Source organism: Carcharhinus amblyrhynchos, unplaced genomic scaffold (genome assembly GCF_965287045.1).
Source record: "Carcharhinus amblyrhynchos unplaced genomic scaffold, sCarAmb.v2.hapA scaffold_49, whole genome shotgun sequence".
Lineage (NCBI taxonomy): Eukaryota > Metazoa > Chordata > Chondrichthyes > Carcharhiniformes > Carcharhinidae > Carcharhinus > Carcharhinus amblyrhynchos.
The window spans coordinates 1,880,041-2,001,936 of NW_027649790.1; the positions used below are offsets into that span (position 1 = coordinate 1,880,041).

At 45.0% G+C, this 121,896-nt stretch overlaps 2 protein-coding genes across 4 annotated transcripts; both read right to left on the bottom strand.

Annotated features, from left to right (window-relative positions):
• Positions 1-35,179: 35,179 nt before the first annotated feature.
• dcps (decapping enzyme, scavenger) lies at positions 35,180-98,523 on the bottom strand. Its single transcript, XM_080182243.1, has 6 exons — positions 98,323-98,523; positions 89,615-89,783; positions 53,210-53,355; positions 42,391-42,504; positions 40,380-40,490; positions 35,180-37,705 (listed from the first exon to the last, which is right to left on the bottom strand). Exons 1-6 carry the CDS (start codon positions 98,515-98,517, stop codon positions 37,439-37,441), a joined length of 1,002 nt encoding a protein of 333 aa, XP_080038369.1. The 5' UTR covers positions 98,518-98,523; the 3' UTR covers positions 35,180-37,438.
• Positions 98,524-105,444: 6,921 nt separating this feature from the next.
• On the bottom strand, positions 105,445-121,483 carry tirap (toll-interleukin 1 receptor (TIR) domain containing adaptor protein). Of its 3 annotated transcripts, XM_080182242.1 has the most exons (6): positions 121,029-121,483; positions 118,958-119,174; positions 116,817-117,039; positions 113,814-113,986; positions 110,738-111,364; positions 105,445-106,756 (listed from the first exon to the last, which is right to left on the bottom strand). In XM_080182242.1, the coding sequence occupies exons 4-6, from the start codon at positions 113,818-113,820 to the stop codon at positions 106,653-106,655; spliced, it is 738 nt and encodes a 245-aa protein (XP_080038368.1). In that variant the 5' UTR covers positions 113,821-113,986; positions 116,817-117,039; positions 118,958-119,174; positions 121,029-121,483; the 3' UTR covers positions 105,445-106,652. The 3 variants fall into 3 exon arrangements, with proteins under 3 accessions (XP_080038368.1, XP_080038366.1, XP_080038367.1); XM_080182240.1 differs by lacking the exon at positions 121,029-121,483 and having other exon boundaries at positions 118,958-119,211; XM_080182241.1 differs by lacking the exons at positions 116,817-117,039; positions 121,029-121,483 and having other exon boundaries at positions 118,958-119,211.
• Positions 121,484-121,896: the final 413 nt, after the last annotated feature.

Sequence of the window (121,896 nt, forward strand, 5' to 3'; positions counted from 1 at the left end):
AACAGCAGGTTGGTGTAAAGATTCGCATTCTAATCAGTAATCTGTAAACTGTCTGTGCTTTATATGCTCTGTCTGAGGCCAGAACTCTCCACTCACCTGACAAAGGGACTAACCCCGAAAGCTTGTGAGTTTACTATCAAATAAATCGGTTGGACTAAAACCTGGTGTTGTCAGACTTTTTACGGTTGAGAGTTTCCAGCCTTTCCTGTTTATATTCCAGATTTCCAGCTGTACTTTGCCCTCCCAGCTGTGTGGTCAGTTTCAATGTAAAATGTTTATCACTCAATGTGAATAGTTACTTTTCTGTTAATGAAGTCCAGCGGTGTGGGTAGAAAAAGGTGAAATGGTTGGTGCTAATCTACTGGAAGGTTTTGCCATTTTCAAATTCGGAAGTGAAACCTGGATTCATAAAATGTGTCACTGTTAGTTTAGGATATTCTCATTCCTACATGGAGTTGTTGTTTGCAGTGTGTGTGGGGTTTAAGAAGTGGGTGGTTGCTATTCAATGTCTATGAAAAAGTTCCGAAGGATAGTTTAAACCATCTTAGAATCACAGAATCATGGAATCACACATTGCAGAAGAGGCCCTCCGACCCATTGAGTCTACACTGACACACAACAAATACCTGACCTGCCACCTAATCTTATCTACCAGCACTTAGCCCATAGCCCTGAATGTTATGATATGGCATCCCACCTCCATCACCCTCCCAGGCAGCGCATTCCAGGCCGTCACCACCCTCTGGGTAAAAAAAGTTTTCCTCTCATCCCCCCTCCTCACCTTGAACCTATGTCCCCTCATGACTGAACCTCAACAAAGGAGGACAGCTGATGCCTATCCACTCTGCCCATGCCCCTCATAATCTTGTTGGCCTTCCCTTGCCTGGACGCAGCCTGGCAGCTCAGTCCGTCAGTCACTATAGGCTTTGGACATTGGCATTCCCCATCCAGAGTCCACTCTGCGCCCTCGATCCTGTCAGAGTTTCCTCCAGTTGCTGATCAGCTGAGGAGAGCGGCAATGTTTGGTAGATGGCGACTTCTTCGACCTTCTGAGTTCCAGAGTCACCGTTGACGTACGGTGTTGGGTCACTCTCCCTGTGTACCCTGTCCAACCTCCGAGTGAGTCTGTCCTGCTCGTAGGACAAGACACAAGGATGGTGATGAAGGAGTCTGGGAAGTTGGCTGGTCCCTCAAATAAGTCAGGGTGTCTGTTAGCTAGCCCATCACGCAGCTCTCTTAACTCTTGGCACTCATTCACAGATGTTAGAGAGGAGGATTGTGCCACGTCTCAAGACTTCAAGATTGTTTTTCAGCTTTTGTAAGTTCTAAAGATTGGCATGCATGAGGCTGTTACCAACTCGGCCAACTTAACACAAGCTAAACTGTTACATATGACAGTCTAATTACTATTACAAAATAGAAATTCCCATTCGGAATATCCAAAGAAAACAGTTCATAAGATCATGGAATCTTGCAGCAAGGAAACAAACCCTTTCAGTGGAATCTGACTTCAACATCTTTTCAGGCAATATGTTTCAGATCAGAATAAACCTCCATGTGGAAACAGTCCTGCTTGTTTCTGCTCTAGTTCATGTCTGTGTCCATTGACCCAGAGATAACCCGTCCCACCAACCTGCTCTATCAAACTCTTTATCATTTTGAACATTTTTCTTGGCTCTCCTCTTAGCCTTTTCAGAGAACAATCCCAACTCCATTTGTCATCCCTGCTGCCATCCTGGTAAACCTCCTTTGTAATCCTCTCCAAGTCCTTGACATCTATCCTAAAGTTTGGTGTCCAGAATTGTAAACAACACTCCCGCCAAGGCTTAACCAGTAAGGTTCAAATATTTAGCTCAGCTCCTTCGAAAGAATTAAAGATGGGAATAAAATAGGGGAAGCCAAGGCCTGGTGGCATTGTCATCAGACCAGAGATCCAGGTTCAAATCCCACCTTGGCAGATGGCGAAATTCAAATTTAATAAAAACCTGGCATCGAAAGTCTAATGATGACAATTGTCATAAAAACCCATCTGGTTCACGAATGTCCTTTAGGGAAGGAAATCTGCCCTCCTTACCTGGCCTGGCCTACATGTGACTCCAGAGCCACAGCAATGCAGTTGGCTCTTAACTGCCCCCTCAAGAGCAATTAGGGACAGGCAATGAATGTTGGACCAGCCAGCAACGTCCCAATAAAAGAATTTTAAAAAGCTTTTCTCACGCAGCTGAGAACTTGACGGTGTTTTCTGGGTTGTGGATAGTAACTGATAACTGTTTGTAACTCAGTGCTAACTGAAAATGTGTATCGCTGACTAAGTCCAGTATTAGTCAAACCTTGTGTCGTGTACTTTTGGTAAGAAAAGCAGACACTTGTTGGGAGGAGATGGTGTGGTAATGGTAATAGAACCATAGAAATTGGGAGCAGGAGAAGGCCATTCAGCCCTCCGAGATTGCTCCACCATTCAACATGATCATGGCTAGTCCTCTATCTCAACACATACTCACACCCTCCCCACGTACTCTTTAACACCCTTAGTGTCTAGAAATCCACCTATTTCCATCTTAAATATTTTTCGTGATTCGGCTTCCACAGCTTTCTGCGGTAGAGAATTCCCTGGGTTCGCCACTCTATCAATGAAGAAGTTTCTCCTCATCTCAGCTCTAACTGGCTTCCCCTGTATTCTGAGACTGAGACCCCTTGTTGTAGATTTCCCAGCCAAATGGAGCGTTGGCCCTGTCTCCCGTATGTCCAGCCCTGTCAGAATTCAATGAGATCCCTTCCCATTCTTCTAAATTCCAGTGAGTACACGTCCAGTTGACCCAATCTCTCCTCATCCTGCCATCCCAAGAATCAGTCAGGTGAACGGTCACTGGATTAGCTATTGCTCTGGGGACACGGGTTCAAATCCCACCACGGAAGGTGGTGGATTTTCGGTTTAATCTCGAATTGAAAACTAGTCTCAGCAATGGGGACCGTGGATGACAATTATCATTGATTGTTGTAAAAACCCATCTGGTTCACTCATGTCCTTTAGGGAAGGAAATCTGCTGTCTTTACCTGGTCTGGCCTACGTATGACTGCAGAGCAATTAGGGAAGGGCATCAAATGTAAGCCTTGCCAGCGCTGTCACAGTCTACGAAAGAAGAATAAATTTATGCACGTGTAAACTCCAAACAGACAGTCACCTGAGGCGGGAATCAAACCCGGGTCCCTGGCGCTGTGAGGCAGTAAGTGCCTATACAGCGCCACCATGATGAGCATTGTAGAGCTTGTGAGCTCAGATGGGGTAGGACAAGGGTCTTCCAACACATTAGTGCCCAAACACTACCTCTCTGGCTCTGGCCTCCCCGCAGAGTTATTCTCGGTATGCTGTCGGCCTGCAGTGGGATCTTCTGGACCCACCACTGTCAATGGGATTTCCATTGACTCCACAACCAGGCCATGGGAAACATGCACGCGGGGGTGTGCTAGTGAGGGGGCCAGAAGATCCCACCAATGTGAAGAGCCGAAACGTTGCACCCAAGGCCAATGCAGAGTAACCACAGCGCTACCCACTCTGATCTGTGTCTCAATGTCCCCAGAGTGCAAAAATTAACCTCTCAATGAAAGAACTCTCAGCAAACTGTGTCCCACTGTGGGTAAGAAAGCAGTTGTGAAGGCTGTCTATCTAAATGACACATTGGCAATCTCGTCTTAACTTATGACTTGATTTGATTTGATTTATTATTGTATCAACATACAGCGAAAAGTATTGTTTCTTGTGCGTTATACAGACAAAGCATGCCGTTCATAGAGAAGGAAACAAGAGGGTGCGGAATGTAGTGTTACAGTCACAGCGAGGGTGTAGAGAAAGATCAACCTAATACGAGGTAGGTCCATTCAAAAGTCTGACAGCAGCAGGGAAGAAGCTGCTCTTGAGTTGGTTGACCTCAGACTTTAGTATCTTTTTCCCGACAGAAGAAGGTGGAAGAGAGAATGTCCGGGGTGCGTGGGGTCCTTGATTACGCTGGCTGCTTTTCCGAGGCAGCAGGAAGTGTAGACAGAGTCGATATCTTCGTGTCAGGAATCCTGAGAAAAGAGTTGCACGCGCTATTAAATTTAAATGCTGATTAAAATATTGCTGCTATTCATAGAGACAACAGCGAGCTGGAGCAGGTTACTCAGCCCCTCAAACCTGCTCTCTGTTCAGTAAGTCCATGCTGATCTGGGCCAGAATTCTCCAATCCCGCTGGCCCCTCCACTGCTGACAGCGAGAATGGATAATTTAGCACTCTGCCAAATCTCCACTCGCTGCAGCCCGGACTGGAGAATCCCAGCCACAGACAGGGGCAGAGAATCCCAGCTTGATTTTTGCCTCAGTTCCATTTTCCTGTCTATTCCCCACCATCTTGGCTCTCCTACGGTTCCAAAAGCTGCCTAACTTAGGCTTGAAGATATTCAATGACTCAGCCTCAGTGCTGTCCAGAACAGAGAACTCCTCCTCACCCCTGTCTCAAATCAACGACCACTTATTCCGAAACCATGTCTCATCGATCATAGAATAGAATAGAGCTCTACAGTGCAGAAAGAGGCCCTTCGGCCCATCGAGTCTGCACCGAACACAATCCCACCCAGGCCCTACCCCCATATTCCCACATATTTTATCCACAAATCCCTCTAACCTACGCATCCCTGGACACTAAGGGGCGATTTTAACATGGCCAATCAACCTAACCCGCACATCTTTGGACTGTGGGAGGAAACCGGAGCACCCGGAGGAAACCCACGCAGACACGGGGAGAATGTGCAAACTCCCCACGATTTTCAATTCCCCCGTGAGCGAAAACATCCTCTCAACGGTTACGCTGTCAAACCCCCTGAGAATTCCACATATTTCAACAGGATCAACCTTTGAATATCCAATGAGCATTTCGCTGCTGTAAATGTTCGACTCACAATCCTGCCCCACTGGAGGGAGTTACAGCAAAAACAATTGGGAAAAACTGAGCAATATCCAGGAGTAATTGTGTTGGATTCAGTTCCCTGACCCTCTGACAGTCTATGTGTCCCACCCTGAGCCCATCTGTACTCACAAGCTCTTCAATGTGGCGCGGCGGTTAGCATTGCTGCCTCGGAGCATGCAGGGACCTGGGTTCGATTCCCGGCTTGGGTCGTTGCTCGCGTGGAGTTTACACATTCTCCCCACGTCTGCACGGGTTTCCTCTGGGTGCTCCGGTTCCCTCCCACACTCCAAACACGTGCCGGTTAGGTGGATCGGCCATTCACGGGCTTACAGGGATCGGGGCAGAGTCAGTGCCGGCTCGATGGGCCAAATGGCCTCTTTCTGCACTGTAGGTCTACGGTCCATGTTTAAAAATCTGTCCAGAGGATAACGTCAGCAAGTTTAGGCCTAATTACATCTCAGGCTTTGCAACAAGAAGTTCCAGACAGGAGAGTGGCTGAGGAAAGCAATAGTGTAATTCATCCACTTGTCAGATATTAAAACGAGAAAATCCTTCCCTCCCTCAGTCCTCACTTCACCCTGACGTTGGGAGGTTTTCCAAACTGAAATTTATGGCAGCTAGCCGCTGTTCCGTGCTGTTGTGATCCCTCTGCTTAGGAGTTTCAATCTTGCAATCTTGGCCTGGGCCTCATCCTTCTCCTGAGGAGAGGGAGCTTTCCCATTCACGGATACAAAAGGAGCTCTCGCTCTCACCTGGGCCAGTGTTTACAGCCCCAGCGTGGTGGGGCCAGGGCTGGAAAACACAATGAGGCTTTCAAGCGTCGATTGGCTTTGGCGGGACTGGAAAATCCCATCGTCAGAAAATGCCGCCTCTGTCCTATTACTCTCACCGCAACAATCCGCCTTCTCCTTGGGATCAGGATGATTTGCCTCCGCTCATAGAATCCCTATAGTGCGGAAGAGGCCATTCAGCCCATCGAGTCTGCGCTCACTCTCTCACAGAGTATATCACCCAGGCCCTCTCAGTGAATCATAGAAACCCTACAGTGCAGAAAGAGGCCCTTCGGCCCATCGAGTCTGCACCGAACACAATCCCACCCAGGCCCTACCCCCATATCATACCCGCTAATCCCTCTAACCTACACATCCCTGGATACTAAGGGGCAATTTCTTAGCATGGCCAGTCAACCTAACCTGCACATCTTTGGACTGTGGGAGGAAACCGACGTACCTGGAGGAAACCCACGCAGACACGAGGAGAATGTGCAAACTTCACACAGACAGTGACCCGAGCACGGGAATCGAACCCAGGACCCTGGAGCTGTGAAGCAGCAGTGCTAACCACTGTGCTACTGTGCCGTAACCTTACAGAAGACTAATTCCCCTAACCTACACATCTTTGGACACTAAGGGGGGTAATTTAGCATGGCCAATGCACTCGCACATCTTTGGAGTGTGGGAGGAAACCGGAGCACTCAGAGGAAACCCACACAGACACGGGGAGACTGTGTCGACAGGCAGTGAGCCGAGCTGAGAATCGAACCCCGGGTCTCTGGCACCGTGAGGCAGCGGTGCTAACCACTGTGCTATTGCTCAACGAGTCCTGAGATGGTTGATAAGTCCAATGCGTTATCTGCTAACAGATGTCTCAGGCCAGGACAACTGGTAAAGTGGAGACCAGTGTGTGTTGTTCCTCTCTGGTCTGGGTCAGGAAATGATGTGGACGTGTCGGCTCCTGCTCGAGGCCCAGTCCCGTGAGTGTTTGTTCAGTCAACCAGTTCTTAAATGAGAGCCTGGAGCGGGTGATTTCGAGGGTGCAGAGGTTTATTGGAAGGGGTGAAGAGGGGGCTTCCGATTATTTGGAGGTGGGCATGGGGAGGGGGGAGGGGAGGGGAGGGGAGGTGGGGGAGGGTGGAGCAGTGTTGGTCTCCTCAGTGCAGAGATTAAGGGGAGATTCACACGAGGTGCTCAACATTTTGAGAAATTTTGATAGAATAGGGGGCATGAGTATAAGGTTCATGGCGGGAGATATAGGAGGGATGTCTGAGGTAGATTCTTTACTCAGAGTGGTTGGGGTGTGGAATAGACTGCCTGCTGTGATAGTGGAGTCGGGCACCTTAGAAACTTTCAAGCGGTTATTGGATAGGCACATGGAGCACACCAGAATGATAGGGAGTGGGATAGCTTGATCTTGGGATTGGACATAGCTCGGCACAACACTGAGGGCCGAAGGGCCTGTACTGTGCTGCACCATTCTATGTTTCTATGTAAACATGAGAAACTGTCTCCCAATGGCAGGATGTGGGTGATAGCATCTGAAATAATCTACGAGAAAAAGCAAGGGTGGATAAAAAACTATTTGGCACTCTACTAAAGGATGGTGGAGGCAAATTCAACAGGAACACTCAAAATGGAATTGGATCTTGATTTATTCATGATTTTATTCAGCCTCACGCCTTTCCTGGTACGAGGCAGAATAAATTATTTAAATACCTTTTGAATGTAATTTAAATGTGATTAGTGAACCCAGGACAGAATCATTTGGACTCATTTCTCTGTGCAGCCTCGCAGGAAGAGGTTCTCTTTGGTGAGGGTCACATATGGAACCCACCTACGAGGACCAGATGTGAGGGTCTCCCTGATAGAACTGGAGGCCAATGAGGCCCCCCCCCCTCTCCCCAGGAGGTTGGGGGCAATGGGGACCCTTTGGATAGTTCAGCTTAGCATTGCCAGCCTGGCACCCTGGCACCGCTAGCCTGTCACCCTGGTGCCCTGTGTGTGGTGCCAAGGAGGTGGGATCAACTGGAAATAGGGCCAGATTGGGGGTGTCACTGCCACTATGCATAGCGATTGGTGGAGAGAGGGGGAGGAATGGTAACGATTGGTCCAGCAGGGGGAAGTGTGGTGGGGGGTGGGGGGGGCAATTGTTGCAGGTGGGGAGGGGGTTTGCAATTAACGGCAGGGCCCCGTGGTAGAGGGGAGGTATCAGATTTAGGCCCTGGAGGTCTGCATGAAAGATGCAGAGGCTGTTACGGGTCTCTGCTGCCTTCAGAGAAGAAACCAGCGCATGAGCAAATGCGCCCTCTGCTGCTATCAGCCGACTTTCAGGCGAGCCAAGGCCTGTCTTCTCCCCCTACAGGCGGAAATCGAATCTAGAGAGTTCTTTGGAGAGCGCACAAGATTCAACCGGTGGGCACGCTGAAAAACCGGATCTGAAACTCTCTCGTTTTCCCACCCATGGGGGACTTAGAATTTTTTTGGTAAGATCATCCCCTCACAGTTGGATGGGGGTGCCGGAAGGTGGAACTTCTGCTCTAGAAGATGATTCCGTGAAGTGGGAGTAATTAGGATTAGCGGAGGACATGTTCATCAGATCATGGAGTGAAGTGGATGTGAAATACATTGGAATAATCTGAAAATAATTTGATTCCGCAGGCAGGTCCACGAGGCGGACAGATAACAGCTCAATGCGAAGAAATGTGGGCCGGGATTTACCTGATCCTCCCGTGATGCTGCCCACTGCTGGAAAATGCCCGCCGGTGAAGAGATGTATATTGTGAAAAGTTAACAGCGGGGAAAACTGCAACCTGAAAAATATACTCAACATATCGGAGCAACAGAGGGATCGAGGCAAATTTGTGCAAAGGTTTTGAGGCTGGGACTACATGGTCATAAAGGGGCAAATCAGCTTCTGAATTTCATTCAATGAAGCAGGAAATATAATGTAAGCAAACGGTATTAAATGTATGCAAAATGTGGGTTAAACCACAGTTCAAACAGCGTGCGTATCTCTTTGCGAATCTTTTTATTATTCATTCTATGGAAGTGAGTGCTATTGGCTAGACCAGCATTTACTGCCCATCCCTAATTGCCCTTGAGGAGGTGGTGCTGAGTTGCCTTCTTGAACCACTGCTATCCATGCAGTGTAGGTACACCCAGAGTGCTGCCCTGGCTTGGCCACTGCCTGTGCAGAGTTTGTACATTCTCTCCGTGTCTGCGTGGGTTTTCCTCCGGGTGCTCTGATTTCCTCTCACAGTCTGAAAGACGTGCTGGTCAGGGTGCATCGGCCGTGCTAAATTCTCCCTCAGTGTACCTGAGCAGGTGCCAGAGTGTGGCGACTAGGGGACGTTCGCAGTAACTTCATCGCAGTGTTAATGTAAGTGACGTGAATAAATAAATGATAAAGTTAGGGAGGGAGGTCCAGAACTTTGACCCAGTGTCAGTGTAGATTGGGAAGGGTTTGGGGCCCATGTGGTGGCTGAGGTTTCATTGGACAGCCCGGAGGAACAGTACTGTGTGCAGTTTTGGGCGCCGTACTTACGCAAGGATATTTTGACCTTGGAGGGAGTGCAGAGGAGGTTTACTAGGCTGATACCGGAGTTGAGGGGGTTGAGCTATGAGGAGAGGCTGAATAAACTAGGCTTGTACTCGTTAGAGTTTAGAAGAATGAGGGGAGATCTCATTGAGACGTATAAGATGATGAATGGGATGGATAGGATAGAGGTGGAGAGACTCTTCCCGCTCAGAAAGGACAGTAGGACTAGGGGGCACAGCCTCAAGATAAAGGGGGGGCGGTTTAGAACGGAGTTGAGGAAGAACTTCTTCACTCAAAGGGTGGTGAATCTCTGGAATTCTCTGCCCGTTGAAGTGGTGGAGGCTGCCTCGCTAAATATTTTTAAGAAGCGGGTTGATGGGTTTTTGATAAGAGAGGGGATTAAGGGTTATGGGGAGAGGGCGGGAAAGTGGAACTGAGACACGACAGATCAGCCACGATCTTATTAAATGGCGGGGCAGGCTCGAAGGGCCAGATGGCCTACTCCTGCTCCTATTTCTTATGTTCTTATGTTCTTATCTGACCTCCGCCAGGCCTCTTTGCGAGGGGTTGGTTTCGAGGGGATGGGAAGCGGGAGGGGTATCGCTTTGAAGAAACATTCAGAGGCTTTTCTTTGCCAAGGATTTTACACTTCAGTTTGAATTCTCTCTTCCAGATGGTTAAATGATTAAACATGGGACTGGCAGCTGCAACAACTCAGATTGTGAGCCTCTAGCTGATAAGGCTTTGGTGACAGCTTGCCTGAGAAAATTCCAGCCATTTCCTCTTGTTTCCTCACAATATGCAGTCACTCTGATAGCAGAACGAGGCGTCCCAGTTGTCGCTGCCACTGGCAGGCAGGGCCCCTCCTGATCATGGGGCAATCTGGAGCGGTGGGAAGAATCCCAGTGCCCATTGACAGGTGGGATCCGGGTTCCCGTGTGTGTGCCAGGCTGGCTGGTGGGTCACCCAGGTCGCTATCACTTTCCTGCCACAAAGGGTTCATTTGATTCGAAAGTTGCCTCTCACGAGCCTCACCGTTCTGACCCCTCTCCCACCAACTGGTCATAATCAGGAATCACAAATAAGAACAGGGAATGCGGAGGAGGACTGCCAGTTTTCACAGAATCCCGACAGGGCAGGAATAAAGTTATAAGGTTATTTATTAGTGCCACAAATTGGCTTACATTAACGCTGCAGTGAAGTTACTGTGAAAATCCCCTAGTCACCACACTCCGGCACCTGTTCAGGTCAATGCACCTAACCAGCACGTCTTTCAAATTGGAGGAGGAAACCCACGCAGACATGGGGAGAATGTGCACCTGAGGCTGGGAATCGAACCCGGGTCCTGGCACTGTGAGGCTGCAGTGCCATCCACTGTGCTGCCCAGTTGGAGAAAAGCGCTGTCAAACTTCTGGTTTAGTTCCTTATGAAGGTGACCATTTTTAGTTTCTTGTTATGGGTTTTCAACAGAAACGTTTTTGAAATGTCAAAACACAAATGATTTTATCCCATGCTCAAGTGTCCTGACTCATAGGAGCAAGAGGCCATTCAGCCCCTCAAGCCTGTTCCTGCCATTTCAATCTGATTATGGCTGATCCATACCTTAACTTCATCCACTGGTTCTGGCTCCGAGCCCCTTTAATACTGGCCTCACAAGAAGTCTATCAATCTCAGATTGAAAATTTACCATTGATCAAGCATCAACTGCCATGTGTGGATGAGAGTTCCTCACTAGTACTGAGGCCAACCCACCCTCCCAACCTCCCCCACCCCAACGATAAACCCCCTACCCCCCCACTCCCCCAGCCTCAACACCTTTGTGAAGGAGAGAGTTCCAGATTTCCACTACCCTTGGTCTGAAAATCGTGTTTCCTAGCCTCCCTCCTGAATGAATGCTCTCTAATTTTAAGGAAATGCTCTGGACTTCCTCCCTCCAGGCCTTTCAAGAGGAAATAGTTTCTCCGTACCGACCCAATCCAATCCTTGAATCATCTGGAACTTTATTCCCTCTAAACCAAGACCACAAGAAACTACAAAAGGTTGTGAATGTTGCCCAATCCACCATGCAAACCAGCCTCCCATCCACTGATTCTGTCGATACTTCATAAGAATATAAACATAAGAACATAAGAAATAGGAGCAGGAGTAGGCCATCTAGCCCTTCGAGCCTGCCCCGCCATTCAATAAGATCATGGCTGATCTGAAGTGATCAGTTCCACTTTCCCGCTTTCTCCCCATAACCCTTAATTCCCCTGTCTATCAGAAATCTATCTACCCGTGACTTAAATATATTCAGCGAGGCAGCCTCCACCACTTCAATGGGCAGAGAATTCCAGAGATTCACCACCCTTTGAGTGAAGAAGTTCCTCCTCAACTCTGATCTAAACTGCCCCCCACTTATTTTGAGGCTGTGCCCTCTAGTTCTGCTATCTTTTCTAAGCGGGAAGAATCTCACTACCTTTACCCTATCCATCCCCTTCATTACCTTATAAGTCTCTATAAGAGACCCCCTCATCCTTCTGAACTCCAACGAGTACAGACCCAGTCTATTCAATCTCTCCTCATAAACTAACCCCCTCATCTCCGGTATCAGCCTGGTGAACCTTCCCTGTACTCCCTCCAAGGCCAATATATCCTTTCGCAAATGCGGCGACCAAAACTGCACACAATACTCCACTTCCCGCTGCCTTGGCAAAGCAGCCAGCCTAATTTATGACCTCATGCACCCCGGACATTCTCTCTTCCACCTTCTTCCTTCGGGAAAAAGATACAAAAGTCTGAAGTCACGTACCAGCTGATCCAAGAACAGCTTCTTCCCTGCTGCTGTCAGACTTTAGAATGGAATTACCTCGCATTAAGTTGATCTTTCTCTACACCCTAGCTATGACAGTAACACTACATTCTGCACTCTCTCCTTTCCTTCTCTATGAACGGTAGGCTTTGTCTGCATAGTACGTCAGAAACAATGTGACATACAGAGACACTGTATGTTAATACATGTGACAATAATAAATCAAGTCAAAATCAAAATCTGAAATGTGCAGAATAATCTCGCACAGTGACAGAATAATGGATCAGTTAATTTTCCCCAGGTTTATTGTTAAGATTCTCCAAGCATATCTTCATTATCTCTGAGGATAAAGTATCAGTCCAGCCAGGCCACATGGGCCACTCAACAACCTGACCACAGGCGGCAAGATTTGAGAGAGGGGAGGCAGTGAAAAAAAGCAGCCAGCTCTTTCATCAAACCTGAACTGAAATCCGAGCGGGAGCTCACACAGACTGGAAGCAGCAGTTATTTTGCTCGTCAGTATCTGACAAGTGCCGCAGGCAAGGAATGACTGCAGCACTGTGATTGAAGGAAAACTGTGGCTACTGATCCTCTCCGCTCACAGCTTAGAGCCAGAACTCCGTTCACTGCAGCGGGAGTGGAGAATCCCCGCCACGGGCGAGGGCGGAGAATCCCGGCCAATGCCTCAAACAAAACCAGGAAACTCAAGCCGGCCTGGCAGCACCTGGGAGCGAGGGAACAACAAAAAAAAAGAGGTAAGGTTTTGTGTGCAAAGCGGCTCTTCCTCAGGACAAGGGATTCAGTGTCTCACTCGGTTTGGGGTTGTGTTTGAAGGAGACGCCTGCTCTGTCACCACCTGCTCTACATCAGCTTCGCATGAGCACACAGCACTTCAACATTCTGGGAAAGTTGAATGAATCTAGGGCGGTGGCAGGTACGTGCCTGAGAGGAAATTGGAACCAAGCCAGATGCAAGAAGAATATAAACATTTCAAGAGAAGAATCTGCACCCTGGGGCTAATGACTAACCAATATTCCTTTTCCTAGACAGCAATGCAAGTCAATCCTGTTTTCTGGCTTTTTCACCTGTTACAATTGTTACAGCTCTTAGATCTTCATATTGTTATAAATCAAAATCTGTTTTGTAGAATCCTACAGTGCGGAAGGAGGCCATTCGGCCCATTGAGTCTGTACTGACAACACCCAGGCCCTATCCCCACAACCCCATGCATTTACCCGAACTAGTGCCCCTGACACTAAGGGACAATTTAGCACTGCCAATCAACCTAACCCGCACATCTTTGGACTGTGGGAGGAAACAGGAGCACCCGGAGGAAACCCACGCAGACTCGGGGAGAATGTGCAAACTCCACACAGACAATGACCCAAGCTGGGATTCGAACCTGAGACCCGAACTCTATGAGCAATGCTAACCACCATGCCACCTCATCTCTCATTTCAATTTTGGTATATAATTTAACTTCACCTTACACTGAAACTCATTACACATATTTCTTTAATCAAAATTTGTGCTCAAAGTTTTTTGTTCCATTTATTCTAAATCATTCCCCTCTTGAAGGTGTTGTTTCTTGTTGGGGGATGTCTTCATGGGCTTTGGAGCTGCATTTTTCAGGTGTGTTTAAAAGCAGGAATGCTGCTTTTATACATGAAAAAGGCATGGCAAATATACAAATACAGTGTTCGTAAAATAACTCTGATTTTGGTTGCTTTACATGTTAGAAAGGTCATTATGTGTCCATGAGCTCATGGGTGTCATCATCAACAGAGCATCTTTTAATATTGGACAGCTATACAGCTTCAAAAGATCCCAAATAAAAGTAACAACAGTCAGCTAAACAAGGTGCCAAATGGCAAATTCCACTGAGTCCAAGTAAACACAGTGAGAAATCTCACAACATCAGGTTAAAGTCCAACAAATTTATTTGATAGTAAATCCACAAGGTTTCGGAACGCTGTTCCTTCGTCAGGTGAGTGGGACACTAAGATTGGTGACATAGTGCACAGCGAAGAAAGTTATCTCCAACTGCAAAGGGATCTTGATCAATTGGGCCAGTGGGCTGACGAATGGCAGATGGAGTTTAATTTAGACAAATGCAAGGTGATGCATTTTGGTAGATTGAACCAGGGGAGGGCTTACTCAGTTAATGGTAGGGCATTGCGGAGAGTTACAGACCAAAGAGATCTAGGGGTACATGTTCATAACTCCTTGAAAGTGGGGTCACAGGTGGACAGAGCGGTGAAGAAGGCATTCGGCATGCTTGATTTCATCAGCCAGAACCTTGAATACAGGAGTTGGGATGTCACGTTGAAGTTGTACAAGACATTGGTAAGGCCACACTTGGAATACTGTGTGCAATTCTGGTCACCCTATTATAGGAAGGATATTATTAAACTAGAAAGAGTGCAGAAAAGAGTTACTAGGATGATACCGGGACTTGATGGGTTAAGTTATAAAGAAAGGGTGGATAGACTGGGACTTTTTTCTCTGGAGTGCAGGAGGATGAGGGATGGTTTTATAGAGGTCTATAAAATAATGGGGGGCATAGACAAGGCAGGTAATCAATATCTTTTCCCAAAGGCAGGGGAGTCTAAAACTAGAAGGCATAGGTTTAAGATGAGAGGGGAGAGAGACAAAAGTGTCCAGAGGGGCAATTTTTTCTCACAGAGGGTGGTAAGTGTCTGGAACAAGCTGCCAGAGGTAGTATTAGAGCAGATACAATTTTGTCTTTTAAAAAGCATTTAGATAGTTACATGGGTATAGAGGGGTATAAGCCAAATGCAGGCAATTGGGATTAGTTTAGAGGTTTAAAAACAAAAGGACAGCATGAACAAGTTGGGCTGAAGGGCCTGTTTCCATGCTGTAAACCTCTATGACTCTGTGACTCTATAACTGGAATTTTTAAATGACAATGGACTGAAATTAGGTAGAAATTGACGCAACGCCCAGTGCTGTTTGTATTTGGATACAGTCTGTATCGAGGGGAAGGTTACTGTATCAAAGATAGGAAGCTCACATTATAGTATCGCCCTACTGCTATGACCGTGGGACAAAAAATAAATGACTCACTTATTCTCCCTCTGTCTGACCGTTACAGGAACATTCTTTGTGAATTTAATACTGAAGAATTGGAATGCATTATGTGCACTTTCAATTTATAACAAGTTAGTCAGGCAGATTTGCGTAATTTTAAGAAAAGTTAATTTTTAGTTTAAAGTAGTTTTAATTTGTTAAAACAATTTCCCAAATTTTTTTAAAAATGTATCAAATTGTAACTCCCATTCATAGATCAGTGACATTCATCCACACATACACTCACACACACACGCACATACTCACACCTACACAATAACACACATCCACGCACACCCACACACACACTAACACGCACCCACACGCACACACCCACACACACGTACAATAACACACATCCACACACACACACACACGCACACACACATCCACACACACACATACACCCACACACACGTTAAATAACACACACACACACCTACACACCCATACTGACACCCCCACACACACACACTAATAACACACATACATTAAAACACACACACACTCACAAACACACACACATACACACACAGGGTGCACAGACACTCAGAGAGACAGACACGCCCACACACGCACTAAAACACACACCCACATATACTCAAACACACACCCAAGCACACACACACACTCTGACACACACACTAATATAGAAAGCAGAACATGAAGACAGTTTAAAGAGTTTTTACAGTTTGTGAAGAAGAGAGTATAGATAGTGGGTTCTTTGTCTGACCTTGATGCCACAATTCCATATTGCAGCCAATTTGTTGACCTGGGTGTAGTTGTATACAGCAGATTTCCACATTTTATTGCCAAAGGATGCTCGTTTAGTGTAGATTTTCAAATCCAGGCACAGCACTTTCAAGAGAGAGGGCAAATAGTTTCAGTCACCTGTTTCAATAAAGAATCTTCTTGATCTCTCTACTGCTTGGTATATAGACTCTTAAAGAACCCTGTTGGCTGTTTATTCCAGAGAAATTCCATTAGTTAATGCTTGCTGCAGTCATTACTTTACAACAGGTAGTTGCATTTTATATTTCATTTCACAAACATCTGAGAAGTTTCAAAACAGTGGAATACCAACAGGAGATGGGGGTCTTCCAGGAAACATAACGGAGGACATGCCCCCATGTACATCAATGGAAATGGTCGTGAGCTTCAAGTTTCTAGTGTTCAGATAACTAACAACCTGTCCTAGTCCCTCCGTGCCGATGCTATATTTAAGAAACCCCACCAATGCCTCTACTTTCTCAGAAGGCTAAGGAATGTCCACGAAGACGCTCATTAATTTTTACAGATGTACCATGGAAAGCATTCTTTCCAAATGTATCAAAGCTTTGTATGACTCCTGCTCTGACAAAGAAACGATAAAGGGTTGCGAACAAAGCCCAGTCCATCACGCAAGCCCACCTCCCATCCATTGACTCTGTCTACACTTCTCACTGCCTCAGAGAAGCGGCCAATATAAACAAGGACCCCATGCACCCCAAACATTCTCTCTTCCACCTTCTTCTGTCAGGAAAAAGATACAGAAGTCATGAACCAGCTGACTCAAGAGCATCTTCTTTCCTGCTGCCATCAGACCTGTGAATGGGCCTACCTCGCATTAAGCTGACCTTCCTCTACACCCTAGCTATGACTGTAACGCACCATTCTGCACTCTCTCCTTTATTTCTCCCCGTGTACTCTATGCACAGTATGCTTTGTCTGTATCGTGCGCAAGGAACAATACTTTTCACTGTGTCCCAATACACGTGACAATAATAAATCAATTCACTTCACATTTGAATCTGATTTCCAGATTTACAGCCATACCAAGAATAAGATCTGACAGTCAGGGAGAACATTTTCAAACCAATACTGCAAAAATGACAAAGGATCATCGAGACTCAAAACTCTTTTCTCTCCTTACAGATGCTGCCAGACCTGCTGAGATTTTCTCTTTTGGTTACAGAAATGAAGAGATGTGTGTGATTTCAACAGAAATGTGAGTAAAAATACAAGGCTCACAGCAAGTGCGGTGAATGATGGCGCTAATCTGAACCATTCTACACTGTGAGGAATGCACAAACTCCTGGCACTCTCTTGTTGATTCCCCAGGCAGTGTGAATACAACACTGTGACCCCAGTGTCCCCGCACAACCTCTGTAAAGAGGTTCGCCGTCCCACATCAGGCAATGATGAGGCCAGCCCCTGTAAAAAACGTGAAGCCCCCTCACAACACAATACTTATTTACATCTTTCGCAGACTTGCAAACAAGGAGCCAAACAGGAAATGTTTGGCACAGCTACACAGAAACAAAGCATTACTTTGATAAAGCAAACAGGAGTTACTCGTGAAAACTCATCCTGTGTTCATGGAGCCTTAACTTTACACTCGCAAGTGTTTTGTTTTGGTGAATCCGGTCTCCACCCTCCCTCTCACTTCTGCTACGCTGGGGTTGGGTCACTGACTCTGCTGTACTGTTGACCCTGATAACCTTGGCTATTGTCCAGTGGCCAGCGGGGTCTGAGTCTGCTCAATCTCACTTACTGTCCTGTCTGGAGACAATACACACCTCTTTAACCTATGCTAATGCTACCTCCACTCACATTGTCTGCATCCTTAAGACTTGAATAGCAGGTTAGCTGTAAAGACTTGCATTCTAATCAGTGTTCTGTAAATTGTGTGTGTCTTTATATGACTTTCTCTGATCAGAACCTTCCACACACCTGACGAAGGGACACCATTTCCAAAAGCTTGTGGGTTTACTATCAAATAAACTAATTGGACTTGAACCTGGTGTGGTGAGACTTCTTGCTATGTTTACCCCAGTCCAATGCCCAGCATCTCTACATCAATCTGCGTTCCACAAGGGTGAGTTCCAACTTGGCATAGACTCCTGACTCCTAGAAGGTGCCTGGGCTCATTTTATACCCACCACTGGGTCACCATTCGACCCAGTGCCCACCACGCTCCCACCAGCAGCGTTTCACCAATGTCCAGCCACATTTGACACTGAACAGCCCATGACCACATCACTCTGACATTCAGGGATGGGGGAGCTCACTGGGACTGCTTCCAGTCACACGCACCTACAAAGCTCAGATCTTGGTTTCACTTCCAAGTGTAAAAACACAAAAACCTTTCAGTAGATTCATCAACCAACTGACCTGCCCAATATCCAATTTCCTGCCACACAAGTGGGTTGTAGCGATCAGAAAAAAGGTTTTATCTTTGGCCATTTGCATTGAGCGATCAATATTTTCTCATTTTAAACTGAAACTGACCGCACGAATTGATTGAAGAGCAAAGTACAGCTGGAAATCTGAACTATAAACAGAAAGAGAGGCACGGTGGCACGGTGGTTAGCACTGCTGCCTCACAGCACCAGGGACCTGGGTTCGAATCCCGGCTCGGGCCACTGTCTGTCTGGAGTTTGCACATTCTCCTCATGTCTGTGTGGGTTTCCCCCGAGTGCTCCGGTTTCCACCCACCGTCCGAACAATGTGCCGGTGAGGTGGATTGGCCGTGCTAAATTGTCCCTCAGTGTCAGGGGGACTAACTAGAGTAAATACATGGGGTTCTGGGGATAGAGCCTGGGTGGGACTGTGGTCGGTGCAGATTCGATGGAGCGAATGACCTCCCTCTGCACTGTCGGATTCAATAAGGAACTGCTGGAAACACTCAGCTGGTCAGGCGACACCAATGGAGAGAGAAACAGAGTCAATGAGCAGAATTTTCCTGTCCCGCCCACCATGGGAATCGGAGCGGGCGAAGGACAGGCGATACAAAGGTCCGTTGACCTGGAGCGAGATTTTCTGGTTTTAAGAACAAAGAATAATACAGACAGGAACAGGCTCTTCGGCCCTCCAATCCAGCACCGATCATGCGTTCATAAGAACATAAGAACATAAGAAATAGGAGCAGGAGTAGGCCATCTAGCCCTTCGAGCCTGCCCCGCCATTCAATAAGATCATGGCTGATCTGTCGTGTCTCAGTTCCACATTCCCGCCCTCTCCCCATAACCCTTAATCCCCTCGCTTATCAAAAACCCATCAACCCGCGTCTTAAAAATATTTAGCGAGGCAGCCTCCACCACTTCAACAGGCAGAGAATTCCAGAGATTCACCACCCTTTGAGTGAAGAAATTCTTCCTCAACTCCGTTCTAAACCGCCCCCCCTTTATCTTGAGGCTGTGCCCCCTAGTCCTACTGTCCTTTCTGAGCGGGAAGAGTCTCTCCACCTCTATCCTATCCATCCCATTCATCATCTTATACGTCTCAATGAGATCTCCCCTCATTCTTCTAAACTCTAACGAGTACAAGCCTAGTTTATTCAGCCTCTCCTCATAGCTCAACCCCCTCAACTCCGGCATCAGCCTAGCAAACCTCCTCTGCACTCCCTCCAAGGCCAAAATATCCTTGCGTAAGTATGGCACCCAAAACTGCACACAGTACTCCAGCTGCGGCCTCACCAATGCCCTATACAGCTGCAGCAAGACCTCCCTACTTTTATATTCAATCCCCCTCGCTATGAAGGCCAGCATCCCATTCGAGAACTAGACTATCAGTTTGTATCCATCTATTCCCATCTGTTCATGTGGCTATCTAAATAAGTCTTAAATGCTCCTAGTGTATCTGCCTCAACCATCTTGCTAGTGCATTCCAGGCCCCCACCACCCTCTGTGTAAAAGAAGTCTCTGCATATCTGTGTTGAATCTTGCCGCCCTTACGTTGAACTTGTGACCCCTTGTGTTTGTCATTTCTGACCTGAGAGAAAGCTTCTAACTGTTCACTCTACCTATGCCTATCATAATTTTATAAACTTCTATTAGGTCACCCCTCAACCTCTGTCTTTCCAGGGAGAACAACCCTAGTTTACCCAATCTCACCTCATAGCTAAGACCCTCCATACCAGGCAACATCCTGGTAAACCTTTTCTGCACTCTCTCCAAAGCTTCCACATCCTTCTGTTAGTGCGGCGACCAGAACTGGACACTGTATTCCAAATGTGGCCTAACCAGCGTTCTATATAACTGCACCATCATATGCCAACTTTTATACTCTATGCCCCGTCCAATAAAGGCAAGAATGCCATATGCCTTCGTCACCACCTTTTCCACCTGCGCTTCCACCTTTAAGGATCTGTGGACTTGCACACCCAGATCCCTCTGTATGTCTATACTCCTGATTTATTGTATAACTCCCCCCTGCGTTAGATCTACCAAAATGCATTAGTTCACATTTATCTGGATTATATTCCATCTGCCATTTCTCTGCCCAATTTTGGGGCGAGCGGGGCTGGAAAATCTCACCCAATGCTTTAGGTCCACGATTTGCATGCATTCTGACGACAGGTCACTCTCGGCACGGACGTATTCCCAACAGTTCCCAGTTCTACTCCAGCAGAAACAAAACCCCTTTTCAAGCCCCTCACAAACAGCAGTCAGCCAGCCTCTCGTTTCCCCTTCAGCCAGAAACCCAGCAACAGCTGCCATTCCATTTGGCAAAACCGAGTAAACTAAATTAAATCAACTGAGGGACAAAACAAGAAGATCAGCTCCTTAAAGGGGAACCACCCAAAATAAGGACAAACCAAAAATGGCCTGAGATCTGGTCTGGGTCAACAGTAAACATGGTTCTCGTGAAAGTCTGAGCGTGTGAGAAACATAAACAGTTTGTTCAGCAAAAAAAAATTAATGAATTGATAACTTTAAAAAATAGTAATGAATAAAAATGGTTAAGTTGATTGGTCATGCTAAATTGCCCTTTAGTTTCGCCCCTCAGGGTGATTAGGAGGGTAAATAGGTGGGGATAGGGCTTGGGTGGGATTGTTGTTGGTGCAGGCTCGATGGGCCGAATGGTCCAAATCACCTCCTATAAGGGTGACCCCTAATTTTAAAACTGTGACCCCCCCCCACCCAAGTTCTGGACTCATCCACAAGAGGAGAAATCTTTTCAATGTCCAAACTTGTCACGACCATTCAGGATCTTATAGATTTCAATCAAGACCATCCCTCACTCTTCTCAACAAGCTCAATCTGCCCAAACTGCTCTCGTAAGACAACCCATTCATTCCGAGTGTCAATGTAGTAATCCTCCTCCGAATCACATCCAAAATATTTACATTCCTGCTTAAATAAGGAGACCGAAAAGGCACGCAGTACTTGACACGTGGTTTCACCAGTATAACTGAAGCATAACACCCTTATTTTTATTGTGCAAGTCTTGTGCATTTGGACATGGGTTGTTTCAGTGTCAGCAGAATGGTGCAATCATTAATGAACATCCCCCACATCTGACCTTATATCAGAAGGAAGGTCATTGATGGAGTAGCTGAAGGTGTTTGGACGTTGGGATCTGATCCTAAGGAACTCCTGTCGAGATGTCCTGGAACTGAACCTCCAATAACCCATTGATAGCACTGTCGATGAGCCCTTCCATCACTTTACTTTTGATCGAGAGTAGACTGATGGCCCAGCCAATTGGCTGGGTTGGATTTGTCTTGCTTTTTGTGTACAGGACGTACCTGGGCAATTTTCCTCATTGTTGGGTAGATGCCAGTGTTGTAACTGTACTGGGAAGGGCTTGCCTCGGGGAGTGGCAAGTTCTGGAGCGCAAGTCTTCAGTACTATTGCTGGAATATTGTCAGGGTCTTTGCTGTGGCCCCATAACTGAGGATGGGGCAAATTTTGGAGGTTCCTCCTTGAGTGAGTTGTTGACATTTCCAACACCATTCACGACTGGGTGCATCCGGACTACAGAGTGTGTTACTCCCAGTCTTAGCATTCTCGATCTATGTTACTCCCACTCTCACGCTAGCTCAGGTGAACCTTGGCCGAGAGAACATCCTCACCGAGGGACGATGGAGAGTTTGGGGGGAGTCGGGAGCCACAGACACTGTTGTCTGAGGGAGGACTCTGAGAAGAGGCTGGGAAATCTTTGTGGGGGGTTAACTAGGATAGAGACACTTGCAGCAACTTCTGAGGAACAAAGAAAGCCTAGTCAGCAGTTCCTGCCCTCGGTATATCTTCTCTTTCATAGTATTGTACAACCCCTAAAGTGTAGGAGGAGGCCATTCGGTCCATCGAGCCTGCACTGACAACAATCCCACCCAGGCCCTATCCCCGTAACCTCATGTATTTATTTTGCTAATCCCCCTGACACTAAGGGTCAATTTACCATGGCTAATCCACCAACTTTGGACGCTATGGGGCAATTTAACATGGCCAATCCACTTAACCAGTACATCTTTCAGACTGTGGGAGCAAGCCGGAAGAAACATACACTAAAACGGGGAGAACTCTGCACTGGCAGTGAGCTAAGGCCAGAATTGAACCCGGGTCCCTGGCGCTGCGAGGCAGCAGTGCTAACCACTGTGCCACCGTGCCACATTGCATTCAGGCGTGTTTTCTTTCTTGCCCCCATTACCATTCGTGTGAGACTAACTCTCCTGCCACTCCATCTCTCCTGTCTCCCACCCCATCACAGTCCCCACCATCTGTCCTTGTTCCGCCCAGATGCTTTGCTGAGAATCAGAGCTCTCCAACTCCCCCCAGTTCCAATGAGAAGGTCATTGACCTGAAATTTGAACTCTGTTTCTCTCGTCACAGATGTTGCCTGAGTGTTTCCAGCATTCTTTCTCTTTTCATTTCAATCCAACCATGATGTCAAAACCACTCGAGCTTTAACCTCTGCCTCAATCTCCACAGCACACAAGATGAGCCAAGGTTCAATTAAACCCTTAAGCCGAACTCGAGCGTTGCTTTATTATCCCAGCAGTAAACTGTTAAAAGTTAATTGTAATCCTCCGTGGTGCTCTGCTGGTTGGACCCTTTCCAGGAAGTGAAAACCTCCCCTGAAATGGGAAGCCAAGTGTTATCAACCACAACCAGAGTGGATTCCAGGACAAAAACAGATGATCTGATTAATTGTTGTTTTGTGGATCTATCTCTACTCAGCTTGGCTTTGAAGTTTTCGACATTGGGGCGGCCCGGTGACACAGTGGGTTAGCACAGCTGCCTCACAGCGCCAGCGACCCGGGTTCGATTCCCGGCTTAGGTCACCGTCTGTGTGGAGTTTGTACGTTGGGTTCCCTCCTGGCGCTCCGGTTTCCTCCCACAATCTGGTTAGGGTGCATGGACCCGAACAGACACTGGAGCGTGGCAACTAAGGGGATTTCACAGTAACTTCACTGCAATGTTAATGTAAGCCTTACTTGTGACTAATAAATACACATTACAACAGCCACTGCGCTTCCAAATGACATTATTGACGGTAGACCACATCAGAATGTCTTGAATGACACAGGTAACTGCAAGCATTCTTTTCCTCAGAAAGGGTTTTGATTCTTCCCGCTTAGAAAGGACAGCAGGACTAGAGGGCACAGCCTCAAGATAAGGGGAGGGGGTGCAGTTTAGAATGGAGTTGAGGAGGAACTTCTTCACTCAAAGGGTGGTGTATCTCTGGAATTCTCTGCCCGTTGAAGTGGTGGAGGCTGCCTCATTGAATATATTTAAGTCACGGGTAGACAGGTTTCTGATAGACAGGGGAATTAAGGGTTATGGGGAGAAAGCGGGAAAGTGGAACTGATCCACTTCAGATCAGCCATGATCTTATTGAATGGCGGGGCAGGCTCGAAGGGCTAGATGGCCTACTCCTGCTCCTATTTCTTATGTTCTTATGAAAATGCTTAAACAGCACAAGTAACTTTGTTTTGATGGACTGGAACATTAATTGGTCAGTGGGACGCAAGCCAAGATGAAGTGAGTTTTCCAATCTCTATGGCTGAATGAATCTAAAGAGTTGTAAAGACTGAACGCTGCAAAGTACCTTCCTGTAACGAGGATGGGGGAGTGATCAACCTGACGTTACAGTCAATCATTAGAACCATTAGTCGAGAATGAGCTTTTAGCTGGCATTTTAATCTAACTCCCTGTTACTATTAGGCTCCATAGATTCTCTGAACCAGTTCTCTAATGGTGGAATTGGCAATTTTCCCAAGTGGCGGGGGTGGTGGGTGGAATGTGCTCTGAGAATGTTTCTTTTAGATGAGAAAACACAACAGCGCTGAATATCCAGTGAACAGATAATTCAACCAGCCGTTGTGGTGTAAGTGGATGTTTACAATGTAGGGATTAAGCCGCCTTTGTAGGAGTTGGCCCATTGCTCAATTGGCAACACCCACCTGAATCGAAAGGTCATGGATTCAAACCACTCTCCAGTGACTTGAGCCCAAAATCTAGGCCGCGCTGAGGGAGTGCTGTACTGTCAGAGGAGCCATCTTTCAGGTGTGATATTAAACCAAGGACCTATCAGATGGACGTGAAAGATACTACCTGAAGAATATGAGAGTTAGAGTCACAGAGGTTTACAGCATGGAAACAGGCCCTTCGGCCCAACTTGTCCACACCGCCCTTTGTTTTGAAACCCCAAAGCTAGTTCTCCCCAGTATCCCGGCCAATATTTAGACCTCAACTAATACCACGAAGGCATTTGACCTGGCCATTTATTTAATTGCTCTTTGCGGATAAGATGCTCTTTTGGAGAGTTGGTTCAGAATCAATGGGCCAAATGGCCTCCTCCTGAACTGCAGGGTTTCTATGGTTTTAAATACATGGATATTTCCAGGCCAGAAAATAGCATGGATGAAACAAGGAATCTGAACGAGTCTCAAACATTCTTAATACACAACACACAAAAAATACTTATTCTCAAAGAATTCCTGATGACAATTGATGGAACATTAACTTGTCTTTTCTCCTTTGGACAGAGGTGAACCTGTTAGAGGTACAGTCATAGACTCTAAGCATATTATTTATTTACAGTTTGTATATTCTGTGTTTTTCCTTACACAGCTGATCACCTGTACATAATTCAACAATAATGCAACAAATAAAGGAATCTCTTGTTGTACAGCGGTTAAGGAGCTGGCCGTAGTGATTTCCCACACGACTGTGTTTGCTATCGAACTATCTATTATTCGGGATGTATTGTTGTTCTCTCAGTTAAGGATGGTGGGGTCGTCAGAGGTTTCCTCGATCCTCAACTGGAGTACTGTGTGCATTTTTGGGCACCGCACCTGCGCAAAGATATTTTGGCCTTGGAGGGAGTGCAGAGGAGGTTTACTAGGCTGATACCGGAGTTGAAAGGGTTGAGCTACGAGGAGAGGCTGAATAAGCTGGGCTTGTACTCGTTAGAGTTTAGAAGAATGAGAGGAGATCTCATTGATACGTATAAGATGATGAATGGGATGGATAGGATAGAGGTGGAAAGACTCTTCCCGCTCAAAAAAGACAATAGGACTAGGGGGCACAGCCTCAAGATAAAAGGGGGGCGGTTTAGAACGGAGTTGAGGAGGAACTTCTTCACTCAAAGGGTGGTGAATCTCTGGAATTCTCTGCCCGTTGAAGTGGTGGAGGCTGCCTCGCTAAATATTTTTAAGACGCGGGTTGATGGGTTTTTGATAAGAGAGGGGATTAAGGGTTATGGGGAGAGGGCGGGAATGTGGAACTGAGCCACGACAGATCAGCCATGATCTTATTGAATGGCGGGGCAGGCTCGAAGGGCTGGATGGCCTACTCCTGCTCCTATTTCTTATGTTCTTATGTTCTTATGTTCTCGAGCCGCTGATGATGGAAAGGCAGTCACTCACACACGGTTTTACCAATTTCCTTCTAAGTTCTGGGCGGACTGGGAGTATTTCAGATCCAACCTTTGTGAGGTGCCCCCATACGCACTCTGCCTGGAATAATATCAGCGAGTCTGAATCTCAGAAGCCTGTGGGCAGGGATTAATGTGCCCGAAACCCTGCGGCTCCGATCGGCGTCTCCAACTGCGCACGCGCGCAGACAATTGATAGAATGCCGCTCCCCTGCCACAGCCCTTCCGGGCCGGATAATACCTCCCCCTGGCCCCCACAGACATTGCCCCACCCCCACAACATTATTGACCCCCCCCCCTCCCCCTTATACCCCGTAATCTCTGCCAGCCAAACCGATCGCGGGTCCCTCCCACCTATCCCCCTTACTGACCTCAGGCAGAGTGGCAGCAGAACCACAACCCCCCCCCCCAGCTCCACTTTCCTCCCTGCCACTGATCTCAAGCAGAGAGCCGTCAGATGCTCAGCACTTACCTCCCCACTAACCCGCACTGATGGAGCGCCCGAATCGGGCTTTTACGGAGCGTGTCTGTTTCGTGCTGATTCCGGATGGGTGAACGGGGTGACGAAGGGGGAAGGGCCGGTAAGTTTGGACGTCCGACCCGTTAAGTCAATTTAAATGCAAGCAAATACATTTAAATGGCCGTCACACCCCGTTTTGAGTGCGGTCCTCATCACAGCCATTTTTGAGCCGTGGTAAAGGGGGAACTGGCACAGAGGCAGGTGAAGATCCCACTACTTGCCTCACACCCGACTTACCAAGTTTTCGTGCTTGAAAACAGCTGCAACGTGATGGTAAAATTGGGCCCATTGACCCCCCAAAGCCTGTCCACCATCTACAATGATGTGGGTATGCCGGCGTTGGACTGGCGTAAACACAGTAAAAAGTCTGACAACACCAGGTTTTAGTCCAAACGATTTATTTGATGATAGACTCACAAGCTTTCGGGGTTAGCCTCTTCGTCAGGTGAATGGAGAGTTCTGGCCTCAGACAGAGCATATAAAGCACAGACAGTTTAGAGATTACTGATTAGAATGCAAATCCTTACACCTAACCTGCTGTTCAAGACCTGAAGTGGCTGACAATGTGAGTGGAAGGAGCACTGATCACAGGTTAAAGAGATGTGTATTGTCTCCAGACAGTACAGTAAGTGAGGTTTTGCAAACCCAGGCAAGTCACGGGGGTTACAGATAGTGCGACATGAACCCAAGATCCCTGTTGAGACCGTCCTCATGTGTGCGGAACTTGGCTATCAGTCTCTGTTCAGCGACTCTGCGCTGTTGTGTGTCGTGAAGGCCGCCTTGGAGAATGCTGACCCGAAGGTCAGAAGCTGAATGCCCATGACCACTGAAGTGTTCGCCAACAGGAAGGGAACAGTCTTGCCTGGTGATTGTCAAGCGATGTTCATTCATCCGTTGTCGTAGCGTCTGCATGGTCTCCCCAATGTACCATGCTTCGGGACATCCTTTCTTGCAACGTATCAACGTATGGTATTCTCACGTGTGATGATGGTATCCATGTCGATGATCCGGCATGGATACCATCATCACACGTGAGAATACCATCCACCAGGTACATGGTAAATACTCTTGCAACTCGGCCAACATTGTCTACCTGATACGTTGCAAGAAAGGATGTCCCGAAACATGGTACATTGGGGAGACCATGCAGACGCTACGACAACGGATGAATGAACATCGCTCGACAATCACCAGGCAAGACTGTTCCTTTCCTGTTGGCGAACACTTCAGTGGTCACGGGCATTCAGCCTCTGACCTTCGGGTCAGCATTCTCCAAGGCGGCCTTCACAACACACGACAGCGCAGAGTCGCTGAACAGAGACTGATAGCCAAGTTCCGCACACATGAGGACGGTCTCAACAGGGATCTTGGGTTCATGTCGCACTATCTGTAACCCCCGTGACTTGCCTGGGTTTGCAAAACCTCACTTACTGTACTGTCTGGAGACAATACACATCTCTGTAACCTGTGATCAGTGCTCCTTCCACTCACATTATCAGCCACTTCAGGTCTTGAACAGCAGGTTAGGTGTAAGGATTCGCATTTTAATCAGTAATCTGTAAACTGTCTGTGCTTTATATGCTCTGTCTGAGGCCAGAACTCTCCATTCACCTGACGAAGAGGGAAACCTCGAAAGCTTGCGAGTATATTATCAAATAAATCGTTTGGACTAAAACCTGGTGTTGTCAGACTTTTTACTGTGTTTACACCATCTACAAGGCACAGCTGAGAGGTGTGATGAAATACTCTCCACTCACTTGGAGGCTGCAGTTCCAACACTCAGGAACCTTGACACCATCCAGGATAAAGCCGCCTGCTTGATTGGCACCACACACACACACACACACACACACACACACACACACACACACACACACACACACACACACACAACCTTTAACATTCACTCCCTTCACCACCCAAACACAATGGTAGCAGTGTGTACTACAAGATGCAACACTCGTCAAAGCTCCTTCAATCGCACCTTCCAAACCCATGACCACCACTGCCTCACGGCACCGGGGACCTGGCTTCAAGGTCACTTCAAATCATAGAGTCATTTCCAGCACTGAAGGAGGCTATTCAGCCCATTGAGTTCATGCTGGCTCGCTGCCAAGCATGTCAATTCGCACCCCCCCACCCTCCATTCCACCACCCCCCCCACCCTCCATTCCCACCCCCCAATTCAATCTCTGAAGCCCAACACGTTTATTTACTTTAAGTTCCCATCTAATTCCCGTTGCTTCCTTCATCTCCCTCCGCCCTCATGTGCAGTGAGTCCCGGGTCACTCCCTCTCAGTGCGCAGAATCGTTCTCCCTCACATCCCCCCTGAATGTCTCACCCAAACCCTTCAACCTGTGCCCCCTCGTCCTTTGACATCAGCTGAAAGGAACAGCTTTTCCGTGTCTATCTGATCCAAAGCCGTCGTCGTCCTGTACACCTCGATCAAACCTCCACTCAATCTGCTTTTCTCCAGGAAAAGAAAATAAATTTTTCCAATCTAATTGTGTAGTTAAAATCCACCATCCCTGACACCACTATTACATGAACCTCAATTTTAGTATCCAGCCTTTCATGTGGTACTTTGTAGAAAGCTTTCTTAAAAAATTCATTTGGACAATATCCCCTTTATCAACCTTCTCTAATTTAATTAGTTAAGCACAATTTGCCTTTTATCAATCCATGTTGACTCTTTTTAATGAACTTAAACCTCTGCAATTGCTTAGTGATTATTTTCACCTACTTACTGTTTCTAGAAACTTCCCCATCACTGGTGTTAAACTAACTGGCCTGTAGTTGCTCAGATTGTCCTTGTACCCTTGCTTGAATACAGGTGTCTTATCTGCCTCTCTCCAAACCTCCTCCCCTATACAAAGGGAAGATTAAAAGCTTACGACAAGCCTCTCCACTCCCACTCCTTTCAGAAACCTGGGATGCGAGCCATCCAGGCCAGGTGACTTATCTGCCTTAAGCATATCCAGTAGCACCTCCCTCTCAGATTTCATCCCATCAATTATTTCTACTATCTCCACTTCGACCGATATTTTATCAGATTCCTCTTACAGAGTAAACACCAATATAAATTATCTCGGGAGATGGGTTTTGAGGTTTGGGTTATGAGGAAAGATTGAACAAATTGGGGCTGTTTTCCCTTGAAAGACGGCGACTGAGGGGGAATCTAATAGAGGTATATAAGATTATGAAGGGTATAGATAGAGTAAACAGAGGTAAGCTATTTCCTATGTTAGAGACACACAGTACAAGGGGCCATGGGCTTAAGGTGAGGGGGGAGAGGTATAACACAGATATTAGAGGGAGGTTTTTCACACAGAGGGTAGTGGGGGTATGGAATGCTCTGCCAAGTAAGGCACACTGGAGTTGTTTAAGAGTAACTTAGACAGGCGCATGAGTGGGTTGGAGATGGGTGGATATAGGAGATTGTTTTAAATAAGGTTCATTAGCATTGGAGCATCCCTGGTAAGGTAAATGGATATGGTATGATAATAATGTTTTTTCTCATTTCATTCACAGGTTTTAAGTCGGTCCGTCTTGTTGTCCAATGAGGGGCATACACGCAATGGGTCGTACTTGGGCTGCTCTTGCATGTTCGAGATTGGCCTAGTGCTTCATGTCGTTAGTGTGTGCTTAAACTGGACCAGATGCTGGGCAAGACGACAGCTCAGTGACTATCACTGTTCGCTGTGCAGACACATGGATTTTGGCCGGTGTCTGTGGGAGTTTGCGCATTCTTGTGCTTGCGTGGGTTTTCTCCGGGTGCTCTGGTTTCCTCCCACACCCCAAAGATGTGCTATTAGGCTGATTGGAGGTAATAAATTGTCCCTAAATTAGTTTCCCTCAATGTGGATTGCCATAAAGCAATAGATAAGGGTCATGGGTGGAGGGGGGGACTGGTGATATTAAAATGGCGGCACGGGCTCGTTGGGCCGAAGGGCCTGTTTCCCGGGCTGTTTTTGTTCTTTGTTCTTTGAGATAATGCTGCAGCTGTCTAAGACCCTAGTCAGACCCTTCTTGGAGCACTGTGCTCAGTTCTGGTCACCTCATTACAGAAAGGAATTGGAAGCCATAGAAAGGGTGCAGAGGAGATTTACAAGGATGTTGCCTGGGTTGGGTGGCATGCCTTATGAGGATAGGTTGAGAGAGACGAAGGATGAGAGGGGACCTGATAGATGTGTACAAGATGTTGAGAGGTATTGATCCAGTGGATTCTCGGAGGCTATTTCCCAGGGCTGAAATGGCTGCCACGAGAGGACACAGGTTTAAGGTGCTGGGGTGTAGGTACAGAGGAGATGCCAGGGGTAAGTTTTTCACTCAGAGGGTGGTGGGTGCTTGGAATTGGCTGCTTTCGGTGGTGGTGGAGGCAGATTCAATAGGGTCTTTTAAGAGACTTTTGGATAAGTACATGGGACTTAGTAAGATAGAGAGTTATAGGTAAGCCTAGTAGGTAGAGATATGATTAGCGCAACTTGTAGGCCAAAGGGTCTGTTTGTGCTGTAGTTTTTTTCCTATGTTTCGATAAAGAACTCATTAAGTGTCTCTAATCATATATCATCCTCTTTGTCCCTTTGGGATGGCGCGGTGGCACAGTGGTTAGCACTGCTGTCTCACGGTGCCAGGGTCTCGAGTTGAATTCCGTTTTTGGGCCTCTGTCTGTGTGGAGTTTGCAGTGGGTGCTCCGGTTTCCTCCCACAGTCTAAGAATGTGCGGGTTCGGTTTCATTGGATAGAACATTGAATACGGGAGTTTAGACATCTTGTTGAAATTGTACAAGACATTGGTAAGGCCACACTTGGAATACTGTGTACAGTTCTGGTCACCCTATTATAGAAAGGATATTATTAAACTAGGAAGAGTGCAGAAGAGATTTATTAGGATGCTACCAGGACTTGACGGTTTGAATTATGAGAGGCTGGATAGACTGGGACATTTTTCTCTGGAGCGTAGAAGGCTGAGGCATGATCTTACAGAGGTCTATAAAATAATGAGGGGCACAGATCAGTTAGATAGTCTATCTTTTCCCAAAGGAAGGAGAGTCTAAAACTAGAGGGCATAGGTTTAAGGTGAGAGGGGAGAGATATAAAAGGCTCCAAAGGGGCAACTGTTTCACACAGAAGGTGGTGAGTGTTTGGAACAAGCTGCCAGAGGTAGCAATAGAGGCAGGTACAATTTTGCCTTTTAAAAACTGTTCAGACAGTTACATGGGTAAGAGTGGTATAGAGGGATACGGGCCAAATGGAGGGATATGGGCCAAATGGAGGGATATGGGCCAAATGCAGGCAATTGGGTTTAAAAAAAAGGTAGCATGGACAAGTTGGGCCGAAGGGCCTGTTTCCATGCTGTAAACCTCTATGATACTATAGAATTTAAGAGCAGGAAGGTGATGTTGGAACTCTACAAAACATTAGTTAACCCACAACTTGAGTTGAGTGTACAGTTCTGATCAGCTCTTTACAGAAAGGATGTGATTGTACTAGAGAGGGCACAGAGGAGATTTACAAGGATGCTGCCTGGACTGGAAAGTTGCAGGAAACATGGGATAGGCTGAGTTGTTCTCCTTGGAACAGGGCATTTGATTGAGATGTACGAAATTGTGAAGAACTTGGATAAAGTGATTGGGAAAGGCCAATTTACCTCAGCAGAGAGGTCAGTGACAAGGGGCATAGATTTAAAGTGCTTGGTAGAAGGAATTGGGGGGGTGGCGGGGGGGACTGGAGATAAGAACATAAGAACATAAGAAATAGGAGCAGGAGTAGGCCATCTAGCCCTTCCAGCCTGCCCCGCCATTCAATAAGATCATGGCTGATCTGTCGTGGCTCAGTTCCACATTCCTGCCCTCTCCCCACAACCCTTAATCCCCTTGCTTATCAAAAACCCATCAACCCGCGTCTTAAATATATTTAGCGAGGCAGCCTCCACCACTTCAATGGGCAGAGAATTCCAGAGATTCACCACCCTTTGAGTGAAGAAGTTCCTCCTCAACTCCGTTCTAAACTGCCCCCCCTTTATCTTGAGGCTGTGCCCCCTAGTCCTACTGTCCCTTCTGAGCGGGAAGAGTCTCTCCACCTCTATCCTATCCATCCCATTCATCATCTTATATGTCTCAATGAGATCTCTACCCAGAGGGTTCTGGGGGTCTAGACCGCACTGCCTGAAAGGATAGTAGAGAAGCCCTTAACTCATCTCAAATGTATCTGGATATGTATCTCAAGTGCAGTAACCTGGAGAACTACAGACCAAATGCTGGATAGTGGAATTAGGCTAGCTGGCTAATTTTTCATCTGGTGCAGACACAGTGGGTCAAGGTGCCTCTTTCTGTGCTGTAAAGCTACTATGATTCTACAGGGGATTTTCACAATAACTTCATTGCAATGTTGATGTAAGCCTACTTGTGACGACAATAAAAAACTTTTAAAAAGCGTACAATAGTGTTCTGAGCTGGGAAAAGAATGCAAAACCTGAAGCATCCACCCAGAATCTTTATTTCAGAAAATCACCTTGTTTCTGAATTTTCTTTGAATTCCACAACAGAGTGGAAGTGAGTGAAACCTTGTCTGATATACCTTTGTTACAGCAACAGCAGCTTTTCCTTTGGGTAAAGTTACCATTTTTTTTATAGTTAAATATCTACAGGAGACTATTTCCAAGGCATTCTGAACAAGGTGTTTTGTCTTCAGGTGGGAGGCATGGGATGAGACTGTTTTAAGGTAAGACTGTTTTAACTGTGTGATTTTATTTTGTATGTTTAAGATGGCTCCTCTTGTTAATAAACCTGTTAATTCTTAAAATCCCAGAAGTGTTACTGGAATTCTATGCTCCTGGGATCAGCAGTTTTCTTAGCTTTGTTTACAGAACACAAAAGAAAAGCGACATAAGATTCCCCCTGGAATTTACTCTGTTCAGCAAAAACAATCTGCTGTGTTTGGGACACTGCAATGACCACGTGGGTTCCATCTCTTATTCGAAAAAAGGATTACAGTGTGATTTCAGAGATATATTTACAACTCTGATGGGATTGGAGAAAGAAAGCATTGAAGCAGGGCTACTTTAAGAGAATGAAGAGTCTTCGACTAGTGGAGAAAGGATGAAACACGGAGGAGTTAGAACAGATAGCAAGAAGAAAACCATTTTGACAGAAGGTTTTGGGGCAGTAGAAAGCATTATTGGATTTTGTAGCTTAAGTAGGGACAGATGAGAATTCAGTGGTTGAAGGCAAGGGTAATAAAAGATGGTGGCATGGGGTAAGGATTGGTGCTCATGGGGAGGATACGCCCACTCACACTGATGTTGGTTGTAATTTTCCATCATCCCCTTGATCAAAACAAGTTCAGTACACAAGGTAAAACTAGGGAACTGTACAGGATAAACACATCAGTACAAGACTATTGTTTCAGACATTTGTCTTGTTTATTAATGCTTTGTGGTTATTTGGAATTTTCTCAATTGAGAATGATAAACATTTGGAATTATCTACCAGATCTACTGACAGAGGTAAATGTGGAATCTACAATGTGGGAGTTAGAGGGTTAGCGGGATGGGCTTTGATGCAGGGGTTAAGAAGGTACCACCTCACGTAGGCCATCAGCTCAATTAAGGCAGCCCCTCAGCATCAGGTCAGGATTTCAATGGGAGCAACTGGGGAATAGAAGGATGGACTTTGATGGGAGAGTTAGGGCAACAAAACAGTGGTTAGCACTGCTGCCTCACAGCGCCAGGAACCTGGGTTCAATTCCAACCTTGGGCGACAGTGTGGAGTTTGCACATTCTCCATGTGTCTGTATAGGTTTCCTCCCACATCACAAAGATGTGCAGTTTAGGTGGATTGGCCATGGAAAACTGTCCTTAGTGTGCCAAGATGTATAAGTTAGGGGATAGCAGGACAAATGCATGGTTACAATGATAGGGTCTGGGTTAAAAAAAAGGTTGGTGCAGACTCCATGGGCTAAATAGCCCCTTCTGCACTGTAGAGATTCTATGATAACCCTTGTCATTGCAGGCCTCTTACTGTATCATGTATAACACATAAATCCTAATGGTCATTCATTTCTATCAATCTTAAGTTGCTGATACAAAGATTTTGAAGTTATTATTGGCCTACAGATGCAGCACTGAGAATTAAACAGGATAAACTCCTAAGTACGAATCGAAATACAGCCTGCCAGGACTTTGACGGGCAGATAGCAGAGACGTATGAACTCCAGAGGTAAGGCAGTTACACAGTGGTACTGTCATGGCTAGTAATTCAGAGAGCCAGGCTTATGCCCTGGGGATCCAGGTTCAAACCTCACCATGTTAGACAGTGAAATGTGAATTCAATAAAAATCTAGAAATAAAAACCGGTTGTTATGAAAGCCCATCTGGTTCACTAATATCCTTTCCGGAAGGAAATCTGCCATCCTAACCTGGTCTGGCCTACATGCGACTCCAGAGCCACAGCAATGTGGTCGACTCTTAAACGGTGTAGCAAACCATTCAGTTCCAGGGCAATTAGGGGATGGGCAATAAATGTTGGCCCAGCCAATGAGGCCTACACCCAATGAATTTAAACAAATGATGGTGGGCTGTAGTTTAGACATCTTACTATCCTCACGATGTGCAGAGTTTAGAGGCAGCGTTGCTCAATACTAGAGGGAAAATGGGTTGAATGACTCATCTCTGTCTTGTGTTCTTGTGGCTAAGTGATATCAAGGTCTAGGATTAGATTAGTGCGTCACACAGTGAGACATAAATTATCCTCTGTACATAATCAAACTTTATTTTTTCAGTATATAATCAGGCCTAAGTTTCTCAAGCAGCACATTTGTACAAAATAAGTAACTGTAGGCAGTGGACATGTTGGACAATGTAGCATAGTGGTTATGAAGAAGTGAGACACAGTTTGGTTATTTCTTCAAAATGTTTATTCATCTTTAAACTACTACAAAGCTGCATTAAAAAATTAAAACACCATCATTGTATCAAAAATTTCCGATTCTAATTTTTGTAATTTATACACCACCTATGATGTTAGCTAAGTATCTGGGTTGGGTATTGATGGAGAAAAAGCAGATCAGTTCCTCCAATAGTCTGCCAGGTAAATGACAACGGAGTCACATAGAGAGGGGTCCAGAGCTTGGTTTCTGTTATTGGAAGCTTACAGTAGTCTCAGACAGAGAAGAAATTGGGATTTACAAGTGACTATAGAAGGCAAAGAACTTTACTTGAGCCCCTGGGCCCATGGCCATGTTACAACCTTGCAGGGAAATGTTGGTCTGTGGATCGGGTTTATTATTCCTCATTATGAATGATTTACCCACCAACATTCACCATGTAAGGTTACACACAGTTGAGGGATTGGACTGCCATTGGCAATTGGGTTACATTGGCCCAAGCAAATAGAAGTGTCTTCTGGGGATGAACAAAGGGAGGGGAAGAATACTGTCAATAAAAGAATCATGAAGGCCCAGCTGGCATTGTTCAATCTCTTCACAGAAAGTGGTTCTCAACTAGCCTTTTGCAGGTGTGTGCACCCCTGAAAGTCCCCCACATTGAAGGCAACTAAACCCAATGGCAACAGCAAGGCAATGGGCTGGCGGGAGGCCGAGCTTTTCTGCATTTGGAAAGGAAATGTCCTCTGTCCAAAAGTGAAAGCTCTCCATGGTACCATGTCAAACTCCAGACAATAGCACGGTGGTGTAAGTCTGGAACACGCTGCTGGAGGAGGTGGTGGAAACAGATAACAACATTCAAGAGGCATCTGGATAGATACATGAATCAGCAGGGAACAGATAGATATAGATCATGTAGAGGCAAAAAATAATAGATTAGAAAAGCATCTGTGTCAGCACAGACTTGGTGGGCCGAAGGGCCTGTTCCTGTGCTATACTGTTCTTTGTTCACTGGAGCAGGTTGCCCTCATAGCTGCTGAGATATTAAAAGATACCTCACAAATGGGGCAGTCAGCTCCTGCAATGGCTTGTTGGGTCCCGGAACTACACACACACTAGGAGAGCACAGGGAGAGGGGAAGAAGTGTGCAGTCATGATGTTCCAGCCATCATGAGAATAGCGACCAGTGGTCCATCCAGCTGGATTTTATCTGCTTATCATTTTCGGATGTCACCCCTGCCCTGTGCTGAGTTAGCCGGATACTTCCTCAGCAATCTCAGTTCCTGAACGCTGGCAAAGGATGGGATGGTAAAGAGTGAAAAATGGACAAAGCTCCCACTTCCGTTGGCATCCAGTGGAAGGTATGGCACTGCATACTTAGCCTGAAGACATGAAAAGGGCTGTGCCATCCCACTGGCCGATTAGAAACCGTTGCCCAATCTGCATGTGAAGAATGGCCAGTGCTGAAGGTTGGAACTTTATTCCAACAAGAATCACATCCTTCCAGGAGGGAAGACAAGAGGGATAAGTAAGCATTGGTATACTTGTGGCAAAACCTTTAACGATGGCTCCATAAAAAGATGGCTTGGTTACAAAGAAAGAGGAAATCCTCCATAACAGGAAAAAAGCGGAACCTGGACCCAACCACACAAAACAAACATACATATATACACTCGAGTTGGGTTACACTGGTTTAGAAGCATGAGCAGTGGAGACAGAAGCTCCATTGAGGACCTCTCACCAAGCCTAACCCTTGCATACTCAGATTAAGGATTTCCAAGCATTTCTGCATGAGCAAACTAGAGTACAAACTCAATTCAGCAATTTTGGCTGGGTTTGCATAAGTTTATAAATGCCTGTATCTCTCTCTTCCCACTCTACCCCCACCAACTTCCATATGTGGAACAGCAAGATTGTGATCAGAAAGGCAAGCCTAACTGTACAGACAAAACAAACTCATTTGTTTCTTTTTAAAGTTACACTTGGGGATTTGACTCTGCAACCCCTAAGTTTTGGCGAGGAACATTTTAATGCCATAGCAACATTTAGTTTGTCCAAATGGAAGTTCTAATAAAGATCTGTGTTCTGCACGACTGGAGGTCAGACTGAGAGCCAGTGTGCTCTCAAAGGGGTTCTGTCTCCAATGTTGATGTTTAGCAGTGTAACCCAGCTCAGTATGTGGTGCCAGGTCGATTCAGTTCAAAGAAAACAGAATGTAAAAACCAACCACAATGCGAACAGAAATTTCTCTCCCTTCTACACCCTTCCTGCCTCTTTGAACTTCTGCAGGAGAGGGTCATCGGCCTTCAAGGCGAAGGTCAAGGTTCGTTTCTGGTAATACTCTGGGTCGGTTTGCAGGTTCTCTATGACACTGGAAAGCAGGTGCGCACGTTCAACTGTGGTCCCTGGAGCGTCATAACCAAGAGCAGTGAAGTGAATGTGAAGGTGGTAGTAGGAGGGTTGATAATGAAAGTAAATCCTCAATTGGCTTTCTGGAATATTATATCTCTTGGAAATGGCCACCTGCAGAATAGAAAATCAAGAATTTTAGAACAATTACCTTGACGTGCACCCTTGTAATTGAGACTAGACTATAGAATCTTACAGGATAGAAGGTTTTAGGCCTTCATGCCTGCTTTGACAATCCTCTATGATGTGACAAATGCTCATTTTCAAAGCTGTCCTTTTCCCAGTCAACAATACAATGTTTTTCATCCACTTACTGCACATGTGCCTCTCTGATAGCCAAACAAAAGCTGGAAACCCTTGTAGTGATAAACGTGGGACATAAAACCATACTACGCTGCCAGCATTGTCACTCTGCTTGCCTGTGCTGTGACTATTACACATGATTACATCAGTGTACTCGAATCACGGGGCAGAAAAACTTGTAACTTTCTTCATTTTTCACTTCAAATCCTCCAGATTGTGTGATAATCTGTGTCGAGAATATGTGGAAATCCCAGGTGAATGATCATTATTAGTGATGCAGCAACTGAAGGGGGCAGGGGTAGTTGTTTTGGGAGTAAATTTATTTTTAAAGATGCCGTTAAGGTAATCTGATGCTGCCAAAGATAGTAAATGCTGTTTATTTGGATATACTTTATCTGTAAAAAAAAAAGGTAAAACTTACATTTAAAGTTTATTTATTAGTCACAAGTAAGGTTTACATTAACAGCAAAGAAGTTACTGTGAACTTCTCCTACTTGCCACACTCTGGCGCCTGTTTGAGTCAATGCATCTAACCAGCACATCTTTCATACTGGGAGGAAACCGGAGCACCCGGAGGAAACCCACGCAGACATGGGGAGAACATGCAGAGTCCACACAGACAGCGACCCAAGCCGGGAATCGAACCTGGGTCCCTGGTGCATGTGAGGCAGCAATGCTAATGACTGTGCCACCGTGCCAGCTGCATCTTCCCGGGCCTGTTGAAGGGCTTTTCCTTCTGAACATGGGTCAGAGCTGGCACAACAACAGGATCACGCACATACATGTGCCAAATCTCCAGGTGCTGCTAGCGCACCTCTTTCCATAAATGGTGTCATGTAAGCACTCAGCATTGTGAGCACTGACCAACTTGTCATTGCCAACTTCCACGTACACGGCACAGCAAAGTTCACGGACATGGCTCGTTTACAAGATCTGGCCACAACGGCAGTAAGCTAAGGAACAGAATGACAGGTTTTGGCAGCTCTTCCCAAGACCCGGGGCTGCACGTGCGGCAAAGGGAAGACTGAATAAATTTGGGAAATTCAATATGATAAAGGGCTGATGAAAGAGAGCAGGGCTGTGGGAACAGTTTTGGATTGATCTAGCCACGATATACCGCAGACACAATGTGCCTGACGATTACCATTGCGCTGTAAAGCTCGGTGCTTTAATTCTCTTTGTGGATATTATACAGCCAGCTGCAGGCTAAAGGCTGGCTGATACATACAGATCAATCAGACAACAATGACGTACATACATGATACAGTATTATATGGGATATGCAGCACAGAAACAGATCACTCTGCCAATCGTTCTATGCCAGTGTTTATACTCCACTTGAGGCGCCTTCCATCGTTTCTCATCTAAATTTACTATCACAATTCTCTTTTCCTTTCTCCCTCATATACTACTCTAGCTTCCCCTTGAAAGTACCTACCACTATTGCTTTAACCATTTCCTATGGTGGTGTGTTCCACATTCTCACCACTCTGTGCTTCTTCTGAATTCCCGATTGGATTTCTTGGTGACTTTTACATTGACGGCCTCTAGTTATACTTCCCTCCACACGAGGAAACATTCTCTCTGTGTCTACTCTACTAAAACCTCACACAATTCACCCCTCAGTCTTTTGTCAAGGGAAAAGTGACCCAGCCTATCAATCGTTTTCCGTCCACAACATCTTTAATGTAATAAAACATCTAAAGGCACTTCACAGCGGGCATTATGGGGCAGCACGGTAGCACAGCGGTTAGCATTGCTGCTTCACAGCACCAAGGGCCCGGGTTCGATTCCTGGCTTGGATCACAGTGTGTGTGTGGAGTTTGCACATTCTCCCCGTGTCTGTGTGGGTTTCCTCTGGGTGTTTCCTCCCACACTCTGAAAGTCACGCTGGTTAGATGCATTGACCTGAACAGGCACTGGACTATGATGACTAGGGGAATTTCACAGTAACTTTATTGCAGTGTTAATGTAAGCCTTACATGTGACTAATAAATACACTTGATAACACTCCATAGGCAGAATATGTGGACTGTTATGGTGATTGTAAGACTCAAGATGATTACAGAGACAGGGAGGGGCAAGATCAAGAGCAGGAAATGATTTGAAAACAAGGATAAGACTTCTAAAAAGAAATCAAAATGTTGCTCGTCCAAGAGCCAATGTAAGTTAGTGAGCACAGGGGAGATAGGTGAGTGGGACGTGGGGCAAACTACAACAATGAGTTTTAAATTACCTCAAATGTGCAGAGGGTATTGCATGGAGGACAGGCCAGAAGCATACCGGAATAGTCAAGTCCAGTAGTAACAAAGGCATGGGCGATGGTTTCAGCAATCAACAAGCTAAGGAAAGGTCCAAGCTGGACAATGTAACAGAGGTAGAAATAACTTGGTGTAAAACTTGTGGTGGAAGGTTCAGCTCAGGATTAAATACAACACCAAGGTTACAAACAGTCTGTTTCTGCTCCAGGTATTTAGACACTCACCTGTCCTTCCTTCAGTATGTTCTGCAACATCGGCAAGTGTTCTGCTGTTAGGTCCCGTATTGATTTCACTCCATGACGTTTGCAAATTGCAATCAAGTACAGGTCATCCACCTGCACAGTACAAGGGAGATGGTGAATAACTCACATGTCATGACATTTATGACAGACAACTAATTTATCCATTCACCCCAAAATCTGGCTGAGCACTACCAGACTCTCTTGTCCTCTGTCCAAACAGCTCAGCCTCTAGGATCATGCTGGGCTGCAATAATCCTTGGCTGTTTTTGTCACTACAAAAGAACTCCTTTAACCCTGTCTCCAGTCCTCTGCCTCTCTTAGCAGTGAATGCAAGGAGCTCATGGAGTTCACTGTCACTGTGATTGAGACTTCCCTTCTCCAGTCCAACTGGGTCAAAACCTTCTATGATTTACCCCTCTTCCCTAGCCCTACCTCTCTCTCTAGTTTCTTCCATCTCCGAACTCATTTATCGATGACGTCCACTTTCAGTTTCCTCAACCCTACTCCCACTGAACTGCTGGTCACTTAACATCCCTTTCTGGCCCCATAATGGCTGATGTTGGTAATGGTTCCCTCCCCTTATGTATTGTCTCTCCTTCAAATCCAACATCATCCTAAAGGTCTCTTTTCCCACAAACTATAGCCCATTTTCAGCTTCCTTTCTCTTTCCCAAAATGTTTGAATGCCTCAAACCTCAGAACAAGGCGCACATGATATTTTATATGATTGCGACCATGGTAAACTATCTTTTCTCAGTTGTCCTGATCTGCCCCCAGATGTTGACACAGTCAACCTCGTCAACCGTCAATCCTTTTCCTCCATTATCCAGCAACATGGGACTGAATGGGCCTCATTTCATTCTTGTCTGTCCAGTTCTAGCCAGAGAATCACCTATAAAAGCTTCTCTTCATGCTCCAGAAACCGTGTCCGCAGGCTCCTCTATCTTGGTTCTTCATCCATTTCTCATTTACATGGTATCTTTCAGCAACATCATCTGGAAACACGCTCTCACTGTAAACTCCTCCAGCTCTTCAACATTCCGAGACCCTCCACTCCTCCAATTCTGCCCTCCAGCGTCCCTCACTCTATCGCTGGAAGCCAAACCTCCAGCTACCAAGGCTCTAGGCTCTGGTATTCCTTTGCTAAACCTCTCTGTCTCTCTTTAAGAGGCTCCTCTTTGACAGAACTTGTTGTCAAACTATCTAACATCTAATGGTGTAGGTTTGCTACCACAGCTTGATACCTCACCTGAGAAATCAGAAACCTCAACTGTATCATCTTGGTGATCACGACACTGTCAGAAGTGGATACTGAGGCACGAGAAAGATGGTAGGTGTATTGTGAACTCAAAATAACGAGAGCAGGGACAGAATTAGGACAGTGAATATATTATGGTGATACCAACTGACTGATGTATCTCTGTGGTTTTAACATTGTAGTGGGCTATGGATTTGCCCATCACCCCATATAAAACCAGAGACATGCTTGGAAAGTTGGATATAGTTTGGTGCCATACTGGCTGATAAAAACAATTCAAATTGGATCATAGAATTTCTACAGTCTAGAAAGAGGCCATTTAGCCCATTGAGTCTGCATCAACTCTCCAAAAGAACATTCTATCCAAACCTTCCCTCCGCCCTATCCCCATAACCCATAAATTTAGCATGACCAATCCACCTAACCTACATATCTTCCGTCTGTGGGAGAAAACCAGAGCACCCAGAGGAAACTTATGCAGGCAAATTTCACATAGACAATCTCTCGAGGCTGGAATCAAACCCAGGTCCCTAGTGTGAGAGGCAGCAGCGCTAACCACTGTACCAACGTGTATTGTGGAACGCTTTAGCGGAGGCGCAACGAACTGACTTTCCGTGGTAAAAATGGGATGCTGCAGTCGATCAAGGAGAAGATCCAGCCCCAGCTGCTCAAGGCAACCAGGAACAGTCAATAAAGCACACCCACATCCTGAAAAGAACAATATGACACTTCATACCTGCTTCTGATTCCACTTTAAGTCCGGAATGAGGACAAAACCATCCTGTGGATCTGGATTTTCGTAAATTATTCTCTCAACTTCTGCTTTCTTGTCCAGAATATTGTACACCCACTGAAAGAAAATTCATCAGTAAATATGGGAAAGTTCAGAAACTCTGCGTGACTGCTCATGAGAGTAATAGAAGCCATTGCACATTAAGGACTAGGAAATTCCACAAATTGTTTTGGAAAGATTTGGATAATATGACGAGGGTAGGGGTGTGGGAGGCAGGGAACTGTAGATTCTTTCTGAGTGGATGAATGAATAAGCATTACTTATGCCTATTTGCTGATTATAACTCAAGTAAGTGGAATGTTATTTATCTGGCCTCACTAGAACACAGCTCTTCGACTCAGCCCTTCACATTCAGTTTCAATGGGCAGAATTTAATGAGAGTGGAGGTAGGGTGAGGCACACGGAATCTCCCCCCCCACCCCACCGATCTACAGGAATCTGCACATCTTTGGACAATGGGGAGAAACTGGGTCACCCGGAGGAAACTCACACAGACACAGGAAGGACATAAAAACTCCAGACAGACAGAATCAAACCCGAGTTCAATTAAGTTCCTCATAAGCAGTGGGAACCCTCCCTTCCCCCCAGGGACATTTAACTTCTGTACCTCCCGCAGTAGAGGCTGGCAATGCTCCATTATCAGCAGTGTTACTGGGAATACTTGGCCCTTTGCTGGAGTTCATTTTGGAATTCCCAGAGAAAGGCGTGAGATTGGGGTCACAAGGAGGGGGAACGCCAGTGAGGGAGTCGATAGGTAGGGGGGAGGGTCGAGGGAAAAGGCAGGGTGAGCAGCTCTAAGCAGGCCCTCAATTTCCAACGCTGGGTTCCTCAATCAGGCACTGATGCCCAAGAATGAGGAACACTCCTATGCCGCAAACAAATTCAGTAAGAAATCTCACAACACCAGGTTAGAGTCTAACAGGCTTATTTGGTAGCAAATGCAGCACACAGACAAACTCAATAGGGTTTCCTTGACAGTCTCCCCACATGACAAGTCCCAACTTGTTGTCGGTAAAACACCAGCAACAGCAGGATGAGACCCTCAAATGCGCATTAATAAAGTGAGAGGGCAACAGGGCCCACCCTGGATCTCCTCCCCCCAACCACATGCTCCCTCCACCCCTCGTGTTGGGCAGGCCTATGCATCCCATTTGACAGCTCAAGACACAGGGCATTTTGTGACTTGATTTACTCTCCTCCTACTCCAGTCTAAAGCAGTGTAGGGTTCTACGCTCACAAAGGGAACATGATCAGGAGGATGCTGATTTAAGGTGGTTTTGACAACACAAAACAGAGGAAACATGAAGAAAGACATTTCTTAAAAATTTTACACAGCGACTGGTTAGGATCTGGAATGAGCTGCTTGAGAACGTGTTGGAGGCAGCTTCAATCTTGGCTTTCAGGAAGGAATTGGCTAATTATTTGAAGAGAAAAGATTTACAGAACTATTGGTTAGAAAGGAAAGGAGCATGAGTAGCTGAGTTGTTCTTCCAGCCAGCTGACATGGACACAATCATTCTATCATTTCAATCTCTGAAGCTATTCTGGAAGGAGTAATACATCATCTTCTAAAGTAAAAGCACAACGCTAACTTCTCTTCATCCCACACACAGTGATTTAGATCTAAAATCAGAGTCTTCATTTCCCAAAATAGGAAATGCTTTCCAGATCAGGAAGGTCACAACTTCAGTCCCTGACTTGCTGAGGCCGTCACTGCACGTTCTGCAATGCTGTCCAATTCTCTTTCTCATCCACAATCCAGCGGCTCCCTCTTTCCCCAGAACATTAAGTGAAAACAGAATGAGGGTGGGTGGCCACTCTCCATGAATAGAAGGAGGGTGAAGCAAAGAGAGAAGTAACTGGCCTGACCCCGGGGGTGGGGGGGGGGGGGGGTTTCATCAGAGGTTAACCCACAGAACATCCTTGCAAGAGTTCCTCAGGACAGTGTCCATGATGAGATCATCTCCAGCTGCATCAGATCTTACTCTCCATCATAAGATTAGAGAGAGAATGCTCACCAATAATTTTACAGTGTTCATCTCCATTTACAAGCCTGCTGATAATGTGTCTTGCACTTGAGTTACTTGTTGTTTTATTGTCCAGGTCAGTCTACAACAAGAACTGGACTAAATCCAGGCTTCTGGTCACAGACGACAAGTAACTCAAGTGCAAGACATTCATATCGAACAGGAAAAGTCCAAACCACCTCACCCAAACTTTCAATAGTGTCTCCAGCATCAGACTCCCCACCACCCTTAACTGAACCAACTGTGCCAGCACTGATTAGAAGGGCATGACAGGTTCCAAGGTCTCTCCGTCATTTACAAGTCGAAAATCATAGGGAATATTTATCACTGCCCGGATGACTGCTGTTGCTGTAAAACACTGACGTTCAGCACCACTCAGGACACAGCACTTTGCCCAGTCAGCATCCCTGTCACTGAACTTCACCATCCACTTCCCGCACATCTGGGATATGCAGGCTCACTGCAGCAAATCAAAAGCTTACTTTTCAACAGCTCTGCCAATAGAGAAAAGATTTATCAGGATGTTGCCTGCAGTGGAAAGCATTGGCTATGAGGACGGGTTGGAGAAACTTGGTTTCTTCTCACTGGAACAATGGAGGTTAAGGGGCGACCTGATAGAAATCCACAGGATTATGAGGGGCATGGACAGGGTGGATAGTCAGAAGCTTTTCCCCAGGGTGGAAGAGTCAATTAAAAGCAAATTACTGTGGATGCTGGAATCTGAAGCCAAAAGAGAAAATGTTGCTTGTCAAAGCTGGAGCTTTGACAAGCTGTAACGTCAGTGTTTTACAGCAACAGCAGTCATCCAGGCAGTGATAAATATTCCCTATGATTTTCAACTTGTAAATGACGGAGAGACCTTGGAACCTGTCATGACCTTCTAATCGGTGCTGGCACAGTTGGTTCAGTTAAGGGTGGTGGGGAGTCTGATGCTGGAGACACTATTGAAAGTTCGGGTGAGGTGGTTTGGACTTTTCGTGTTCGATATGAATGTCTTGCACTTGAGTTACTTGTCGTCTGTGACCAGAAGCCTGGATTTGTCAAAGCTGGAGCTTTGACAAAGTGACATCTGGACTTGAAACGTCAGCTCTTTTTTCTCTTTACAGATACTGCCAGACCTGCTGAGATTTTCCAGCATTTTCTCTTTTGGTGAAAGAGTCAATTACTAGGTTTAAGGTGCGAGGGGCAAGGTTTAAAGGAAATGTATGAGGCAAGTTTTTTTTAAACACAGAGGATGGTGGATGCCTGGAACTCATTGCCGGGAGGGGCAGTGGAAGCAGATAAGGTAATGACTTTAAGGGGCATCTTGATAAATACATGAATAGGATGGGAATGGAGGAATATGGTCCCTGGAAGGATAGGGAGTTTTAGTCCAGTTGGACAGCATGGTTGGTGCAGGCTTGGACAGTCAAAGGGCCTGTTCCTGTGCTGTAATTTTCTTTGTTCTTTGGTCAGAATCTTGTTACTTTTCATGCCGGTGGAATTTTCCCATTCCGCTGCAGTGAACGGTGATTTGGCTGAGTACCAAATTCTCTGACCTCGCTACAGTAGAAGCGTGCATCGACAGCTGCTAAGATCACGCCCTTAGTGTCACCCAGGTGGTCAAGAGCAGCAAAGTCATGGGGTACCGTCACCTTCAAGTTCCTTTTTAAGACACCCACTATCCTGACTTGGACATAGACTTCCATTCTTTCAGTGTCGCTGGACACCTGGAATCACATCCTGAAAGTAAATCTTTTAAAAAAAAAGTTTAGTCTCCTGCCAATATTCACTGGCAAGCTGCATACGGTAAAGAATGTTTGTTTGTGAAAGGAGCCTGGAGAGTTGCAGATTATTCTGGTACTATAATCCATTCTGAGTCAGATCTTTCAAGATAAGCGGGAAGAAAATGATGGGGGAAGATAGGGGCAAGAGTATATAGTTTTACAGCAACTGATGAAACTGCTGAAAAATTATTGCCATGTGACAGATTAGTGCTGGAATAATTTAAAATAGTAATTTCAAAGGAGATTCTGTTTCAATCTCATGCTGTTGCCAAATTGGACTACAGCGTGGCTAGACTCCAAAGCTTTGATATCCTCGGCAACCCGAACAGAAATAATTTCCATGCATCAACACAACATACATACAACATGCTCACACACAGCAGAGGTGGTGGTTATGTTACTAGGTATTTCCGTGGCCTGGACTAACATCTGGAGTTATGAGTTCAAATATCACCACACCAGCTGGGAACTTAAATTCAGTTAATTAAATAAATTCTCCAACTGAAGAGGAGTATGTGGAATTAAAAATGCAACAATGGTGACTATGAAACTATTGGATTATCATAAAACCTTTCTACCTTATCAACAACAACTTGCATTTACATAGAAACTAGAAGCAGGAGTCAGCCATTCGGCCCTTCACAGAATCCCTACAGTACAGGAGGAGGGCAATCGGCCCATCGCGCCTGCGCTGACAACAAATCTACCCTATCCCTGTAGCCCCACATATTTACCCTGCTAATCTCCCCAGATTTGGCCATGTTAAAATGACCCTATCAATATAACCCACACATCTTTAGACTGTGGGAGGAAACCGGAGCACCCGGAGGAAATGCCCACAGACACGGGGAGAACGTCCAGACTCCACATGGAAAGTGACCCAAGCCAGGAATCGAACCTGGATTCCTGATGCTGTGAAGCAGCAGTGCTAACCACCGTGTCAAACCTGCTCCGCCATTCATTTTGACTAAGACTGAACATCAAATTCAATATCCTGGTCCCCCTTTCCTCCCCCCCCACCATAGCCCTTGACCCCTTTTGCCCCAAGAGCTATATCTAATTTCTTCTTGAAATCATACATTTTGGCTGCAAGGACTTTCTGTGGTAGTGAATTCAACATATTCACCACCCACTGGGTAAAGAAATTTCTTCTCACTTCTGTTCTAAAAGGTTTACCCCTTACCCTCAAACAATGACCCCTAGTTCTGGACTCCCACACCATTTCTGAATCTACCCTGTGGAACCCTTTTAGACTTTTATAAGTTTCTTTGCGATCCCCTCTCACTCTTCTAAATTCCATTGAATATCCTTCGAACCGACTTAGTCTCTCCTCATATGACAGACCTGCCAGCCCAGGAATCAGCCTGAAAAACCTTCGCTGGGCTCCCTCTATAGCAAGGACATCCTTCCACAGATAAGGACACCAGAACTACATATACTACTCCAGGTGTGGCCTCACCAATGCCCTATTTTTAGTTTTCAGTTTATTTATCAGAGTCACAAATAGGCTTACATTAACACTGTAATGAAGTTACTGTGAAAATCCTCTAGTCACCATACTCCAGCACCTGTTGAGTACACGGAGGTAGAATTTAGCACGGCCAATGCATCTACCCAGCACGTCTTTCGGACTGTGGGAGAAAACCAGAGCACCACGCAGACACGGGAAGAACATGCAGACACCACACAATGACCCAGGCTGGGAATTAAACCCAGGTCCTTAGAGCTACGAGGCAGCAGTGCTAACCATGGGCAGGAAAACATCCCTATCCCTATACTCAAATCCTCTTGCTATGACGGCCAACATACCATTTGCCTTCATTACTGTCTGCTGTACCTGCACACTTACTTTCAGCGACTGGTGCACCATGACACAAAGATCTTGTTGAGTATCCACCTCTCTCAATTTACACTCATTTAAGTAATAACCTGTCTTCCTATCATTAAATGTGGATAACCTCACAATTATCACATTATTATAGTCTTTATCATTTAAAAAACATCCCAGGGTACTCTGCAATGACGCAATGAAAAATAACTAGAGGCAAAAAACAAAGAATGGAATGTAGGAAACTCAACTAAACTATATCAATAAAGTGGGTTTTAAGGAAAGTGGTTAAAAGGCAGAAGGTGTTATGGAGGAAATTCTAAAATATGGAGCCAAGCTAGCTGAACACGTTGGACGCCAATGGCGGGATGAACAGGGATAGGGGGAGACAGAGAGTTGGAGGGGGTTACGGAGATAGGCAAGGACAAGGCCACAAAGCAATTTAAACACGAAGATGAGAATTTTAAACTCAACGTGTTGGGGCAGCTAAAGCCAACGTAGGTCAGCGAGAATAGTTTAAAGTTTATTTGTGTGCGAGGAAACTGGAGCACCCAGAGGAAACCCATGCAGACGTGGGGAGAACGTGCTAACTCCACACAGACAGTGACCAAAGCTGAGAATCGAACCTAGGTCCCTGATGCTGTGAGGTAGCAGCGCTAATCACTGTGCCAATGTGCTGCCCCAGCACAGAGACAAGGGCAAGACTAGGGGCCATGTCTGAATGCAGCTTGATGCAATGAAGGATAGAGGCAGCTGTGTTTTGGGTTAGCTACTTATCACAGAGGGTGAAAGATGTGAGGCTTGGCCAGGCAAATATTCAAATAATTGAAAGTAAAACAGTAAATTGGAAATCTGAAATAGAACAGTGAGTGATGGAAATACTCAGCAGGTTAAACATCAGATCAACGACCTCTGGAGAGTTGAGTTCAGCAGTGTCAAAGGCCTGGATAGAGGTTTCATTGAGGCATACGAACATATGAATTATGGCGGGAATACATCACTTGAGCCTGTTCCGCCATTCAATAAGATCAGGCTGATCTGATTGTAACCTAAACAATACATTCCGCCTATTCCCAATAACATTTTACCCCCTTACTAATCAGGAATCTATCTAGCTCTGCCTTAACAATATTCAAAGACTCTGCTTCCATTGCTTTTTGAGGAAGGGAGTTCTGAGAAAAATGAATTTTCCTCAACTCTGTCACAGTAAATGCCATTTGCCAGATCTCTGCCCACTCACTTAATCTATCTGTATCCCTCTGTAGCCTCATGTCCCCTTCACAACTTACTTTCCTACTTATCTTTGTGTCACCAACAAATTTAGCAAAGGGACCTTTGGACCTTTCATCCAAAGCATTGTTGTAAATTGCAAAAAAGTTGAGGGTTAGTTTTAGTCCCAGCACAAATTCCTGTGGCACACCACTAGTTATACTTCAGTAACCAGGAAATGATCCAATTGTTCCGACTTTTTATTTCCTGTTAGCTAGACAATCTTCAATTGCTGAGGCAAATAATATTGCAAAGTCTTAATGATAGATGAAATATGGATTTAGGGTTGAATTTCAAACAATCTGGTTTAATTTGTGGTAACTGTTGAGCAAATCAGTGGTGGGTGGGTAAGGGTGTGGAGTTTGTGGTGAAGGCCAAAGGCAATAGCTTTTAACATTTTCGTGTGGTTTATCCTATGAGCCAAGACATAGAATATAACAGCTGGCCATTATACTGAAATAGTTTAAACCATTAATTAGGCCACAGCTAGAGTACTATATACAGCTCTGGGGAAGGGTGTGAAAAACTTTTCAGAACTAAAGAAAGGGCGAAATGTGATGGGTCATATAATGTATGAGAGGGGGTGGAGCAGAGTAGAAGGTTAGTGAAAGTGAGAGCGAGGAGAGACTGCACAAAGATGTGTGGCACACAAGAAAATAAAGTGTTAATGGCAGTACAAAGGATTATAGAAGATGATGATAGTAGTATAAAGTTAAGTTGCAAAATGTGTTACTGGGAGGACAGAAGTCAGTGCTCAGTAAAAGCAAATCTTAAGAACAAGGGGCAGACAGAGTCATCGAGTCATAGAGGTTGACAGCATGGAAACAGGCCCTTAAGCTCAATTTGTCCTTGCCGGCCCCTTTTTTAAACCCCTAAGCTAATCCCAATTGCCTGCATTTGGCCCACATCCCTTCATACCCATCTTAGCATGTAACTGTCTAAATGCTTTTTAAAAGACAAAATTGTATCTGCCTCTATTACTACCTCTGGCAGCTTGTCCCAGACACTCACTATTCTCTGTGTGAAAAAATTGCTCCTCTGGACACTTTTGTATGTCTCCCCTCTTACCTTAAACCTATGCCCTGTAGTTTTAGACTCCCCTACCTTTGGGAAAAGATATTGACTTTCTAGGTGATCTATGCCCCTCATTATTTTACAGATCTCTATAAGTTCACCCCTCAGCCTTCGATGCTCCAGCGAAAAAAGTCCCAGTCTATCCAGCCTCTCCTTATAACTCAACCTATCAAGTCCTGGTAACATCCTAGAAAATCTCTTTTGCATTCTTTCTAGTTTAATAATATCCTTTCTATAATAGGATGACACAGTACTCCAAGTGTAGCCTTATTAACGTCTTGTACAACTTCAACAAGAAGTCCCAACTCCTTTCTGACCAATGAAACCAAGTATGCTGAATGCCTTTTTCACCACTCTGTGCACCTGCGATTCCACTTTCAAGGAGCTATGAACTTATACCCCGAGATCTCTCTGCTCTGGAACTCTCTCCAACACCCTACCATTAACTGGGTAAGTCCTGCCCTGGTTCAATTGACCAGATGGCACTGTTGGAGGGGTGGGGGTTGGAGGGTTTTTTTTTTATAGGTCAAAATGGAGAAGAAAGTTCACAGTCTAAAGTTGTTGAACTTAATGTTGAGTCCAGAAGGCGGTAACGTATCTAATTGGAAGATGAGATGCTGCTCCTCCAACTTGCGTTGGGCTTCACTGGAACAATCAGCAAGCCAAGGTCAGACACGTGAGCATGAAAGCAAGATGCTGAGTTAAAATGACAAGCAGCAGGAAGGTTGGGATCATGCTTGTGGAGCGTGAAGGTTTTTACAATGAGATCTCAGTCTGCATTTAATTGCCCATTGCATAGGGAGCAGTGAATAAAACAGACCAAAAATGAAGGAAATGCTGCTTCACCCGAGAGGAGTATTTGGGGCCTTGGACAGTGAGGAGGGAGTGGGTAAAAGAGCAGGTGCTACACCTGCGATTGTGTGGGAACTACTGTGGGAAGGTCTCGTCATATGAGGAACGGTTGAGGACTCTGGGTCTGTACTTGTTGGAGGTTCGAACGATGAGGGGGATTTTATTGAAATTTACAGGATACTGTGAGGCCTGGATAGTGGATATGGAGAAGATATTTCCGCTAGTAGGAAAAACTAGAACCAGAGGGCAAAACCTCTGATTAAAGGGACGATCCTTTAAAACAGAGATGAGGAGGAATTTCTTCAGCCAGAGAGTGGTGAATCAGTGAAACTCTGCCACAGAAGACTGTGGAGGCCAGGTCATTGAGTGCCTTTAAGACAGAGATAGATAGGTTCATGATTAATAAGTGGATCAGGGATTATGGGGAAAAGGCAGAGGAATGGGGATAAGAAAAATATCAGCCATGATTGAATGGCAGAGCAGACTCAATGGGCTGAACGGCTTAATTCTGCTTCTATGTCTTATGGATGAGCAGTTGGGGGAGACGGAGGCGTGGACCAGGGAGTCACGGAGGGAGCAGTCCTTTCAGAATGCTGACAGGGGGTGTGGGGGAAGATGTGTTTCATGGTAGCATTGTGCTGGAGTTGGCAGAAATGGCAGAGGGTGACCTTTTGAATGCGGAGGCTGGTGGGGTGAAAAGTGAGGACAAGGGGAACCCTTTTATGGTTCTGAGAGGTAGGGAAAGGGGCGAGGGCAGAGGTGTGGCAGGCAGGTGAGGCCCCTGTCAACCACAGTGGCAGAAATCTCAGTTAAGGAAAAAGGCAGACATCATTTTCAAAGATGGCACCTTTAGAGCAAATGTGATTGAGGTGAAGAAACTGGAAGAACAGGATTAAGCAGCATGGTAGCACAGTGGTTAGTGCTGCTGCTTCGCAGCTCCAGGGACCTGGGTTTGATTCCTGGCTTGGGTCACTGTCTGTGTGGAGTTTGCACATTCTCCTCGTATCTGCATGGGTTTTCTCCAGGTGCTCCGGTTTCCTCCCACAGTCCAAAGATGTGCGGGTTAGGTTGATTGGTGGTGCTAAAATTGCCCTTTAGTGTCCCGAGATGCGTAGGTTAGAGCGATTAGTGGGCAAATATGTAGGGATATAGGGGTAGGATTGTGGTTAGTGCAGACTCAATGGGCTGAATGGCCTCTTTCTGTACTATAGGGTTTCTATTTCTATTTCTGAGTCCTTATAGGAAGGGGGGCATGAGGAGCTGTAGTCGAGGTAGCTGTGGGATTTGGTAGGCTTGTAATGAAAATTGATGATCAATTTGGATATGGAGATAGAGGTCAAGGAAGAGAAGGGAAGGAAAGTGTTGGAAATGGATCATGTGAAGGGGAGGCAGGGGTTGAAATCGGAAGCAAAATCAATACACTTTTCCAGGTCCAGGTAAGAGCTTGACGTAGCAATGTAACAAAAAAAGAGTTGTAGGAGCAGACCTGAGTAGGACTGGAATGTCCCACAAAATGACTGGCATAACTGGGCCCGAAGGCTACCCATAGCCACACCTTTTATTTGCCGGAAGTGAGAGAAGTCAAAGGAGAAATTGTTCAATGAGAGAATAAGCTCAGACAGAGGAGAGCGACGGTAAATGGGGAACATTCAGGTCTTTACTCAAGGGACCGGTGGGTGCTCAGAGCCTCCTAGTGAGGGATGGAGGGTATAGAGAGATTGGACATCCAGATTGAAGAGGAGGCATTAGGGCCAGGAAACTGGAAACTGTTGATTGACATAGGGCATCAGAGGAATTGTGAATGTAATTGGGGAAGACTGGACAAAAGGGAGAGGGTACGTAGTTAAGATAGGAAGAGGGCCTGCCTGTATACTCACCTCTTAGAGAGCCTCCCCCCACCAAAAAGAAAAGAGTGGAAAAGGGAAATAAATTGAAGTGCACAATACCTGAAGACTAAGGGCTTGAGACTGAAGGTAAGGGCTGGTGATAGTTTTGTAGTCATCTGCTGTTTCGGTAATGAGATACATTTCTTGCTTCAGATACTTCTTGATGTGTTTCTCTGTAGCTGGATATACCACGGTGGTCTTTATCTCTGTGAAGGAATGAACACATTATCTTAGAAATAATAATGTTTTCAAAAAAAAATCCTGGACATCATCCATTGCTGTTTCCTACGTTTTGCTTGTTTAGTCAGCATGAACAGCACCCCGCCCATCACTGCCACTTGACAAGTACCAGCGGCAGTGTGGTAAGGCCCTTAAGTGTGCATGAACTGAGGTGGGGAGGGAAGGCCTTCCACAAGCCTTCCTGTTCTGGACTTTATCGGACCAGAGGTAAGAAAGCAGTGGGGTTCACACGCAGCCCCGCCACCAATCTCGATGGGAGGGCAGTAAATGCTGCCTTCAGCCTGCAACAATTTCATAGAACTAGGAGATACTGAAATGACCAACATTAAGCCCTATTGATCACATGGCAGTACCTGCGTGTCCAGCATACAATGGCTGTGTTAGAATGATTGATACAGCACAGAAACAGGTCATTTGATTCACGAAGTCTATGTTTTTAATTCTGACGTGCTTCTTAATCTAGCCCTTTTCCTGCTCGCTTCCCATTCACTTTAATTTCTCAGGTGATCTAAACTCAGTCACATTCTGCTCCCACACCCTTTTGTTTCCCAGCTAGTCAAACTTCTCTTTCTTCTTTGCTCCTTATGCCTTTTAATATCCCCACCCAGTCTTATTTCCCTCTTCTGCTGCTTCTGATTAACTCATTTCTTTTCAAAAGAAATGTACATTCAATAATTTGTGGTAGGAATTTTCATGTTTGAACTACCCTTCACATTAAGAAACTTCATCCATCTTCCATTTGAATTGCTTTAAGACCACAAACTCATGCCTTTCTTTCATTGACCAATGAAACAATTGATCATTATTAATTACTCATCAAACAGCAAATGACTAAAGGTTAACTGTCTGCAACTTAACAGCTCCAACATTTATTCTCCCAACCAGAAAAAAAACAGCCACCTTAGAGATAGAGGTGGTTTTAATTTCTGCTGCTGATTCGTTTCTAAAGCCTGGAGCATGAGTCTTATTAAATTGCTGTAGGGTTATAGCCACTTGATTTGTGCTGGCCTCATTTTGTTTGCATCTCATGATGTCCATTTTTAAAATTCAGTCATGAGATGCCAAGTCACTGCCCACCCCTAGTTGCCTTTGAGAAGATGGTGTTGTCCTCTTGAACTGCTGCAGTCCATGCAGTGGAGGCTGAGGGTGACCTGATATCATTTTATAAAATGATGAGAGGTACAGATATAGTTGGAACCTTTCTCGCAAAGCGGAAATGACAATTACAAGGGAGCACAAGTTCAAGATAAGGGGGAAAAGGTTCAGTGTAGATGTGCTGGGAAAGTTTTTTTTTTACACAGAGGGTGGTGGGGGCCTGGAATGCACTGCCAAGTGAAATGATTGAGGCAGTTACATTAGCCACATTTAAGATTTACCTTGATAGACATATGAACAAACGGGGAATAGAGGGATATAAGCTGTTGGTCTAGATAGGTAAACGTGATCGGCGTAGGCTTGGCGGGCTGAAGGGTTTGTTCCTTTTTTTTATAGATACATCCACAGTGCCGTTTGGAAAGAACTTTCACGTTTTTGACCCACAACAATAGAGGAATAGCAATCAACTTCCCAATCAGATAGTGTGTCACTGAGTTCCAAAATTAAGGTGGAGGCGTTCCCATTTACCTGCTGTCCTAGTTTCTCTAAGTGGCAAAGTTCAGAAAGTGCTCTTGAAAAAATCTCAGCGAGTTGCTGCAGCTCATCTTGTGGATGGTACACAGTCCTGTCACTGTGCGCTGCGGTGCAGGAAGTGAATGTTTTATGGTGGATGGGGTGCCAATAAATGAGCTGCTTTGTCCAGAATTTTGTTTTCATTCTTTGATGGGGTGTGGCAAAACTAGCATTTGTTGCCTATCCCTAATTCCCTTGAACTGAACAGCTTGCTAGACCATTTCAGAGGGCAGTTAAGAGTCAATTGCATAGCTGTGAATCTGTGTCACATGTAGGTCAGGTCAGGTAAGGACAGCAGGTTTTCTGAACCACGGGTTTTTTTAACAACATTCAAAGGTAGATTCATTGTTACTGTTGCAGAGTCTAGCTTTCAATTCCAGATTTTTTTGATTATTTGAATTTAAGTTCCACAAGCTGCCATGGTGGGATTTGAACCTATGTCCTCAGAGCATTAGCCTGGGTCTCTGAATTACTAGTCCAGTGACAATATCACTACAGCATTATCTGTCCCAACACCATTTCTTCTTCAGCGTTGCTCACTCAGGCAACTGGAGAGAATTCCAGCTCACTCCTGTATTGTGCCTTCTAGGAGGCAGTCAGGCTTTGTGGAGTCAGGAGGAGACTTTGCAGATAGCGATGATGACCAACAAAGGATACAGCAGGATATAGATCAGTTGGAGACTCGGGTGGAAAGGTGGCAGGTGGAGTTTAATCTGGACAAATGTGAGGTAATGCATTTTGGAAGGTCTAATACAAATAGGAAATACACAGTAAATGGCAGAACCCTTAAGAGTAGTGACAAGCAAAGGCATCTGGGTGTACAGGTACACAGGTCACTGAAAGTGGCAATGCAGGTGGAGAAGGTAGTCAAGAAGGCATGTGGCATGCTTTGGCAAGTCATGTTGCAGCTTTATAAAACCTTAGTTAGGGCCGCACTTAGAATATATGTTCAATTCTGGTCACCACACTACCAGAAGGATGTGGAGGCTTTGGAGAGGGTACAGAAAAGATTTACCATGATGTTGCCTGGTATGGAGGGCATTAGCTATGAGGAGAGATTGGAGAAACTTGGTTTGTTTTCACTGGAATGACAGAGATTGAGGGGTGATGTGATAGAAATCTGCAAGATTATGACAGGCATGGACAGAGTGGATAGTCAGAAGCTTTTTCCCAAGGTAGAAGAGTCAATTACTTCTAATTGACACAATTGGGGGCACAGGCTTAAGATGCAAGGGGCAAGATTTAACGGAGATGTACAAAGCAGATTTTTTACAAAGAGGGTGGTGGGTGGCTGGAACTCGTTGCCAGGGGAGGTAGTGGAAGCAGATACGATAGTGACTTTTAAGGGGCATCTTGACAAATACATGAATGGGATGGGAATAAAGAGATATGGTCCCTGGAAGGGTACGGGGTTTTAGTTTAAGTTGAGTAGCATGGTCAGTACAGGCTTGGAGGGCTGAAGGGTCTGTTCTTGCGCTGTAATTTTCTTTGTTCTTTGAGTTACGTGCTGGCGAATTGCTAGCCTTAGAGTCACAGTACTTATGAGAAATGCAGCCAACATTTAAAAATACTAAATCATTATGTCTCTCAACTACTTCCTGGCTGCAATCCCATGAAACCAAATCAGTTATAATTGAAACTTGTGACTGAAAAGATCATCCTTTACAGATTAAGCAGCTAAAAATATAACTGCAATCAGAAATGAGTCCATGCAGTGCTGAAAATAGACAGCAGGGCAATCAGCATCTGCAAAGAAATAAAGCAGGTTGTGGCATTTCAGGCATGGTGTCCTTCATCATTGTGAAGGAAGCACGGGTTTTGAATAACATAGTGCGTTAGAAATCAGTTATCTCATCTCCAGGTTCATAACCAGTGTTGCGCTAAATAAGCTACATCAGGAATAGACCCAAAAGATCAAAACCAGGAATCAGCAGCTAGGTCACCAGCTGCAGAATTGTATACATTCACAATCTCTCACTTAATCGCCTGAATGTCCCTCACTCCTCCATCACCATTGTGCTACGTAAGCAACACTGGCTCCATAAAGAGTGTAAAAGACCATTCCAGGGTCAACATTAGGTGGACCTAAAAATAAGATGCCAACCTGGTGAAGTTACACTCAGCACTACATGCATGCTAACAGCGTAAACAATATACTATAGACATAGTTAAGCGATCCCACAATCAACAGATAAAATCAAAATCTTGCAATAGGCGACATAGTGGCACAGTGGTTAGCATTGCTGTGTCACAGCGCCAAGGATCCAGGTTCAATTCCCGGCTTGGGTCACTATCTGTGCGGAGCCTGCTTGTTCTCCCGTATCTGCGTGGGTTTCCTCTGGATGCTCTGGTTTCCTCCCAAAGTCTGAAAGACGTGCTGGTTAGGTGCACTGGCCGTGCTAAATTCTTCCTCAAGGTACCCGAACAGGCGTTGCAGTGTGGCGACTATGGGATTTTCGCAGTATCTTCATTGCAATGGTAATGTAAGCCTACTTGAGACACTAATAAATAAAGTTAAACTTAATATTTGACTGTAAATATTGGTGGACAATTAAACAAATAACTGGTGGCGGAGGCACCAGAAACATTTCCGTTTTCAATTCCACTGGGTCGAGGACAGATCTGTCCTGGGTAAAATAGAATCAGGAAAAACTGTAATTGAACTTGGAGCTGCTTTTAAAGATGAGATGGTTTAGATGCAATCTAGGTATATCTACACAAGACAGAAAGGAAGGGCAAACAATCTGGAGTGCTCTAGATAATAAAAGAGTTGGGTGGTAAGATAACGCAGAACTAGGGTACATACGACAGATGTTAGGTTGATAACAGAAGTCAGAGCCAAGCTGAATACAGAAAATTTAGAGAGGAAGTTTAAAAGAGAGTGAGGCAAAGCGAGAGTATGAGCTGGCAGGTAAGGGAATCCAAAAGTCTCCTACATGTATGAAACTGGGTAGTGACTAAAAACAAAATACTGCGGATGCTGGAATCTGAAACAAAAATAGAACATGCTGGAAAATCTCAGCAAGTCTGACAGCATCTGTAGAGAGAGAATAGAAGTCATGATGTGGAGATGCCGGCGTTGCCGGGTAAACACAGTAAGAAGTCACAGTAAGAACACCTGGTGTTGTGAGACTTCTTACTGAGAGAGAACAGAGCCAATGTTCCAGATGACCCTTTAGCAGAGTTCACTAGCTGCTATTACGGAATTTGAATTCATGTCTCCAGACGATTAGTCTGGGCCTCTGGATTGCTGATTCAGTGATATACCACAACAGCATCGTCTTCCCCGAATGTGTATGAATAACTGAAGACGGACAGGTAACTGGGCAGTTTGAGAAAGGGGCTAAAAAAGGCTTTTGGATTCTGTACGCTACAAACAGAGGCAGAGTACAAATGCAAGGATCAAACATGTAAAACATTGGCAAAGCCTCAACTGGAGTATTGTGAACAATCTGAGACAGAAGTATGTGAAGGCTTTAGAGAGGGGGCAGGAAACATTTATGAGAATCGTTCCAGAGATGAGGGACTTCACATTATGTAGACAGATTGGAAAAGCTGGGGTTGTTCTCGTTAAAGAAAAGACTGAAATGAAATTTGGTAGAATATTCAAAATAATGAGCGGGGTAGGTGGAAAGAAACTGTTCCCATTGTCAGAAGAGTCAAGGAAAGATCCAAAGGTGACATGAAGAAAGATGTGCTTGACACAACAAATGATTACCATCTAGAATGCAATGCCTGAAAAGAGTGGCTGATAGAGATTCAATAGTGGTCTCCAAAAGAGAATTGGGTAATTGTCTAAAGGAAAAAAACGGTAAAGTTTATTTATTAGTCACAAGTAGGCTTACATTAACACTGCAATGAAGTTACTCTGAAAATCCCCTAGTTGCCACACTCCAGCACCTGTTTGGGTACACCGAGGGAGAATTTAACATGGCCAAAGCAACTAACCAGCATGTCTTTTGAACAGTGGGAGGAAACCGGAGAACCTGGAGGAAACCCACGTAGACACAGGGCGAACATGCAAGCTCCGCACAGACAGTGAACCAAGCAGGGAATCGAATGTGGGTCCACGGCGCTGTGAAGCAGCAGTGCTAAACATTGTGCCACATTTCAGGGCTATGGGGAAAGGGTGAGGGAGTGGGATTAACTAAATTGCTCTTGCAGAGAGCTAGCATGGATTCAATGTGCCGAACAGCCTTCTTCAGTGCTGCAGGCGTTCAATAATAAGTCTTGTATCTATAAAACCCAACATGACAAGTTACTACTCCATCAGCTTGCTCCAAGTCATCAGACTTTAGTCTTGGCCCAAACAAAGACAAAAGGGTTGAATTCTGGAGTTGGAGCATGACTGTCCTTGACAACAAAGCAGTAAATGACACTATGGACAATTAGGAACTCTTATGTTAGTGGGACTTGGGGAAAGCCACCAGTGGCTGGAAAAGTACTTGGCATGAATGAAGAGGTTGCCTGCAACCAATTACCTTCAGCCCCATGATATCATTACACGACTCATCAGGCCAGCTTTCTGGTCTCAACAGGTTTGTTAATGGTGTTCTCTCTAGCATAAGGCCTGAAGCAGGGCTGTCACTGGTTATTGTACACTTTCCCCTGATAATGAAGCAGTCCATGCCCAGATGTAATAAAATCTGGACAATATCTGGACTTGAACTGATAGGTGCAAGCAACATTTGCTTTACACAAGTGGCCGTTAATGACCATTTCCAACAAGTGGGTAACAAACTCTAAACCTGACCCCTAGCCAACCTCCCATATATCATCCTTCAAAAGCATGAGATCATCCTTCTAGTCTGGATGACCCTTCGTCAAAGTTAAACAAAGTAGGATGAGATTTATACTGTAAAGGTGGAGGGGTGGTGTAAAGATGTCATAGACATAGCTAGTTTGCCTTGATATTTAATGGCAGTCCCTTTATCCGGATCTCAATGGGTCAGCAGTATAAATGTCGTTTGCAGTGAGTGGCTCACTTCCAAAGTCTCTCCACATAAATCAAATCAGATACACCAACAACACAACTACAATAATATTCATTATAATTGGCCTTTCACAGAATAAAACATCCCAAGAGGCTTCATAGGATTATTATAAATCAAATTTAGACTCCATGTCCATATTATGACAGATGGTCAAAAGCTTGGCCGATGAGGGAGGTTTAAACGTATGTCTTGAAGGAAGAAAGGGAGATGGAGAATCAGAGAGGTTTAAGGAGGGAATTCGAGAACTTAGGGCCCAGGCAGCAGAAGATATGGCCACAACAGTGGAGCAATTAAAATCTGAGATGCCCAAGAGTCCAGAGTTAGATGAGCACGGATTTCCCAGAGATTGTGAGATGGAGGAAATTACAGAGTTGGGAGGAGGAAGGGGAGAGCTATGAAGGTTCCTGAAACAAGATGAGAATTTTAAAATCAAGGTTGCTTGACTGGGAGTCAATGCAGGTTAGCAAACTTGGGGATGACACTATGGGCCATTGGTAACTCTTTTGCTAGTGGGGTTTGGGAGAAGTCTCCAGTGGCTAGAAAAATAGTTGGCACTGGGGGATGTTACAGTGGTTAGCACTGCTGCCTCACAGTGCCAGGGACCCAGGTTCAATTCCAGCATTTGGTCACTGTCTGTGTGGAGTTTGCACATTCTCCCTGTGTCTGTGTGGGTTTCCTCAGGGTGCTCCAATTTCCTCCCACACTCTAAAGTTGTGCAGGTTGGGTTGATTGGCTAATGCTAAATTGCTCCTTAGGGTCGGGGGATTAGCAGGGTAAATGTGTGGAATTACAGAGATAGGGCCTAGGTGGGATTATTGTCGGTGCAGACCTGATGGGCCAAATGGCCTCCTTCTGCACTGTAGGGATTCCATAAAGACACAGGCAGCAGAGTTTTGGATGATCTCATACTTTTGAAGGATGGTATATGGGAGGTTGGCTAAGGGTCAAGTCTAGAGATGACAAGGGTTTCAGGACTGAATGAGTTGAAGCAGTGGCAAAGTCAGAGTGTGTCACAGAGATGTAACTAAGTGGTCTTAGCAATGGCATGACAATGTGGTCGAAAGCTAATCTCATCATCCTAGACAATGGCTTCAGTCTTCCCAACATTTAAATGCTGTCTATCCAGTACTGGACATAGGACAGTCAGTGGAGGATTGGAGAGAAATGGTGGTCAGGTAGAGTTGGTTGCCATCAGCGTACTTAGAAAGTGTAAAGGTGAACTTTAGGATGAAGTCACTATGGTGCAGCATGAAGATGAGAAACAGGAAGCGACCAACGATAGATGGGAAGTGAAGGAACCTTGGATGAAGCTAAATTCATTTAAAACAACATCCAACTGGAGATCAATACACAAGTTTTCCTGAAGGAAATGCATCCATAGTAGGTTTCACGTATTTGGAAAGAAACTCCTCTGATTTCATCCTGAATAGGAGCTTTTGAATTTAGCAAGATTTTTAACAAGGTGCAACGTGACATACTAGTTTTAAAAAAAGCCCAGGGGAATGTAGTGAGCTGGATACAAAATTGGTTCAGGCACAAAGGCTAGTGTTGATGGATGTTTTTGTGACCAGAAGGCCGTTCTCAGCTGGGATCCGCAGGGCTCACTAGTTTCTCCCTGATTTTTTTGTGATATGTATTAGTGACTTGGACGTAAATGGAAGGGAAATGATCAATGTTTGTAGATGACACAAAAACTGGCCACGTGGTAGATAGGAGGATTGCTGTGGACTACAGGTGGCTTTCAATGGACCGCTCAGGTGGGCAAAAAAGCCAAATAGACTTCAACGCAGAGACAGCAGAGAGCAGCATCCACACAGATAAATATATTGAAGCCTATCTGAAAGATGAGTAGGCCTGGATGAGATCATTTACTGACCCCTGGCCATTATCCAATGTCTACAGGTGTTTTCTATAAAGGAAGCTGTGATAATGGGCAGACAGAAGGGAAATGGATATCTACACAGAGGGTACTGATTGGGCTGTCCCAGGAGGAGTGAAGTCCAAGTTGGGACACTGAGGTGACAGTAGGCATTTGCCTTGTTTCCTGTACACAAACCTGTAACATTTTAGGGAGGATCACAGAGAATATAACCTCTGATTCTTAATTGGCCTCACCCTTATTAAACTGCAACATCACCTGATCATTAAATATCTAGTCTATACGATATAACAAGCTTGATTTTTTTTTGTCTTCATGTTATGCAATTCTCTAGTGGCCCATATCAGGTAGGTTCTCTTTATTTAGCTTGGCCATGGTTTTGACATGACCTTACATCTGTGATCTTCGATTGACTGAAAACAGTCATAGGAGGAGGCCATTTGGCCCTTTGAGCCTGCATCAACAACAATCCCATCCAGCACCTAGCCCCGTAACCTCATGTATTTACCCTGTGAATCCCCCTGACACTAAGGGGTGATTTAACGTGGCCAGTTAACCTAACCTGCACGTCTCTGGAGTGTGGGGAGAAACCAGAGCACCTGGAGGAAACCCACGCAGACACAGGAAGAATATGCAAATTCCACAGACACTGCCATCTGAGGCTGGAGTAGAACTCAGATCCCTGGCGCTGTGAGGCAGCAGCGCCACCCAAATCTATATGGTTACTTTTTCAGCTAATCAGCAGTTGAAGTTTTGGTATATTGCTCCTATTTCCAAAGCAGATAAAGGGTGGGAGGCAAAGAGCGAGGAGCAACCTGTTCACAACTAAACGTTACAGGTAAAATAATGTCAGTGAAAGGGAAATATAAAAGCCAAGTAAAATAGAATAGAGAGAGAGGCAGACAAGACGAGGGATTAGAAGCAATTGGATAAAAGGAAGGAAGGGCAAACATAACTGGCATTCAGCATTCAGAATAAACTTCATGGTTTATTTCAAGAGTTAAAAATGCTAAACTCAAAGCAGCTGCCTAAAAACTATGGTATGTTATTCATTTGTTACCCAGCTGCAAGGAAGTGGAAGTGTCAATAGTTCATTTGAGAATTATATGGTTTTTTCCTAAATATTGTTTTCAAATTTATTCATTACATAAATTTATGAACTGAAATTGCTGAATTCAAGATTATGCTTTGCTTCTGGAATGTCACGAATAATCTCAGCGGTAACATGCTGAGGAGTGAACAGCTGGCCCCTGTCAGATCCAACCACAGTATCTTCCTCCCCATCCGTCCATCCTTTAACTCCACCCCCCCCACCATCTTACATGCCATTCAGGTCTACTGCAGAGTTTCACTTACTCCTTTTCCTTCACTCACCAAATTAATTGTGGTCCTTCTGCTTGTGTACAGAAGCATGAAAATAGTTTGATTAAAAAGTGATGGGGCTGAAGTAAACATACCGATATTGAGTAAACTGTCTAAATTCCACAATAATTTTGCTTCATTCCATCACAGACGCTTTGGGCGCAATTTTACTGGCATGGCTTTCTGACGTTTTGAGATCTCATTGAGACGTATAAGATGATGAATGGGATGGATAGGATAGAGGTGGAGAGGCTCTTCCCGCTCAGAAAGGACAGTAGGACTAGAGAGCACAGCCTCAAGATAAAGGGAGGGCAGTTTAGAACGAGTTGAGGAGGAATTTCTTCACTCAAAGGGTGGTGAATCTCTGGAATTCTCTGCCCGTTGAAGTGGTGGAGGCTACCTCGCTGAATATATTTAAGTCACGGGTAGATAGGTTTTTGATAGGCAAGGGGATTAAGGGTTATGGGGAGAAGGCGGGAAAGTGGAACTGAGCCACGTCAGATCAGCCATGATCTTATTGAATGGTGGGGCAGGCTCGAAGGGCTAGATGGCCGACTCCTGCTCCTATTTCTTATGTTCTTATGACGTTCTTAAAATCCTGCCCGAGGCCAACGGAGAATGCTGTTCTCCGAACCGTGCCCACCCCCTGAATCAGGGGTGATGGTGGTGGTGGTGGTGGCGGGGAGTGTACTGGTAATATTCCGACCATCAGTTGACTTTCTGTATCGGACTGTCCTTTTATCTATAGCAATATGACACCCGACCAACTTCATACATTTGGTGGGAATCCTGTGTGTGAGATTGAGAATTCCTGCAGGTATCGCACAGCAATCAGACTGCTGCAGGTTCCACACTCCAGCAGAACTTTTTATCATTTGTATAGCTGGGGAACTGGTTATAAGTCAACGCTGAGGTTAACAATCCATCTAATAGCATCTGTGGACCTGTGATTGGTTATGATGCCAGCAGGAATCGATCTCTCAGGTTAGGAGTTCAGCATGTGGGCGATGGTTTCCCTTGTTACAATTTGAGCTGGTCCCCTTGTTCCATGTGTGGGGCAAGTAGCCACAACCTCCTTGTGCCGTCCTCAAGCAGCTGAGGGTTGCCCTGATTTTTCATGGAAGGTTGGGACCTGGGATCTGTCCACTCGGGTCAGTTACCAGGTCACGGTTGGTGATGTTTGCCGGAGGTGTACCATCATGAAATGGAGCTGTCATCAGCTTGGAGGGTTTGGAGTGTGTTCCAATAGGGAGTTTGGGATTCCAGACAAGGGTTTGGGTTTTTCAAGGTTCTCGAAAATAGGAGTGCTTCATTGGCTCTGACAAAAAGTCATCTAAACTTAAAACATTGGATTTACTCTCTCTCCACAGATGCTGTCAGATCTGCTGACATGGTAGCACAGTGGTTAGCGCTGCTGCTTCACAGCTCCAGGGTCCTGGGTTCGATTCCCGGCTCGGGTCACTGTGTGGAGTTTGCACATTCTCCTCGTGTCTGCATGGGTTTCCTCCAGGTACATCGGTTTCCTCCAACAGTCCAAAGATGTGTGGGTTAAGTTGATTGGCTATGCTAAGAAATTGCCCCTTAGTGTCCAGGGATGCATAGGTTAGAGTGATTAGTAGGTATAATATGCAGGGATATGGGGCTAGGGCCTGGGTGGAATTGTGTTCGATGCAGACTTGATGGGCCGAAGGGCCTCTTTCTGCACTGTAGGGTTCCATGATTCTATGATTTTCTAACATTTTTGTTTCAGATTTCAGCATCCGCAGTATCTTGCATTTATCTTGTTGTTCATTAGCTGTCAGCCGGTGGTGCTCTTTGAAGAGGATGTTCTCACTGCTGATGTCAGGAAGTACAATATTTGCTAGCATAGGAAGCCACTTGAACTGTGTTCATCTCAACGTCCCAGGAATCCTCTTCATGACTTCCCCTTGTGGCTATCTACTGCTTTAGCCAAACTGAGCAGCAGACTCAGTCGCTCAGTAAATCAGAGCAAAGGAAGCAGCTCATAATGTGTTGACTCTGACACTCAAGGTAGCATCCACAAGTTCCAGTGTGGCCATGTCACAGTCTGATGACAAGGTGCTGTGTGTGTGCGTGTGTGTGTCCGTGTGTGTGTCCGTCTTCGTGTGAGGGAGGTGATGCTGCATCAGGAAGCCAGCCCAAAGCATTTAGCATGCTGGGCTAAGCGTAAGCAGCCATTTGGGAGTGGCGGTCACCAATTTCAACGTTAATTCGCTCAATAAAGAGTGATATTACCAAGATTATGGGAGTCTAACTGGATGCAAAAGTTTCCTGTCTTTCCTCAAACTCACAAGTGACAGGAAAACACGAACACAGCAATTGCTGAGCTGGCCAAAAGGGAAATGTGCCAATAAGCACTGACATCTCACAGCTGGTTTCTTGCCTGGCCGTGCAAAAAACCTTGCACACAATACAAAATGCAGAGTTTCACAACTTTGGAGGTCTGTACGTCTGATCTCCAACTTGCAGCTGTTGTCGGCATGGGTACCACTTCTGATATTTTATATCAGACCTCACTGAAGGACCAGGATGATCCACAGCAGGAACAGCACCAGCAGACGGAAGAATACTAGCAGCAGCATCAGCAGTAGAAGCAGCATTGACCTGCTCCACACGGATTTGCCACCCCACAGGATAGAGAAGAGCAGAAAAGTACAGCTCGCAGGAGGACTTCATGGCAACACAGGGTCTACAGGCAGCAGATGATCTTCCTCAATGTGCCAAAACACCAGCATCAGGACTTTATCAGGTTGGGACAATCTGCTGGAACAAAACATCTGCCAATTGGTCCTGGTGGTCACGCTTTACCAGTCAAAGTTACCACCGCTCTCAACCTTTTCTGCCTCTGGATCTTTCCAGAGGTCTGCCAGAGACATTTGTGGGATCTTGCAACCAGTGTCTCATAAATACGCAAGCCAGAAACCTAATGGTTTTTTTTTACCAAGTCAAGCAATTATTTCAACTTTGCTCTGATGACATCAGTCAGAGCAATTAGATGTTTGTGTTTGTAGCTCTAGCTAGCTTCAGACAGATGCATGGTGTCATTGGCTGTACACAAGGAGCTATTAGGGTAGCCACAGATCACCCAGGAATATTCATCCAACCCAACAGCTTCACCCCTTTAACACATGGCTCTTGTGAGCCACAAAAAGTTGTTGAAGTAGATATGTGAAAGATTTCCAGGCAGCTGCCATAATCTACCCTCCCTGATATCATCAATCCTTGCAAATGTACCAGTTGATTGCTTTCTAATAGCTTAAAAAAATGGCTGATGGCACTCATGATGAATACAAACAATGAGGCTCATAGTAACATAGTGACAGCCTCATGATAATCAGATGTGCCACTGAACACACCATGCAGATGTGCTACAGGTACCTAGACAGACACCAATATACACCAGCCAAGGTCTCCAGAATGGCCATTAAGTGTGCTGCAGCGAGGCCTAGGTCTTCAGGAGGAATTTTATTTCATATTATTGTTTTATTTATTATTGTCACAAGTCGGCTTACATTGACACTGCAATGAAGTTACTGTGAAAATCCCCAAGTTGCCACACTCCAGCACCTGTTCTGGTACACTGAGGGCGAATTTAGCATGGCCGATGTACCTAGAACATAAGAACTAGGAGCAGCAGTGGGCCATCTGTCCCCTCGAGCCTGTTCTGCCATTCAATAAGAAATAGCTGATCTTTTCGTGGACTCAGCTCCACTTATCAGCCCACTCACCACAACCTTTAATTCCTTTACTGTTCAAAAATTTATCTATCTTTGCCTTAAAAACATTCAATGGGGAAGCCTCAACTGCTTCATCAGGCAGGGAATTCCATAGATTCATGCGTGAAAAAGTTCCTCCTCAACTCAGTCCTAAATCTGCTTTCCCTAATTTTGAGGCCATGCCCCCTCGTTCTAGTTTTCAATGGAAACAACTTCCCTGCTTCTAATCTATTCATAGAATCATAGAAACCCTACAGTGCAGAAAGAGGCCACCTAGCCCTTCGAGTCTGCACTGACCACAATCCCACCCAGCCCCTATCCCCATATCCCTAAACACTCACCCGCTAATCCCTCTAACTTACGCATCTCAGAACACTAAGGGGCAATTTTAGCATGGCCAACCCAACCTAACCCGCACATTCCTTTCATAATCTTATATATCTCTATAAGATCTCCTCTCATTCTTCTGAATTCCAATGAGTATAACCCCAGGCTTCTCAGTTCTCCTCATAAGCCAACCCTCTCAACTCTGGAATCGACCTAGTGAATCTCCTCTGCACCCCTCCAGTGCCAGTATATCCTTTCTCAGGTAAGGAGACCAAAACTGTACACAGTACTCCAGGTGCAGCCTCACCAGCACCTTATACAGCTGCAAAATAACTTCCCTGTTTTTAAATTCCATCCCTCTAGCAATGAAGGACAAAGTTCCACTTGCCTTCTTAATTTCCTGCTGAACCTGCAAACCAACTAGGTTGCACAAGGACACCCAGGTCCCTCTGCACAGAAGCATGCTGCAATCTTTTACCACTTAAACAATAGTCCCTTTTGCTGCTATTCCTATCAAAATGATGACCTCACATTTACCAACTTTGTACTTCATCTTCCAGATCCTTGCCCCCTCACTCTGACTATCTATATCCCTCTGCAGACTTTCAGCGTCCTCTGCACACTTTACTCTGCCAGTCATCTTAGAGTCACCTGCGGATTTTACACTACATTTGGTCCCCAACTTCAAATCATCTATGTTTATACTTTCCTATTCTCGTGAGAGACAATGTTTTGTGTTTGCTACAGGTAGCAAGTGTCTGGATCAGGGAGAGCTGTCCCCTGGTTTTGTGGTACAGTGTAATGCTGGATCTGCAATGATTGCATTCAACCTGAACTGTGGACGAAGAGCCAACAATGTAATAATTGTAGATTCTTTCTTTCAGTATGAGGGTTACATCATAACCAGCTGTATAACATTAGTTAATGGCCAAATAGTCTCTGATCATGTTGACTGAGGGATGAATTCCAGCTGGGATATTGAAAAAAAATTCCTGCTCTTTTCTGTCTCTCATCTTTTACACTCTCTTCAGAAGGCCGGTTTAATAATCTCAACCGAGAAAGCTTTTTTGACACTGCAGCACTCCCTCTGTACAGTACTAAGGTCACTTTGTGGGCGAGACCTGGCATGGACCTACTGACTCTGAGATAACAGTGCCACCAGCTGAAATTTAAATAAAAATAGTTATTGTTGAAACTGAGAGTTTCCATATTGGGGCGGCACGGTGGCACAGTGGTTAGCACTGCTGCCTCACAGAGCCAGGGACCTGAGTTCAATTCCCAGCTTGGGTCATTGTCTGTGTGGAGTTTGCACATTCTCCCCGTGTCTGCGTGGGTTTCCTCCACGTGCTCCGGTTTCCTCCCACAGTCCAAAGATGTGTAGGTTAGATGGATTGGCCATAGTAAATTGCCCCTTCATGTCAGGGGGTCTACTAGGGGAAATGCATGGATTTATGGGGATAGGATCCAGGTGGGAATGTGATCGGTGCAGACTCAATGGATTGAATGGCCTCCTTCTGCACTATGAGGATTCTATTTTATGATTCTATGTAAATCAAAAATAATTGCGGTCCCAACACTGATTCCTGAGACACACTATGTCACTGATCGCCAACCAGAAAAACACCCATTTACCCCGACTCTTTGTTTTCTGTTTGTTAACCAATCCTCTATGCATGCTAATACATTACCTAAAGAGCACATCTTTCGGACCGTGGGAGGAAACTGGAGCATCTGGAGGAAACCCGCAAAGGCGCAAGGAGAACATACAGTGACTCAAGCTGGGAATCGAACCTGGGTCCCTGGCGCTGTAAGGCAGCAGTGCTAACCACTGTGCCACTATGCGGCCCTATATTACATGTTCATAATAAAAGTCACAGAAAATACATCATAACAACACTATTACAGAAACTGATAATCAAACCAACACTAATCTGCTGTGTGCTTTGAAGGAAAGTGACTTTTTCTAATACCTCACTAATGAGGTGCAGGGCACATAACCTACTCAGATGAATCCAGGGAGGAGGAAAAAGAGGAATGTGATGCAGCCAAGGCACCAGAAGGACTTATCTTGCTGTTCTTTTTCACTGCTGGGCACTGCCACATGGGTCTCCATTATACTTCGTAATAATCTCGATTTTTATTTCTCAGCCAATATTTTAATATTTGTTAATGTGTCACATGCCATTAGTTGGGGAGATTAGGAAGGTTTAAAAGGATTTTGTACTAATTTCAGCATTTTAATTAATATGGAAATAAATGGATCCATCTGCCCCAGAATATATCATGTAAAAGACCAAATTCTAGGTTCACAGAAACAAAACGTTTACCTGTACTTCTTTCACTCTTTCACAGAATGTGGGCTTCACTGGATAGGCTAACATCTATTGCCCATCCCTAATTGTCCTTGAGAAGGTGGTGGTGAGCTGCCTTCTTGAACAGCTGCAGTGAAGGCACACCTACAGTGCTGTGAAGGGAGTTCCAGGATTTTGAGCTAGCAACAGTGCTGGATTAGTCACACTCAGCATGATACAGAATCTGGAGTCATTTCAAATTGCAGTAACTGGCTCCTCGAAACATGCACCAATTCCCCTCAGCCTCCATCGCCTAGAGCTATTGAACCATTCTGATCATAATGATCCCAGCAGCAATCACTATTTAGACAGCTGATTTCAGCCAAGGAAGCTGTAAGGGATTCACAGCTGGTTTCAACACCTCTGGAGTAGCAATGTGGGAGAACAAAAACTTAACATATGCTTAAGCTATGAAGTGAGAACATGATCTGGCACAGCTGTGATATCTGGCACAGTTAAACAACCTTAAAACACAAGAGAGAAAGGGCGTGGAAAGATAATCCAGCAAGTCAAGCTCACCCTAGTCAGGCATGTTCGACATTAACCCACTACCATCCATGCAACCTGCTGGGTCAAGCCAAAGAAAAAACGGACAGAGGTCTAGTAACTTCAGCAAATTCTAAAGACCTTATCTGAATCTCTTAAGACAATCAAACAAAGCCCTGGGAGATTGCAGTAACTGAACGCAATCTTAACCAACACCCTGTATGCCTGACTGCATCTACCTGAGTAAGCTGATGCAGAAAGGATGGATGTTCTTTTGGACCAGGCGCTACAAACTTATCTGTGGCTTTGTATCCCAACAAAGATCAGCATCTCTGGGGCAAGAAGACTTGGCGAAAAAATTGGAAAGGGCAAGAATCACATTTGGCCTGCTGAGCAGGGAAGTCTACAATCTAAGAAGTAGAAGCAGAAGACGGCTATTCAGCCTCTTGAGCCTGCTCTGCCAGTCAATAAGATCATGGCTGTGTTTCGATGTCCATACTCCCATCTAGGCCCTATAACCTTTCATTCCCTTGCCTATCTATCTTTCTACCTACAAAAATCTATCTACCTCTTGCTTGCCACTTTGACACAGCAACCAATAAATAACTCTTCTGTGAGAACATGTTGCTGGCCTTTTTTTCCACGACAGGCATGACTGCTGGCAGGCATCACCAGAAAGAACAAGCACAAACAGATACTTTTCATGATAACACATTTCCAATAAAATAAACACCTCAGCTTTTAGCTCCAAGTAAAAGAACAAATGAGAGGAGACAGAAAATGTGCCAATTGAAGGGTTCATGGAGACACAGTATGTTTATCCCACAGACAGTGAAATCCTAAATGACTCCACAGTTAATAAAGCTCCTAATTGTAAACAGACAAAAAAATTTCACATTTATTTAGTAAGATGAATTAATTTTATAAACAGAAAACAATGTAACTTAAGGGAGGCTTGGTGGCTAACACAGCTGCCTCACAGTGCTCGGGACCTGGGTTCAATTTCAGTCTCGGGTGACTGTATGGAGTTTGCATGTTCTCTCTGTGTCTGTGTGGGTTTCCTCTGGGTACTCCAGTTTCCTCCTACAGTCCAAAGATTTGTAGGTTAGGTGAACTGGCCAGGCTAAATTGCCACTTAGTCTCCCAAGATACGTAGTGACATAAATAAAAGGTTTAAAGTTTCTTAGTGTCACATTAATACTGCAATGAATTTACAGTGAAAATCCCCTAGTCGCCTCACTCAGGGCCTGCTCGGGACACTGGGAGAGAACTTAGCATGGCCAGCATGTTTTTGGGATTGTGGGAGGAAACCCATTCAGACATAGGGAGAACGTTCAGACTCCGCACAGGCAGTGACCCAAGCTGGAAATCAAACCTTGATGCCCTGTGAGGCAGCAGTGCTAACAACTGTGCCACAGTGCAGCCCCAATACATGGGGTTACAGGGATAGAGCTTGGGTGGGATACTCTGTTGGAGAGTTCGTACAAGATCGATAGGCCACATAGAATTCCTATGGTGCAGAAACAGCTATGATTGGATTCAACAATTTTGAGAGTTGAGTTTTATCTCAGCCCCTGCTTATTTTTAATTTTGCTTCTGATAGCCCCTCAGCAATGGGCAGGTTCGCTGCTAATGATTTCCTCATTGAGGAAAGAGCCACACAGTGTGTGAAAACAATTATCCCAAAATAGCATCAATCTTAACCTTCTAGTACAAAAAGCTGGACAAGTTTGTCATCGAAACCCAGGCTGGGATTGCTTTCTGCAAGAGCTTGAGGAAAAGCCATGGTGCATCTTGCATTTAATGCAGCAACTTTAATATTAAAAAGCGTCCTGTGGAAAACAATAATGACAAATGTACAATGTGTGGGAGTTAAAAGAGACAGCCAAAAGCTGAATTCCAAAGATGGGTTTTAAGAAGACTTTCAAAAAAGGTGGCGAAATGTTTAGGGAGACTGGAGACTGGTTTCAAGGCAGGAGCAGGCTTTGTCTTTATTGGGTGAAGCAAAGGGATGAACAGGGTTAAAGGAAGTTACAGAGAAAGGGTGAGACACAAAAAAATAATGCTGATAATAGATCAGAGCACATGATGCCATTGCAGTAAAAGACACTAAAACAATGGGAAGGGTGGGGCGTGAGGAAGGAAAATTTTAGAAGATTGATTATTTTAAGATTCTTAAGTCTAGAAACCACACAATGTGAGCTTGTAGTCGGTTAGATTCACATGAAATTAATTTCTTAATTCGTTAAAAGCAATTTATTAAAGACGCAAACATTTTAAAAAAGCACAAAATGTAATTTTACAATGACAGCATAATACTGAAACTGCATAATTTCAATGCTAGAGTGGTAACGTAGGAAGCTGTAAGTCACTTCCTCAGGTAAAGGTCAAAGATGCAGTACACTTTGGAGTTTATTCTGGAGCCTTTTAAGGTTACTAAAGCGAATGTGGCAGTTAAATACTCTTATTCATTTAGTATTATCTTCCAGATTATCCAGTTCTACCAGATTTTTACTGATTGAATGTAAGGTTCTTAAAGAATTAATTTCAAGCTTTTAATAACTTAACAAAGTCTTGGTACACAGTACTAAGACACACTCAAAGGCATGCAGCGCAGTAACTCTGAATATGTCACTGGGTCAATTTTAATCTTGGCTATAGATCGAACAGCAAGTTATTTATATAGAATTCTTAGCAATAATAAAACATCCCAAGGCATTTCACAGGAGCATTATAAAACAAAGTATAGCACTGAGCTACATAAACCAAAATAACCAAATTCACTGATTGACCTCTCAATTTCAAGACTCCATTTTTGGCTTTTACTTTAGCACGAATAAGAACCCTCTAAATCAAATGAATGCAGTTCAACTCCAGAGATCTTAATGTAAAATCCGGGCTGACACCAGTGAAATAGCAACAAAGTGCATTCATCCCACAGTTCTTGACTCTGAACCACATAAAGCGATACTGGGATAGATGAAAAGATATTTGCTAAACATCTTAAATGGTAGATAAGTAAAGAAATCCAGGTAAGGAATTTCAAAGTTTAAGGCCAAGACAGCTGAAGATGCAACAGCGAGGGAATCAAATATGGATACTCTCATTGGGCAAAAATTCAAGGAAGGGAGAGATTTTGATGCTTTGATTTTACAGCACTGGAAAGGTGGAAGCAATGGAGAGATTTGAAATTGGGGGTAAGAATTTTAAAACTGAGCTCCCACAATGGGAACCAACGTAGGCCAAGCAGTGAGTTAGCTGGAGTTGGTGAGAGTTAGGACACCAGCAGCAAAGTTTTGGATAAGCTCAAGGTTATGCAGGGTTGAAGATGTGAAGCTGGCCAGGAGAATTAACAAACGTATGGATGAGGGTTTCAGTACCAGACACGCCGAGGCAGGGGTTGAGGTGGGCGACATTGTGAAGGTGGAAATCGGCAACTTTTAGTGATTGGGTGGATATTTTCTCAGAGGCTTCTCTTGGAGTCAAATACAACTCCAAGGTTGTAAACAGTCTGCTTCAGCCTTGGATGGTTGCCAGGGAGATCTATCGTGGTTAGCCGAGTAGAGCTTGTAGTGAAGACTAAAGACAATCATCTTCAATTTTCCCAATATTTAGCTGGAGGAGGACCCCACACAAATGATGCAAAGGAGAGTTTAGTTAAAAAGGAAAGCATCCTGCAGAGATGGTTTTCCCCTGAATTTCTTCAATTTATTTTGGTTTCTTCCCACAACCTCTTTCTATTTACTCAAATTTTTCTTAAGTTCAAAAACCTCTATCAGGTCATTCCTCAGACTTCCCTTTTTGCTAGAAATGACACATGGTAGGGATTGTAAATAATTCTCTCATACTGTTTTAACTGAAACATCTCAAGTTACTGGATCACAGCTGCTGGTGTAACCTCATTAATATTACAAGGCTGTCATGGTATTGCAGCTGTATTTTCACTGCAATTGTAAACGGAAATCAGTTTAAAGTGTTTTAAGCTTCAAAACAGAAAAAAAGTGGAAATACTCAATACTCTCAGCTATCTTTCTCAAATACCCATTACCCCCTCAAGAAACTTGTTATTCCGCTACTTGGTCATTCGGAGCATTGAAGTTGAACACAATCTTCAAGTGACATCCATGAATATACAGCAAGAATCAACGGATAGTCATCAGGAGCAGGCATGCTGGCTGCTTCTTCCAGCTGAAATCTATTTAACTCAGCACAGTCCAGGCTTTGAACCTTAGACCTCCACATTCTGTACAGCAGTTATAATCACTCAACGAATTTGTGATCCGTCAGAGGAACTGGTAAATTATAATGCATTTCTCCTTTTTAAATTAAATTTTTTCATCTCGAAATCTAACAGATTTTCCCTTTTTTGCTTTCCTGTATGGTTTTTAGTCCTTATATTAGCTGTTTAATTAGAGGCACAAGTCAATCTTCTCTTGTGTTTCGCATTATTCTTATAAAAAGCAACATCAAAGCAAAATTGGACATAAAAAGAAACCCAGTTGCATCCTGTTGGACAATTTTAATCGCAAGTCGCTGCACTGCAGAACGTGCAGGGGGAAAGATTAGCAGGCAATGAAAGAGGCAAAGGAGATGATTAAATTTAGAGGTGAAGGAAAGATTAAAGAAAAGATGTTATTAAATCTAGCGAAGACTGGGAAGGATTAAAGGAAAGAAGCCAGAGAAGTCATTAACTTCGGATCACATTACAAAACAGTAATTTAAAACAACCAGAATCTGAACCCAAGACTGTGGGAAAGAAATAAACTTGGAAGAGGATAATTTTATCAAGTCAACAGGTAAATCAAAACATAGACCAGACTGCAGTGTTGCAGTTAACTTGCTAGTCGCTCATCAAAACTGTTGATTATAGTAATCTTCTCCTCTTAGCAAACCAGAGCCAGAATAAAAAGCATCGAAATATCATTCATTTAATGAAATTACATATAATCTTACCTTCCTTCTGTGTTGTTCTGGAGCTCAAAAGGATTTTAATGCAGTCAGCAATTTCCCTTCTTGCCAAGCCAGTTGCTTACATCACCGTGGTGTGACTCCAGGCCACAGCAATGTTGGTGACCCTTAAACACTCTTGGAAATGGCCCAGCAAACCACTCAGTTCAGGGGTAATTAGGGATGGGCAACAAATGCTGGTCTAGTTAACGATGCCAACATCTCATGAATGAATTTTTTAAAACCTGTACATGCTGGCACAACTTTATGTCTTTCATGATTTTTTTTGCTTAAAGAGCATTTCAAATACAACCATGCAGCTACTCTCAGTGACCTTACAGTACAAAGGAAAAGTTGTGTTTACGTGCTAACTTTCACAACTTCAGGACATCTCAAAGCGCTTTACAGCCAAGTAATTGTTGAAGTGTAGTCACACTTGTAATGTAGGAAATGTGGCAGCAAGTTCATACACGGCTTGCAAACCAGCAATACGATAATGACCAGATTATCTGTTCTAGTGATGTTGGTTGAAGGACAAATATTGTCTCAGAAACTGGAGACAGGTCCCCTGCTTTGCTTTTCATAATACTGTCATGGGATATTTTAGATCTCCTGCAAGCACAGATGCAAACCTCAGCCTAATGTCTCTTCTAAAAGATAGTACCCGCGAACTGTGGCAATGTCATACAAGATGAAGGCATGTAAAATCGCCAGCACCAAGGCACTCCTCCCTTATGAGCTCAACGCATTCTATGCCCGTTTTGAGCAAGAGGTCAGTGAAAGCATGCCCTCCACGCCAGAAGCCTTGAACGAACCTGTTTCCGAGGCCACTATTGGAGATGTCAGAGCAGCCTTCTCAAAAGTCAACCGATGGAAAGTGACTGGCCCGGATGGAGTACCTGGACGAGCATGAGATCCTGTGCGGACCAGCTGTTGGGGGTATTCGCAGAAATCTTCAACCTCTGTTTACACCTATCTGCTTCAAGAAGGTGACCACCATCCCCATACCAAAGTAAAGCCTACTGCCGCAACAGGTCCACAGCAGCTGCCATCGCCCTGGCCCTACACTCAACCATGGAACACCTACATAACAAAAGACACCTACATTAGACTACTATTTACTGACTACAGCTCAGCCTTCAACACCATTATTCCTACAAAACTCATGGCCAGGGGCTCGGCTTCTCCCTCTACAACTGGCTCCAAGACTTTCGAACCCACAGATCGCAATCAGGAAGGATAGGCAACAATAACCTCCTCCACCATCATCCTCAACACCAGTGCCTCACAAGGCTGTGTCCTCAGCCCCTTACTATACTCCTTATACACCTATGACCGTGTGGCTAAATTCCCCTCCAACTCTATTTTCAAGTTGGCTGATGAGAGCACTGTAGTGGGACGGATCTCAAAACAATGACAAGAAAGAGTAGTGGAAAGAGATAGAGAATCTGGTGAACTGGTGTGACAACAATAATCTCTCCTACAATATCAACAAAATGAAGGAGGTAATCATCAACTTCAGTAAGCATAATGGAGGACATGCCCCTGCCTACATCAGTGGGGACAAATAGAAATCGTCGAGAGCTTCAAGTTTTTAGGTGTCCAGGTCACCAACAACCTGTCCCCCAACCTGTCCCTCCATGCCGCCGCTATAGTTAAGAAAGCCTGCCAACATCTCTACTTTCTAAGACTAAGGAAATCTGGCATGTCCACTACGATTCTCACCAATTTTTACAGATACATCATTGAAAGCATTCTTTCCAATTGCATCACAGCTTGGTATGGCTACTGCTCTGTACAAGATTGCAATAAACTGCTATGTATGGGACCATCACAGTCCATCACATAAACCAGCTTCCTAGCCATTGACACTGTCTACATTTCCTGCTGCCTCAGAAAAGCAGTCAGCATAATTAAGGGCTCCATACACTCCGGGCATACTCTCATCCACCCTCTTCCAAAAATACAAAAGTCTGAGGACACGTATCAACCAACTCAAGAACAGCTTCTTCCATGCTGCCATCAGACTTTTGAATGGACCTACCTCGCATTAAGTTGATCTTTCCCTGCAACCTAGCTGTGGCTGTAACACTACATTCTGCACTCTCTCCTTTCCTTCTCTATGTACGATGTTTTGTCTGTTTAGCGTGCAAAAACAATACCTCTCACTGTATGTTAATACTTGTGACAATAATAAATCAAATCAAATCAAATCAAAAAACCTCCAACAGTGCAGCACTCCCTCAGTAGTGGATGGTAGTGCTAGCTTGGAAGTCGCGTTCAAGCTGCTGAAAGGGAATTTGAAGGCACAACCTTTCTAATTAAGGGTGAGTGTGTGACCAGCTGAGCCACAGCTGACTGCTTAACACCACAGTCATCAGTGTCAAAAACAGTAAAGAAAACAGCAGTCATTTCATGGTTTATTAGGTCAATTCTAGGTTATTTACCATTTGCAAGAGGAGTGCAGACTGATCCGCAACTGAAAATTCAAAAACGCAGCAATAATACTGTGACTCACAATAACTGCAAGCTGTAGCTGCAAACAATAACACCTGTGTTGTTGCAAAATTGGGAAGCATCCAACTTATTGTGATCAACACCGCTAGAGTTGACAGAAGCATTGCAGCCAAGTAAAATAATTGATGCAGATCATGAAGCAATGGCTTCTCAAAAGGAGAAGGCACATTCTGCCAAGTGTAATCGCAGAAAGGCAGTGCTTTCTGAGAGCCTCTGGCACTCACTAACCGGAATTCTGACACAAGCCAAATCCATGGAGCACCAGAAACATACTGCAAAGGGATTTTGGGGTGGGCGGGGGGTTCACATTCCAGTACAATGAATATAAGTAAACAGACTCATAGTCAAAATCATTTATGATCTCTTTGAACGGTGGGACAGCTCTGATGGGCTGAATGGCCCATCCCATTCCCATGTCTCAAAACTAAAAGATTCTGCTGTAGTGCTAAATGTGCGGCATTCAATGTCACTGCTTTGTTGCCATGGGTCTGGCACCCACAGTGAATGACAAACGCTCTATATTTAAACAGGTCTCAGATCCAGAACTGCACAACAGTTACTGTGTTTAATACACCTGCCTCTCATTTAGCATTCCTAAAATGTTTGCAAAATCAAATAGCGTGCAAAATGAAAACGTGCCAAACAAAAGCACTTATCCGTGAGAAAACATGTTGTAGGGATGGGTTACGTTCCTGACAATTTCACATTAAAAGCTCTTGGCTGCCTTGAAGCTAACAGACTCAAAATCCTCCAACTCTTTGTAACTCACCAACTCTTAATAACTTGCTCTTTCTACTTGTGTCCCATGCGCAGAAGGGTTGGAGAAGTAGTGAATTAAAGAGAATGAAGGGGCTGGGAGAGGCAGTAAATGAAACAGTGACTTGTTTAAAAATAGACCCTGCATGTACTGTAACTGCATTAAAATCAAAATGGAGGCAGCAGTAATTCAGGAACTTTATCTAATTAACAAGCAGGACTAAAATGAAAACACACTTATCAGGATACGCTTGAAATGGGGAAATACTTCTAAGTTATTCAGTGTACGGAGCCTAGGTTGTCATCAAATTCTTCTGATTCACTGATGTCCTTTAGGGAGGGAAATCTGCTATCCTTACCCAGTCTAGCCGACGTGTGACTCCAGGCCAAGAATAATGTGGTTGGCTCTTAGCTGCCCTCTGACATTGTCTATCAAGCCACAACAAAATAGACAAAAAGGAATAAAACAAGATCATCACTCCAGATCAACTCGGCATCAGAAACACCAACAACATACTGTACCCAGCCAATTTTGCTAAGTTGTCTTTATCCGGGTCTGTATCCATGTTGCCTTTATCTGGGGTCCTGTGCCCAAATTTGGAGCTATCTCACAGACTAGTCAAGCAACGGTCTGATATAGTCATACTCACCAAATCTTACCCTACAGACAGTGCCCCAGAGTCCTCCATTAGCATTCCTGGGTAAGTCCTCTCTCACTGGGAGAAAAAACCCAGCAGTGGTGGTGGAACATTATATTGCCTGGAAGGAGTGGCTTTGAAAGTTCTCAACATTGACTCTGAATCCCATGAGCTCGTGGCATCAGGTCAAACATGGGCAAGAAAACTTTTTAATGACCACCTCTTGTTCTCCCTCTGCCACTTGGAAGAAGCACTGAGCAGAATGAACCCAGAGTGTGGGACTTCAACCTCCATCACCAACAGTGGCTTAGTAGCACCACAACTGACCGAGTCCCAAAGAGCATGTTCGCCAGATTGTGCCCGCAGCATGCTGTGAAGGAACCAAAAAGAATAAAAAACCTACCTGACCTCGTACTTACCAATTTGCCTGCTGCAGATGTATCTGTCCCTGACAGTATTGATAGGAATGACCACTGCACAGACCGTGTGGCTATGAAGTCCAGTCTTCACACTGAGGAGACAGCATGTTTATCATGTTGTGCGGCGCTACCTCCGTGCTAAAAGGAACACATTCAGGAAAGATCCAGTAGCTCAAAACTGGACATCTATCAGGTGTTGCGAAATCATTAGCAGCAGCAGAATTGTTTCCAACCACAATATGGAACCTTATGGACTAGCATTTTCCCCCACCCTCTACCATCAAGGCGGGGAATCAACCCTGAATCAATGAGGATTGCAGGAGAGTGCGTTGGGTATGGCACCAGGCATATTTACAAATGAGATGCCAAGCTGATGAAGCTAACACCGTGCCTTTTAGCACAGTGGTAGCATTGCACAACACGATAAACAGACTGTCTCCTCAATGTGAAGACTGGATTTCACAGCCACACGGTCTGTGCAGTGGTCATTCCTACCAATACTGTCAGGGACAGATAGATCTGCAACAGGCAAATTGGTGAGCACAAGATCAAGTAGGTTTTTTATTCTTTTTGGTTCCTTCACAGCATGCTGCGGGTACAATCTGGTGAACACGAGACTACTGCCAAACAATGGTAGAAGTATGCTGTAGGCAGACCTAAGAAATTCCACAACCAATGGAATAAACCTAAACTCTGCAGTCCATGCACATCCAGTTGAGAATGGTGGTGGACAATTAAGTAATTAACCCAAGGAAGAGGCTGCACAAATATCCCCATCCTTAATGAGGAGGAATCTCAGCCTATCAACTCAAAAGGCTGAAGCATTTAAATGACCTTCAGCCAGAAGTACCAAGTGGATGATTCACCTTGGCCTCTCCAGAGGTCCCCAACATCACAAATGCAAGTCTTCAACTAATTCAATTCACCCCACCAGGAATCAGGAAACGACTGGAGGTACTGCATACAGCAAACATTATGGACCCTGACAACATCCCAGTTGTAGTTTTGAAGACTTGTGCTGCAAAACTTGCCATACCCTCGCCAAGCTAATGGAAAACAACTACAATGGTGGCATCTGCCTGACAAGTGGAAAATTGCTCAATTATGTATTGTCCACAAAAAGCAGGACAAATACAAACCAGCCAATTACTGCCCCATCAGTCTACTCTTGACCATCAGCAAAGTAATAGAAAGTGTTGTCCGCAGTGCTATCGTGTGGCATGTACTCAGCAGCTCACTGACGCCCAAGTTTGGGTTCCAACAGAGGCACTAAGCTTCTGACCTCATTACAGCTTTAGTCAATACACAGACAATAGAGTAGAGCTCAAGGAGTGAGGTAGAGTGACTGCCCTTGACATCAGGCAGCATTTGTGAGTGTGACATCAAGAAGCAGTAGCAAAATTGATGTAAATGGGAATACTCATCACTGGTTGGCGTCATAATGGATGATGGTTGTGTTTAATGGAACCCAATCATCTTAGCCCCTAGGATTTGTACAAGTTCCTTTGGGTAGTCTCCTAAGTGCAACAATCTTCAGCTGCTTCATCGAACGCCTTCCAACATAAGGCGAGAGGTGGGATTTTTGCTAAGGGTTACACAGTGTCCAGTGCCATTCATAAGTCCTCAGGTACTATCCACAACAAGTCACAGACAACATTTGGGCTTGGTCTGATAAGTGGCAAGTAACATTTGTGCTGCACAACTGCATGGCAATAACCATTTCTAACAAGACAGAATTTAACCATTCCCCTTTGATTTCAATGGCATTAGCATTGCTGAATCATCCACCATCAACATCTCTGAGGTCACCATTAACCAAAAACATAACCTAACCAGGCATATAAATACTGTGGTTATGTTATGTGGTCAGAAGCTGGGAATTCTTCAGTGATTAATCACAATCTAATTTCCCAAACCATGTCACACCTACAAGACACAAATGATGGAATGTTATCCACTTGCCTGGATGAGTGCAGTTCCAGCAACACTCAAGAAGCTCAACACCATCCAGAATGAAGCAGTACGCTCAAAAGGCACCCCACCCACCATATTAAACATTCACTCCCTCCACCACTGGCACACAGCGGCAGCCACGTGTTCCATTTTTAAGGTGCATTGTAGCAGCTTGCCAAGCACTGTCCAAACCTGTGGTCTCCACCACCTAGAAGGACAAGGGCAACAGACGCATGAGAACACCACCACCTGCAAGTTCCCCTCCAAGTCACACACCATCCTGACTTGGAACTTTACCGTGGCCATTTCTTCACAGCCACTGGGTCAAAAATCATGGAACTTCCTGCCTAACAGAACTATGGGTATATCTATAACACAGGGACTGCATCAGTTCAAGAATGTGGCTCATCATCACCTTATCATGGGCAGCAATTTCCCACCTTGTCAGCGAGGTGGATTTGCCATGAAAGAATAAACAAAAATCTTAAGAGCCAATTCAGCGGAATGACACGCTGCTTAAATACAAATATTATTTGTCTACCACACCCAGAAAATAAGTTTGTCTGGGATCAAAATGGCAGGCCCGATAAATCAGAACAAAAAAGCATCGAGTGTTATCGTGTGCCTGTTTGGACCACTTAATTGAAATAAAATACTAATCAAATCCACAGCTGAGGCACCAAATGGTATTTTCCAACATATTTTTATTTTGATAAACTGTTGGCTTCACACGAAGGCCGACTCTTCCTTTGCCAGCGAGATGATAATGCTGCAGAATCTGGCACCAGTGATCTTCCTCACAGTAATTATCGCAATACTGCAGCCACTGGGCATGCTTTGATGCCAGCAGCAACATGCCTGAGTGGAGTGCCTGAATACCACCATCTGGTGGTTGTAATGTTTGACATTGGTAACACTACATGACAAGGAAAAGATTCCGAGAACCATAGACTGGTTCGGGGCAGGAGGCCAATCATCACTGTGCTCGCTGTGCAAAAATCCATTCATATCATTCCACCCTTCCCACTGCCCTGCAATTTTTTACCCTTCAAATATATCTCCAATTCCATTTGAAAGTTGTTGTTGAATATGATTCAATCTTTAGAAAGATATAATCTTTCTGATTTATCGGGCCTGCCATTTTGATCCCAGACAAACTTATTTTCCGGGTACGGTAAACAAATGATATTTGTATTTAAGTAGCGTGAATTACAGATTTTAACAACTCACTGCATAAAACAAATTCTTCACATTCGCCCTTCATGTGCTGGCTGGTTACAAAATCTTCTACCACTGAAAACAGTCTCTCCTGGAATCACTCCAAACTTCAAACCAAATTACCCGTTGAACATTCCCACTCTAAAGAGAAAAACCCCAGTCTTTCCTCAGAACGGAATGGTGGTATTTAATGGAGGTGATGGAGGCCTCGCCCATCAGCTACAGAGCCGGCAAAGCCCCACATCATTTAAATCAGCGGGCCTTCCCGAAAGAAAGTGCAAATTACTAACTTAACTGGGCACTGGCTGGCCCCCCTCGAGATCAAAGCCCCATCAGAGGCTGGCAGCTTTGAATTTCTTGGCAGCAGTGGTTTCTGCTTGCAATGCACTCACCTGAGGCCTAGGGTTGCTGAGGGGCTGAAACTGCAAGCAAATGATGGTGGAATGAGGAGTCTTGGGGCAGCGGGGTGCTCTTCAGGACGCTGTGTCCCATGATAGGCAAAGAATGCCTTTGAACGTGGGACTCATGTCCCGCCACAAACTTGGAAACAACTCTGAAAGGGTTTGCCTGTCTGACTTCTTCATGGGGAGCCCACACATGAAGAAGTTCTGCTGGGTGAATACCAGGGATGGAGGGATGAGGTGCTTAAGTGGGCATCAGTTGCCTCAATTAGGTGGGAAGGCCTTCCAGAAGTCCACTTGCTAGACCTGTAGAAAATAGCTCTTGGGGGCTAAAGGGATCAAAGGAAATGAGGGAAAGCGGGATCAGATTGCTGAGTTGGATGATCAGCCCTGATCATGAATGGTGCAGCAGGCTCTTAAGGGCTGAATGACCTATTCCTGTTCCTATTTTCCATGCTTCTATGACAGGGTTTACACCAGCTTGGCAGAGGAATGGGAACCTAACTGCATAAAAAACATTCTTTAAATCCGTGCTGTATGATAACAAACCCTTCTGTCACTGGAAACAGTTTCTCCCTGTTTACTCTATCAAAGCACTTCATAACTTCAAACCCCTCTATCAAATCTCCTCTTGGCCTTTGCTGCTCTTAGGGGAACATACATTCAGAAGGTCAAGAAGCAGGGCTGGAAATGAAAGGCAGAAAGTTAGTAAGTAAATGTGGAATACACAAGAATCAGAAGGCGGAAGACAGCCAACAAAATAAATTCAGTGATTAATGATAGGTACTTCAACGTGAGAAATAATGCACATGAGGTGAAGACACAGATCAAGACATGGAAGTTCAATATCACAGCTCGGGGCCCCCTGGAGAGAGGGGGCACGAGGTTGGTGCCTCCTGGGAATGGGCACCCTAGCAGTGCCAGCTTGTGCCCCAGGCACTGCCCAAGGGGCAAAGTGGCCATGCCCCGTGGGCAGTTCCAAAATGGCAGAGCCTATTGTGGGCAGGGCCAACGGGACAATTGGTGGGGGAGTCCCACTGCCACTCTGCATTGGGATCGGTCAAGGCTGGAGGGAGGCCAGCGATCGGGACGGAGATTGGGGCTGGCCCGCCTGGGAATGCTTGTGGAGGCTGCGATCGGGCTGTGGGGTGGGGTGGAGGGTGGAAGGTGGAGGGGGGGGGTGCGGGGGAGGGCAGCACTTGGGGGTCCCGGGCTGGCTAGCGATCGAGCTGGTCGACAAATGGGGAGACTGACAGATCGTGACCATTGCGCATGCGTGGAGTTCCGGAGCTGTCAGACTGGCGTGAATAGGTCCTGCCCCCTGAGCTTTTAATGAGGTTCGCGATTGTGACTCCTACATTGCATAGCGCATGGGGATTCGGGTCTGAAGCGGAACTGAAAAGACAATTGTGGTTTACCCCAGTTTTCTTGCCAATTCAGCACTTTCTAAGATGTACAATGAGGATCAGTTGGAAAACACACACAACCAACATGGTTGATTTGAGGAAAGCAGACACACAAGAAGAACTCTTGCAGATGACTACCAAGAGACAACTACAATTTCCTTGGGAATATACATCAGAGATAGAAACTAGGTCATCTGGTAGTGACTGGTAAATTGGGGGCAGCAGATCAAAGAAGGAACTACGCCAACAGCTTAAGAAGCTGAAGAAGTACAAGTTTTAAGAACAACACAATACCGGTTGCCATCAAGGACCGTGAAAGCTGTCATGCCATGATCGCCAAAATTGTAAAACATAGCATTTGAGGAACTGAGAAAGGCAGAGGCAGCTTACACAGCGTGTCCACAGGTCCCTGACGGTTGCAGGACAAGTAAATAAGGTAGAAGCCAAAGGAAAGCTTTCATTTATCACAGCAGGCATAGTTGTTATGCTGGAATTGTGTAAAACTCGAGAGGATTATGTACACACCCTTTACAGGAAGGATATGCCTGCACTTATAGAGACTACAAAGGAGATTACTGTTATCAAGAATGGAGAATTTTAGCCAAAAGAAAAGATTGGGTAAGTTGAGGTTGTTTACTTTGGGACGGAAGATAGAATACTTACGGTGCAGGAGGCGACCATTCGGCCCATCAAGCCTGCATCGACAACAACTCCACTCAGGCCCTTTCCCCATAACCCCACATATTTACCTTCCTAGGAGAGACTTAACTGATTTGAAACAACACAATTTCAAGGGGCCTAGATAAAGTGGGTAGGAAAGACTTATTTCCCTTAACAGAGAGGTCAATAACCAGGATTCATAGATTGAAAGTAACTGGCAAAAGGATTATAGGGGAGTTAAGGAGATATTTTTGCCCAGAGGGTGGTGAGGACTGGAATAAAAGGGTGGCAGGGGATGAAATCCTCATTGCATTCATATGTAGTTGAATTGCTTTAACTTACAAGGCTAAGGACCAAAATCTGGCAAGTGGGCTTAGGCAGGGTCGCTGTTTTTTCGCTGGTACAGAGACAACAGGCTGAAAGATATCTTTTTCTTCCATAAATCTTTGGTGCTTCCATGTCTCTCCATTCCTGAAATCCCACTGAAATTATACCATTTAGTTTATATTGTCTCTCCTCATTCTTCCCAGCAAAATCAACCGCTTTGCGATTCTCAGTGTTAAATTTCAGCTATCATCTGTATTTCACCATTCTATCTATGCCATACTGAAATCTTACTCGTCACCCTCGCTGCTTACTATATACAAGATTATGCAATGTCCTGTTGATCTATGTGGGAAACTTTCTCTGGATCCATTCCAAAATAGGAAACCGACTTCAAAACTATAAAAGTTTATCACCCAGTTCAGTTGCCGAAATTGAATATTGTAACGCAAGTATGAATAATTACCAGCAAGATCTGCGGTCCATGGCGCAATGCCAGCCTTTGTATTGCCATTTCCTTCAACATGATGCACTAAAGCCTGTCTAAAATTTAGTACATGGAAATGAGAGTAATAAATTATAAAGTGAAGGACATTAATTATAAAGTTTATGCTCCAAACAATAGAGACTGCTATGCAAAAAGTCTGATTCGGCAACCAACATCTAACAGCAATGTGGGGATGACACAAATCCTGCCTTATTGATGTTGGTTGAGTAATGAATATATATCAAGACAACAGAGCGAACAGTATATCTACCATCCATCACACTGCCTTTAACACTTCCATGGTCTTATGGCCTACACATCATTGTGCAATCTCTCCCAGCTCCACGGTATGGTAGCACAGTGGTTAGCACTGCTGCTTCACAGCTCCAGGGACCTGGGTTCAATTCCCGGTTCGGGTCACTGTCTGTGTGGAGTTTGCACGTTCTCCTTGTGTCTGCGTGGGTTTCCTCTGGGTGCTCCAGTTTCCTCTCACAGTTCAAAGATGTGTGGGTTAGGCTGATTGGTCATGCTAAAATTACCCCTTAGTGTCCTGAGGTGCTTAGGTTAGAGGGATTAGTGGGTAAAATATGTAGGGATATGGGGGTAGGGCCTGGGTGAGATTGTGGTCGGTGCAGACTCGATCGGCTGACGGGCCTCTTTCTGCACTGTAGGGTTCTATGGTTCTATAGCTCCTACTTAAGCTTACTTTCTACTTGGCTCAATGTACACCATTCTGAGATAAGCCAGTCTGTTGGTCAGAGTGAGGAACGGAGTCAGTGGCTAGTGTAGCTGTGCATCACTGGGGTACAGTACTGATGTCACTGTGTAATGCTGGGGCATAGAAATGGTTGGTGCAGATCTCACAAGAAATGACACAATAAACCCCAATCTATCACACTTCTCCCTCTCTTTGGTACTTAAGACTCAAACAGTTAATTCTGTTTCTCTCTCCAGACCTGTTGAACACTTACAACATTTCCTGTTTTTATTTCAGATTTCCAGCATTCACAGTAGTGCTTTTATTACCAGAGACCTTGCCCGCTCATTGATTAATTATGTGCTATCTTTAACATTCATTGGGTTAAGATTTTATCCGAATGGTGGCATCTCTGACAGGGCAACACTCCTTAAGTACCGCACTGCAGTGACATCCGCGATTTTTGTACTCAAATCAGGAGTGGGACTTGAAACTCAAGGTTCTCCCTCCAGTCACACAGTGGATGCCAATCAGTTATAGGAACTGGCTAACACAAGACAAAGGAATTCAATATTTAATTTTTTCACATCACTAGCCATAAGAAATGGAATCTTGTGTTAACACAGCTCATGTCACATGAAGCTTTGAGTAGCACATATATGTTTAAGTCCAAGCTCTCACTAACTTACAAATATCAAAAGTTGCTTGTACTCAGAGATCTTTTTCAGATTTATCAACCTGGTGACAACATTGACAACTTCTCTTTCTGAACTTCCAGACATGCGAAATTCAAACAGACAAAACTCAACAAAATGTAGCATCACTATTAGGACCAAACTACCTAGGCTTCAAATAGCACCAATTTCAGGACCTGGAAAAACATGTCTAGATTGGACACTCCCACCTATACTGTACCCCAGTGTTAGTGGCTTGTTCCTCCCAGGTTCGTATGGCAGTTTGATAAAGCTATAGATCTGTATCCATCTATATTGTGCCCCCTACTTTGATAGCGATAAACCTGTACTTCAGTGTTATAGGGGCAGAGCTGTAACCATCTACGCAGTAATCTAGTGTTATACAGCTACAGATCTGCACCCACCAGTACTGGACCCCAGTATTATAGTGGCAGATGTGCACTTGTCACTACTGTACCCAGTATTATACAATGACAGATCTGTACTCACTATTATTGTAGCCCAATGTTATAACTTGTGAGATCTGCACCAACCATTTCTGCACCATATTACACAGTGACAGACTAGTGTCCACAAATACTGTACCCCCCAGTATCGTACAGTGACAGATCTGTAAGTAGCAATACTGTACCTTGTGTCATACCTCGTGAGATCTGCATCAACCATTTCTATGTTCCAGGATTAGATTGTGACATCAGTACTGTACCCCAGTGATGCACAACTACACTAGCTACTGACCCCATTCCTCACCCTGACCAACAGACTGGCTTATCTCAGAATGTTGCAACTTTGTTGACATTTGATCGCGAGATGATTTCCCAGCCTTAGATTCGTGCCATCACTAAGACCGTCCATTTCTGCTTCTGTAACATCAACCAGCTTTGCCGCATCTCAGCTCATTTGTTGCTGAAACCCTCATTCTTGCCTTCGTTGTGCAAGATGTCTGTGCTCCTCTACTCTGGTTTCTTGTGCATCTCTGATTTTAATTGCTCCACCACTGTTGGCCAAGCCTTTAGCTGCTGAGACTGAAAGCTCTGGAATTCTGCCCCCAACACATGTCTCCATCTCATTTTTTTCCCCTTTACAACACTCCTTAAAACCTATCCCTCTGACCAAGTCTTTGGTCAGATGACCTAATTCCTATGTATTCTGGTACCGCACTTTGTTTCAACCTCCTGTGAAGCACCTTGGAAGATTTCATTATATTAAAAATGTTGTATTGAAACAAGTTGTTATTATCGAAGCTTTCTCCAAATAACTGTATAGGATCATAGAATGACAGAATCCTACAGTACAGGAGGCCGTTCAGCCCATCGAGTCTGCACCGACCACAATACCACTCAGGCCCTATTCCCATAACTCCATGCATGTACCCTAGCTAGTGCCCCTGACACTAAGGGGCAATTTAGCATGGCCAATCCACTTAACCCGTACACGTCTGGACTGTGGGGAGAAACCAGAGCACTCAGAGGAAATCCACACAGATACATAGAATTCGTAGAACTCTACAGTGCAGAAAGAGGCCCTTCGGCCCATCGAGTCTGCACCGAACACAATCCCACCAGGCCCTATCCCCATATCCCTACATACTATACCCACTAATCCCTCTAACCTACACGTCCCTGAGACACTAAGGGGCAATTTTTTAGCATGGCCAATCAACCTAAACCACACATCTTTAGACTGTGGGAGGAAACCGGAGTACCCGGAGGAAACCCACGCAGACACGAGAAGAATGTGCAAACTCCACACTGACAGTGACCCGAGCCAGGAATCAAACCCAGGACCCTGGAGCTGTGACGCAGCAGTGCTAACCACTGTGCTACCGTGCTGCCCAATATGGGGAGATACGGGGAGAACGTGACAGTGACCCAAGCCACGAATTGACCCCAGGTCCCTGGCACTGGGAGGCAGCAGTGCTAATCACTGTGCCACTATGTTGCCCGTACTTCTGAAATTTTAAGTGGACAAGTATGAAAGCTTTACACCCACCTGCATTTCAGCTAAGTGCATTTAGAAACTATTAATCTGTAACTAATGTTCTAAAGTAAGCTACAGCCCAGCTTGATGCTGGCCAATTGTGTGTGATGTGGGTATGCCGGCGTTGGACTGGCGTAAACACAGTAAAAAGTCTGACAACACCAGGTTTTAGTCCAACCTATTTATTTGATAATATACTCAACAAGCTTTCGAAAGCTTGTGAGTATATTATCAAATAAATAGGTTGGACTAAAACGTGGTGTTGTCAGACTTTTTACTGCAATTGTGTGTGGACATCAGGGCTGGGCTGGGCTGTATCATACCATTGAAAGATGGAAGAGGGTAGAGGTGGTGTGTGCTGTAGATGTCATTCTTCATCTGAAGGCGGAGATCTGCATCCTTGTTGAGAAGTTGCGGCAGGGTTTCCTCACAGAAAGGTGTCTTCTCTAGAATGACCACAGCATCCTGGGCTTCTCCGCAATCCTGGCCAACCTGCCACATTAAAGAAATCTTTTACCAAAATAAAGCTCTCTACCACAACGATAAGGTACAGTGCAATGTGTCTGCTCTAACGAACATAGTTTGACCATAACTGGCCAAAAGGAATAGTCCTTTAATCTACCATCACATAGAAACAAAAGCAAAGTACTGCAGATGTTAGAAAGCTGGAAACACTCAGCATTTTGGCAGTATCGGTAGTTTGAGAAACAGAGTTAACACTTCAGCTGGATGACCTTGCATCAGAACTGGAAAAAGTTAGATTTGTAATAGATGTTAAGCAAGTGAAAGGGGGCAATGGTGGGAAAAAGAACAACAAGAAAGGGTCACGGTAGAGTAAAAGACATGAGAGATTAAATGACAAAACAGTTGCTGATGCAAGGCTAAAGAGGCAATGGAATAAGCAAAAAAAAGGTCCTCTCGGAGTGTTCTGGAGAAGAGTGATAATGAACTCAAAACATTAACTCTCTGTCTCTCCCCACAGAAAACAGGGACAAGAATATAAGGTTTGCAGGGAGAAGCAAGGTGCTCAAAGTATTGAGAGCGACAAAAAGCATCAGAGTAAGAAATATTATGGTATTAGGTGGGATCAGATCAAGAAGAAACATTGTAAGGAATAAATTAATTTGTACAGAATGTACATAAATGCACAAAGTGTAGGCAATATGATTGCTGAGCAGCAGATGTACATAACCACATCGTGATATCATGTTGTACTGTCAAACAAGGACAAGGCTAGGTACTGTGAATATTCCTGGAGACAAGTTGTCCAAGAAACATAGGGAAATCACAGTGAAAGTGGAAGTGGTTAAGATACCAGATGGGAGAAAAATTGATAGAGTATCTTTGAGAAACGTTAACTGTACTTAAAAATAAATAAAGCATTAGAATCGTGGAAGGCATCCAAGGATATGGAGGGAAGTACAGAAGGAAACTACAGAAGTACTGACAGTAATCCTCCAATCCTTCTTAGATAGTGCCAAAGAACTGGAGAGCTTCAAATGTTACACAGCTGCTTAAAATAGGTGTAAGGTGTAAAGGTTTATTTTGATAATTATTTATAATTAGTTATGAATCATAGCATTCCTACAGATCAAGAGACTATTCAGCTGATTGATTCTGCACCAACCCTTTGACAGGCATCCCACCCCAGGCCCTGTCCCTGTAACCCCACATATTTTTCCCTCTAATCCTCCTAACCTATACATCTTGGGACACAATGAGGCAATTTATCATGGCCAATTCACCTAACCTGCACGTTTTTGGACTGTGGGAAGAAAGTGGCGCAACCAGAGGAAACCCAAGCAGACACGGGGAGAATGTGCAAACTCCACACAGTCACCCAAGTCTGGAATTGAACCTGGGTCCCTGGAGCTGTGAGGCAACAGTGCCTTTTCCTAAACTTCAGGCATTGAATATTGAACAGAGAATGAGCTGGGGAGGAGAGAGACAGCAATAACATTTAGGTGCTCTTTTTCCCAGAGCCGTCGGCAAACTTTAACAGTTATTCAGAAATCTAGCTCTTTAATAAAAATGCACTGGCCGTCAGGATCCTTGGGCTTTACTGTGCAACCCTGCATTATGTGCAGTAATTAAGCAATGGAAATATGTTAACATAATGTGATATTAAGCTGAATTATGGGATGCAAGTACATTTTTGATTAGCAGTCTCAATCATACTTAACAATAGAGAAAAGCCGTACGACTAAAGCAAGGATACAAGACGTCATGGTTGAACAGTTCTGGTCTGAGACCATCAACCTCTCTAGATTTAAAACTTATCTGTTGTACTCCCATAAGAATAAATGGCCGACTGCAGAATGGCCTTTTGCCTTAAATTATTGTCGTTTAATTTATAATGTTTTAAAGGAAGAAATATTCATTTTCCTTCACAGTATGTAGCCATCATTGATTCTGTAAGTTTAGAATTAAGATCTGTAATTAGCTTTTGTAGCTATGTAGTTCTTTTGACTTTTATGACTAAGGAATGTATTAGTTAATGTGTCATGTTATATTTTAAATGAACCTTGTTGCCTTAACTTTGGCACACTAATCATCTCTCCAGCGCTGGTTTTATATTGGGTAGCTTCGGTAACTATGTAATTTCTGTAAAGCTATGCATCACTTGGTATTTTTAATGATCTTGTAACAAAAACATAAGTAAAGCTTATTTATTTATTAGTCATAAGTAGGCTTACATTAACACTGCAATGAAGTTACTGTGAAAATCCCTTAGTCGCCACACTCCAACAAAGGAGAATTTAGCATCGCCAATGCGCCTAATGAGCACGTCTTTTGGAATGTGGAAGGAAATCGGAGGACCCAGAGAAAATCCACGCAGACACGGGAAGAACATGCAGGCACCACACAGACAGTGACCTAAGCTGGGAATCAAACCCAGGTCCCTGATGGTGGTGTTGATCAGTGAACAACACTGATTGGTGTACCCTAACAGGCACCGGAGTGTGGTGACTAGGGGATTTTCACAGTAACTTCAATGGAGTTTTAGTACCTCCCACCCAAGAAACATACTAATGGAAAAACCCAGCCACTACAGTTCAATCTTGGCGATGGGAAATATTTTAATTTTGGTCCCGGATTATCATTTCTAACAGTTACACGGGCTGTTTGATGAGGTAACAGAGATGGCTGATAAGGATAATGCGGTTAATGTAATGTATATGTACTTCCAAAAAGCAATAAAATACCACATTCCAGTAAATGCTTATGGAATAAAAGGGACAGTGACAGCATGGATATAGAGTTGGTTGAGTGGCAAGAAACAGGGTGGAGGTGAATAGTTGCTTCTCAGATTGAAGGAATGTATAGAGAGCTGTTCTCTATGACTTCTCAGATCACTGCTTTCTGACATACAAAATGACCTAAATTTGGGTATGCAGGACACAAGTCAAGATTTGCAACTGACACAAAGCTGTTGTGAACTATGGGGATAGTAATAGATTTCAAGAAGACTTAGAAGGGCTGGTGCAATGGGCAGAGATTCATTAAGAGATAAATTTTTGTCAGAAGAATGAAGAGAGGCAACGTAAAATGGAATATGATTCTAAAGTGGATGCAGAAACAGAAAGACCTAAGGGTTTATTGCTCAAATCAATGCAAATGGTTAAAAATGCAAACGAAATCTTGGGTTTAATCAATTGAGGCATAGAGAATGAAAGCAAGGAAATTATGATGAACCTTTATAAAATACTGGTCCAGCCACAACTTGGAGTATTGGGCCAATTCTAGGGACCAAGATTTATGATAGATGAGAGGGTGCAATGAAAGTTTATGAGAGTGGTGCCAGAGATCTGTGCTTTCAGTTATCTAAACAGATTGGAGAAGCTGGATCTGTTCTCCCTGAAGAGAGGTTTGATACAGGGGTTCAAAATCACCAAGTGACTAGATAGAGCAGACAGAGAGTAAATATTCCCATAACCAGAAAGGCTGTTACATGAGGAAAATCATTTTCATGCAACGAGTGGTTAGGATCTGGGCTGCAGAGCCTGAGAGTGTAGGAGGGATCAATTGAAATGTGGCTTTCAAAATGAATTGGGTAAGAAACTAAAGAGAGAAAATTTGAAGTTATGGAGAAAAGGCAGACTGGAACTAACTGAATTACTCTTGCACAGAGGCAGCATGGTTCACACGGCCAATTTATACGCTTTAACCATTCTAAGATCTCATCCATTAGTTACTTGCTGCACTTTTAGAGAAAAACAGCTCACTGCCCCTTCTTTCAGAAGAATTCACCAAAACTGCCAGAGTTCTCCTTTGTTATTTCAGGCACCTAATTCACATTCTCTCTTATTTGAGATTTGGTGAATTGACCTCTCGTTGGCTGGACTGGTGGGTGGACTCAACCAACTAGGGGAATAACAATGCGTCCTGAATGTGCTCAAAAGAGTAGTATGCAGAGCTCTTGTTTACATAACAGTCTCGCTTCAATTTCAATGGAATTCAGTGAAGTGCTCTGGGGAGCCCTTACTGAAGTGATACATGAATATGAATTCTTTCTATGCGATATATAACCACTGGTCCAGCCAGGAAGGATTGAGTCAGTTCCAAGTGAAAGGCAGTAGAGACTTCTCAGTGAAAACCAGAATTCTCAGTGAAAACCAGAATAGGGCAGTGTGTGTGTGTGTGTGTGTGTGTGTGTGTGTGTGTGTGGGGGGGGGGGGGGGGTGGGTGGAGGAGCGGTGCCTGGAGTGAAGAGAGGGAGGGATCCAAACGATCTGTTTCAGGTGTGACAGGATGATGAGCAACGTTGGTCCATGAGTAAAGTTGATGTTCACAGAGAGGAAGGGGCCGAGTGCCAGCAATTATTATTACCACGTCCAAGTTGGATATTGTGGCCAGGAACCTCTTCCCCCCATCTGTACCCAGAAACAATCATCATTCCAGCGTATGTAGACTTTTAATCAACAGGGGCATGTCCCTTTTAAATTTTGACATTAACTTATGTTGGCAATTACAATACAATAACACAAAAACAACAACAGATCTGCAGATTGAATCCCTACTGAAAATCTGAAACACAGCAGATGGCTTGGCTGCATGATCTTATTTCCTTCATCTGTAAAAAGGAATAGATGTGGATGGTGTGTGAATGTGTGTATGTGCCTCAGGGACGCTGAGATTGTGACTCTATTCAAGAAGGAAGACAATCAATTTATGGTAAGTACAAAGGAGTCTCCTTGCTGTTTGTCAGAGAAGGTCATTGCAAGGATCCTCTTCAATCACCAGAGAAGCAGTGTGGTTTTCATCTGAGAGACATCACAGCCATAGCCTTCATTGCACAGTAAATCCAAGAATAATGCAAGGAGCAGCACTAACCACTGTGTATTGTTCTTTTCAACTCACAAGAACCTCTAACTCGGTCTGATGGAGTATCCTCCTTAAATTTACCTGCCTACAGAAATCTGTCGCTCTCTGCCTGCTGCACAATGACACTCAAGTTGTAATTCTTGACCCGCTGTCAGTGAAGAGTGGGGTTATTGCACTAACCCTATTCTCTATGTACCTCACTGCTACACTGCAGCTCACCTCCAGAAAATTACACACAGTTGTGGCGATAAATCTACAGAGCTGTCTTCAACCTACCCCCAATTCAAAACTAAAATCATTCCAAGCTCAATCACAGACCTTCAATATACAGATAACACCTGTGCGCTCTCTCAGAAAATGAACTCCAGGACATTATCAACTCTTTTTCTCAAGTATATGAGAAGGACTTTCACTTAACACCCAGGAAACTAAGGTCCTCTTCCAGCCAGCACCCACAGCACAACACCTCCCCCCATCAATGAAGATCAATGGTGAGATCCTGGATAACATGAATGGCTTCCCAGCCATAAGGGAGAGCCACCTCTCAACGAAGGCAGACAGAGAATCATAAGAGGTCCTGACTTGTCACCGACCAGAAAAGAAAAAACTCACTCATGGAGAATGCAAACATATTCAGAGACTTTGTTGGAAACATGCACAGGTGAAACTGAAGCTGCTGAGAGTGTACATAAAGCATTCAACACACATAAGTGAGCATTCTTTGACTAATCCTGCTCGGCAGTGCAGGGATGAGGGTGGAAGGGTTGGTAACTCATCACCGACACTAGAATCTGAGGTCCAGAGAACCAAAGTAATTTTATTTGTATATTAAGAGCTATATTCTATGTATTTTTAAAGTAAATCATTGCTGTAAGCAGCTTTGCATTTTCTAATTATTTGACTGCCTTTTAATAAGTCAACTTAAAAATTGGAAAATGTCCTTGATCGTGGATTCTTTAATATGTTGTAACTGGAATGTATGGATAATGATGAAATGAGTTGAAATTAAAATGCTAAGGCTCGAAAGGATATGAGGATTCAGCACTTGTGGCCTGATTTATGCTGCTTTCTGCTCCTTTTAAAGTTAGGTGTACACTAATTGGAGTGAGAGGGTGACTGGGTATTATGTGATAGCTTCAAATCAAGCATATTGTGATAATAATTCAGGTTAGGCCACAACTATTACATCCCATTCTTGATGAGTCTTCCAAAGAAAATGCCTTGCTTCATTCAATGGAGGACCACACTGCAAAAGGGAAAGTAGCACCTGTATCAATCTTTGAAAATCAACTGAGGCCCATACTTTGGTCTCAACTGAAAAGTACTGAAGGAGTGGAAAGAAGGTCAAGTTCTTGAAGAGTGTGCTGAGGAGATCAGTCATGATCTCGCTGAATGGTAGTCTAGACTTGATGGGCCAAATGAGCTATTTCTACGCCTACATGTTATGGTCTTAGATTTGAAATATTATTGTCACATGTATTAGTATCTAGTAAAAAGTACTGTTTCTCTCGTTAAACAAAGTACACCAGCATAGAGAAGGAAATGACAGAGTACAGAATGTAGTGTCACAGTCATACTTAGGGCGTAGAGAAAGATCAACTTAGTGTGAGGAGGGTCCATTCAAAAGTCTGACAGCAGCAGGAAAGAAACTGTTTCATGAGTTGGTTGGTACATGACCTCAGACATTTGTACCTTTTTCCAACTGACGAAGGTGGAAGAGAGAATGTCCGGGGTGCGTGGGGTCCTTAGTTATGCTTTTCCTAGGCAGCAGATGGTGAATTAAAATGCAGGATCTGTTTTAAAAGGTTTGAAACGTCTAAGTGTTATAATAAGAAGTCTCACAACACCAGGTTAAAGTCCAACATGTTTCCAACATGTTTATATGGTGTCGAAATTTGCTGATGACACCAAGATTGGTGGAACGGCAAATTGCGCGGAGGGTGTAGAGAGTCTGCAGAAGGATCTAGATAGGCTGGGCGAATGGACCAGGAAATGGCAAATGGAATTTAATGTTGGCAAGTGTGAGGTGGTCCACTTTGGTAGGAATAATGGTAGGAAGGACTATTACTTACGTGGCGAAAAACTGCAGCAGGTGACGGTGCAGAGGGACCTCGGGGTCCTTGTGCATGAGTCGCAAAAACCCAGCCTGCAGGTGCAGCAGGTGGTCAGGAAGGCAAATGGGATGCTGGCCTTCATAGCGAGGGGGATTGAACATAAAAGTAGGGAGGTCTTGCTGCGGCTGTATAGGGCATTGGTGAGGCCGCAGCTGGAGTACTGTGTGCAGTTTTGGTCGCTGCACTTACGCAAGGGTATTTTGGCCTTGGAGGGAGTGCAGAGGAGGTTTACTAGGCTGATACCGGAGTTAAGGGGGTTGAGCTATGAGGAGAGGCTGAATAAACTAGGCTTGTACTCGTTAGAGTTTAGAAGAATGAGAGGAGATCTCATTGAGACACATAAGATGATGAATGGGATGGATAGGATAGAGGTGGAGAGACTCTTCCCGCTCAGAAAGGACAGTAGGACTAGGGGGCACAGCCTCAAGATAAAGGGGGGGCGGTTTAGAACGGAGTTGAGGAGGAACTTCTTCACTCAAAGGGTGGTGAATCTCTGGAATTCTCTGCCCGTTGAGGTGGTGGAGGCTGCCTCGCTAAATATTTTTAAGACGTGGGTTGATGGGTTTTTGATAAGCGAGGGGATTAAGGGTTATGGGGAGAGGGCGGGAATGTGGAACTGAGCCACGACAGATCAGCCATGATCTTATTGAATGGCGGGGCAGGCTCGAAGGGCTAGATGGCCTACTCCTGCTCCTATTTCTTATGTTCTTATTTGGTAGCAAAAGCCACTAGCTTTCGGTGCGCTGCCCCTTCATCAGGTGAGTGGGAGTTGTGTTCACAAACAGGGCATATAAAGACACAAACTCAATTTACAAAATAATGGTTGGAATGCGAGTCTTTACAGGTAATCAAGTCTTAAAGGCACAGACAATGTGAATGGAGAAAGGGTTAAGCACAGGTTAAGGAGATGCGTATTGTCTCCAGCCAGGACAGTTAGTGAGATTATCCTAACTGTCCTGGCTGGAGACAATAAAATCTCACTAACTGTCCTGGCTGGAGACACATCTCTTTAACCTGTGCTTAACCCTCTCTCCACTCATATTATCTGTGCCTGTAAAGACTTGATTACCTGTAAAGACTCACATTCCAACCATTATATTGTAAATTGAGTTTGTTTATATATATGCCCTGTTTGTGAACGCAACTCCTCGCTCACCTGAAGATGGAGCGACACTCCGAAAGGCTGTGCTACCAAATAAACCTGTTGGGCTTTAACCTGGTGTTGTGAGACTTCTTACTGTGTTTACCCCAGTCCTACACCGGCACCTCCACTTCATCATTATTGATCACTGAGGCTTGTGTGCTGGAGCAGGGAGTGCAGAAAGTTAGTACAGATGCAGGGCACTGTCAGGAAGGTGAATGTTGTGTTGTCCTTTATAGCAGAGATTATAACAAGAACACAGCCAAGGAACAGCATCGGGCAGTGTCCACATTTAAAAGCAATGTGCTAGCGTAGACCCGCCCCCTCCTTCCTCCGGCCCCGCCCCCGGCCCTCTGTCCTTCTCCGGCCCCGCCCCCGCCCTCTTCCGGCCCCGCCCCCGCCCCGCCCTCCTCCGGCCCCGCCCCCTCCTCCGGCCCCCGCCCCCCCGCACCTTGCCGTGAATGAAGACAAGCTTTTCCCGCGCGCTGTCCCTCAGTATTTTCTCCACGCTGAAGCTCTTGAGGTTGAAGCCGCTGCGTTCGGCCGGCGCCTCCTTTCCCTCCGGCTGCTGGGCCTCCTCTCCGCCATCGGCGAGCCTCCGCTTCTTTTCCTCCGGCCCCGGCGCGCACTCCGCAACCTCCGCCATCTTGAAAGCGCGCTTTCGCCTCCGCCAATCAGACGAGGGTGCCGGTGGCTGTGACGAATCAGCAAAGCCCTTACTCCCTGCACCCAATCAGCGTGGAGCTTGTTTGAACGCTGGCGACAGGATGACTCCCTGGTGCTGCGCTGTAATCCGCCCAGTATGCTACCCCCAAGTGGCTGGAGCTCAAGTTTACACATTGCCCCACAGCCAGACTTAAAACATTAGCTCTTTTCTCTCTCCACAGATGCCATCAGACCTGCTGAGATTTTCCAGCATTTTCTGTTTCAGAATGCAGCATCTGCAGTATTTTCACCTGGGTTAATTCTGATCAGATCTGGTTGCTCTAAGCAGCTAAAAATAAATAATGTATAAACTAGGCATAAAATCTATTTCTGAAAGTGCAGAAAGATTCAGAGCACTTTAACTTTGTGCTTCTTCTGAAGAGGCTTATACATACTCAGAAACAACTCTGACACCTAAGGAGAAAATGCTGGATAACCTCAGCAGGTATGGCAGCATCTGTAAAGAGAGAAAAGAGCCCTGACAAGCTTTGGACTCAAAATGTCAGCTCTTCTCTCTCCTTACAGATGCTGCCAGACTTGCTGAGATTTTCCAGCATTTTCCCTTTTGGTTTCAGATTCCAGCATCTGCATTAACTTGCTTTTATTCCTGTCACTGTGACTGTGGTTAGGATTGACCATCCACTTCTCTGGAAGCTACCAGAAAGTAAAGAGACTGTAGAATTGTTGAAATAAGACATAATGTGAGCACTCAAACAGAATAATCTGAGAACAAAGTTTTCGAAGAAAGATATTGATTGGTTCTCTCATACAGTATAAACTTGCTGCGGCTGTATAGGGCATTGGTGAGGCCGCAGCTGGAGTACTGTGTGCAGTTTTGGGCGCCGTACTTACGCAAGGATATTTTGGCCTTGGGAGTGCAGAGGAGGTTTTCTAGGCTGATGCCGGAGTTGAGGGGGTTGAGCTATGAGGAGAGGCTGAATAAACTAGGCTTGTACTCGTTAGAGTTTAGAAGAATGAGGGGAGATCTCATTGAGACGTATAAGATGATGAATGGGATGGATAGGATAGAGGTGGAGAGACTCTTCCCGCTCAGAAAGGACAGTAGGACTAGGGGGCACAGCCTCAAGATAAAGGGGGGGAGGGCGGTTTAGAACAGAGTTGAGGAGGAACTTCTTCACTCAAAGGGCGGTGAATCTCTGGAATTCTCTGCCCGTTGAAGTGGTGGAGGCTACCTCGCTAAATATTTTTAAAACGCGGGTTGATGGGTTTTTGATAAGAGAGGGGATTAAGGGTTATGGGGAGAGGGCGGGAATGTGGAGCTGAGCCACGACAGATCAGCCATGATCTTATTGAATGGCGGGGCAGGCTCAAAGGGCTAGATGGCCTACTCCTGCTCCTATTTCTTATGTTCTTATGTAAACAGTTGCCCCTTTTGAAAATTGGCATTCTTGAGTCTTTCCTGAATGGAAGACACAAAGGTTTGACAGCTTGCATCTTTCTCCCAGTGAAACTCAAGTCCTGTACTATCAAGTGACTAGAACTGTATAATGGATGTTCAGAAGTATGACGGGTTTTGGTAAGAATAAATGAGAAAAAGCTGCCAGGAAGGTCAGAGGATACATTTAAAATAATTGGCAAAGAGAGAGGAAATATGGCAAAACATTTCAATGCAATAAGTTATTGCAATCATTGCACAAAAGGATGGCGCAAACAGGGTCAGTAGTAACTGTCAAAGGGAATGGGATATATATGTCAAAATGAAAAAAAAATGCAAAGCAGGGCGAGAACACAGGGGCCTGAGACAAATTGGAAAGCTCTTTCAAAGAGGCAGGGTGGACCAAATACTGGCATTTCACTGACAGATTCCAAATCCAGCACCCTCCTCTTTCACAGTAAGTCCACAATTGTCACTGCTTGACAAGTGGCAATGGAGCAGGGCAAGCAGACACAGAGCTGAAGGGAGGGTCATCAAATCAACAGCTGGAGAAACAAAGCACTATGAGGGAGAGAAGGTAAATTTAATCAGACAGCTCTAGATTTAAGAAAAGCAAAATATTGCACATGCTGGAATCTGAAACATGAATCAAGGGCACTGGAAAAGCACAGCAGGTCTGCCAGCGTTTGTCAGCTAAGAGAGAGACAGAGTTAACGTTTCACGTTCATAGGCTCTTTCTCAGAACTGAATGGAGATTCTTTCTGACAGGATTTCAATTCATTTCTTTTACTTTTTGCTGCAGTTTCTACAGTTGTGACACATTCTCCCTCCTTTCAGTTCTGACAGAGTGTCTACGGACTCAAATTGTTAACTGTTTCTCTCCGAATAGATGCTGAGAGACCTGCTGAGTTCTTCCAGTGTCCTCTGTTCCAGAAAATTGACATCTGTCAACTGTATGATCGATGGGTCATGTATGCAGCTTGACTTGCAGAGGGGCACTCCTTCAGTGGTAATGGCACTTACATCATCATACAATATACTCTCTAGATGTCAAGGTAGGTATACTTTCTTTGCACTTCACCCATCCACAAAGGGGTATTCATAACACCCAAGATGAACTGAAATAGAATTGCTCCAGAAATCAATCTTCATAGAAGGGTTAGAAGACAATTGTAGAGTGTGGGAGGGAACTAAAGAAGGTTCACCAATTAGCAGAACACAACAACCTTCTGGAAATCAGTGTCAGGACATAAGAATAGCCTATTAGGCTCTTCCGGTTTGCTTCCCCAGTCAATAAAATCCACCTCAACTATTAGAATCCCTTCAGTGCAGGAGGCGGCCATTTGGCTCATCTAGTCTGCACCAACCATAATCCCACCTGGGCCCTATAACTTAACCCCTGCCAATCCCCCTGACGCTAGAGTCAATTTAGCATGGCCAATCTATCTAACCTGCACATCTTTGGACTGTGGGAAGAAACCAGAGCAACCGGAGGAAACCCGTGCAGACACGGGGAGAATGTGCAAACTCCACGCAGACAGTGACCCGAGGCCGGATTTGAACCCAGATCCCTGGCACTGTGAGCAGTGCTAACCATTGTGCCACCTATCTCCACCTCCCTGTTGATCTTCATAAGAGTTCAAAAAAACAATCCATCTCAGTCTTGAATATACTCAATGACAGAATTGGATTCTCTACCCCACAGTTCTGTGGAGTAGAGAATCCAAAAAGATTCAGAATCCTCGGGTGAAGAAGCATCGCCCTGTTTTCCATCCTAAATGGTCCACTGACATTATTTGGAGATTGTGACCCTACTTCTAGGGTCTTCAGCCAGGGGAATTGCCCCTGCAGCATCAACTCTGTCAAGTCTTCGAAGAATGTTTTATGTTTCAATGACATCCTTTCTCATTCTTCTAAACTTCAGACTATAGGCCTACTTTAGTCAATCTCTCCAGATAAGCCATCCTATCATGCCAGCAATCAAAGGACTGAACATTTTCTGTATCACCTCTAATGTAAATATATCCTTCCTTAGATATGGCGATCGAAACTGTGCATGGTACTCCAAGTGTAGTCTTACCAAAGCCCGTGCATCATTGTAGCAAAGCTTCCCTTCTTGTACTCCATCCTCTTTGCAATGAAACCCAACAGAATTCCACCCGTTACTGTCATAAATAAAACTGTGATGAATGAGGTGGTGTCGAGGAACGAGCTGAATGGTCTCAGATCTAATGCATCACAGGGCAATGTGGAAGCTCTCCCCTAACTGCAGATAGCACAGTTCTCGGGTCCTTACTTACATATTTACTGTTTTTAAAGTTCAGTAAGAGAAGTGTCATTGTTTTTTTCTTCAAAAATCAAACATTATAATGAACCACACAGCTGAACATCAGCTACTGTGACACAAAAACAGAAAATGACCTTTAAGGATCATCCAGACTCAAACATTGGTTCTGTGCTTCTCCATAGATGCTCTCAGACCTGCTGAGATTTTCCACCATTTTCTGGTTCAGATTCCAGCACCCACAGTATTTTGCCTTTATACTGTGAGACAACTCTGCTTTACTAACTTCCTATTCCTCTGGTGACAGAGAATATCGCAATCCAGGACTGTAAAATCACAAAGCAAAAATACTTGTACTTATAAAGTATCGTAGCCTGATTGAAAAAAAGGAAATGCCTTCATACACAGTAACTGGAGTGTGACAACTGATAACAATTGCAGTTGGTATTTACATACAAAACACTCAAAACTGTTTCACAGGAGCATTGTCAAACACACATTTGACACTGAGCCAAATAATAAGGTATCAGGGCAGGCAGCCAAAAGCTTGGTCAAAGAAGTATGTTTACAGGCTGTATTAAAAGGAAGATCATTGAATCCCTACAGTGCAGAAGAGGTCATTTGGCCCATCAAGTCTACATTGATTCTCTGACATATCTTACCTAAACCCTCTGCCCCTGCCATCACTGTATCCCCCACACATCTCCCATGGTCAATCCACCTAACCTACACACCTTTGGACTGTGGGAGGAAACCAGAGCACCCGGAGGAAACCCACATGCTCACAAGAAGAACGTGCAAACTCTGCACAGTCACCCAAGGCCGGAACTGAAGCCGGGTCCCTGGCATTGAGGGGCAGCAGTGCTAACCACTGTGCTGCCGCTGATAAGGAGGGATTGAGTGCTTAGACAGCTGAAGGCACAGCTACCAATGGGTGGGACAAAGTAAAAGAGGTGTAAGTAACAGGACAGAATTGAAGAAGGGCAGAAAATTACAAAGACAGGGGCAGCGAGATTGTGGAAGGATTCTGAACGGGCAGCCAGTGAAGGTCAGTAAGCACAGGGGTGATGGGCAAACAGGACTTGATGTGAGACAGTGGAGTTTTGGCTGATTGCAAGTCTTCCGGAGTCTTCAACATATCATTGATGAAGACGAACATCTCGCCAGGGCTATCCCCACACCCCCATTTCTTGCTTTCAGACAACCACACAACCTCAAACAGACCATTGTTCGCAGCAAACTACCCAGCCTTCAGGAGAACAGTGACCACAATACCACACAACCCTGCCATAGCAACCTCTGCAAGACATGCCGGATCATCGACATGGATACCATCATCACACGTGAGAATACCGTCCACCAGGTACATGGTAAATACTCTTGCAACTCGGCCAACATTGTCTACCTGATACGTTGCAAGAAAGGATGTCCCGAAGCATGGTACATTGGGGAGACCATGCAGACGCTACGACAACGGATGAATGAACATCGCTCGACAGTCACCAGGCAAGACTGTTCCCTTCCTGTTGGCGAACACTTCAGTGGTCACGGGCATTCAGCCTCTGACCTTCGGGTAAGCATTCTCCAAGGCGGCCTTCACGACACACGACAGCGCAGAGTCGCTGAACAGAGACTGATAGCCAAGTTCCGCACACATGAGGACGGTCTCAACAGGGATCTTGGGTTCATGTCGCACTATCTGTAACCCCCGTGACTTGCCTGGGTTTGCAAAACCTCACTTACTGTACTGTCTGGAGACAATACACATCTCTTTAAACTGTGATCAGTGCTCCTTCCACTCACATTATCAGCCACTTCAGGTCTTGAACAGTAGGTTAGGTGTAAAGATTCGCATTCTAATCAGTAATCTCTAAACTGTCTGTGCTTTATATGCTCTGTCTGAGGCCAGAACTCTCCATTCACCTGACGAAGAGGGTGTCCCTCGAAAGCTTATGAGTATATTATCAAATAAATAGGTTGGACTAAAACCTGGTGTTGTCAGACTTTTTACTGTGTTTACGCCAGTCCAACGCCGGCATACCCACATCATGCAAGTTTAGGGGCAGAGATGGTAGATGAGGCTTCTGGTCAGGATGGTATTGGAGTAATTGAGATTGGAGGGAACTAAAGCATGGATGAGAATTTCTGTGGCAGATGGAGAGGCATAATTGGAAATAGCGAACAAAAGGGTGGCACGGTGGCTCAGTGGTTAACACTGCTACCTCACAGTGCCAGGGACCCAGGTTCAATTCTGGCCTTGGGTGACTGTGCAGAATCTGCATGGGTTTCCTGTGGTTTCCTCTTACAGTCCAAAGATGTGCAAGTTAGGTGGATTGAGCAAGCCAAATTGCCCCAGGGAAAGAAATCAGCACTGCTTATCTGATCTTGCTGACATATGACCTCCAGGCCCACAGCAATGTGATTGATTCCTAATTACTGGCACTGACAAGTCACTCAATCCAAGGGTAATTGATAACAACCAACAAGTGCCTTGCCAGTGACACCTACATCCCATGAAAGAATAGGAACATCGGATTTAGAAGCAGAATTGGGCAATTCAGCCTTTCGAGCCTGTTCTGCCATTCAATCAGATCATGGCCGATCTCTCCCTTGTCTCAAATCTACCTCCCCACCTGTTCCCTATATCTGGGGCAGCACAGTGACACAGTAGTGCCTCACAGCACCAGGGACCCAGATTTGGGTGACTGTGTGGTGTCTAAATGTTCTCCCCGTGTCAACGTGGGTTTCCTATGGACGCTCCAGTTTTCTCCCACAGCCCAAAGATGCGTGGGTTAGGTTGATTGGCCATGCTAAATTGCCCCTCAGCGTCAGTGGGACTAGCAGGGTAAATATATGGGGTTCACAGAGATAGGGTCTGGGTGGGATTGTTGTTGATGCAGACTCAAAAGGCTGAATGGTATCCTTCTGCACTGGAGGGATTCTATGAGGCATCCCAATGAGACGAGTGATCAATTGTTTTGTTTCAACGATGCTGGTCGTGAAAGGAATGTTGGCCAACTCTGCCCCCTCCTCCTCGCTGAATGTTTAGTATCCAGTGTAGGTTGGGTCCTGCAGCGGGTTACTCACTAACATTAACTTCTGAAGTACTAGAATAAAGCCTAATTTCAAGGAGGGAAAAAAGGATGTGGAGAGAGGGAGAACAAGGAGGCAGAGCAAACATTGCATGGGTAAAACATTAACTCGTTTATTTTTCCTTTACCAGACGCTGACTGGCCTGCTGTGCATTTTCCTTTCTGGGTTTCAGCGAAGCTTTTAGTGAAAATTGACTCCAGTACAAGACCATAGCTCAGCAGCACTGGAATCATGAGAACAAAAAGACCATCTCGAGACCATCCTAGGTTTGCACACAAGATACAATAAGAATGGACTTGGTGACTAATCTCAGTTTATCAGCCTCTATCAATGAGTCTACATGAGCTGAGGAAGGCCGCAGTGAGCTTTAGGCCCAAAGCCACCTGTGGCACTCAAGCATGATACACGCACCACACATCCGGTTTCAAATCCCTCACACCCTCAATGCAAACACTTCCCTTTCAACCCAATTTGAGTTTTATCAATTACTATTTAAAGTGAATATTGGCAGCGTTGTGGCATCGATGAGCTGACTGAGTACTGTTTGCTGCCAGGTTCCAGACGACCCAAACTACAGCACAGCCTCCCAATAAAAGCTGGATCATTTCAATGGAGGAGAGACACATCATGCAAATAGTGTGTGGGAAATCAGTCCTACTCAATTCCAGGTATGGTTGAAGGGGGACTATCTCAATTATCCCCTTTCTGTCATGATATTACTGGCCAATGTTAGTATTTAATTGCTCAGGCATCAAAGTAGGAAAGTTTACCTTCATGTAATGGGGGATGGGAGGGGGAAGGGGCACCCTTCCAAGGTTGAGGGTAAGAGTGGGAGACTCAATCATTTACTTCCCATCCAAAAAAATTGAAAAGGAAACACCGCGTTGGCCATCAGAAACCACCAGCCACTCCTAGCTCCCAAGAAGCACCAGCATCAACAGCCTGGACTCCAATCGAGCTCAAAAGTATTCAGGTGCCAAAACTCAGGAGTCAAGAACAACATTGATTGTTGTCAATTTTATGTCTATTTGCATCCGACTGTCCCTAGACTGGGAATAGATCCCCGTCACAGGAAAAGTAAGGAGAAAAGGGGACATAACATTATGAACACACACCCACACAAACTACAGACGCAGACCAAGACTCTCATACACCAGCACGGAAACTGACATTTACACAGATTATGACGCAAACCACACGGTTTTCAAGTTTGCTCCTGAGTGTTAGAAGAGTCGAGAACGTATCCATTTTTAATGTCCCATATCCTCGCTGGTGATCTCAATGTGTATCGTCCTTCACCTACTCAGCAACTCCCACTCATGTCCAGTGTTTTGCTGGCCTCGTCCACATTGTCTCCTTGCACACTTTCCCTGTGCTCTTGTTCCTTCCTACAGAGCTCCTCGAGATCTGGAGGCAAAAAACACATAGGTCAGTTTATATGTTGCCGAGGGCTTGCTGATTGGATGACCTTTATGGCAGGTTAAATGCTGTCAGCATCATAGCATCATATCACAGAATCCCTACAGTGCAGGAGTGCATCATCTGGCCCATCGAGTCTGCACCAACTCTCCAACACCCAGGTCCTATCCCCATAGCCCCAAATATTTACTCCGCTAATCTTCCTAACCTAAGGGACAATTTACCACGGTCAATCCGCCTAACCTGCACATCATGTTACTGGAATCCAGCTATACAGATTGAGTTGATTGATCATGTAAATTGCCCCTTCGTGTCGGGGGAACTAGGAAGGTAAATATGTGCTGTCACGGAGATGGAACCTGGGTAGGATTGTTGTTGGTGCAGGCTCGATGGGCCTCCTTCTGCACTGTAGATTCTATGATTCCTGTATGCTTGGAGATAAAGTCCCCATGCTCCCCGACTCTGATGTTATAACTTGCCTTTGAATAAACAGAATTACAAGGCGCTTCAGACAAGTGACAGCAGAATTAGAAGAGTTGATGCAAAGTATGATTAAAAGGTGAAGGCTTTTAAAGACTGAAATAAGGTGGGGCATGGGATGGCTGGAAGTGCTGCTGTTGGCATGAACTGGAATGCAGCAATACTTTCAGTCACAGTGCAGTAGGAGGGCGTTCAGCCCATCAATCTTATCCCAGGCCCTATCCCCACACATATACCCCCCTAATTCCTCTAATCTACACATCCCAGGGCACCAAGGGCCAATTTAGCACGGCCAATCAACATATCCAGCATATTTTTCAGACTGTGGAAGGAAACCCACGCAGACATGGGGAGAATGTACAAACTCCACACTGACAGTGACCCAAGCCGGGAATCAAACCCAGGTCCTGGAGCTGTGAGGCAGCAGTCTAACCATTGTACCCCCCATCCCAGGCCCCACCTTATTGGGAGGAAAGGATACATCGCAAGATTTGTAAAATGAAAAAGCAATTTAGAATTCAGTGCAGTGCAAATGCCAGTGAGGGCCGGGGTGAAAGGGCTCTCATAGATGGGACTGAGCCTGCGTAGGGAGGGAGTTTCTCTGCATCTCCCAACCCTCCTGCTGATTTCCCTGAAATGGAAAAGTTCCAAACCCCACAATTAAAATCATTTTAATTTTTCCCCCAGGTGTGAGCAATGCTGCTTTTATTGCCTATCCCTATTAGCCCAAGAGCATTTGGAGTCAATCGTGTTGTATGGGACTGGAGTCAAATCTAGGCCAGTGTGGGGTTGGCAGATTCCCTTTCCTGACAGACACGTTGACAGTGCACAGCTTTTATGGGTATTTTAACCGGTGCCAGCTTTCAGGTGAACTGTTAGATGTCCAGACTGATCTTTTCCAACACAGCCTTCTAACTGTCTTCATCTTTCAACCATACCTTTTCCACCATTATCTTACATGAGAAAGGATATACTGGCACTGGAGAGGGTGCAGAGGAGATTCACTAGGTTGATTCCGGAGTTGAGAGGGTTGGGTTATGAGGAGAGACCAGAGGTATAGGCTGGGACTGTACTCACTGGTATTTAGAATGAGGGGGGGGTCTTATTGAAATATATATGATCATGAAGGGAACAGGTAAGAAAGAAGGTTATTTCCACTGGCGAGTGAAACCAAAACCGGGGGTGTAGCCTCAAAATAAGGGGGAGCAGATTTAGGACTGAGTTGAGGAGGAACTTCTTCACCCAAAGGGTTGTGAATCTGTGGAATTCCCTGCCCAGTGAAGCAGTTGAGGCTCCCTCATTGAATGTTTTTAAGGCAAGGATAGATACATTTTTGAGCAAGGAATTAAGGGTTATGGTGAGGGTTGGGGGGGTGTGGGTGTGTGGTGGTGGTGGTGTAAGTGGAGCTGAGTCCACGAAAAGGTCACCCATGATCTTATTGAATGGTGGAGCAGGCTCAAGGGACCAGATGGCCTACTCCTGCTCCTAGTTCTTATATTCTCAAAGTCTAATTCTCCCCTTAGAACCAGATTTCCTGAATTCAATTCCCAACTTGTTATGATTCATAGAATTCCTACAATGCAGGAGGCGGCCATTCGGCCCATTGAGTCCGCACTCCGACTGAGCATCTTACCCAAGCCCTCTTTCCCACCCTTTCTGCTTTACCATGGCTAATCTCCCTGAACTAAAGGTCTTGGGACACTAAGGGGCAATTCAGCATGGTCAGTCCACCTAACCTACACATCTTTGGACTGTGGGAGGAAACCCACGCAGACACGGGGAGAATGTGCAAACAGACAGAGACCCAAGCCAAGAATCGAACCTGGGTCCCTAGCATTGTGAGACAGATGGAATTTTAACTCAACTCTGGACTGCTACTACAGCCCAATAAGCACACCGCTTGGTACCAGATCTTGGTGAAGACAGATGTTCTTCCAACCTCTTTCCTCCTTGATGGCAAGTTTAAATTGATGACTCCTTGGCACAAGAGGAAAGCCTTGTTATTCTTCTTGTCAAAAACCATCACAATTGCTGAAATCTCCTCTTAGTTACTGCTGTACCTTGTGATTCCCAGAAGCTTCTCTCTTATACAGATACTGATGCTGGCTATTTCTCAAACCTCACCTTGTGCTGCAGACTGTTATGTTAGTTTTGCACATTGACTGGAATGCAGGAGAGAGTAATGTGGTATCCTGGAATCTATACTCCTTATACACCCATGACTGCGTGGCCACATTCTCCTCCACCTTAGTGGGACTGATCTTCAACAATGATGAGACAGAGTACAGGAAGGAGATAAAGAATCTGGTGAACTGGTGCAATGACAATACTCTCTCCCTCAATTTTAACAAAACAAAGGAGGTTGTCATCGACTTCAGGAAGCGTCTTGGAGAACATGCCCCTGTCTATATCGATGGCAAAGAAGTGGAAATGGTCAAGAGCTTCAGGTTTCTCAGTGTCCAGATCACCAACAACCTGTCCTGGTCCCCCCATGCCAACACTATAGTTAAGAAAGCCCGTCAATGTCTCTACTTTCTCAGGAGACTAAGGAAATTTGGCATGTCAGCTACAACTCTCACCAACTTTTGCAGATGCTCCAGAGGAAGCATTCTTTCTGGTTGTATCACAGCTTGGTATGGGCTCCGGCTCTGCCCAAGACTGTAAGAAACTGCAAAAGGTCATGAATGTGGCCCAATCCATCACGCAAATCAGCCTCCCATCCATTGACTCTGTCTACGCTTCCTGCTGGAAAGGCAGCCAACACAGAAGACCGTTCAGCCTGTTGTGCGAGTGCTAGCTCCTTAAAAGGGCAACCAAATTGAAGCCATACTCCCCCACTCTTTTCCCATAGCACTGGCAAAGTTTCCTTTTCAAGTGTGTACACACGATTCTCTTTCAAAGGTTTCCAGTGAATACCACCATGCTCCCAGACTATTTGGTCTGGGTCATAGCTTGCAACACAGAAAAAAATCTCATACTTCTTTGTCATTTATCTTACATCTGTCTCCTCTGGTTACTCACCCTTCTGACAGTGGATACAATCTCCCAGCACCATTCCATCCCACCCGAACCACCCCAGACCCTCCCCAGTGGGGAACATTGTGACCAGCAAGCGTCACAGGAGATGAAGGTAAAAAACAGCAAAGGCTGGAAAATCTCAGCAGGTCTGACAGCATCTGTGGGGAGAGAATAGACCACGTTTTGAGTCTGCATGACCCTTCATTAGATCTGGCAGCATCTGTGGAGAGAGAACAGAGCTGACGTTTCGAATCTGGATGACCTATTGACAGAGCTCTGATGAAGGGGCATCCAGGCTTGAAACGTTGGCTCTACTCTCTCTTCACAGAGGCTGTCAGACCTGTTGAGATTTTCCAGCATTTTCTGTTTTTGTTTTGGATTCCAGCGTCCGCAGTATTTTGCTTTTATTACAGCAGCGGAAGATGTCCATCAGAAATTGTATACAGCAAATATGCAGCTGGTGGTACTTACAATACAATACAGCACGCTTGATCTTTTGGAATCCGTTCTCTTTGTCCTGCCAGACATCGATACCAAACACAAAGCGAAGCTCCGGGGGATAATCTTTCCGTTCCAGCTGCTTGCGGACGGGGATCACTCTTCCATTGGCCGCGGGAGACTCTGACAGCGCTTGTTGCATCTGGTAGCAGCACCAGGGGTCTTTGAGAAAGCTAGGCGTGATAACCAGCACCCAGCAATGGCTCTCCCTGACAGCATGACAGAGCTCAGTGCAGACAGCACCCCCTGGTGTTGAGTCCCTGAGCTGCAGGAAACAGCGTAGACTGTGCGGGTGCAGTTCCAGGAAAGACACCAGGTCCTGGGCATATGTTATATCGTCCTCGGTGTGACAGACACACACATCGTACGCTTTACTCTGTCGGGCACTGCTGTTGATCCTCCGTGTCAATGAGGGGGTGACAGACGGTGAGGGGGTGGCAGACGATGAGGGGGTAACAGACGGTGAGGAGGTGCGGCTGGACCTTGGGTCCCTAGAGTGGCTTTTTGTCTTGTCACTTGTCTGGGTGTTGCAAGGATTCGATCCGGGGTAGGCGTTAGGGTTCCTGTTCCTCTTGAAGTCTACCAGCCGTTTGAAGAACCCTGTGGGATCGTGTTTTAAAAAAGAAAGAGACAGTAAAGTTATTGGTTAACTTTCTTTATCTCTCCCTCCCCCACCTCATGATACTGGCTCTCGATGAGGCACAGAGGGGTGGTGCAGTGATTAGCACCGTTGCTCACAGCAGTGGTATTAACCATCTATCTAGTGGGCAGTGGAGACCCACCCCTCCCTTGGCACAGTGGTTAGCACTGCTGCCTCACAGCACCAGGGTCCCAGGTTCGATTCCAGGCTCGGGTCTGTGTGGAGTCTACACGTTCTCCCCATATCTGCATGGGTTTCTTCTGGGTGATCTGGTTTCCTCCCAGTCCAAAAGACTTGCTGGTTAGGTGCATCGGCCGTGCTAAATTCTCCCTCAGTGTACCCGAACAGGTGCCGGAGTGTGACGACAAGGGGATTTTCACAATGACTTCATTGTAGTGTTAATGTAAGCCTACTTGTGACACTAATAAATAAACTAAACCTTAGTTCCATGGACCCCCAGCCTCTTCAGGTGGATAGTCAAATGAGAGCTTAGACTGAGAATGGGTGCTGGCTGTTCAACCACTGGAACCTCACAGTCAAACCTGATCTACTTCACATATTGCATACGTACACATATATATACTCTGACAACTGCTGGAGAACTCTGCTGAATTTGCTCCTTCCCATCACAAAACACACTAAAACCAACTTTAATATCTCCATCCCCTGGAAGCTGACTCACTAGATGCTGCGATCTTCCGAGTCTGTTTACCAGCCCAAGTACCTGCTAGGCCATTCTTCCTGCGTAACGTAACCCCCCCCAACACCATGCACCATCTCTGGGGAGCCCAGTGGTAGCACACCCAAGCCCAATTCATAAGGTTCAAGTCCAGCTCAAGGACTTGAGCACAAAATCCAGTGCATGAGTGAGGGAGTTCTCACCTGTCTGAGATGCTGTCTTCCAGATGAGAGCCTGCCTGCCCTTTTTGATGAGTGTATAAGATCTCATGGCACTATTCTCAAGAAGAACAGGGGAGTTCTGCCCTGGTGTTCTAGTTAAAAGTATAACATCAAGGGTAGGAGTCTCAGCAGTGTAGAGGATCAGAAGGACTTTGGGGTCCGGGTCCATAGGACTCTTAAATCGGCCTCACAGGTGGAGGATGTGGTCAAGAAAGCGTATGGTGTACTAGCCTTCGTTAATCGAGGGATTGAGTTTAGGAGTCGGGAGGTAATGCTGCAACTTTATAAGACCCTTGTCAGGCCTCATTTGGAGTACCGTGCACAGTTCTGGTCACCTCACTACAAGGAGGATGTGGAAGCTATTGAAACGCTGCAGAGGAGATCTACAAGGATGTTGCCTGGATTGGGTGGCATGCCTTATGAGGATAGGTTGAGGGAGCTAGGTCTCTTCTCCCTGGAGAGACGACCTGAAAGCGGTGTATAAGATGTTGAGAGGTATAGATCGGGTGGATTCTCGGAGGCTATTTCCCAGGGCTGAAATGATCGCTATAGGTTTAAGGTGCTGGGGAGCAGGTACAGAGGAGATGTCAGGGGTAAGTTTTTCACTCAGAGGGTGGTGGGTGAGTGGAATCGGCTGCCGTCGGTGGTGGTGGAGGCGGCGAACTTGTTGGGGTTGTTTAAGAGACTTCTGGATGAGTACATGGGATTGAGGGTTATGGATAGGCCTGGTAGGTATGGATATGATCAGCGCAACTTGTGGGCCGAAGGGCCTGTTTGTGCTGTAGTTTTCTATGTTTAACTAACATCACGAAAACAAATTATCTGGTCGTTATCACTTTGCCGTTTGTGGGAGTTTGCTGTGTGCCCATGTTTTCTATATTATAACAATGACTGCAATTAAAAATGTACTTTAGTGGCTGGAACATTCTTAGATTGCAATATAAACACAAGTATCAGAAACAGAAAAAGTGCTGGAAAATCTCAGCAGGTCAGATAGCATTTGATGCTGTCAGACCTGCTGAGATTTTCCAGCATGTTTCAGATTCCAGCATCATTTTGCATTGATACAAATGCAAGTACGTTACCTAATAAAAGCAAATTATTACAGAAGCTGGAACCTGAAACCGAGAGAGAAAATGCTGGAAAATCTCAGCAGGTCTGGCAGCATCTGTAAGGAGAGAAAAAAAGCTGATGTCTCCAGTCCAGATGACCCTTTGTCAAAGCTTAGACAAGGGGAGGGGTGGGGGGGGGGTCATCTGGACTCGAAACAGCAGCTTTTTTTCTCTACTTACAGATGCTGCCAGACCTGCTGAGATTTTCCAGCATTTCCTCTCTTGATTTAAGTATGTTACTTTCTTAATTTCTGTCTCTCCTCATTCTGATGGAGCCAGTTAACTTGCCCCACACACACAAATGTAAATCTGAGCGCCCGCTAAACTCAATGATTACCCGGCTCACCCCTGACACTGTTGGGTTTCAGTTCTGTGTACTTTAACAAAATTCACTTACGAGCCATCTGATGGAAAGCAAGGCTTTCACTCACATACTGCACAGTCAGAATATAGCAGCCAGTTTAATCCGAGCACAATGGAAACAGTTCTTTTATGTTCTTTTTCACAGTGTCAGTCTTGGTTAGCAGCAGAACATTGTCCTGTCCAATCACTGTTGCACGGAGACTCCATCTGCAATAATGAAACCACAGCATTTTTAACAAAAATGTTACTAATTGATAACTCCGCGTCAGTCCTCCTGCTTTCAACGTTGTTCCCATTGGACAAGTGCAAAATTGCCTTTAACACAACATCAAATCACTCAAGATGCCCAGGAGCGCTAATGTGGGAGTCAAAACATCTTCACAGATGTGATAGAACAATGTTTTGATTTATTATCGTCACATATATTGGTATAAATGAAAAGTATTGTTTCTTGTGCGCTATACAAAGCAACCCCTACATGGAGAAGGAAAGGAAAGATTGCAGAATGTAGCGTTACAGTTGTTGTAGGTAAAATACCATCTGAGACTGTTAGTGAGTCAAAATACAGTGGTTTTTATCTTAAAGCTCTGGTTTTTATTCCAGAGCTTTGGGAGAACTGGTTCCTAAGAATGGACTGCCAGATTTCTCATAGAACACAAACACAAGCAGGTTTATACATCATGTGTCTTGGTAACAAGTATGACATAAAACTTCCAATTCCGAGCAGGGTCTCTGATCTTCCTTCTTCAATTACCACGCCTGCGACTGCTTCAGCATCCCTGTCCTTTAAGTTATTTGTGTGATTATGGCTTCCCAACAGCAGCTGTTTGACAATGTTCAATTAATAGAAAGAGGCAAGGCTTGCAATGTCTGCAAAATAACACTCACATCTGACCATCTGGCTTTATGAGAGTTAAAGTATGAAAGACATGAACAAGTAATTTACATTAACGCCAGGAGCAATATAAGCCTGAGAAGATCAGCCATGATCAAGAGTTATGTTTGTGATATATTCTGGGTACAAAATGCATCAACCCTTTCCCTACTTCACAGTCATAGCTAGGGCATAGAGAAAGATCAACCTAATACGAGGTAGATCCATTCAGAAGTCTGATGGCAGCAGGTAAGAAGCTGTTCTTGAGTCAGTTAGATCATAGAATCCTACAGTGCAGAAGGAAGCCATTCAGCCCATCGAGTCTGTACCAACCATAATCCCACCCAGGCCCTATCCCATAACCCCATGCATTTACTCTAACTAGTCCCCCTCACACTAAAGTTCAATTTTGGCATGGCCAATCCACCCAACCCGCACATTTTTGGACTGTGGGAAAAAAAAACAGAGCACCTGGAGGAAACCCTGGAGGCATGGGCAGAATGTGCAAACTCCACACAGACAGTGACTTAAGCCAGGAATTGAGCCCAGCTCCCTGACGCGGTGAGATAGCAGTGCGAACCACGCGACATCAGAGTTTTGTGTCTTTTTCCTCATGGAAGAGAGTACATCTGGGGTGCGTGAGGTCCTTGATTATGCTGGCTGATTTTCCGAGGCAGCGGGAGGAGTGGACAGAGTCAAATGGATGGGGGGCTTGTTTGTGTGATGGACTGGGCTTCATCCATGACCCTTTATAGTCTCTTGCAATCTTGGACAGAGAGGGAGCTTTACTCTGTGTCTAATATTGTCCCTGTCCTGGGGATTGTCGCCCTCCTCCCAGTATTTCGACTCCTATAGGGGCACAGTCACACAAAAAAAGTGAGTATCTATGGGTAACTGTGAAACAAGGACCCAACTGTCCGTTCTTGCTTTTACTAATGTTATTGTCCAGGTAATGTTACTGCCTGGGCTGCAGTGTTTCAGTTATGACGAGAGGTTGGCTAAACCAAGGTTGTTTTCTTCACAGCAGGAGAAGCTGAGGGGGGACCTGATTGAGGTGGACAAAATTATGAAGGACGTAAATAGTGTACACAGGAAGAAACTTTTCCCTTATCGGGGGGGTCAATAACCAGAGGGTGGAGGTTTTAAGGTGAACAGCAGGATATTTAAGGGGATTTGAGGAAAAGCCTTTTCGCACAGAGGGCAGCAGGAATTTGGAACTCTCTACTTAAAAGGGTGGTTGGGGTGGGAACCCTCACAACATTTAAGAAGCATTTAGTTGAGCACTGAAAGACCAGAGTGTACAAGGCTTTGGGCCAAAGTGAGATTAGAATAGACAGCTGGCTAGTGCAGTCATGATGGGCTGAAGGGCCTCCTTCTGTGCTGTAAAGCTCTATCATTCCAAAGTGACTTCAAAGCCAGGCCTGATAGTTGCAGGCAAGATGTTTCCCTACGGCCCATGACACAGTTGGAAGGGAATTGTCCCGAATAGTCCACGGTTTGGAAGAGGTTAGTCAGGACTGTATTGGAGTTGTCTTGAAACCAGATGTTAAGGGCAAAAATCTGCAACCCTACATAAAAGCTCATTGTGAGTCACTGTTTTATACAGTCACTTTTAGTTAATAAAGCTGGTAACTGAGCAAACTGACCAGAAGGAAAGCATCTGTTTCTGAACTGTGCTGAGTTAGCTCCAGATTACAACATGCCCGTTGAGGACAGCCCCAGCGAACTATAAAACTACTGCGGCTTTCCGCTACGTCACATACAGAGGACGTACTGGGCAGCCAAGCTACTGCTGCTAGGCTCTAAAACCTAGGTGCTGCATTCGGACAACTCACCCTCTGATTGTCCTGTCCTGCGCATTTCCTGCTACACCCCAGGAGGGGTAGCAAAAAAAAGGATCAAGCTTGGCGTACGTGGTCTAAAGCCACAACCAACACACTGTCTGCAGCCAGCCCTCGGAAGTCATTAGTGTACCACTGCTCAGGTCTAACCCCATGTTTGAAAGACACAGAAGCTCTACACTAAGGAGTGCCTGAAGATTAAGGTGAATTCAAGACCACGCAGCCTCTTGCTCTTGTCCCTTTCTCTCAGGGCTTCAAAAACATATGGAACTCCTCACCCCACCTCACTGGTTTTAATCCAAAACTTTATCAAAACATTTACCTGGTGTTCTTATCCCTGCTCTTTCAACATTGGCTTTGCCTTTCATTGCAGGGGGGGCTTGACTTCGGGTTTTCAGCTCAACTCAGTCCACCGATGATTCCTGAGAGCATTTCACACAGCCACAGAACGGACTTCAGGATTCGGTGAGATTAGCAGTCTGGTGACAGGCTCCGGAATGGAGAGTCTCTCACCTCTGCTTGAATGTCACAACTCCCTGCCTGGCCTGGTGAGAAAAGAAACTCCACGAGGCCCTGAACATTGCAAAACTCACTGAATTATTGCGCGGGGAGTTAAAAGCACTCCGAATTACTAAGCACATCCTTCCTCATGACTCACAATTAGCAGCAGTAAGAACAGAAAAAGAATCAGGAAGTTGTAACTGGGCACCAGCTGCAAATGTGCACTGAGAATAGAGTCAAAATTACAGAACATAGAATCCCTACAGTGCAGGAGACCACTGAGTCTACACAGACTGTCCAACACAGCAGCCCACCCAGGCCCTGTTCCTGTAACCACGTGTACTTACCTCGTTAATCTGCACGGTCTACACATCTAGGGACAATTTACCACGTCCAATCTACTTAGGAGGAAACCCACGCAGACACGGGGCGAACATTCTGGAATTGAACCCGGATCCCTACTGCTGAGAGGTAGCAATGCTAACCACTGTGCCACCATGCTGGGAGAACAGGTCATAAAGAAGGTAATTGTCCTTATAGATTGGATCCAGCAGCCTGAGGGAGACAGAAAGGGATTTATTGTTTTGTACTTTTTGCTCCTGTGAAACCATGGAAACCCTACAGTGCAGAAAGAGACCATTCAGCCCATCAAGCCTACACTGACAACAATCCCACCAATGCCCTTTCCCCATATGCACACGTATTTACCCCGCTAATCTCCCTGATATTAAGGGGCATTTTAGCAACCTAACCCACACATCTTAGGAGTGTGAGAGGAAACTGGAACACCCGGAGGAAGCCCACGCAGACATGGGGAGTGCGTGCAAACTCCATACAGACAGTTAACTGAGGCCAGAATTGACCCTGGGTCCCTGGCGCTGTGATGCAGCAGTGCGAACCACTGTGCCACCGTGCCGTCCATGTGGTTCCAAGTTTTTTTTGTCTGATCTTTTTGCCTCTCTCAAAAGATGACATAATAGAGGATGGAAACGTTTAGTCACAAGGCTTGACGGATCAACTGCCCTTTCCTGCCTGTCAGTTTCATAAGTCTGTGGGTTTCAGTTTACTAAGCAAGGGGTGCTCTTCAACATCCAAAGCCAAAAATCAAATAAACCGTCCATTGCTTTCTGACAACCCAAAGGGCTTTGCCTAACTTACCTATCTTACAAAACAGAGTTCATTAGCTGTGGAATAATTTCACACATCCCAGGATGTGAAAGGCTCTACACAAACACAAGTTTATTCTTTCCTATTTAATAACCAAGGGTAATAAGGACATACTCCTGTCTACATCGATGGAGATGAAGTAGAAATGGTCAAGTGCTTCTGGTTTTCAGGTGTCCAGATCACCAACAACCTATCCTGGTCCCTCCATGCTGACGCTATAGTTAAAGCCCATCAGCACCTCTACTTTCTCAGAAGACTAAGGAAATTTGGCATGTCCGCTACGACTGTCACCAATTTTTTTACAGATGCACCATAGAAAGCATTCTTTCTGGTTGTATCTGTTTGGCATGGCTCCCGCTCTGCCCAAAACTGCAAGGAACTACAAAAGGTCATGAATGTAGCCCAATCCATTACTCAAACCAGCCTCCCATCCATTGACACTGTCTACCCTTCCCATTGGAAAAGCAGCCAGTATAATCAAGGACCCTACGCACCCCGAACATTCTCTCTTCCACCTTCTTCTGACAGGAAAAAGATACAGAAGTCTGAGATCACATACCAACTGACTCAAAAGCAGCTTCTTCCATGCTGCCATCAGACCTTTGAATGGAACTACCTTGCATTAAATTGACCTTTCTCTACACCCTAATTATGACTGTAACATATATTCTGCACTATCTCCTTTCCCTTTCCATGTACGTTATTTGTCTGTATAGCGCGCATGAAACAACACTTTTCACGGTATACCAATACATGTGACAATAAATCAAATCAAAGAAGCATCAATGAACCTACCTGCAACTAGTGGACAGCGGTAGACAGAAATGGTTTCTTGTCGGCAACCATTTCTTGTGGTGTGCAGAAATTGCAGTTATTTCAATGCGTCACAACCTGTACCTGCTGCTGAAGCCACCTGCTGTTAATATGTAGCTTGCAAGGTAGGTCCATTCAAAAACCAGATGGTAGCAGGAAAGGAGCTGTTCTTGAGTTGGTTGGTAAGTGACCTCAGTATCTTTTTCCCCAACGAAAGAAGGCGGAAGAGAGTGCGATAAAATTTGCGATAAAATGGAAAAGGTTAGATTTTCATTAGAGATTTAGCACAAATAAAATCATTTATAAAACAAAATGCAAAAAAAGAATAGATTTAGAAGGAAATAGTCAAAAGCCAAATTTGAAGTGCCGTGTTTCCATTGTAGCTTCCAGTGAACCCGTAGCAAACAAATGGAAAAGGAAATTTCATCATGTTAACAAGGAAGAGTGCTGTAGTTTAGTGGGAGCAGTTTAGTGATACTTTACAGGCAGAAAGTTGCAGCTGAAGTGCCAGCACTGAGGCTTCAGCATTACTAATTGATTACTGCAACATCCCTCTTGGAGAAGCTCCCTCTTAACCATCCCACTGGGTAGGTGCAACATGGGGTTAGATAGAATACAGTCCCCTCTGTCCCAACATGCCTCGGCAATAACCTTCGGTCAGTGGCTCCCTTGGATGCATTTTTAAATTCTTTTGTGGGACACGGGCGTCACTACTGGGCAGCATTTATTGCCCATCCCGAGTTGGGAGGGCAGTTGAGAGTCAACCACATTGCTGTGGATCCAGAGTCACGCGTAGGCCAGACCAGGTAAGGATGGCCGATTTCCTTCCGTAAAATACATTAATCAAGTTGTTTCCAGTTGTGGGGTAGAAAGTGCCCAACCTGGTGTCAGGTGTGACCTGTTCCAGGCAACATGTAGTGGATTTTCACAGAACAGCAGTCTGTGCTGGAATCCTTGCTACTGAGTTGTGCCATCCAGTCACAATTATAGTTAAGAAAGCCCATCAATGCCTCTAATTTCTCAGAAGATTAAGGAAATTTGAGATGTCTGCTACGACTCTCACCAACTTTTACTGATGCACCACAGAAAGCATTCTTTCTGATTGTAAGACAGCTTGGTATGGCTCCTGCTCTGCCCAAGACTCTTAAAAACGTAGAAAAGGTTGCGAATGTAGCCCAATCCATCACACAAACCAGCCTCCCACCCACTGACACTGTCTACACTTCCTGCTGCCTCGGAAAAGCAGCCAGCATAATCGAGGACCCCACGTACCCCAGACATACTCTCTTCCACCTTCTTCCATTGGGGAAAAAGATAGAGGTCACGTACCAACCAACTCAAGAACAGCTCCTTTCCTACTACCATCTGATTTTTGAATGGACCTACTTTGCACTAAGCTGATCTTTCTCTATACCCTAGCTACGACTGTAATACTACATTCTGCACTCTCTCCTTCCCTTCTCTATGAACAGCACGCTTTGTCTGTAGAGCATGCAAGAAACAATACTTTTCATTGTATATTAATACATGTGACAATAATAAATCAAATCACAAATAAGTGTTGTTCACAGCAATGGTTTTAACCATCTGTCTAGTGGGTGAGGGACACCTGCCCCTCCCTTGGCACAGTGGTTAGCACTGCTGCCTCACCGCCAGAAACCCGGGTTCGATTCCCAGCTTGGGTCACTACGTGCAGAGTCTGCACCCTCCCCCCGCATGGGTTTCCTTTAGGTACTCCAGTTTCCTCCCACAGTCCGAAAGACATGCTGGTTAGGTATATCGGCCGTGCTAAATTCTCCCTCAGTGTACCCGAACAGGTGCTGGAGTGTGCCGACTACAGGAATTTCACAGTAACTTCATTGCAGTCTTAATGTCAGCCTGCTTGCGACACTAATGAATAGAAACTTCCCCCTCCCTATTATTCCACTCTGCTGTCTGAATCAAGAATAGGGACCCTAACACCCTTCTCCCATCTTTAAAACAAGATATCTGCTCCGATTCGGTTTAGACACAAGCTACAGCAATTAGAACCTGCGTCGTAGGGTATAAATACCTTGAAATTACAGCTCAATGTTCATCCGCGATGTACAACACGCAAATAAAGATGACTGATTCAAACCGAACCAAAGTTAATCCACGGGAGATGGGCTCCAGGTCAGTGCAGAGAGCCCGGATCCTGGAGACAGAGACTGACCATGGCTCTCAGACCCAACTCCCTCGTCTCAAAGCTCTGAATCGGACACAGGGTGGAAACTTTCCCCAACTCCGCTCCAGGTAGGACGGAAGTTTTGCAATTCAGTGCGGAGGTGACGTTAACAGCGCTTTCCATTTCTATCTCTTTCCCTTTTCGTCTGCAAATTGCTCATTTCTCTCCAAGCCCTCTAAACCACGGCTCGTGATTAACGTGACAGCAAAAATCCTTGATCGACTGCATTCTAGGGAGAAGCACTGGATGTAAAAGAAAACCCTTCTTCCATATAAACAAGAGCAGAACAATACCTGGTTTTCTCCAAGAGACTCTGCAAACTTCTCTCTTACCCTTAAAGATCAAGCCTCAGATCAAGTCCAAGATACTTAAGATAATTGTCAGATTGGATTTTGTATCTCTCTCTTATGGACACCATGAATTGGATTCAGTGGAGATTTTGAATTCGGTTTTTGAAGCCATCAAGGATTGGCTTTGCTCGTTCCATTCTAACCATTGGCTTTGTAACGAAAGATGGAGTGAAAATATTTCCAACGCATAAAACACTCCCAAAACATTGTCAAATATGCTTTGTAGCCAATTAATTTATTTTGATTTATTATTGTCACATGTATTGGTATATAAGTATTGTTTTTTGCGCACTATACAATGTATACAGTTCAAAGTGAAGGAAAGGAGATAGTGCAGAATGTAGTGTTACAATCAAAGCTAGGGT

Bases quoted from the DNA above. Each gene is read 5' to 3' on its own strand.
- dcps (XM_080182243.1), bottom strand. From the start codon at position 98,517: ATGGCGGAGGTTGCGGAGTGCGCGCCGGGGCCGGAGGAAAAGAAGCGG. The intron at 89,784-98,322 runs GTGCGGGGGGGC...TTAATGTGGCAG, and splicing joins TTGTCTTCATTCACGGCAAG to GTTGGCCAGGATTGCGGAGA. The intron at 42,505-53,209 runs GTATTGTGCACT...ATTTTCTTTCAG, and splicing joins CTCAAGCCCTTAGTCTTCAG to TGGGTGTACAATATTCTGGA.
- tirap (XM_080182242.1), bottom strand. The intron at 106,757-110,737 runs GTAAGTACCACC...TTTTGCCTCCAG, and splicing joins CAAGCGTGCTGTATTGTATT to ATCTCGAGGAGCTCTGTAGG.